Source organism: Eubalaena glacialis, chromosome 4 (assembly GCF_028564815.1).
Source record: "Eubalaena glacialis isolate mEubGla1 chromosome 4, mEubGla1.1.hap2.+ XY, whole genome shotgun sequence".
NCBI lineage: Eukaryota > Metazoa > Chordata > Mammalia > Artiodactyla > Balaenidae > Eubalaena > Eubalaena glacialis.
This window is the reverse complement of record NC_083719.1, coordinates 57,052,821-57,174,716: the sequence shown is the minus strand read 5'-3', so window position 1 is coordinate 57,174,716 and position 121,896 is coordinate 57,052,821. Positions and strand designations below refer to the sequence as shown.

The following is a 121,896-nucleotide window of genomic DNA, read 5'->3' as shown; positions in this document are numbered from 1 at the left end:
AATCTTAATTTGGTTATATATCCACAGAGGCAAAACAACAATGAAGCAATATGGGGAAAGTACAGCGGAACCCCTTTATGAGGCTGGTATTAGGAGGGAACCAACATTGCCTTATAGGCTAACCATGTTACAGTATAAGCTTTTAGGAAGATAACTGAACTTGCAAAATAACTAACTGTGAATAATACCAAGCCATAGTTAAGGGGATTCTATAGCAGATGAACAAAAATTGTAATAAACGGGAAAATCCTATTTTCCTAATTAGTGATATAATGCTTGGCAAATAGATTTGGTTTGACTTTAAAATGTACAAGAGGTGAAAAAAATAATTACCATTTTAACTTCCCTCAAAATCATGCATACATTAAAAAATAAAAACAAAAACAATACATTCTGGGATACAAATCACAATAAACAGTTGCTATAATTTAAATGTATACCTTAAAATTAATAAGCATAATAATTAGGCATAAAGATAAAGAATCCTCTACATATAATACCAATGGGGGAAGATCTATATAAGACTGAAAAAATTAGTCACAAGTCACCTGGAAAGTGTACAAGTGAATGAAACTTTCACGTTAAAACTGAATTTTTAAGAGGCATTAGAAATATCTCCATATTTAATACAGTATGACTAGGTACTAAGTAGGTATACAATGCTCTTGCATGGTATTATTACTAGATAATATTGTTACACAGCTCTTTATTGATCTGACTTTTAATCTAGATTATTTTAGGCCCTTAATCTGAAGACCACAGTTTTCATCAAAATTTCAATGCCTACATTTCAATAACAGTACTAGTAGCGACAGTTAAGTGTTTTCCCCCTTGTATTACTTGCAAAAATAATTCAATAAGCAAAGCTGTGTGTAAAGTACTACTAAAGGAAGGACTTAAATTGCAGTTATGCACGATACACTCTTCTCTTGGGAAGAATGTTTTTGCACCGTTATCTGTTAATACATTCAATATGAATAATATAGATTAACTATATGAAGCAAAAAAATCCCACTTTTTTCTTTACGGCAAAGGATTTAAGTTAAATTTAGACTAAAAGTTTTAAGACATACTTTAATTCTGGCATTTCAGCTATGCAGGGTAATTTAATATATGACGAAAAATTTTCCACTTTCCTATCTTAAGAGTTTGGAGAAAAGGAGAACCAAATTGAATTCTCGCCAGGAAGGACTTATACCACCGTAGTCTGCAAGAATTAAGGATTGGAAAATCAGACTAAATGGAAAGATTCTTCATGAAATACACTAAAAAAACAAAGACTACAAGTATGATGACTCTTTATAAGCATATGTCACCAAAGCAAGAAGGATACAAGAGTATTCACCTGAGATAAAACTTGTATCTGAATATTTTATAACTGAGTAGACAAAGCATTTCAATAGAGGAAAGTCAGTTGAAATTATTTTAAAATATACATCTGATCCTATTTTACAATATATGCAATTTAAGCAATTCAGGTCAATGAAAAAGTCTTAACAAAAAAAATCACAGTGTTTATCAATATGTTAATTACAAAATGTATGCTACTTATTTTGTTTTTAAGATGTAATGGCTTGGTTAAGTGTTTTAAAATCTATTCTTCTGAAATCCAACCTGCATCACAAAATCAAGTAGCAGTATAATGTAAAGCATCAGAACTGGCTCCTAAAGATTATTTACATGTTGATTATTTGGAAAATAACCAACCAAAACATATAAAAAAGTGATTTCTTTTTTACACAGTATGAAGTTATTAAAGAGATTAGACAATACAAAAAGCAAAATTCTTTCCTGAATAAATGAATGTCTGTGGCACTAAGTTCACTTACTAATGGACTGTAACATGGAACTGCCAAACATGCATTTAAATTATATTAAATACACTTTCTGTTTCCAACTTAGGTTGATCAGCAGCTTTTGTTCTGTTAGAATCCTTCAAAGAGAGAAGCTCAAACAGGAAAAAGAAGGCATATATAAAACAGTAAACACTGAACTCCTGAGGTTCCTACAACATAAAAATATTCAAGTAGAAAATCTACATCACTTAGCAGCGGCTATTTCTGTAGTTGAGCACACTAACAGCACTTTAGTGTGTAAGGAGCAGATGAAGTAAGCCGTGCTTTTAAGCATGCCAAGAGGCAGAAACACTGGAATGTAACAAAGACAAACTCACAATTTCAGAGACATTCAGTCAACATTCAAAACTATTAAGACTACACCACAAGAATTAAGTTGCTTTATATACATATCCCATGATGTATTAAGTTTTATCAGAATAAACGCTAAATCAGAGCTTACCTCAAAAGATAACTTAAATGGCTTCTGCAAATTCCTATGTTACACTATGTATCTGAAATATAATTAGGAAGAAACTATAACCTCAAGGGGGAAAAAAACCCAAAAAACCCAACCCCGTCTCAGGTTGTCAGTCATATTTTATTTATATTTTGTATTTTTAAATTATATTTCCTTTTAATTTAAAAACACGTTAAGTGACAACAAAAAAGGGCACATTCTTATGTTACATATCTGCTTAATTAGAAATTAATTTTTCAATCCAATAGGTAACAACGCTTTTCAGTCAATAGAGAATTGTCAATCACAGGTCCAGATAACTTTATTGAAGGTTGTTTTTGTATGTTCATTTTAAAGTGTTCAGGAGAATTCTGAATTTAAATTTCTTTCAATTTAAAATGTTTACTACTTATTCCAGAATATTAAAATATCTCCCATATTAAATTCTAAAAAGTTTTGGAAAACTACAGTATATCACTAGAATTTAAGGATAAAATAGCTACCCTAATCAGGTTTTAAAGACTAGCTAGGAAGCAAATTTTGAGCTCCCAGTGAGGCAATGGTACTAGAAAGCAAAATGCTACATACCCTTTGGATCCAACTTACAATTAAAAAAAAAAACTGTACATTAAAAATATGATTTAATTTCAGGCTCTACAGACTGAAATTTGCAAAGCCAAAGTAGAGGAAAGAAGGTGAAAGAACATGTTAAAAAAAAAAATACACACACACACACAACAACAAAAACCTTTCTGCATGCTACCATGCATCTGAAATTTTTTGAAACGGTATTTATAAATTCACACACATACAGCTCAAACTTCAGTGCAATGGCTGTATCATTCAACACCTTTAGAGGAAGAGAACCATGCAAAGAGGAGCAACTGCTTACAAAAATGGTTATTCAGTATTTATTCTGCAATGCGAAGGTGACAAACTAAAATATAAAAAGGTTGTTATGGCTTAACATTTCTGTTGCAGATTAAATATGCAGCATTGAAAAATGGAAAGGTGTGGCTTCATCTCTGACCAGCAGAGTTAAAAAGAAAAATCTCTCCATTTTCCTTCATCATCATGGGATACACTGTTCAGGCAATCCAAATTAATAAAGACTTGCACTTTCATATGGACACAAGATCAAGTGTACCAGTTAGGTTTTCACATTCACAGTATATAAGAAAATACACATGGAAGGAAAAGTAAAGGGTTAACTTAACAAGGATTTATTCACAGGAATACATGTAAGTAGAGAAAAATAACAGAAAAGCTAAACAAATGAAATGAAGAGGATCCAAACCAACTTTCACTCTGTAGCTTTTTACTTGCACCCTGTGTGCATATATCTAGGGCACAGAGGGCCACCAACATGCGCCAATACAGTGTAGGAACCCTGCATTACATCCATTAACTTAAACATATCTTTAAGATCATGCTTTGAACAAAAAAAGAAAGCTTAGAAGGCAATATGTTGAGTGGGAATAAACATTGAAATATAGCAATCATGTCTTCAACTTCTACAATTGTCTTTATGTGCCAACTAACATTTATGCAGCCTCTTACAGATCTTTTACCATGTAATTTAAGTTTCAGAAGTTTTGATAAAATCACTAGTAGTATATAACCATGCAGAAAGCACATCACACTGACAGCACAGAGGCAAAGATTTTGCACAGGTATATCAGCTTTCCACATTGTGCAGGTTACACACAATACAATATCAATCTTATTCCTAACAGATCCTAAAAAGATATTTCAAGGCCTAGCTGTAAACTACAGTACTTTATATCTATATTCTTAATAAAAATAAAATCCACAAATCTTAAAAAGGAATTTTAAATGCAGGGCTATATTGAACTGGTAAACTGCAACACAAACTGGCGCAACAGAGGTAACTGAATACCAATCTCACTCTACGTGATGCAAGCATGCTACTCTCCCACTAATTTAAAGTACTTTCAATCACTATGAGCCAGAATGCATGCCTGAACCTTAAACTGCACTTTAAAAATAACATCTTGGCCTAGAAATTAAATCTAATGAAGTACAACCATCAAATTATATCCACTACATTAATGTCTTAATGCAAAATCAAGATGTCAATCTTTAGTTTGATATGTCCAACCCCATTTATTCCTCCCTCCCTGCCCACCCCACAAAGGTAAAAGGAGTGACTCATTTGGCATTTCACAGGGTGCTTCATTGTTTATATTTGTTTTGTTTTATTTCCAACTTTTTGGGGTACCTTAAATTGTAACTTCCAAGAACCTGCTTCTACTATTATGGGTAGGCAAGCTGATTTTAACTCTTATTAGCTTTCATTTGTGTAGTTCTTCATCAGCATGCAAAAACAAGTCCCCATCAATGTGGGAAATTTTATAAAAACCTTTAAATAAAAAAAACTAAAAAAACAAAAAAAACCCAAAAACTTTACTGTCTTCTAATCCCCATTCTTAGGTTTCCTTTATTGTGCGCTATAGAATTTTTCCTCTTTCTCATCCCTATGCATCATTTATATGGTTCTTGTTTTGGTACAATTCCCCATAATATTCCAGAATGTACTGTTTTGTGAGTAGATTGAATAGCTTTTTCTTTTTTTTTTTTTTTGCTTCTTCACATCCAGTGCAGAGTTGTAATTGGAGACAGATTTCCACCCACAAAGGCTCCAGATGTTAAAACGTTTCCCAACAGCGACTTAATACAGTGACGGCAACACCTCCCTCCCGCCCCTCCCAGTAGGGTTGGGATTGTACTGTATTCCCTACTGGTTTACCCTTCCCCCCTGTAAAGGGTAACATTTTCCCTGGGTGCAGAGGCTCCCTCATAGTCTCCAAGACTGAAGGACCTGTAAGAAAACAGAAACAATTTTATACGTAAAATTGTTTTTCTTTTAAAGCCAGTGGAACACAAAATTAATCAGGTAGCAACGCTATCTCTACCTAAAGAAAATGAGAAACTGTACAAATTGCCTAAGATCACGCTCGTCAATGAGAACCACGTTGCTCCCTTCTCCTACAGCTCTCAGCTGTCACCTGCATCAGATACGAAAAGTGACGCCAAGCTGGGGACATGCAGAGAGGTGTGCAGCGCTTTATACAGATGAAATATAGATGAAATATGCCTTGTAGATTGCCATCAGTCTAATTATCTATCCTCGTTCGCACAATGGGTCCCAATGGGAGCCGATTATTTCTTATATAACAAGTTGCCTTGTTTTCTTCAAAATTAAGTTAGCACTTTCTTTAGGACAATCACTTTCCTTAGTGAGAATTAAAACATTATCATTTTTGCCAGTATTCCCAATGTTAAGCAAAAAAAAAGAGCGTGACTTATTTTACTCAGTCATGTCCTATACTCTCAGGCCTCTTCATTTTCCTGATAGACTTTTTCAATGCTAGCACAGTTTTAATTATGAGAAAATTAAGAAATAAAGGTAGATTACTGGGAGACTGTAACTAGTACCTGACAGTTGTCCTTTCACAACAAAACTTTAACTACTCCTGCGAAACTCTGGACATTTATGAAGATCACCACAGTTAATTCATAACTGGTGAAATGACAGAGACCACATAGGGTTTATTAATCAGGGTTATTAACCCGAAAGTGCTCAAGACTTAGCTCACTGTTGAATAATTTAGCCCTTGATGCTAAAAGTTATTTCTCATCTATTGCATTCTCATGATTTAACGTAAAGTGAATCAAGCACTTCTCTAAAATGCTAAAGCCACAAGACAGCCGTGAGGACTCAAGACCACTGTGGGACAACGCACACAAAGGGCTCTGAGACATTCCAGAGGCTGCAAGTCCATTTCTACTGCCCTTTTAGGCTAGTCAACTTAGATGTTCAAATCTTTCCAGGTTTAAAATCTAGCTCAGAGTAAACAAGCAAGCATGCAAACAGAAACTCCAACATACAAGGTAATTCAAGTAAGTGTATGCCTTCTCAACACACACTGAGTACACTCTCTGACCCTCCAGTTGAACAGGTCTCAGTTCATGTTCAAAAACTAATGAAGTGTGTCCTGGCTCACTGTACTAACCCATATTACTGATATTTATTGAGCCAACTTAGTGTGTTAGGCAATATACGAAGTCCTGGCACCACATATAGAATAGTATTTAATCCTCAAAATAACCTAACGAGGGAACTAAGGCTAAAAGACCAGAATTGTTAGTTTGACTTAAGTCAGAAAAACTCAAAGAACAAGGGTGCAGGTGGACTTACCCCTCTACCACCCCAAATCAAAAAAGAATCTTCCACTGATCTTTTAAAAACACAGTGCTGGGAACAAGGAAGGTGTTCAATAAAATATGAAGAATAAATATTAAATATTCCTATTTACTGAGACCAAATCCAGTTCCAATTCTACTTGGGTTTTCCCTAAAGCTCACAACACAGGAAGTCCTTGATATATAAGAGACTATAAATTCATGCTTTAAAAATGAATCATCTCTACCCTGCCACAGTGAATGTCAGTGACCTCTTAAAGGGCAAAAATTAAAAAAAGGATTGGTTGAAGAAATGGTGAGTAATCCAACTAGTACACCAACTTGGATTTCCTTCTACCTAGGATTCAAAGTGGAACCATGCATTTTATCTTGCTTGCTGGCTCATCAATCAATCAATCAATCAATCAATCAATCAATCAATCTCCAGCCTTCATGTAAGTAATTTTAAGTCAAATATAACATGAGACTATTTTACTCAACCTCTGTGGAAAACAAATAGCTTTTATTCTATTCAGTAGTTTTAGACTGAAGTCCTAACTTAAGTTCCTTCATCCTGGAAAATTCCAAATTTCTTACAACTTACCCCTAATTATGGGACTGCAGCTTAAGTGCATGAGATTAAACACCATAAAAAGCTGCAAGACGCTCTTTTAAGGGAAGCGGAAACTGGTCAGAGAAACGCCTCCAATTTTCATCCCCAACTTGATTTTTAAATCCATGAAGGATCTGCAAAAAAGTAAAAAATCATTAATTTATCAATAACAAAAGAGAAACTCTCATATCTGCATAGCTTCTGAAATCAAACACTACTGATTTTATTATTCTAAAATTTTACCCCTATTAAAGTAGTTATTCTCAAAACTTTGTTGAATTCTACACCATTCCATGTCTTGCCTAAAAGCACCTCATAGAATATGCTGCACTTTGCTTTGAGAAGGTTAGAATTCAGCAAGTGTCCTAGTAACAGTACTCTAAGCAATCTGACATAGTAGTAATGAAAAGCAAGCAAAAAGGTATAGAATTCACCCAAGGGATTACAATTTTTATGCCTTATTAAGTTTATTCAAATTGAAAATATACAAAGCTTTGGGGGTTCATAGTTGCAACTATATAGTTCACTAATTTTTTTTTTTAAATTAATTAATTTATTTATTTTTGGCTGTGTTGGGTCTTCGTTTCTGTGCGAGGGCTTTCTCTAGTTGCGGCAAGCAGGTGCCACTCTTCATCGCGGTGCGCGGGCCTCTCACTATCGCGGCCTCTCTTGTTGAGGAGCACAGGCTCCAGACGCGCAGGCTCAGTAATTGTGGCTCACGGGCCTAGTTGCTCCGCAGCATGTGGGATCTTCCCAGACCAGGGCTCGAACCCGTGTCCCCTGCATTGGCAGGCAGATTCTCAACCACTGCGCCACCAGGGAAGCCCTAGTTCGCTAATTTTAATATTAGGTAATTCAAATGTGTAGCAGCATTTTATTTCTTATTTTGTTATGGCTGAGGGCTGACTGGAGTTAACCACAAGGGGCATTACTAAAACACACAGGTTTAATCCTTGCTGCAACCAGTTAGATTTACTTTGTTCAATAGATTATATTATACTCCAATCTTAGTCAGCCATCTTTGAAAATACATGCTATTTTGCATAGGTGGGATAACGGGACTTCATGAATCAGTGGTACTGCTTGAGAAAATATTTTTAAAATACATGCTCTATTGATACAAAGTCACTACTGTATATTAAGAAAAGATCAAGTCAACTTCTTTATTACCAAGAACAAAGGTTATATAGTCTACCAGTACTGATTTGAAGAGTCTAAGTTTCATATGAAATAAAAACATAATTTAAATTTCCCAACTAAGACCGTAAGAGTCACATGATGTGCATCATAAAGACTTTTTAGTTACCTTACAGAACATGTCTCGCAGATCATCTTTTGGATTAATCCATGATGCAACAGCATCACAAAAAAATATAAAATCCTATAACAAGCAAGAAATACATGTTCAATTGATACTGTATTTGTCAAACACAACAAAAGATACATGTAAACTTCAGAATATATATCAACAGAATCCTAGGTTAAAAAAACCAACTTTTTTAAACAGCTATAATAAGGAATTAAAGTAATTTCTTAATGGTTGTCCCTGTTACTCCACCATCAAGGAACATCTAACTCATTCAGTTTATACTGGAATTTAGTGCTACAGGAAAACCCAAATGAACTTTTTGGCCAACCCAATATTTCATTTTACATTACAAAACCCCAGTCTAGTAAATGTGTAGCATCAGCAAGGACTGAAAGCATCAAATGAGCACCAGTTTAAAAAATCTCCATTTATGGAATTAATTATATAAATTCAATAATTTTACAGTTCTGATTGGCCTAGAAATAATTCAAAGCTAGTTAAGTATACACCAAACAAGTTTGACTTAAAGCATAGGAATTTATAGATCTAAATTTCAAGATCCACCTCCAGATAGAAATGTAAATGAAATGATAAGTTAGAAGAAAAATTATGTAGTTACAAACAGCACCCAGCCCAACCCAACTCAAACAAACAAAAAAACCCCCAATGCTCAGACTATTATTTATAAGATAATCAGGTTATTCTGACTAAAAGAACAAGGTGATGACAGGTATATGCTTGAAATACTTCATTTAAGTATTTTTCAAATTCGACTATCTTACTGAAACAACAGTTCAACATACAACATACAAGATACTGCTGATGTACAACTACTTTAAATTTTACTATTAAATTCAGAAAACCCCATTAATTTCAAATAAAATCACTAATACTAAAATATGTGCATAAAACACATATTTAAGCAAATAAAATGCCACGTGCCCAAAGTTTATGGTTTATTCAAATTATGATTCCTGTGTCTTCTGAATATCAAAGTCTGATGTTAAAAATTTAAATTATATATACATGTAGAATTTGTGATTAAAAATTTAAACATAAAGAATAAAACTTAAGACATTTTCTTTTAACCATACCCAAATAAAGTATGTAAAAAGTAGAAATTTATACCAACTTTTAAGTTGGTAGTGATTTCATGACCACACGTGTTACTGTCACTGTCTTAAATGTTAATGCAAAAGGAAAAACAACAATAACAACAAAAAAAACCCTGTATGAAAATGCTCCTTCTTAATATGGTATATACCACATCAGATACCTCTAAAATGTATTAAAGGTGACACAAAGTTCTTAAGTATTGGAAAAAACCCAGAAACTCAATGCCAGGAGGTTATTTTGCAACTAGGGACCATCTTTTAAGACAGTACTGGCTTGTTTTAATAGTAAGTTATTAATGTTATACAAATGTAAAATTAGCCAAAAGACGTTTTTCCCAGTTCTACTTCATAGGTTTTCAATGCCTATCACCTACATCAATTTTGAATTTTATAAGCTGCTATTTCACAATGTTTCTAAACCTGAATTAACAAACAACACAGTAATCCATGTAAGATAGGAAGTATCAAAAGGTCTCAGTTAAAAAATGTTCAAAGCACCTATCCCTTGAAAGTGAAAGGTTATTTTCTGGAAAACCCTTCCCATACTTTCTTTTCCTTACAATTCATCTGTTGAGGAACCTGGGGCATTTAACCTATAGCCCCACAGCCTGTATTTTGTTGATTTCATACGTATGGTGTAAATCAACACGTTCCTTTATGTTTTGTGTGTCAGCTGGATCCAGAGGTTTGATCAGATTCACGTTTAGTACTGCCGCCAAATAATTTTTTAAAGGCTAAAGACGTCTAAATATAGTATGAAATAGCATAAGAAATGAAATTAAGGATGAATAAATCACTAAATCATAAACTCTCAAAGTTAAAGCAGTTTCAATGGTTGATTCAGTGTTCTATTTTATTCACTACTGAGTTTCTGATCTAAGTAGCAGAAAGAGTATCCTACTCTTTGATCACCCTCTGAAGTGTAGACAGCCTCAAACTCAGCAAATTGATATTCATGGTTTTAGGAAGCATTTACAAAGTAAATAAATGACGTTTGAATGTGAATGAAAGAAGCTTTGGCTTAATTCAAGTCAAGAATATAACTTTTATTCTCCCAATCTGCTGTTATTATATGTCAGGACCAAAAAAACATTTAGGAAATAAAAATAGGCATCATCATTTCAAGATATTAGGAAATACACATTTAAAACATAATTTGTTTCAGTTATCTTCAGTAAAAATAGGTAATATTTTTAATAATTATAGTTTAAACTTTAGAGTTTCATAATTCAGAACACTAAAAGTTAAATCCTTTTGAACATCTTACTTGGATTACTCCACTGGGATTCACACTGATCATGGTACAAATCCCACGAAATGCTGAATCCTTTTCCTCATTGTCCCTTATGTTTCTCAGAGAGGTGCACCTATTAAATTATAGAATTGAGTTTAGCATTTAAGTAAAAAGCAGGTTCAACTACAATACTAATGGACAGTATTTAATGGAATAAGCACCAGAGTAGAGATAATGTTTATATTCAAAGAATTTTCATAAAGCTTAAGTTTCTCACACTTACTATATTATGTTGGGCCCATCTAATCTCAATATAGTGAAAACCTTGAAATTCACAATTCTTACTAATAAATTGCATCTAAGTAATAACAACTGATTTTAATTTCCCATTTAAACTATTAATGATCTTGAGCCAAGAGTAAATTACCCATTTTTAAAACTGTATTATGACTTGTATTCCATTAAACACTACTAAAAATGTCTTGAATTGAAAGACTGTCAATCGAAAGAAGCAGAACATAGGATATACTGCCACAGTAGAAACTATTATTACACAACTTATGATGTAGATGTTTAATTTTTACATTAACAAGCAAATAAGATTTTTATACATAACAAATTTAAACATGTATTTCTTAATGCAATCCAAGTTTTCAAATTAATTCTAAAAAAGAAACAATGCAAAAACCTAAATTTATAGAATTTGCATGCATCTTTATTTTACTGGTGGATATTTAAATGCTTTTTATGTATAATCAAGCTTTTTAACACAGCAAGCATGTGACAATCTTATCCCATGCATCAATTAGTCGTTAGCCACAACATAAAATAAATATACATGACGATGCTACTGAAAAACCTCACAAACCTGATAGGACAAGATTAGTCACATGGTTGGCAATGATTAAGGATTGTGATTTTTGTAACCAACTGAAAATATATCTAAAAGTGAGATAGAAAGAGAAAGAAAGAGTGAAGAAAAATGAATTAAAAAAAAAGATTGAATAATACACACCAGGGTCTTATAAACTGCTGTAGCATGGGGGCCACCTCTTGAGGACAAACGTAACCAAGACGACCAATTGTTATTGCTAAGGTAACGCAATCACGGTTATACACCACCAAACGCCAACCAAGACATGAGCAAATGAGGGGGAAGGAGAAAAAATAAAGAAAAAACAACAAATAACTCAGAAACAGAAACCAACAGAATTTGTGTATGATAATAAACATAAGATTTCACCAGTGCTGTTTATTACCACCCCCTATAATAAGGGGCAGCAACATATATGGCATACTCTTGGAAAAAGAAAAACAAAAGGAATTAAAAAAACTTTAAAGATTGAGAGAACACCAAAAACCGTGATGAATTGCTTTTCTCGCTCAATCAAGTGTCAAGATATTCTGTTAATAAAAATGATGAGCGATTAAACAGATGGATTTAGATTCTTCCTTCAAAGCCAGTTGAAATTTCAGTTTAACAATGAAATCTAGGTTTTCTCCCCCAAGAAATACTAGTAAATGTAAATGATTACATTTCTGAATTGTCTATTCAAACACACTTCTCAGAAGTTAACAGTTAAAAGCTTTCTCACTTCTTTACGTAGCTTTCTATGTGATTTCCATTCTTTGAAAATTATCTAGCAATCTGATCAAAATTTTGGTATATTTTTGGTTTGTTTGCCAGCATTTCCAAAACAAGCCAGTGGACCATTTGTTGCCTGATATCAAAATCAACTACTAAATTTTAGGTGTTATGGTACATACTGAATAAATGGATTGGAAAATTGCTGTGCTATGTCAAAGCCCGTTCCAAAACAAAAGCTCTGATGATGATGATGATAACAACTCAAATAGTCCACTAATTTCAAACCCTGTTTGACAAAAAGGAAATTTAGACAGTCCACTGTAATGACATGTGATATGTGGACCAAAGGAACAAATATTCTGTCCTTGCTATAAAATGCACAGCACACGATAATAGATAATGAAACACACTGATTACATGCTAATATTTTATTTTTAAAAATTTGAAGTGGGAATTAATCAAACATATATTCACCATAAAATTCAGTTAAGTCCTTAAATTTACAAAGAGTTAAAACAAGTGCAACTCAGAACTGCATTCTGCAATTCAAAGGTACATTACATATAAATACATTTATACACAACGGGAAAAAAAAAAAAAACAAACAGAAAACAAACCATGAGGTGCTTTAATGGTGTTCTCTCAAAAACTTACAGGTTAACCTTTCATAAAAAAAGGGTGGGGGGGTAAAGAAAAATGTTTAAGGATTACTTGAAGCAAACTACACAGATAATACTAAAATCCAGCAGATTCATATGAAGCAAGAGAAAGAAAACCTATGTTCAAAAGACACAAACTATGCAACATTCTCATTAAACAGGCAAGTATGAACAACCCAATGAAACATGCGATAAAGCAGATGATGGTCCATTGAAAAAGTTCAGTGTAGGATATACTAATTAGAAAAAAAGCAAGTAACTGCATATACTAAGGAATTGGCTTTATGAAATATTAAGATAATGGTAATTAAGTTGCTAAATATACAGATATTACCCACTGACAATGATTTTACTCCTTTGGGGATGGAATAAGAGAAACATTTCCTGCAGTCACTTGTGATAAGAATAATACAGTGAATCCCAAGTGTGTTTCTTAATCATATCAATTCAATCCATCAACTTGAAGGGCATTATCAACTACCTTTTGATTTACTTAGGGTAGATTCACACTTAGAATATAATCTTATATATAAAGCCAATTTGTTCAAGGAACTATAACAAATTCACCACCTGATATCCCACAAGAAACTTTAATATACATTACACTCAACATTTATTTGCAGTTATGCATTCACATCTAAAAATAAATAGGAAGTTTCTTAAGGTTCAACAGTAATTCGATAATGGCCAAGTGTTCCAAATCTGAATGTCATGTATAGGTACTGCATACTAAAGAGATAAAAACCTGACAAGATTTCATAACCATCCTATACATAGCTTTTTATACTTTTCAGCAAGAAAATCTAATTCACTTTATGATATAAACAGTACCCATACAGCCAAACAGCCATATTAACTGTTTTATAATTAAAAGATTTCCTTCCATACCAATAATCACATTAATTAATCACATTAGGATATAATAATCTTTCTATAATTAAAAAATGTAAAATTAAAATAACTTTGAAGATAAATTTTTATTTAGAAAAACTTATTTGATTCCTTGTCCAGTATATTGGTAAGGCATTCACTGACTATGAATATACTACTGGAATTGTCTTAGTATATAAACAAAAAAATGTGCCTGATTGAAAACAAAATTTACATTTTAAAAAATCAGGGAGGGTGGAAAGAAATCACCCTGAAATGTGTTTTATAGTATGGAAGGTACTCTTTAATATAAACATGCTCTCTATAAATGCAAAAGAGAAACAAGCCTCCTGAATAAAAATCCCACAAGATACTGCTTTAAGTTCCCAATCTGAAGAAGAGTATACAACAAAATACAAAATACATATGCCATTATTAATGAACTAGCCACTACAATGCAATCTATTTTTGGCTACATTTTTACAGATTTAAAAAAAAAAAAAAGAAAAAAAAATTACTCCCCAGCTGCCAAGTACTCTCTGAATTAATGTAAAAGTAAAATTCGGATCATTCAATAGTTATTTTAGTTGGGGCCCATTTTAGGGAGTATTAAAACACTATAACAGGGGAGAAAGTGTTTTTTTGAAAGTTTCTGAAAACTGGCTATGGAATGAAGCTAAAACAGTACATTTCATTACTGAGAATACAAATTAGCTGTTAATTAATAAGCTGGGTTTCTAAAGCTAGCTTTGCTTTAGTTTCTCTACACATCTTAACGTAAAATTAAAAGGCAAATAATTTTCTCTTCACCGTAACAGTTCAGTCATATGGTACCTGTATTCTCTAACAACGTCTTTGGTGTGTTGGGTCTGTTAATGATTTCTACAAGCTGGTGCAACACCATAGGAATATAAGGCTGCATCTCTATACCTAGATCATTCCCAAAAGAGAAAACAAAAAAGAAAAATTTCATTGTTAAAATATCAATGTAAAATATTTTTGCCCCCTTTACTGTGATATGTTATAATATTCATATATATAAAGCTCATTATAAAATATTAAATTATCTAAAAATGTATATTTTTAAAGGGGAAAAAAATCTTACCCATTTGAATGGAGATTTCTCCAATTGCCCATGTAGCATTATTGCAGACTGAAATGAACTCTGGATTTAGGTTGGTTCCCAATATTGGCATGAAATCAGCTAGAAAAAAAAAGTTTTTAAAAACTATGTAGTAAACTTCTCAATAGCAGTGTTTTGTGCTTTAAAGGAAATCTACCAGATGGAAACTGAAATCTAGGCAAGAAACAGCCTTAAAAAAAAAAAAAGCTGTTGGTAATAATTATCTTAAGAAACAGAAGGAGGCAGTATCTGGCCACTGAACGTTCATGTGAAATGTATCAGGAAGCCCAAGTTTTGGTTTTATTTTAAGTATCATTAAAAAGAACTGGTCAGAGTAATCTCTCTTGTCATCAGACTGAGAAAATTTAAAATAAAGTGAGGAAAACATGATACAATAGAACTTTCTTCAAAGCTGGTTTTTCACCCTCAGAAAATTTTAAATCAATGATTTTGGCTTTTACATTAACTTTTACCCTAGTGCTCAGATTGTGGTCTCTAAATATCACTTTCCATTTAAAAGGAAAAAGGGCTATCAGAGAAATGTCCCATCGCAGGCTAAGGGCAGGAAATGTACAAAACAAGCCTGGACTATCTTTTCATACCAGAAAAGACTCCGGACCCAAGTTGGTAAAGCTCCTGTTGCCAGCGGTAGGACAATTTGAGCATCATGAGTTCATACTGACACTCTAACAAACACAAACTAAACTCTGAAACATAATATAGATACCCGTGGAAGATGCTGGAAATCAATTATTATTTTGAAAACTGGTAAATAAAGAGAAAGAATCAAGTAATTATCCTGCCTCTTCTCCTATATGATTTGTACCTCAGGGCAATAATTTATTGATATGGGAAATGTCTCTATATATGCATTCTCACTGCAAAATGAAGAATCAGAATATCATTTTTTAACCCCTAATAAACCAGTCGATCTCACAGTTTCTCAATCTCAGCAATACTGATAATCTGGGTCAGATTATTCTATTGTGGCGGGGGGCTGTCTCATGTGTTGTAGGATGTTTTGCAACATCCTTCGCCTCTACCCACTAGACACCAGTAACACACCCCCAGTGTTAAAATGTCTCCAGACATTGCCAAATTGCTCCAGTTGAGAAACACTAACCTGGAAAATAATCATCATGGTTGGTAACATTAAAAACAGGGAGACAACTAGACACACTGTACCTCCTGAAGAAGGTACATGATCTATAAAGTCGTAAAATAAAAAAAGAAATGTAATCTTTCATACAAGTTTAAACTCATAAAAACTAAATCAGGTGGAAAATATTTGTAGAACAAGCTTTCCATAAAACAAGTATTTATTACACTTTCATTTAGAGTGGTTAGGCTTAAACTTGATGGTTTACTTTAATACGTCATAAATAATGTTATTATACAAAGTTCAGAAAGACAGTTATTATTGAAAAGTATAACTGGGAATTGGCTGAAGGTTAAAAGGTACAATCTTCCAGTTCTAAAATAAGTTAGGTTCTGGGGGATGTAGTATATCACATTATAACTATAGTTAACAATACTGTATTGTATATTTGAAAGTTGCTAAGAGAGCAGATCTTAAAAGTTCTCACCCCACACACACACACACAAAATATTTGTAACTATGTGAGGTGATAGATGTTATAATTAAACACTGTGGTAATCGTTTCCCAATATATACATATATCAAATCATTACGTTGCACACCTTAAACTTATACAATGATATGCCAATTACATCTTAATAAAAACTGGAGGGGGGCCCCCAAAGCACACTGTATCAAATGAAAAAAAAAAACAACAGAAAAAACCATTTCAGATCAATGCTTTAAACCAAGATTAAATGATGGGATATAGAAATGAAGGAAAAATAACCAAAACCCCATTTAATCCATGGGTCTGACAGCAATTCAGGTTACATTATTCAAGGAATCCCTTCTTATCTTCACAAAAGGCTAAGACAAATGCTATGCCATTTCAACAGAAACAAATCATTATTTACGTTTCAGAAAATTGTTTGAAGTTTCCTATAGTACCTGAAAAATTATGCTGGTTTATCATGAGAAAACCTGATTATTATTACTACTGGGTACCTCTACCAAAAAAGAGAGGCTATTCAAGAAGTATCCATGAACTAGCATATAGGACCAAGGATTCACAGGTGGGCATGTCCCTTACTCTAAAGTAATACTTTTCCAACTTCTCTCCAGTCACATGAACGCCTAACGAGCTGCTGAAGTGATGGTGAATTCAAAGAAACAAGGAACAGGGAGGGGTTCCCATCCTGCCTGCTTGAATCAGAGCAGCTCTAACCAGTAAAATGTACACTTATAAATGTTGGGATTTCATGGAATTTCAGTTTAATAATGAAAACCATAGCTGATGAAAAATAATGTTAAAAATCACATCACAGCAATAGAAAATATTCATTACCTATACAAGGCTTAACATGCTGAAAGCAAGCTTTTGTCAGATCACCTAACAGGGCGAAGGAACTCTGTCGAACCTCTGGCATTTTATCCTGCAAGAAAGAAGAAGAAATTAACCCCAATGTGACACAGAGAACCAGGTTTCAATTCATTTCAATTTAATAAGTCTCACCTGCATGCACTGATACATTAGTGTTAGAATGTTACTTCGGGCTACTAGCTGTTCAATGTTGCCTCCAAGTCCTTCAGCCAGGCCACTGAGTAAATCAAGAGCCACTATCATAAAATCTTTATCTGGAGCCTCATACTGATCTGGTTGAGCATTGTTCAGCTGAAATTAAGACACAATTTTTTGAAAACTTACTTTGAATCAATTATTGAAAAAGTTTGTATACATTATGCCTATCCTTAGAAAAATGTTTATGATATGGCAAGAAGGGAGAGATATAAAAATTTTTAAAAATACCATTGCTTGTGCAAGAGTCTTCTGTACTAGGTTTACACAACGCTGATACACAGGTTCACAGTATGGAAGGAAGCCAGACTGCAGGGCTGTGGCAACTGAAGATAGGCACTAGAAAGGATAACGCAGATGTGTAAAACTTCTAGGTATAATTGAGATTATGATAAATGCTTCAAAGTGTACTCAATAAGATCCCGGTCACTTATGAGCCTGTTCTACTAGTCTATAGCATAGCAGGTTTACCTTTTCAAACCTCTCCTTTGGATGCCATTCATTGCTGTTAAGTTTACTAGCTGGTCAGGGGAGGTTTCCTCAAAAAAAGGTAAAGGTTTCTATAATGAACATTATCTTTCAGAAACAGATTTAAGTATTATGTATTCCTATTTTTTCCTCAAATGTAAGAGAGACATTTATTTATCCTCCCATCCTGGTCAATACTGTGGGTGGACTTTACTGGGCACATTCTGAGCCCCTGCCTGGAAGTAAATATATCTAGTCATAATAATTCTTCTTGTTTTGTTGGGCCCAGGATTAGCCATTGCTCTGTCACAGAAGTTTTTACTTTGCTGGTTAGGGACAATCCATGGCAGAAGTGGTGACCCCTGAAATGATAGGGGGAACAAGAATGACTGAACTGGCTCTACCAATATCAATTCGTCTAGGTTTAAGTTACCACATTTGAGAATGTATTCAGTTATTTAAAGAGCATATAAATTTTTTTTTGGTTAAAAAAAGCATTTAAATACACAAGAAAACAAAACTTCAAACTAGACAGAAAAGGTATAAAGTGAAGTCCCTCCCATCAGAGTCCCAATGCTACTTCACATATATATGAGTATATGTATGTATAAACAACAAATAATATATAAAAGAATTTATGTCAATTATGACATGGCTATATATCCATATAAAGAAATAGTTAAATAGAGATGGACATATATATGCTGATATGGAAAGATCTCCAAGATAATTCACTATCAATTCAGTAGGGCAGGCTAGAAAACATACAATTCAATCCATTGTCTACTTAAAAAAAAAAAAAAAGCATAACACATCCATTACACTTTTTCTGTTTCACAGTATTTCTGTGAAAACAGAAAATTTTAGATGTACCATAATTAAAGTTACGGGAAGTTACATATTTATTCAGCATTTTAACAGAAATGGTTCAGAATGTAAATTAACACTTACCACATATACCCATTTTAGATTTGAACACGTGTTTTTTGATGAAACACAGATTAACTAAACGTTACCAGCTTAGCATACCTCAAGTAAAGGGAAGAGATCTTTATCTTCATCCTTTAACATGTTCCATTTCTGGATCAGTGGAGGCATTAGCATCTGAATATATTCCTAATTACAACGATGAAAAACACATAAAGCTCCACTACCATATGTAAACTAGTCCATTTTGAGTCTATGAAAATTAAAATCCATTTACAGTAATTGTGTAAAATTATTACTGAAAGAATTTTAAGACTCATTCTTTGACTGAATTTTTTTTTAGTCCTGGGGCCTGTGACATGTAATGACTCCTGCTGTGCAGTAGGTTATAAATGACAGGTAAACTTATTAAAGACATTTGCAGAAAAAAATTCATAATCATTTAAATGTTCTTACTAAAACGGAAGAATTCACGCAACCAAGTCAATAAACATAGTAATCATGTAAACAGGAGCACAGATTCTAAATGGTCTAATCTAAGATATTAGGAATCCCCCCACCAAACAAAACCAAAACAACCAACATCAAAGCAAACCCACAAACAAGTGCACTGCACCAAGTTTTAAGTATAACTTATAAACACAGACAATTTCTTATGATGTTTCAGAGAGTAATCATAAACATGAAATCTATTCTTCAGCAGGGAATTTCGAGCTATATTAAAATTCTAATATTACTTAAATCCTATTTAAACAAATCAAATTCCACCCATCTTTTCTATTCTTAATACTACTAGAGACAGAGTCTGGCCTCCTAGCCACACTTCTGTACCACTATTTAGCATTTTAATCTATTACCCTAATTTTTAACTATTTTACCTTAGTGTATTCCTCATACTTGTAAGTTCCAGTGAGAAAACACAGATGTTTAGATGTGGTACTCTAAAGCTAGTGTTTATTAAGTGAGACACAAAACTACTTGGAATTAAGTAAAAGCTGAAATCCAGAGTATAAAACCTTCATCCTCTTTCCTTTAGTCATTCTAAAAAGTGTTGGTGCATTCATGTGATATGCTCCTGTAATCTTCACACCCTGCACATATTTTTTTCAAATACTACTTAAAAGGTGAATACACTTGTTGTCTTTTTCAGCTCTACATTCTTAAAGCAGCAAACACTAAGTGTTCACATCTCCCCAAACATGTTAATTTTCAAATATGTTAACCTATTGATTGTAACTATGCTTTATATTTAATTTTTTCCGTAACAGTTCATCATAGGTACTTACGGGTTTGTTTAAGTGATGTCCTACTGAATCTGCTAATGTTCCTATGGCATCATAAAGAATGAGCAGGTTTTTATGCTGGTATTTACTAAATGCAAAGACCAAGGTATCAAGTATATAAGCAAGGTAAGGAACAAGTTCTGTACAAGCCTCCTCTTCCAGGGTAGCAAAGGCACTATAATTTAAAAAAAGAGAGAGATCACTGTTGTAGAAAAGAAACAGTTTACAATAGAGACAGGAATCTAAGTCTACAGTTTATAGAATACCTATTACACTTTACATGCATTATCTCCTTACCGTACCACACCAGATGCTTATTTTTAACCATTTCTTTCCCATTCCTTATGCTGTCACTTACGGGCATGTGCTTAACTACAATACTAAAATCTAAAACTATTGTTGGTTCATTCAACAATTCATTTGGTGTTTACTATTTATTTAGTGACTGAGTGCTGGGAACATAGCAATGAACAAAACAATGTCCCCATTCTCGGGGGGGTTTACATTCTAGTGATGTTCCAGATTAATGAAATCAGAATTGAAACTGTTAAATGATAGAAACATTTTTTAACACTCAGGGTGTTTGAGATGTATGAGAACATAGCAGTATGACGATCTCTCAAATGTTTCTCTTAGTGGGAGGGGGAAATGGGGTGCTGGAGGTCAAAGGGCACAAATTTTCAGTTATAAGAATAAATTCTTAGTGGCGGGGTTGGTGGGGGTAGTGGGATGAATTGGGAGATTGGGATTGACATATACACACTAATATGTATAAAATAGATAACTAATAAGAACCTGCTGTGTAAAAAAAAAATTCAAAAAAAAAAGAAAAAAAGGAATAAATTCTAAGGATCTAATGTACAGTATGGTGACTATAGTTAACATAGCACTGTATACCTGAAAGTTGCTGAGCAGATCTTAAGCATTCTCACAGAAAAAAGAGTTACCCATGTTAACTATAGGATCTTGATCTTGGTAACTGTTCTACCATGCTTATGTATATCAAAATCAACATGTGGTACACATTAAGTATATGCAATTATTTTTGTCAATTATTCCTCAGTAAAGTTTAAAAAATTTTCTCTAGGCACCACACTATACATTAGAATGCACAGTGCATTTGTTATTATAAATTTGTTTATTTGCAGCTTATTTTTTAGGACAAATATACAAGAAACGAACAAACTCTAGGGCCTCAGGGCAATTACTTCAATTTATACCTAAATGTGTCTTGACTTTAAGGTGTATCTGGCTCTTCGTTTGTAAAATTAAGGTTATTTTCTTCTATTCTAGCCAGGTAGGAATTTCCTAAAATGATAGGCTTAAGCCATTTGTTAATTGAAGTCTTATTCATTAACATTGAGCTATATCTATTTCCTTCATGGCACTTTCCACAAATTATAATTATATAGTTGTTCAGTACGCCCTACTAGCCTGTAAATTTTAAGACGCAGAGACTGTAAGCTCGGCATTTAATATATGCCTAACAATTAGTAGAGAACTAAAAAAAACCTTGCTGAATGAATAATCTACAGGAAACCAAGCATAATCGGTATCCTCCCCCCGCTTGAAAAAAAATTGAGTGCTATTGATCACCAAAGCTCCCTTGTTTAACTTTCTTTCACATCATTATGAATTAGGACTCTTCCAGACATTTTTGCTTCAGATCTGGTAAAGTCCAGCTACACTGAAATTTACTTTCCTCTCTTTCAACAGCTATTTCTTCTTATTAACAAAGTCAACAGTAAAAGCAATTCTATTTGAAAAATTAAGAACTATAAACATTAAGTGGCAAGCCTTTTTAGAACATGAAGGTTTGCTCCAGAAAACGGAAATGCTGGTAGTAATGAAACTAACTGCTGATCTGATGTAAAAACAGAGGCAGCCCCAAATGCAACTGACAGAGTTGCTACTGGAGTTGAATCACTATGTGGCAACTTAGTTATCGTAGTTGACCTGTCGACTAATAATGTCACTCTGCTCAAACTTTTTTATTCCTTCAAGAGTAGGACCCTTGCCACTTCCACTCCAGATATCTGTGTGGGAATTAGGGTGAAAGATAATGCTACTGTTAAAGCCACTAAGGAAAAAAAAAATGTGAAGAAACAGCAAATATGGATGTCTAGGTAGAGTCTCATTTGGATTTATAAAACCATCAGGTGAAAGATACAGATAACAAAAACCCCATTAGTGGTTTAATATCAACATCCCAACACAAGTTTGAAAATTCAATTTCTCCCTGAAATACCCACACTCCCTTCTCCCACAATGAACATTTTGTTATGAATGTCTCACCTGCAGGCAGCTTCTTGTACTCTCTTGTTGCTATCCAGGATACGCTTTAGCAGTTCTGTCATTAATGGCTTCAGGTACGTGTCTGGGGGCTGGCTGACTACCCAGTGTGCATAGCGGCTAAGAGTCCAGCACGTTATGGAACGCACAAGAGCCTTTTTATCAGAGAGGCACTGAATAAGGTGAGGAATGAGCTCAGGTAGGTATGGAATCATGCCCTGCATGCAACCTAGGAAAAAAACCCACAGAACTATTTCAGGAAGTGCTGAAATTTGGTTAAAACAAAATTATTTCAGTTGAATACTAAACTGATATGTGCATCCATGAAACATATTCAGATCATCTCCATTCCAATAAATATATTGCACTAATCTGTTCCAAAATTATTTTAAAGAAATAACTGAAATGAGCGCTAACTGCTTTTTAAGTATCTTTCAGTAGGGTTAGGAAAGCGCATTTTACTTCTGCTACAGAAATTATGGCTTTCAAAAATGCCTGTAAAATGCTTCAATTTCTTGTAGATAGATGTTTACAGCTAGGACAGAATAATAATCCTTTATAGAGGATGATGACACTTGACTTATGTTTCTTACACTTACCTACGGAAATTATTTTTCTAGCAACAGGGATGCTTCTGACATCAGAATCCTCTCATTCTGTTCTCTTTATTATAACAAAAGCATTTGCAAAATATCTGGCTGGGGTTATAAGTAAGTCTATGGTTGTTTAATAATAATTAACTAGCTCAAAGTAAAAACTTATCCTAAGATGGCTTTTAGATTCAAATATCGTTTTTAAGGTTAATGTGGATCATAGTCTTATCTACCTCAATAGTTTTATTACCAACACAAGACAACAAAGTACGTGAACAGTTTCTGCTTAAAGAGTAACAAGTCCTTAAAGTAGCCTAGTCACATTAGCACCTATTGAGGACTTTACAGTTCAAGTTTGATTTAGACTTACCTTCAGCAATTGCTCCTAAAACCAAGATGCCTGATTCTTTAACAACCCATTCATGATGAAAAAGTAATTCTTTCAAAAGGGGCAAAATATGTGGCAAAAGCTCATCACGATACACATTTGCAAGAACATCTAGGGCAGCCGCAGAACATTTTCCTATGGAAATATTTAATTCAAAGACATTACATTAACTTCCATTATCATTTAGTTATATATCTATAAATCTATCTGTATCTATATACAGATAAAATTTGTTGTATGTACAACACTTTATTTTTACCTCTACAAAGTTTTAAAGAATTCAATTAAATAGGAGGTAGTCTGTCACAGGAAAAAAAATTCTATTGACAAGAATACTTTATGACCAAGAATTAGCAAACTAATTATGAAGATACTTTATCCTGTATACGACTGCCTTTTTTTTTTATTTTTTAAATAAAGCTGTTACGTTGGCCAGAAATAACACCTCACTCATCAAAAGGGTCTTAGTTATACTGTATGTAGATCCATTCATATGAATATTATACTGCCAGGAAACAGAATGAAATATTTAGGTACTGACACAGGATGAGTTGCATGATATATGGAAAAGAATCAGCAGAGTACATATGATCTGATTTCACTTCTGGAAAATCAGCCTCCCCTGCTAAAAAGAAGACATAGGCATACCGCAGATATTGCAGGTTCAGTTCTAGACCACCACAACAAAGTGAGTCAATTGAACTTTTTGGTTTCCTAGTGCATGTAAAAGTTATGTTCGCACTATGCTGTAGTCTACTGAAGTGTGTAATAGCTTTATGTCTATAAACCACGTACATACCTTAACTAAAATATACTTTATAGCTAAAAAATGCTAAGCATTATCTGAGCCTTCGAAAAGCTGTAATCTTTCTGTGGAGGGTCTGGCCTTGATGGTGGTGGTTGCTGAAGGCTGGGGTGGCTATAAGCAATTTCCTAAATAAGATGACAGTGAAGTTCGCTGCATCGACTGACTCTTCCTCTCATGAACGATTTCTCTGTAGCACGCAGTGCTGTTTGATAGCATTTTACGCGGTAGAACTTCTTTCAAAATTGGAATCAATCCTCTCAAACACTCCTGCTGCTTCATCAACCAACACTGTCATATTCTAAATCCTCAGCTGTCATTTCAACAATCTTCACAGCATCTTCACCAGGAGTAGATTCCATCTCAAGAAAAAGCAGTTTCTTTGCTCACCCATAAGAAGCAATTCCTCATCCATTAAAGTTTTCTCATGAGATGCAGCAATGCAGTCACATCTTCAGGCTCCACTTCTAGTTCTTTTGCTATTTCCACAACATCTGCAGTTACCTTCTCCACTGAAGTCTTGAATCCCCAAAGAAGAATCAACTTCTTCCAAACTCCTGTTAATGTAATGCTGATATTTTGATCTCTTTCCGTGAATCACAAATTTTTTTTTTTTAATTTTTATTTATTTTATTTATGGTTGTGTTGGGTCTTCGTTTCTGTGCGAGGGCTTTCTCTAGTTGCGGCAAGTGGGGGCCACTCTTCATCGCGGTGCACGGGCCTCTCACTATCGCGGCCTCTCTTGTTGAGGAGCATAGGCTCCAGACGCGCAGGCTCAGTAATTGTGGCTCACGGGCCCAGTTGCTCCGCGGCATGTGGGATCTTCCCAAAGCAGGGCTCGAACCCGTGTCCCCCGCGTTGGCAGGCAGATTCTCAACCACTGCGCCACCAGGGAAGCCCCCACAAATGTTTTTAATGGCATCTAGAATGGTGACTCCTTTCCAGAAGGTTTTCAATTTACTCTGCCCAGATCCTTCAGAGGAATCACCACCTATGGCAACTATAGCCTTACAAAGTGTGTTTCTTAAATAATAAGACTTGAAAATTGAAATTACTCCTTGTTCCATGGACTGCAGAATCGATGCTGTGTTAGCAGATGTGAAAAAAACATGAACCTCATTGTACATCTCCACCTGAGCTCTTGGGTGGCCAGGTACTTTGTCGATGAGCAGTAATATTTTTAAAGAAATCATTTTTTCTGAGCAGTAGGTGTCAAGAGTAGGCTTAAAATATGCAGCAAACCTTGTCATAAACAAATGTGCTATCATCTAGGCTTGCTTGTTCCATTTATAGAGCACAGAGTAGATTTAGTGTAATTCTCAAGGACTCTAGGATTTTCAGGATGGTAGATGAGCACTGGCTTCAACTTAAAAGTCACCAGCTGCATCAGCCCCTAACAAGAATCAGCCTGCCCTTTGAAGCCAGGCACTGACTTCTACTCTCTAGCTATGAAAGTCTTAGACGGCATCTTCTTCCAACAGAAGGCTCTTTTGTCTACATTGAAAATCTGTTGTTTTGTGCAGCCACCTTCATTAATTATCTTAGTCAGATCTTCTAGATGTAGAAGCTGCAGCTTCTACATCAGCATTTGCTGTTTCAGCCTGCATTTTTATGTTATGGAGATATAAAGACGTTTTTCCTTAAACCTCAAGAACCAACCTCTTCTTCTGCAGCTTCCTAGCCTCTCTCAGCTTTCACAGAATTGAAGAGAGTTAGGGCTTTGCTCTGGACTAGGTTTGGCTTAAGGGAATGTTGTGGCTGGTTAACCACAAAAACTTTCTCCTTTTCAGCATTCAAGCTGTTTTGCTTTCTTATCATTTGTGTGTTCACTGGAGTAGCACTTTTAATTTCCTTCAAGAACTTTTCTTTTGCTCACAACTTGGCTAACTGGCACAAGAGGCCTGGCTTCCGGCCTACTGCAGTTTCTACATGCCTTCCTCACTAAGCTTAATCATTTCTTTTAATTAATTCGTTGATTATTTTTTTGGCTGCGTTGGGTCTTTGTTGCTGCGCACAGGCTTTCTCTAGTTGCGGCGAGCAGGGGCTACACTTCATTGTGGTGTGCAGGCTTCTCATCGTGGTGGCTTCTGTTGTTGCGGAGCATGGGCTCTAGGTGCACGGGCTTCAGGAGCCGCAGTTCGCGGGCTCTAGAGCGCAGGCTCTGTAGTTGTGGCGCACGGGCTTAGCTGCTCCGCGGCATGTGGGATCTTCCCGGACCAGGGCTCGAACCCGTGTCCCCTGCATTGGCAGGCAGATTCTTAACCACTGCGCCACCAGGGAAGTCCCAGCTTAATCATTTCTAACTCTTGATTTAAGTGAGAGACATGGGGCATCCCTGATGGCGCAATGGTTAAGAATCCGCCTGCCAATGCAGGGGACACGGGCTCGAGCCCTGGTCCGGGAAGATCCCACATGCCGCGGAGCAACTAAGCCCATGCGCCACAACTACAGAGCCCGCAAGCCACAACTACTGAGCCCATGTGCCACAACTACTGAAGCCGCATGCCTAGAGCCCGTGCTCCGCAACAAGAGAAGCCACCGCAGTGAGAAGCCCACGCACCGCAACGAAGAGTAGCCCCAGCTCACCGCCACCACAGAAAAGCCTGCGCGCAACAACAAAGACCCAACGCAGCCAAAAAAAAAAAAAAGTGAGAGACATGCAACTCTTCCTTTCACTTGAACACTTAGAGGCCATTGAAGGGTTATTAATTGGTCTAAACAGGGACACTCAAGGAGAGGGAGAGAGATGGGGAATGGCTTGTGGGTGGACCAGTCAGAACACACACAACATTTACTAATTAGTAAGTTTGCCATCTTATATGAGCATGGTTCACGCAGCCCCAAAACAATTACAACAGTAACATCAAAGATCACTCATCACAGATTGCCCTAACAAATATAATAACAAAAAAGCTTGCAATATTCCAAGAATTACCAAAATGTGACAGCGTCACAAAGTGAGTAAATGCTGTTGGAAAAATGGCGCCAACAGACTTGATCAGTGCAGGGTTGCTACGAACCTTCACTTTATAAAAATGCAGTTATCTATGAAGTGCAAGAAAGCAAAGCAAAACAAAAGGAGGTAAGCCCGTACACCCGTTTTTCTGTATCTGCACAGAAAAATTTCTGGAAGAACATAAAGATGGGTGGGATGTGAAAAGGAAGTATTTCCCCCCCCAGTTCAACACACATTATTACTTTTGCAGTTATCTACATTAAATCTTAATGCATGCTCCCCACCAACCTTAAAGTAGGGATACACTGGGAGGTAATTCTGTGGTAGTAATGAAGACCTTGGGTTCTCTTGTTGTGTGAGATTTGGGTTCCAAAACTACATGTGCCACCAGTACTAGCTAAGCTAACCTTGGGAAGTTTCTCTTTTTGCAGTATCTTTACCTACCCAAGGCTGTTGGAAAGATTAAATGTGACAGGCATACAAAGTCCTTGGCCTAGGGCTGGGCACGTTAGTCACTCTAAGGAACCGTTAGTTATAGGAAACTAAATGGGCAGTAATCAGCATTATTCCAAATAATTTACACAGTTCAGGCTGATGATTCATGTCCTTAATTGCTCTATCAGTTAGTTACTAGAAATCTCAACCCTCTGAATCACAGCGTGGTTCTTAACTGGGGGTGATTTTGTGTCCCAAGGAACATTTGGCAATGTCTCGAGACACTGCTGGTTGTCACAATTTTGTGTGTGTTCTCCCCCCACCTCCTGCGCTACTGCCATTTACTGGGCAGAGATCAGGGCTGCTGCTCAAAATCCTATAGTGGACAGGATGACCCCACAACAAAGAATTACATGGCCCAAAACGTGAAATGTGCTGTGAACTAGAGCAGCAAGATTTAAAAACCAGCATGCAAGCAAAAGCAAAACATAGGTGTCTAGATTCTCCCCAGAGTTATCTAATTAGTACGTGGCCCAGAATGCAGGCTTAACATATGATGTGGATTTGCAGGTAAGGTTGAAAACCAAGATTTTAAACAGCGTATTTGTAAGTCTGAATATGACAAAAGCAATTTATATCATTTTGGAAAACTGCACGATAATCAACCAATTTTCATGCAAATTATCACACAAAAAAATAAGTTTATGTTAGGAAAACAGGAAAAGCTGTGGTCAATGTTTCTATTTCACACTATCAAACAAAATATATACCCCTTTGAGAAATGACAGTGTGAGATAGTCTTTTTAAGGAATAAAATGACAAGTAAATGAAGAGCAGACCCGTCAGGAAAATACAAAAACAAACCCACAATGAAATTATCACTTCACATCCAGAATGGCTGTAACAGAAAAAGACACCCAAAAAGTATTGTTAGGCATGTGGAGAACCTGGAGCCCTAAGACACTGCTGGGGGGAATGTAAATGGTGGAGCCACTTTGAAAAACAGCCTGGTAGTACCTCAAAAGGTTAAACATAAAGTTACCATATGACCCAGTAATCCTACTCCTGGGTATATACCCAAGAGAACTGAAAACTTACGTTTACACATCAAACTTTACACAGCTGTTCACAGCATCGTTACTCACAATAGCCAAAGGGGGGAAACAGAATGTCCATCAAATGATGAACAGATAAGTCAGTCACAAAGGACCACTTTTTGTATAATTCCATTTGTAGGAAATGTCCAGAACAGTTCCTAGAGACAGAATATAGACTGATCGTTGCTTAAGGCTGGGGAACTGGAAGAAAATGGGAGTGACTACTAATGGGTATGGGGTTTCTTTTTGGGGTGATAAAAATGTTCCAAAATTTACTGTGGTGATGGTTGCACAACTCTGTGAATACACTAAAAGCCACTCAACTGTATCCTTTTGTATGGTATGTGAATGGTATGGTATGAGGGCACTGTATGATATGTGAATTATTTCTCAACAAAACTGTTATCAAAGCTGGCGACTGTGCTTCTCCCTCTCTGACTTACTTAGATTCCAGTCAGAAATTGTATCATCATCATCAATTTCATCGTCATCATCATCTTCCTCTTCAATTCCATCTTCATCATGCTGCTGAGCCACTGTCCTTGATCGATGAAAACGTGGCCTTATGTCCTGTTCACTATCAGGAATTGTTTCATCTTCTTCAACATCACCCTGTGTATTTTTTTTAAAGGAAAATTTTGGTTATATTCATTATAAGCTAATATGTATATCAGTAAAAGAATGAGAATATTCAGAGATGGGATTATGCATATTATTCTGAAATACAGTAGACTCTTGAATGATATGGGTTGGAACTGTGCGGGTCCACTAACATGCAGATTTTTTTTCCAATAAATGAAGTCTTAACACTACTACATAATGCATGGTTGGCTGAATCTGCAGATATGGAACCATGGACATGGAGGGCCAAATGTAAAGTTATACAGGGATTTTTGACTGTGCTGAAGGACAGTGCTGCTAACATCCCATTTTCAAGGGTCAACTGTATACCTCTTCATTAAGAACCACTCCCCTGGGCAGAAAATAGTTCTTTGTGAAGGGGAGAATAGGCTATCACATAACCCATGTTAGATATCAGGCACTTTCAACCACATTATATGGTTTCCCACCAGCTGGTATAATCTAGAGTATCTGAATCAAGATCAGAACATATTTAACATATTTTAAAATAAACTCCAAACAATTTGTATTAACAGGAAATGGATGCGAACTCTATTAGTGTCACCGTCTAGTTAGTTCCAATTAAGCTAGAATCTATTACCACCCAAATTCATTATCTTTGAACTCCGTAGCATATTATATAACAGAAAGCCTATTTACATAGGGCCTACTCTAAATAAATGTTCTATTAGTCAAATTTAAAGATCTACTAAGTCAATAAAAATAATCTTCCCTATTCATCAGGAAATAGTTTCCTTACCTTAAGTAGGATGATATCTATATCTGAGTACTTCATGCCATTCACTAACACAGGAATCAACCTATAAAGAAATGAATTCATGAAACAAAGATCTAAAGATCTCGAAGTCTTAACAACCTCATGAATACTAATAATACCAATAAAACAATATTGCCTTATAGCTAATATTGCTAATATTGGCCACTGCTAATATTGCCTTATAGCATGTTCTTTGTCTGCCCTTCTCAAATGATGAGTACTTCCAATATGTATCTCAGGCCTTTTAAATACTCACGCATGGGATCTACTGGATGGAATCTTAGTGGGGATAAGATAGCTTATCAAGAGTGCTTAGAAATAAAAACAGTAATTTTTTTTTCAATTTCTTCCCTAAGAATTTATCCCAAATATATGAACGAATATTCCCAATTTTTAAAGACCGATGTTCCCTGATGCAAGAACAAGAACAATGGAAACAATCTAAATGTCCATCATTAAGGGCTTGGTTAAAAATAAATTACAGTTGGGAATTCCCTGGCAGTCCAGCAGTTACAACTCTGCGCTTTCACTGCTAGGGCCCAGTGTTCAATCCTTGGTCTGGGAACTAAGACCCTGCAAGGATCTTATTTTTGGATGCAGCACAGCCAAAAACAAACAAACAAACAAATTAAGTAAAGTTGAAAAAACAAAAACCCCTCTAGGTGTAAAACACATAAAGCACATTTCCATTTAAGATAAAAATAATGAGATTCCTAGCCACAGCAATCATAGAAGAAAAAGAAATAAAGGAATCCAAAATGGAAAAGAAGTAAAGCTGTCACTGCAGATGACATGACACTCTACACAGAAAATCCTAAAGATGCTACTAGAAAACTACTAGAGCTCAACAATGAATCTGGGTAAAAAGTTGCAGGATACAAAATTAATACACAAAAATCTCTTGAATTCCTATACACTAACAATGAAAGATCAGAAAGAGAAATTAAGGAAACAATCCCATTTACCATCGCATCAAAAAGAATAAAATACCTAGCAATAAACCTACCTAAGGAGGCAAAAGACCTGCACTCAGAAAACTATAAGATACGGATGAAAGAAATCAAAGATGACACAAACAGATGGAGATATATACCGTGTTCTTGGATTGGAAGAATCACTAGTGTCAAAATGACTATACTACCCAAAGCAATCTACAGATTCAATGCAATCCCTATCAAATTACCGATAACATTTTTCACAGAACTAGAACAAACACTTTTACAGTTTGTATGGAAACACAAAAGACCCTAAACAGCCAAAGCAATCTTGAGAAAGAAAAATGGAGCTGGAGGAATCACGCTCTCTGACTTCAGACTATACTACAATGCTACAGTAATAAAAACAGTATGGGGCTTCCCTGGTCGCACAGTGGTTGAGAATCTGCCTGCCAATGCAGGGGATATGGGTTCGAGCCCTGGTCTGGGAAGATCCCACATGCCATGGAGCAACTGGGCCCATGAGCCACAATTACTGAGCCTGCGCGTCTGGAGCCTGTGCTCCGCAACGAGAGGCCACGATAGTGAGAGGCCCGCGCACCGCAATGAAGAGTGGCCCCCGCTTGCCACAACTAGAGAAAGCCCTCGCACAGAAACGAAGACCCAACACAGCCATAAATAAATAAATAAATAAATAAATTTAAAAATGGTCCACATCAAAAAATAAAAAACCAAAACAAACCAAAACAAACAAACAAACAAAAAACAGTATGGTACTGGCACAAATACAGAAAAATAGATCAACGGAACAGGATAGAAAGTCCAGAGATAAAACCACGCACCTATGGTCACCTAATTCATAACAAAGGAGGTAAGAATATACAATGGAGAAAAGATACTCTCTTCAATAAGTGGTGCTGGGAAAACTGGACAGCTACATGTAAAAGACTGAAATTAGAACACTCCCTAACACCATACACAAAAGTAAACTCAAAATGGATTAAAGACCTAAATGTAAAGCCAGACACTATAAAACTCTTAAGAGGAAAACACAGGCAGAACACTCTATGACGTAAATTGCAGCAAGACTTTTTTGATCCACCTCCTAGAGTAATGAAAATAAAAACAAAAACAAAAGGGATCTAATTAAGCTTAAAAAAGCCTTTATACAGCAAAGGAAAGCATAAACAAAACAAAAAGACAACCCCCAGAATGGGAGAAAGTATTTGCAAACGAAGCAACCAACACGGGATTAATCTCCAAAATTTACAAACAGCTCATGCAGCTCAATATCAAAAAAACAAACAACCCAATCCAAAAATGGGCAGAAGATCTAAACAGACATTTCTCCAAAGAAGACATACAGCTGGCCAAAAAGCACATAAAAAGATACTCAACGTCACTAATTATTAGAGAAATGCAAATCAGAACTACAATGAGGTATCACCTCACACCAGTCAGAAATGGCCATCATCAAAAAATCTACAAACAAATGCTGGAGAGAGTGTGGAGAAAAGGGAACCCTCCTACACTGTTGGTGGGAATGTAAACTGGTACAACCACTATGGAGAAGAGTATGGAGGGTCCTTAAAAAACAAAAATAGAGCTACCATATGATCCAGCAATTCCACTCCTAGGCATATTATCTGGAGAAAACCATAATTTGAAAAGATACACGCACCCCAGTGTTCACTGCACTATTTACAATAGCCAGGATGTGGAAGGAGCCTAAATGTCCATCAACAGAGGAATGGATAAGGAAGATGTGGTATTTATATACAATGGAATATTACTCAGCCATAAAAAAGAATGAAATAATGCCATTTGCAGCAACATGGATGGACCTACAGACTGTTATACTGAGTGAAGTCAGTCAAAGACAAATATCATATGATATCACTTATATATGGAGACTAAAAATATGGTACATATGAACTTATTTACAAAACAGAAAGAGGGATGTAGAAAACAAACTTATGGTTCCCAGGGAGGAAGGGGGACAGGGATAAATTGGGAGATTGGGATTGACATATACATACCATTATATATAAAATAGATAACTAATAAGGACCTACTGTATAGCACAGGGAACTCTACTTAGTAAATACTCTGTAATGGCCTACATTGGAAAAGAACCTAAAAAAGAGCGGATATGTGTGTGTGTGTGTGTGTATATCTATGTATATATGTATGTGTATATATATATATATAAACTGATTCACTTGCTGTACATCTGATACTTAACACAACATTGTACATCAACTATACTCCAATAAAAACTATTAAAAAATTAGATTACCTATACAATAACTTATATACACAGACTATCTAGGAAGGCTATACAATAAACTGCTGTCTTCAGAGAGGTGAGTGAGTAGGCTAAAAAGGGACGGTATCCATCTTCTACTTTATTTCTAAATGGTGTGACATTTTCCAATAAGCCTACATTCAGTATTTGTATTCCTTTTAATAAAAGAGATGACAGTGTTTAAAATATAAAAACAGTAAACTTAAAGGAATTAATCCAAAAGAAATAAATCAAAAAGGAAAAAAAGAGCTCTACCGACAAGGTTATCATAGTCTGATAAAAAGTTTGGAAGTTTAAATTCTAACTTCTTAAGACATTAAGAACTTAAACTTCCAATAAGAAAATAAATAAATCAGAATATTATATCTAATCTGAAGTATTATGTTGTCACCAGAAGGGAACCATGTCTGTAAACACGGAATTACAGGTATACTGAAATATTTATGATGACTAGTTAAAAAAAAAAAAATCAAAACATGTTAAGTAAAGGTCAAAATACTAATTTCAGTTCCTCTTGTAGCTATGATGGTTTTATCTTGGACAGCTTTCTTAAACTTTGATTTGTTTCCTCACTGTCCAATCATACACACTGAAATGAGTCTACTGAGGACAAAAGGTATGAGAATACTTTGGAAACACATAACAATGTCCACAGTCCACTGCTTCAAAATTCTACCTTTCATCGTTCTGGGGGGCGTGGAAAAAGTGTGAATAGGCAAAAGAAACTCATACTCGTGAGTACCAGCTGTGGGGTTATTAATAAAGCACCTTCTTAATAACCTAGTGAGAAAAGTATTATGATCCCTATTTTACAGATGAGTAAACTAAAGCTCAGAGAGTTTATATTATTTCCACAAGACCATAAATGTTAAGTAAATTTCCTTTCTTTACCCCAGATGTAAAAATCTCTGTCCACGTTAATGTCCTCAGTGTTTGTTGTGGCCTTACTTCAAATAGTTACATGCTTTAACACACACTAAATAAATATGTATGAAACCAATTTTAAGCACACCTCTACTTTCAATGAGGTAATTTTGCAAGCCCTCATTAACCAAAGGAATACTAATAGTAAAAAGGAAGCAGTGGGATTTCAAATTTGTAAAAAGGAAAATATGAGCCACCCAAACTTTCATGTTCAAAGTCCTTCTAAATTCTAAAATAGATTAACGGTAGTAATTCAACATTATAGCTAGTACACCATAACTAGATAAAATTATAACACACAGAACCATACTGTGTAAGTTACAGGAATCTTGCAAGACAACCAAGTCCATTTGGATCACCAACAGTTAAATCATTTATGATCTTTGTCAATAATTTCACGAAAATGATGAGGATGGATGGCAGACCATAAAATATTGAAGAGTTCACCTGAGGTGAGGTAAAGAAGTAAAGACAGTGAGCCCCATCTATTCTTTCAATCTTTTTAAGATGAAAGAAACTGCAGCAAGTTAAAAAGTTAAGGCAGCAGAGAGGGAAAAGTTTAAAGAGAGAATTTATCTATCTGATAGAGTGAGGTCCCTAAGGGTAAGAAAAAAATTATGCTATCCAAGACCATAAATAGAAAGCCTGGTTAGGAAGAAGACAATTCACACGAAAATGTATCTGTAAGTTTTGGGCAAAATGTGAAGGGTCACCTGTTTTCCCTACAAAGCAGAAGTGCTCAAAATGAACTTCAGAAGAGTGATAAAGGTATCAAATAGTTGCTCTGGTGAATGGAAGATAAAAGCTGATCTGGAACAGGAAAAATTGGCAGATTGTATGAAAGGTCCACTTGATGTTGAAGACCATGGATTTCTACAGCCACCAATCCTCCTGGCAGTGTAACTTTTCCCAACAGTATTTAAGAAGTAGCAAAGACAGTTCGATTAATCCAGAGCAGGGGGCAGCTGGAGGTTTATGGTCAGTACTGTTGATTTGTGGATGATATCTGTGCCAGATAGAGAAAGAGTATGAAGATGTACAGGAAATAAGGGACTGATAAGGCGGGGCAAGTCAAAAAGTGAGGTAGGAAAGAGATATTGGAGTTAACTGTGACCACGTGGAGATATGGCATGTGTCTGACAAATTCCAATCATACAAAGCAGACCATTATTTTTGAACAAATCTAATCGTTAAGAAACTTTCTCCTGAAGCTTCATGTAGAAAACAAGAAGAGAATTTTAATGCAACATCATGGAAAGGCAATGATGTTAATACCAACAATGAATGTTTACTGAGTACTTAAGTATATGCCAAGCACTGGGTTAGTTGTTTTACATGGATTAATTCATAAATAAGCCCCAGGAGATATTAATGTACAAGAATAAAGGTGGGAAAAAACCAAAATAATTCAGGGGAAAAAAAGAAGACCCGTTCTACCAGATAACAAAATATATTAGCAAATGTTCAATAATCAATAGAGCATAGTACTGGCTAAAAAAAAAAAAAAAACAGAAAAAGGAAAAGGAAAAAAAAAGAATACACGACACAGCCCAGAAAGATAAAAGAATTTAACCTTACTCTTTACTACATTAATGCTTTCTATGTGAATTCATTTTAATAAGAAAGATCTCATCACATTAACAATTTTGATTCCTCAGCAAACATTTTTTGCTCATACTAAACAAGAATCTGGTTAACAGATCTAGGAAAAACAAGTTCTTTTACTGTGTTTTTAATCTCAGGATCAGACTGATGTTGATATTTTCCCATCCTCACAATACATTATTTGAACCAAAAATAAAAGCAGTCTTGTTTAATCTAAAAATGGTTCCCAAACCAGTGGTTTGGAAGACATATAAATCAAATCCATTTATCACTGGAATGGGTTGTTTAATGTTTGCACACAGCACAACTAAATGGGAACTGCTGATCTTTTAGCCTGCTACCAAGTTCTTGGTTGCTTACCAATGTTTAGATTTTATTAGGGTAATGAAAGAGACCACCAACCTATAACTGTTCTTATCATCTCCCAGTGTTAAAGCTTAGGTTTTCATTAATAAAATCTCTTCAGTTTTATAAGAATTAATGTCTGTTTATATGACTTTTAGAATTATATGATCCTATGGTAAGAAACAAGCATATTATAAAAATGGAATCACAAATCAGGGAGAAGAGAATAATTAATATATGTATTTCCTAAGGGAGGAAAAAATCCATGTAGCACATCACCTTGCACTTTCCTCCCAAATAAATTCTAGATTGACTGGAATAAAACATAGGTGGCATTGTTTTCTCAGTAGGGAAAGAATTTTATTGGAAAAGAAAAACAACTTAACTGACTACATGAAAATGAGAATATCCAAGTATCCTAACTTCTGAAAAAAATGTGACTCCACTAATACTACAACATATTAAAACAAATGGTTTTGTTTTTTGCTCATCCAGAGGGCTAAGATTGGAAAAATTATGATTAATGGATTGCAAAAGTTGTGACAAGATGGGACCCTGCTGGTGGGGTGTAAACTGGTATAACTTCCCTAGAGAACAATGTGGAATATTTATGAAGATGCTTTAAAATGCTCAGGCCCTTTGTCCTTGGCAAAAATCACTTCTAAGAATTCTACTTGAAAGAAATCACTACTTATGGACAAAGAAAGATGCTCAGTCCAGGATTACTTGTGAGTTAAAAAAAAAAGGGCACACAACTAAACATTAAACAATAGAAGAAGAGTCGATTATATATATATGGTACACAAACCATGATGGAACAGTACTCAAAGTTTAAAGACCAATGACATGGAGGAAAGTGCACAACCTATAATAACTGAAAAGAGCCAACCACAAAATAGTAAAATCAAAAATGTAAGCATTAACTATAGCCAGATGCCATGTACATACGACCAAATTTATTTCTTCCCCAAACACTCTGAATATATCACATTTGGTATATGGTACTATCACAGAAAAAAACATTAAAAGACAACACACCAAAAATACTAACAGTGATGACTCAAGGGAGTGGAAATACAAGACATTTTAAGTTTTCTACATTTTAATTTTCTTTTATGAGCCTGTATTTTCTTTATTTTCAAAAGAACATGAGCATTACTTTTAAAAGTAACTGACTTTAATATATGAAATCATTATGTTGTACACCTAAAACTAATACGCTGTTTTATATCAAATTCAACTTATCTCAATAAAACTGGAAAAAATATATTAAAAAAATAACTGATTTAACAGCATTCACTGGGTTAAAAACAGGCTTAACAATAGATTAACCAAAAATTGCATAGCATCACAACTAGTAGGAAATCCATGAGACCCCATAGTCAAATTATAAGATTATAAAAAATTGTGCCATGGATTATCCAAAATTAGTTATAATTCAGCACAAACCACCCTCATGTAATTTAGAAAACAAAAGTAACTGCTTCTTCAAAAATGTCTTTACTTATAGCATCGGTAAAATTAAGTCTTACTTCTTTAGAACTTCATTACCTGATGGCATAAGAATGTAACCTAAAAATATGAAAATGAGGAATCACTGCTAAATTTAACAACAAGGGAGTATTTGTAAGAAGGTACACTTACTTGGGAAGATGCCTTATGAGTACATCTTTGCATATTGGTTGCTCAGCCAAAGTGAGCCAAAATTCACAGGCTTCTAAAGCCACATTTTCATCTTGATCTTGGGTTCTCTGCAGCATGTACTGTAAACAAAGGAGGCTTAGTATTAATCAGTTTAAATCATACAATTAAAATAAACCTAATTTAATTTCAGCAAGTTAACGGTCCTTTGCTATGGGCCTTGCACTTTTACAGTGGTTCTCGACTTAGGCTTTGTATTTTTTAAAAAAAGCTTCCTAATCAATTCTAAAAAGCAGCCAAACTTAAGAACTACTGTTTTAGAATGTTGCCTAATGTAAAGTGTCCAATTCATGTTTATCTGCTTCTATATAGGTGTATACTGTTTCATGAAACCACTGAGATTTTTAAAAAGTATTAATATTCAAATTGTCTTCATAGATGCATCAAAATAAAAAACACCATTAAACCATTCATAAAATGGACAATCTTTTTTATAACATAACTACCCAAACTGTCTCTTATAATTACAATTACCCCTTGAACAGTGAGGAGGTTGGCATGCCAACCCTCCAAGCAGTCAAAAATCCACCTATAACTTATAGCCAACCTTCTATATATACGGTTCCTCTGTAACCAGTTCCTCATCTGCAGATTCAACCAATCTTGCGTTGTGTAGTACTGTAGTACATATTTAGTAAAAAGAAATCTGGGTATGAGTAGACCCATGAAGTTCAAACCTGTGTTGTTCAAGGGTCAACTGTATATACTTCCACATATTTAAAAAGATATATACATATTATACAATTACAAAAATTAATTTTTTTTAACTTGGAAAAAAGTGGTGACATTTCTTTGTCAACTCTAATTTCTAGTTGCCAACAAAATAGGTTTATCATGTCCTTCATGTCCTTTGAACATACCAAGCCAAATCCACTCTTAAGTTGGAGGAACAATCTGATCTCCAAATCTATCCAAATCTACCCCTCTTTTAAAAACCTAACATACCAGGAATTCCCTGCAGCCCAGTGGTTAGAACTTGGCGCTCTCACTGCCAGGGCCCTGGCTTCAATCCCTGGTCAGGGAACTAAGATTCCGCAAGGTGCACAGCACGGCCAAACCCCCCCCCAAAAAAAACCTTACATGCAAAAACAAAATAAACATAATCAAAGGCATGAATTCCCAATGTACCTGGGACTGAATCTGGGGTCAAGTGATGAATTCTTGAATGAAACATCTCACACGACAAAATACAGCAACACAACTGTTGTGACAGGCTAGCCCCTACCATGTCCTACTACTATGCTGGGTATTGCTGAAGAAAGAATTGTAGCCTTGTAAATTAGGTTCCCCAGCTGTGACATGGCAAATGATTAAATGTCTTTCTTAACTTTCTGGTTAACCCCAGACTCTCACTAAACTCTCAACCAACCCCACCTGATTCTTCTAAACACTTTACAGAGAGAATATCTTTATCAGAGAGAATGTCATTTATCCCCATCTTTTGCTGCTACATATCTTTATCACTACAACTATCTTTCCTTATGTTTTAGAAAAGGAGTTGCTGAACATCATGAACGCTAGCCTTCTTCTAACTGGTCTTAGATGCCATCCTTTAAGTACAACTATATTCAGCAATATGAAAATTAGGTATGACTGTAGCAATAATGAGTATTGCCCAACAAATTACTTTGTCCTAATAATAATTATATGTTACTATGTATTCCTTCCTTTAATTACAGCTATCTGTGCTCAACATACTTACAATATCCTAGTAAAATTATTTTAATCACATAAGGACTGAAAGAGAGCCTTTTAAAATCTAAATGGTCTGCTAGAACTCACTATAATGGTTATGTATTTTCTATTCAGAAATTGTTATCACTGTTACCATGAATCAAAAGTTGATCAGATCAATTTACCAGTTAACGGGTCGAAAACAAACTTGGCCTAACCCATATCTAATAAATACAAATAATCTAAATATTTCCTAGTTACACTGGTTAAAAGCTATCTACTCCTTTAAACAACTTTCCCCTCCATAACATCTTATATCTCATGAAAGAAAAATCGCCATAAAGATAATTTTTAACTTCAAGATGATCATAACTAATTTTTATAGTCCCCCCCAACAAATGTGACAAATAAATTGGAAGACAGTGGTTTCACACTATACGTTTTGTGCTCAAGATTTTTCTTGAGGGGAAGATGAGGAGAAAGCCTTTAAATTGCTTGTATTACCTCAACTATATTATGCATGTGAGGAAGCAGGCGATCCATTCGAACTTCAAGCAACATCACAAGTGCCCGGCACACATTTTTCCGTACCTCTGGTTCTTCATCACCAGCCAATGCAAAGAGATTCTATTGCACAAGAAGTATTTTCTTCTAGTTAAGTATTCCAACATACTAGAAAGGTTTATACATAATAAGCAATAATCTGCAAGGTGGCAACATTTAAAGAAACCCTAAGAAGATATTGTACAAATAAAGGCTTATGAATTAACTGGCCCTACTAATACTTTATAGCGTTAGATTATAAAATAAGACAGACGCAGGATGATAACTGCCAAAAATTATGATTTTGGTAAATGATCTAAAGCCATTTTTCAGAGTATGAGTGGTTGCATCTTGAAGTAATCTTTAGTTTATGAGAATAAAACCATGTCATTAGGACATAGGAGCATTCACCCAGATCACCCAGAATTAGAGATAATCATTAAAATACAGTTTGATTTACTCTTCAAAATTACTGTCTGTTAAGAGATTATTCCTACCAACACTGATTCTTAACAGGCATACATTCTATAAAAGCACCAACAATTGGGAAATACATACTGAGCTTCCAACAACGTGACCCTAGACTGCTTTCGTTCAGAGTCAACTATTGAAAAAATAGTAATAGTAGCAATCGATCTTATGCTGTTAAATTTCTCAACAAGGTTTAAAAAAAAAGTCGGAATGAACAATACTGTTTCAATTAACCTTCTCAACTCCAAGATGCTGCTACTCAATTTTACAAGTTTGGACATTATATAACTTGCTAGCAAGTGGGGGAATCTGAATTTGGTTTTCACGAAATCATGGGTGAGTCCACACTCATTTCATTATACCAACAAGCCTCCACTAGAAAAAGCTGTCTCTTGCAGAGGTTCAAGTGGAGATGTCAGAAGTAAAAACAATTAAGCCTTCCCTATCTCACTCCTGAGGTTTTACTTTATTTACACACAACATACACACACATACTGAAAGCAGTAAAAAGATGATTAAAATAATTAAGTAAAATCCAATGTGTTCCATTGTCTCTTCCCAGGACCACAGAAACATCTCCAAAGAGATGAACCTGAAATCATATTACAAGAAATGGGTAAGACGATGGAAAAATTTAAATATCAAATGCGACAATATGTGAAGTATTGTTGTAGCATTTTTAAAACTTTCATTTCTCCAAGTCCTGCCTCTACTTCTGAGGCTTTCAAAACTCTGTAGTTGCTCTTTTAATTTTACACAGTAAGAATACGGTTTTTCCAGCAGGTGCTGCTTACATAAATCCTTTGTGAAATTTGACATTGTCTTAAGTATGAATACCCAGCTTTGCCAAGGTATGTTATAGCCAAGTATTAGTAACCAATACACTTTTCATCAGTACCGTCACACGTAGCAGGCATGATTTCAGCCCCTGATAAAAACACTGGTGACTGAAGAAAACTAACCAGTTACTGATTTAGCAAATAGTTACTGAGAGCCTACCATGTGTCAGGCGCCTCCTCTGGAGGTTTACTACTCTTACAGGATGAAGAACTGGGTGAATCTTATTGGATTACCAAGTAGCAGAGAAGTGTTAATATGGTATTTAACACTAATGGAAAATATTATTAAATGTCAGGAAACGTTCTTGTTCCACTTGCTGAGTATGGCCCTGTGGAATTTTTATTTTCAGAAAGAATTTATTTTATTCTAAATTATATTTCTGTGTAAGATGCTGGTATGTCTATTACTGTTCTCTTTAATAAGCCATGAGAGAAGAACACTAAGAGGGAATACTATTATAATTACAATAAAAACTACTACTGCTTCTAAAAATAATAGCAGTAGCTAGCATGTGGAGTGCTTACTTTGTAGCAGGCACTGTTCCAATTTATTTTTAGCCAATACCTTTTAAACAATCCAACAAGGTAAGTCTATTATTAGCTTTATTTTACAAAAACTGAAAATACCAGTTAAATAAGGTGTCCAAGGTTAACAAGCTACTAAGCTGTGGAGCTGGGATTTGAACACAGGCAGTCTTACTCCAGACTTCTAATACTGTCCACTACCCTCTATACCAAACTAGACTGAAAACACCTTGAAGCATAAAATTTCTTTATGTATCCTTAGCACCAAGCACAGTGCCTGAGTCACAGTAAGTATTCAGTAAAATGTATTTAAGATGCATGTTTTCATTTCAATTTTCAAATGGTTTGAGGATTCTAATGGCTACTACTTGTAGTCTATTGGTAAAAGATGTTTAGAAAGAAGCTTGTCAATTTAAGTGATGAGAAAAAAAAGACATAATTTCCCCCCCTTCTTTCTTGTAATTTCCCAACAGGAATACCAGCAATATGGTCTCTGAAGGACTTTTTTTTTTTTCAAAGAAGAGCTGAAAAGGAATAGACTATTTAAATTTCATTTGATGAAAATAAAAGCGAAGTGCTTAAGGAACTTTAATAATCCTTTCACAATCGCTGTTATCAAGCAGAAGTTCTGAAAAGAAATTCTACTGCTTAGGGTTCAATGGCCAAAAAACTATGCTCCTGTTGTCTTTCTGCTTTTATCAAAAAGTTAAAAAGTACCATTAGAAATGCACGCTGAGCTTTAACAGCCAATTTTCCCCCCTGAAACTTCTCATTTTACACTGAAAACCAATGGAAAAATAGAAGTACTATCCTTTTCATTTACACCTTCAGATTCTTTATCATATTAAGTTTATTCAACCTCTTCATGTTTCTAACATCACAGACAAGCTGGGAGATTTAATTTCCATATGCAATTTGAACAGTATATTGAGGTAGAAATTTTTATAATCAAGATATTAAACACACACATACCATAATCAATGTTTGCACAAGTAGAAAACTCAGTGAGAGGAAAAGCAGTTTTATTTTCAGTTAACGAGAATCACAAAGTTTATACTGTACCCAATATTAATACTATCAGAAATAATTTAAATATTGACAGCTCATAATTATAAATTATCGTATTTATAAAATAAAACTACATGCAATGAACAGTTTCTAACCTCCTCAAAAATAAGGTGGGGTTGGGGGAGGACAAATCTTACCTCAATAAAGGAATCAATGTGCAACATCAGAGCTTGCGTTCTACTGATGATAAACTGATTGACACAGGCAACAGCATGAGACCTAGAAACAAAATTCAAAATACACTCATTGAAGCTCTGTTCCATTTACAGAAGACTGGCAAGAATTTAAACGTTCCTCCATAAAAATATTACAGTGTATGTACAGCCATACGTGCACACGCGCACCCTAAAAAGAATGAGTCAAAACTCTATGTATTAAACATATTCTTCACATTCTTTCCGTGTTAAGTGAAAAATGCAGGTTGTGGAGCAATATGTTAATGCTACTAAGAAAGTGGAAAAGCATCTGGAAGGACATGTTCGCTCTCAAGAGTGGGAGGTTGGATGGGGACATAACGGGAATTTATTATTTTAGATTTAAAAATAATGGGTATGCATTCCTTCTGAAACTGAAAATGGGGACTGTTCTACAGCCTATGTGTTCTGACATACCTAATCTAATCCCATAGCAATTCTTAATGGCACTACTGTTAAAAATATACCCATAATCTAATCACTTACTACCTCCACTTCTCCTCTAGTCCAAACCATAATCTCCCAACGGGATTATGCCAACAGGCTCTAACTGGTTTCCCAATTTCCATTATGCAAAACCCCACTACCTGTTTGACACACATAAGATCACATAATATCCTTGTTCAGATTGCTCCAGTAGGAATCTACTTTTCCTGCCAAAAGTCAAAAGGTAAATATTTTAAGCTTTGTGGGCCACATAAGACCTCTGTGGCAGCTTTATTACCCACCCGCCCACTTCAACCTTTTAAAATATGAAATCATTTGTAGCTCGTAAGTCACGCCTGAATTTGGCCACACGGGTCACAGCGTGCCGATTACTGGCGTAAACACGCCCCTGTAATGTGCTACTCCCTACCCCTCTAGCTTCATTTCCTACCGTGCTACAAAATCGTTTTCTTCTGTCACTCTAAAAGGTTTCTTCCTAACTCCAGGGACTTTGTACTATTGTTCCCTCTTAAGTGATCTTGGCTTTGATCGTTCAGAAAAGCCTTGCTACTTTACTTTGTTCAGGGTTTCTGCACAATTGCTGCCTGTGACAAAGAATGTGCTACGTAACACACCTGTGAATCACTACCTAACCCCTTATGCTCGCTATTTTTCCACAGTATGTGTCAACCCCGACAAGCTCCGCCCCACACTGAATTTCAGCCTCACACAAAGGACTTTAAAAGCGTGACTGTTAACCATTATAAATGTAATGAACCATGTAGATGGTGGAGAAGTGTCATAGTCAATGAAAATTTCAGCAGAGTGACATTTCACAGGCTGTCATTAGAGGAGTAGATTTCAATGATCAAGTCCGCCTCTATGGAACAGCCAGTTATCTTCTGCCGATCGCAAAAATACTAGGTAGTGCAAAATAAGGGAGTGGTCAGGTTCGTATCAGAGTTTATAAATTAATTTAATATTGGCTATATAGATACCTTATTTTTGGACTACTGTGCTTGAAGAACTGTAAAAATTTAGGAATCATGATGTTGAGAGGACGATCTAAAACATCACTATCTAAAATCTCAGCAGAATCTTCACAAATCTTCTGAAGGGCACCAAATGCTCCCTGTAAAAGACATTTCAATGATTAGAATTAAAAATGAAGCCATTTTAAAAGCAAATTGAGGAATATTAACTAATTTGTATGGATTAATGTTCCCAGTCCGCATAAAACCTGCATCATAAAATCCATACATTTAATCATCAGCTATAAGAGAAATTTATTATACCACTGAGTTATTTAAAACCTCAGTTTAAATATAATGGTACATTTTAATTTTAGCATTAAATGTCTTAGAATTAGAATTTTGATCGTCAGGGACTGTAAATAATATCATCTAATTAAAAAACTTAACTTCTGAAGTATTCTTGCCAATTTTACGTCAACACTAATTTTTCTCTTATTAAATAGCAGTTTGTTAAAACAATGTAAAACTCTATGTTTACGTATAAGTGCATTTAACCATTGTACCACTTCTCTTTTTGAAGCACAAAAGGAGGTCTTAAATATCATCAAAAAATTATTTATATGTAAACCATTCATTGACAAAAGTTGTTAAAAGGGCAGGCAATTCAAATTGGCAATTTCCCCTACAACCACTTTACAACCAGGTGGCTTACCTAGAGAGCTCCTGTATATAATATCTAACCTACCAGTTACCTCAACCACCTACTTTACTCTGCTTATAATTCTATCAGCAGCACCTTGGGACTTATTCTCTACACTACAGGTTAATTTAAGAATACTGTATGACTTAGTAGCTCCACAATTTCATGATTATCAGTTTAAACTTTTTATTCTTGGAAAGTGCTTGCTTAAAATTTTGGCTTCCTTTTATGTTATCATTATACCAAAGCACTATTTAAATTTTAATCAACTGTTACCTGATGGCTAAATATTACTTTTATTTTAGTTTTTCTGTAACCTTCCAAGGCATTACTAGAAAATGTATATATGAGAATGCAAGATTGTTTTCTTTTTCTTTGAGGGAGGGAGAAGAGTGACTTTTTAAGACTCCTTTTTGTTAGCTTTCCCTCTCCCTGGTCCTCTCTTCCCCAAGTCGGATCTGGCAACAAAATGTTAAGTCAAAAAGACCACCTGATTCCTTTTTATTAGGTTATTTTTGCACCTGCCCTGCCTCCAAGCCTTGCTCTTTTTTGAGAGGGAGATAAGTCACTGCCTTGAGAGGCAAAACACCTAAAATGATTTCTATTTAAAACAGATTTCTATCCAAACTGGAAGCCTGATAATGAAAGAGATGGTTAAGGTACTCATTAAGTGAGAAATTATAGGAAAACAAATCCATACAGATTCCCTTTCATCTCCCCAAATAGAAAGGTTGCTACTGATTTGATCAGTGGCAAACAAGAGATTATAATTAATATATAATTAAAACTATACTACATATACCTCAGACATACCACACAACAAGAGGCACAAAAACAACTTAGAGACACTGAAAATGTACCCACAGTCTGGGAATTTGGTAAATTTAATTAAGCCCATCTTCGAAAGATACTACTTCACCTGATTAAGCTTGACAATTGCTCTGCTGATTACATATACACACACCCAAGAATAGTTTTAAAATACAAAAACAGAAGATATTTCCTTGTAGGAAATATAGTAAAGAGGTTTCATAACTTAACGGTCTTTAGACAGTGAGATACACGATCACTAACGTAAAACAAAAAGGTAACTTTAGGCTTCTAAGTTTTGAAGTTATATGTTTCAGAGGAATTATTTTTTCTCAATATTACTAATAAACATGAAAAGAAAAATAGAAAAATTATATATGAAGCAAAAATCCTTACCTCACAAGTGTTGTAATCTTCAGAATCCAACAGGCTACAGAGTTTTGGTAAGAGGTCAGGCCAATTCTGCAATTCTCCCTTGGAGGCTATAGTTGTAATCAAAATACCTTGAAAGAAAACACACCCCTTTAGGAAATCTGACTGCATTATATTAGATACTGCCTTGTGAACCACCACAAGCCAATGTGAGTGCTCACGTTTGCACGTTGGTGTGTGTGCACACGCATGCATGTGTGAGCGCACACACACACACACACACATACAGTTTAAATGTTCCAAATCAGTGTACGACTTGCAAACCATGTCAACAGTAACATTCACCAAGGATCACTGTATCACCACAGTACATCTGTGGAAACCCCAACATAAATCAGATCCATTTCTAATCTTGTTTTCCAACACTTCACCCTCTTTGTATTTTTAACAAGTACCTGCACAAAAGACTACAACCTGCTCTTCTCCAACAATACCAAGAATAGTTCTACTAATTAAAATTACCCCTATTTTATAAAAATTATATACAAAAGAGTATAAAGAAATACACCAAAATGTTATTAGCAGCACTTATCACTGGGTGATGAGTATGAGTCTGTTAGATTCAAACAAAAACACATAAAAGGGATAAGATCAGCTCTCTGACTTAACCTAGGACCAAAGCCATGACTCAGGGCAGGGAGAGAGAAAGTACATGAGCCATTAGCCCAGAACATTCCAAGGATGAATCACTGGCAAAGTGATTTTGGATCATGGAGGCTAGCGGCATAGGCTGACTGATCATGTCACTCTGACTGGATTATTTCAACTGTGTTGTGTGGCTTAGCTGTAATAGCTCAGGATCATGCAAATACAGAAATATGTATGTAACACAAAAATTTTGTATTTTTCTCTGCCTTAGTAAATTTAATATTAGTACCATAATGTAATATGCCTGGTGATTACAGATCTTTTAGAACCTTAATAAAGAGTATAAACTAACAGTAGGCAAATTATATGTAATTCAAAATACTACTCTGTAAAAAAAATTTAAAGGAAGAGAAAAAGTTCTCTCTTCATAGTTATTTTGAGAATTCAGTGAGATAGGCACACAAAATGCCAGGCATATAGTAAATACTCAATAATTATTATTGAACAGCAAATTCTACTGTCTGTGTATATAAATTCTCTTTGAGTTTTCCATTGTTAGTTTTGAGAAGGTTGCTCCCAATGGTAAAGAGTTAAAAAATGTAAAGAGTAAAGTTGTTAGCCAAGATTTACTCTCCACAAAAAAAATTAAATTATATGGTAAGGGTCTTAAAATGACAGCATTTTTAAGATATAACCCGTACAATTAAGTGGCCTTCTGGTAAGATCAAAAAGCAGCGAGACTAATAGTAGATCTGTTCCTTCTTGCCATGTATTCTTTCCTGAAGTTAAGACATGAAAGAATTGAGGGAAAGAGAAATTTCTGGATCTGCCTAAAGGAAACCAAACATGTCTTAAAACAAGCAATAATAAAAATTAAACACAAACTAAAACTTGGTACTAAGAGTCTGCTGACATTCATGACTTCTGCTGAGAGAATATTAAAGAATGTTGACAGACTGACAAATTCAAATTAACTTGGCCCCATATAATCTCATCCACTCTCAAAAAATATTCTAATGCCAACGCAGTTGCAAAAAGTGAAAAACTGTAATTCTCAGTGGACTCAACAAAGATGGGAGTGAAAACTGATGTGCTTGGCAATACCTATTAAAATTTTAAATGTTTAAAAAACACTCTGACCCAGTAATACTACTTCTACGAATGAATTCTATAGAAACTTTCTCACCTGTGTATGAAATACATAAAAGGATGTTCACTGAAATAATAAAATTACAAACCATACATTCTTTAACAAGGAGAAACAATTTTACACCTCTCTAATGGATTACCACACAGTCACTGAAATGTGGTCCTTCCCAGTACACTTCCTTGGCAAGATTTACCATATGTACTGTTAAGATTAAAAAATTTTTAAAAAGACTGGTATACACTCACCATCCTTTTTACCACTGTCAAGAGTCTGGTAGAAAATTAGGAGTATATGAGGGTCCATCAGAATAACCTAGGGAGACCCTTTCCTCAAAGTATAAATGCCCTCTACCTATCCTATTTAAAATCAGTGTTAATAATGGCAATGTTTAATATTTGGAGGGAAGTTACAGAGCCTCTGCTTTTTGAGTAAGAGATGAACTGGGTACTTTTCAAACCTACCATGAGACAAAATACACAAAAGCAAAGAACTTTTAATGAAAATGACTGACTCATTATGGAGGTTCTTAACTGAATTCCATTTAACCAACCTGCCAGATTAACAGAAGCTTTCCAGGTCCTTGTAAAACATAGCTGCTGAAACCTCACGGCATATGGAATCTACCCATTGGTGGGCTATTCTGCAGTACATGTCTATTTCTGCTTCTACCAGATGATGTGTGTGCTTACCCACACTCAGTTGTATTGGCTCCCAAACCTACTTATTCCAGTTACTATAAACTAAGCATTTTAACACAGTCTTTCATAAAATGGTGGAAAGTTGTTCTTTCACTGAAAACAAGTTGAACACTTAAAAGACTCAAAAATTACTGTAATTAGGTACAGACAAGGCAAATATGAATTAAAAACAAGGGGGGGATACAGTGAAAATCTAAGGTCCTACACGGAAGATGTTTTACAAAGAAGTTTTTCTTTACATGCAAAAGAAAGTGAAACTGTAAATTATACCCCATGTATGACACAAGGAAGACATAATTAAGGAACCCACAGAAAAAACAGTAGTCCTAGATTAATATCACTTGTTAATGCCCCACTGTAACCAACTTTGATTAAGCAACTACTAGTGAACCTGGTCTCACTGGATTAAGAGAGCTTTTAGTAACATTATTTCAAAAGCAGCGATGAAAAATTTTCCCCATCACAATTCAACATGAAATGGATGATAAAAATTCCTATGGAAATAGTCTGTCATGTCAGAAACCAACCCAGTTACAAACAGGATAAGCAAAATTGTAACAGATTACTTACCTACAGTAGCTCTAATCAAAGGAGAGGAGTCACCAATATTGTTTAAACATTCACTCTTAATAAAGTCTGTTACACCATTTGGGAAGTTCTGAAAGTGTGCTTTCACGTTATTCTTCAAAATGAGACCACTCAATGATCTTGTGGGTTCATCTGTAACGAAACAACAGCACTGAGTTTTAAAGTAGTTTTCATTTCAAAATATACCAAGAGTAAAGCAATTATACTTCAATAAAGATGTTTAAAAAAAAAAAAAACAAACAAAAAAAAAACAAAATATACCAAGAACGGTAACTTTAAAAATGTATTCAGAAACTGATTGTAACATTTCATTAATTTGCTATAACCAGGAAAAAAAATACCATAAATGATTATCCAAGGATTAGCTCCATGATTTATAGTTCAGGGTTTCTCAACCTTGGCACTATTGACATTTTGGGCCAGGTAATTCTTTGTTGAGGAGTGCTGTCCTGTGCACTGTGAGATGTTTAGCAGTACCACTGGCCATAGGTGCCAGTATTACCTCTCCAAGTTGTGACAACCAAAAATGTTTCCAGATAATGTCAAATGTCTCATTGGGCAGCGGGAAGGGGTGGGGGGAGGGACACACAAAACTGCACCTGGTTGAGAACCACTGATTTAATTTGAGTTAATTTAGTTTATATATGGCCAATGTACTCAAGCTTTATTGGAACCTGATATGAACATCAAATTACAGATCTGAAAGTATTAGTCACTAAAGATATCCTATTAAAAAATTAAGTGGACAAAGAACATATGGGATCACCTTCACATACAAATAACTGCCGTTCATTTATATCATGTTTTTCACTTGCCTCTGAGCTAAAAAAAAAAAAAAAAAAAAAAGGGGTTGGGGGTAAAACAATATTTAAATTTCCAGAAGTTTTTAAAAATTAGAATCTACATAAAAGAAGTTTAATCCGTAGATGGTACTAACAAATTTTCCAAGAACCAATTTAATATTAGAATATAACCAATGCTTTAACAATTGGCCTCATCACCAACAATATTAGCAACAGTTAACATTTTCTGAATGTTTATTAGGTACTAAACACTGCTAAGTGCTTTCCAAGTAGTTTGCATTTAATCCTCACAACCTCATGAGACAGGAATTATTATCTCCACTGCACAAACAAGGAAACTGAGGCCTTTACCAAAGTCACACAAGGCTACGAAGTGGGGAAGCCAAAACATCAACCTTAGGAGTCCAGCTCCAGAGCCTACACTCGATGCACGGTACAGGATCACCCTCCTCAAAGGGCTGGAAGACATGAACAGCTGGTGTACCGAACACAATATGCTGTTTCAGCACTCCTGTTTTACGTACTTTATTAAAAAATAAAACCACCCAAGCTTGTTCTAGCTAGTAGTATGCTCTCAAAGTCTGATTGGCGTTGAAATCTTCAGGGGTACAGGACAGGGGGAGGCAAAAAGATAGTGTTTCTTTGCATATAAACCCCATTCAAGCCATCACAGCAATATAGCCTACGAGCTTTTTATGTCACCCTCTAAAAATTTCTTCCTGGTTTCAATTACCATCATTCAATCAGTAACCTATAATGAAACAAAAACACTTCTAAATTCTCTTGAAAGTTTAAAACTTCCATAAAATAAATGAATAGATTTATTTAACTTTATAAATTTAACTTCTTCGAGCAAGAAGCTTTTTTGTCTTAAGTCAGCCATTAATAATTCAGTCATGTAATTTTAAATGGCATGTGTATTTGTTTATAAGAAATGCACTATATCATTTTTACAATTAAGATTACAAGATGAAGTTTTAAAAAAATCACGAGGTGAAATGATTTAAAATTAAAAACATAAAATATTTTATATCAAAATACTTATTTTAATTAAAAATATCCCCAGTCCCAAATTCATTTAGAAGGGCCAAAAATTAACCACATCCTCTTTTTAAAAAGACTACTTTACTAGGTCTCAATTCTCATCTGTAAAGTGAGGGAAGGAGATGAGCTGATCTCTGAGGTCTCTCCACATCTAAAATTTTACTCCATGATTCAGTGTAAACAAATTCACATGAGGAATGGCAAAAAGGTTCCTAAATAAATAAGCATTTTCATTTCAAGAATTTACTTATGTTCCTTCTCTAATATGGATGGCATCAATGCTAATTTTTTTAAATAGAAACCTAGATATAGCAAACTTGTGTCCCAAATAAATGAATAAACACAGGAAGAAATACCAAGTATTACATAAAATCCTTTCCAACATTTTGTGGTTTTGTAATTAATAGGTCTTTTGGGAGGCAGTTACACACCCAACCTCTCTTGCTGCTATTTGAATTGTAAGTTTGTCTGCTTTTAAAAATACTTCTGATGTATCCTCATAGCCCAAAAAAGTTTTAAGAAAGAGTATAATATTATACCAATCTTAATATTTGGAATTCAGGATGAGGACATGACAGAATAGATGACTTGGTGAAAACAAACTTAAATTTTTCAAATTAAACAATATAGTTTAGAAAAATTCATTTACTAAATCTTTAAGTCCTTCTAGAATTATCTGATTACAACTACGATGTGGGAAAAATAAAATTTCTATATTAAGAAATAACACATCACATTAATGTATATTTATCAAACTAGGAATATTAATTGCTGAATGTAAAGATATGTTGAAGGACTTTCTAGTTTCTTAAAATTTAAATTTAGAAATTTAAGAAGTTTCTCTTACATGCCTCAATCACAAATTAAAATCCCTAAAATTAACTAGAAAATTTGAAAATAATTCAAAATAAATCATTATACTGTGCATGAATTATTAAAATCTGAATAAATACAAGATTAGTGAGATTTTAAGGCCATTAACCCACTCGCTAGTGCTTGGAGTTGAAACCTTATGGACGGTCTGGTAGGCTAACACAGGCATTTTGTAGCTGAAAAAACCAAGAGAGGTGAAATGAGTGTCAGAGTCTAAGACTTATTTCTCAACTCCAAGTGTAGTAGTTTTTACTAATTGCACTATGGCTTCTGAAAGGGTATGGTGCTTTCATTTAGAGGCCAGCCAGTTGCTCAAAAAATACTTGAGTGCGTTCTGGGTGTCTGACAATGTTCCAGGAAGGGAATACTCAAATAACTCTACGAAGAACACCTCTCACTACAATGTAAGTGCCACGAGGGCAGATTCTCATTTATTTTGTTCACTTTTATTTTCCCTGAGCGAGCAAACTGCCTGGCAAAGAAGAGGTGTTCAATAAATACTTGTGAAATGAATAAAGTTGAGATGGACAAATTACTTGTATTAGAAACAATCAAATGACCGTGTCATTTAAAAATCAGATGATCGGGGCTTCCCTGGTGGCGCAATGGTTGAGAGTCTGCCTGCCAAAGCAGGGAACACGGGTTCGAGCCCTGGTCTGGGAAGATCCCACATGCCGCGGAGCAACTAGGCCCATGAGCCACAACTAACTGAGCCTGCGCGTCTGGAGCCTGTGCTCCGCAACAAGAGAGGTCGCGATAGTGAGAGGCCCGCGCACCGCGATGAAGAGTGGCCCCCACTTGCCGCAACTAGAGAAAGCCCTCGCACAGAAGCGTAGACCCAACACAGCCATAAATAAATAAATAAATAAAAATAAATAATTAAAAAAAGAAAGAAAGAATCAGGTCATTACATATCTACATCTTTAAAAAAAAAAATCAGATGATCATGTCATTTAAAAAATCAGGCTGTTATATAGAGGTAATTTAAAACTGTTGTAGAATAGTTAATGAAAAAGTTTCATGTATACTGTTAGAAGGTTTAAAAAAGTTACAGGAGTCTATAAATCGAATGATCCTTTTTCTGGTTAAAATTTAAAACAGTACATAGCCATATAAAGGAGTACAGAATTAAGAGATTAACAATTGTCTCTGAGTGATGGAATTATACATGACTTTTCATTTTGGTTATGTGAACTTTTAATCATACAAATATGATCACACATATAGTCAGTTATTTAGCAAATCCTGCATTCAATCTGTGTATTAAAAGAAATCAATCTCTATGACAGTCATGTAAAAGGACTGAAGCAAAGCACCAAAGTAGACTTTGCAACATTCTTTTCATTTGCAAAGAATGAGTGAATTTATTACAAAAACACCCAATTAACAACTGAATGCTCATTAAGCATCCAAATGCTTAGTGATAGTAACTCTTTCATTCCACATCTTTAAAGCAAGTGGTTACTACAAAATGAAATCCTTTGAAATAAGTCACTCTTCGTATATTTTAACACATCTCAAAGACAAAATTTGAAGTGTAAGAAACTTTTAAGTAGTTACCAACACAAACCCTACTTACCTTCAGATTTTAGTTTTGTAAGAACAAAAATCAGGTAGTTGTTAAAGTCTGGATATTGATTGAGTTGTTCCAGTTTCTAGAACAAACAGTAGTTAAGGAAACTTCTCAGTGTAATCTAAGGAAGGAATTAGGCAGTTTTAACCTAAAATCAAGAATCTCTTTTGTGATTTTTAACCTTGCATTTTTTCCAGTAAGAATAAAGTTATCTTATTAAAACCATCAATATGCTATTCCAAGAACACACCAATGGTTGTGTTAAACCTCTTGTGTGCTTTATGGCTGAAATATTAATATTTTACATCAATTATATTCAAGACAACATGAGCCAAGCTCCACCTTCAGCACAGGCGCATATCATATGAAAACATTTTTCAAAACAATTTCTTTGATTTATTTGAACTTAAAATAAACCCCCTAATCAGAAAGGTATTTAAGTATAAAATAATGACAAAAATGAAAAGCACCCCAAAGAAACAAAAACAAGTCTCTTAAAGATCACTTAGGGAAATTAACTTTATAAAATCGCCTTTTAACTTAAAGTGCTTTTATTAGACTCATTTGTTCTTTAGAATTCAAAAAGTTAAGATAAAATGCTATTTATGTGCAAGTCTACATATCAAACCTTATTATATAACAGTCAGTATTATGAAATTACTACACTGCAACAGTTCTACAGTTCTGCCCCCCACCCCCCAACAAGACCTAACGTTTCCAGTGACACCAACGTGCAGGTATTTCATTCTGTTGGCAGGCAACAATGACATAATGGTCTACTATGTCTTTCTTCATGCCCTCTAATCCCTAACATGCTTTTTAATAACACCTCTAATTGTGTTTTATTAGACAGAATTTTCTCAATAGACTTAAATCTTTAAATTAAATCCACGATACACACTCTAGGCACACCATATTAGCTACTTATTATACACTAGAATACTCTCAGTGTTCAGTGCTCGGAACATAATTAACTATCAAAATACATTTCTCTAGAAAAATTCCAAGGTGTACTTTCTTTGACCAAAAAAACCCTAGTGATTTCTTTCTTTAGTGAACAGCCAAGATTAACAGCATGCTGATATGCTAATAATTTTTTATAAATATTTCCTGATAAGGTTCACTTTCTTAGAACTTGAGCTATCTATCCATAATAGTATAACGGTCTTTCTGAAAGTGCTCAAGCCTATACAAAAACAATAATTACATTCCTTCCAAAGGAGACACAAAAGAACAAGGTCATTATTAGGCACTCTGAAAATATAAAGCAGTGCGTATTTTTAAAATACTATTAACCTTTATCTACTGAAATTTAATTTGTTCCTTACGCAGAGGGCATACTATGCTCCAGGCACACAGAATAAACCGTAAATTTGATTCCTAGCACACGCATAGCACTGAGCATATAAAAGGTACTTAATAAATATGTACTAAAACAAAAAATTATGATACACAGTGCTGTACAAGAAATTACAATGCAGTTTTGGGATTGGCTAACTTAAGAAATTAACTGTCACATAACACCTACAATTCATCAAATATCAACTTTTATCATTTCTACAGCTATGACAACACAAATTAAGACTGAGCCACAACAATGCTTCAAATACAAGCTCCAATACACCCCAAAACGACTATTCTTCCCTCAGTACTAGCAGTATACAAGCGAAATGGCTTAAAAAAAAAAAAACCAAACCAAGTAGACCTAAATCATTAACACCTCCATTTTAAAATAAGCAGTATTAATTAACCAAAAGGCTAGATACTTACCTACTGAAAAGTTTTAAGTTACAGCAATGCAGTACTTCTTTGAGAAACTTATTTACCAGAACTTCTCAAGTAACTGTATTTAACTTAACGTTTATAGTGTTTTAAATTTAAATACGTCCAAACTACGCCAAAAGAGCTTACTTACCAAATTCCATACTAAGCAATTTTCCCTGTTTATTAACAATAAAAATTAAGAGTTTTTTTTTTTTTTTGCAAACAGCAGATTTAAGTTTCCTAGACAATTAACTTCGTCTTAAAATAAGAGATAAAACGGTTATTTCTGATCGAGTGAATTTGTTTCCCTTATTGGATGCAGCAAGAGCTCTCCATTTGACCACAGTTTAGGGCACTACAGAAAGTACACACAGTAGAGGTTTTGCTTCTTCTCTTAAGTCTTTCTGCCTCTAAATCCGTAGTAATAGGACCAGCAAACTCGGTAAAGACTTGGTAACTGAGCAGACCGTCTTGAGCCAAAGATTTAAAAAGAAAATCTCACTTGGGAGGCAGGGAGCTCGCAACAGGTGTTGGCACGAACAGCCCCGGGGTGAGAGGCCTGAGACCCCTCACTTCTTGGTTTCCAGCCCTTCCGGGCAAGGGCCTGGCAGAAACCCCAGGCCCAACACCCAGGCGGTTCAAACCCCGCGCCAGCTCCACCCCACTCAGGCCGCCGATCTCCGCCGCGCATACAGCGCTCTGCCCGCCGCCCCCTCCGCGCATTGTGTGGGCCGGGACGTCGGTCGGGGGTCCGCGCCGGTACCCGGCTGCTCCGCTCTCCACCCCCTCGGCCGGTCAGCGGCGGGCGGGGACGTGACGAGCGTCCGGCTCACATGTCGCGATCGCGGGCGGCGGCCAGGAGCCCCCAGCCTCCCGCGGGCCGGAAGCCGGCGGGCGCTGCGGCGCTCCGAAACGGAGGCACGAGGGCCGCGTGCGCGAGGCGGCGGGCAGGGGCGGCGGCGGGCGGGCCTCTCCTCCCGGGCGGGCGGACGAAGGGCGGAGGGATCCGGGGAGCGGGAGGAGGGGGAGGGGTGGCGGGAGCCATCCGGCCGCCGAGAGCGGGCCCCGCACAGGGCAAGCTGCGCGGGCGGCGGCGAGGCCTCGGAAAGGATACTTGTTGCACGGTTCTCTGGATGGTGGTGTCGGGGGACTGGGACTCCTTCAGCAGCTGCAGGATTTGCTGAAGCCCTTGCTCGTCAGGTTTCCACTCATACTCCATCTTGGTTTGCTGCAAATAAAGCCAGACACAGGAAGAGACGGAGCGAATGTTACTCCCCGTGCACAGGCCCGAGGGCTTCCCGCGCCAAGCACCCCCCTCCTCCCCGCCAGAACGACCCCTGCGCTCCCCGGACGCCTCGGACCTGCCTGGGGCGCCCCGAAAGAAGTCTCGGACGGTGAAACCCGGGGAAACTGATCCTAGCAGCTCGGCCGCCAATGTCTGCTGCTGCTACCGCCGCGGCCGCCGAGCGCAAGGAGCCGACCAGACTGAGTCACCGCGAATTTGCAATCTGGCCCCTAGATCCGCTCACGGGAGCCCCCTGGGTCCTAGTGCCACGCAGTTTTCTCCAACCCAACTCTAGTTCCATCCAGATTATTACTGATTTAAGGGCTAATCAAAAATCAAGTCCTTATCAAAATCCCTGCGAAACACCTGAAGAGATCTGATTTTGGGTTTCAGTCATTTTAAGTTAACATGGTTAGTAATTAAGAATGACTGTAATAAGGACGAAAGCCTTTTAATTCCCGACAGCTCAACAATACTTAAGGAGAAGAAATAAAAATGTTTACATTTCAGTTTGATATATAAAGCACTAAATACTAATATTTAGCCTAAAATATTAAAGATGCATTGCAATCACAACCCACACTTCGATAAACACTACATGCTGCATTTACATTTGCATAATTTGACCGAAAAAATGCATCCTTTCATAAACTTCAACTTTTGAACTCTTTTCGTGAAATAAACTCCACCTGAAATAACCGCATTTCACAACTAATGACTTTGGGCTGAAGAAAAACAAGAAATATAACGCAATTTTACAACTGGATAGTGTTTAATTCTATTAACGTGTTTTCACATACATTTTCTCATTTTATTATCACTCCGACCGGAGGAAGTATTATTTGCCCCCATGTGGCAACTATGGAGCAAAAAGATCAGAGGAAATTACAACAGTTAATTAGTTAAGATTGGGAGGAGAATATAGGTTTCTTAAACTACCATGAGTTGCATCTGCTACAATCAATGGAAACTACCGTATCGATGACAGTTCCTTTAAAACTAAATGCTTAAACAAAAACAAAACTTAAGTATCAGGCATGAATTATTGTAAAAATCAAACTGAATTTGCTGAAGGAGAGGATTTTTTCATATGGATCTACTACTACTTGATGGTTTGACAGCTGAATTTAGTCCCTTCCTAGCAGGGGTTAAAAAAAATTACCTGACCTTACAGTACCTCTCTAGTTAGCAGTGTTTTTCTATTTTTAAAAAACCTTTTCCTCTCTCCTTCTTCACCTTTATTTTCCGCTTAATATCCTGTAGTCTGGCTTTGCTCACCAAATTCTACCAACTTCCTAAATGACCCAACCCCCAAACAAAACCCCCCAAAACAAAAATGATATCTGGACATAATATCTATTAATAATACTGTAGTGTTTTTATTCCAGTCTTCATTCTGTGTGTTTATATATTTTATAATAATGGGATTGTCTTGTTTCTTGGCCAATTCCATATATCATTAAATATTAAAAGTATTTTTAAAAAAAGTATTCCATTGTATTGACGTGCCATAATTTTAATAAACTTTTAATTGATATAATATATACAATAACCTGTACAAATCATAAGCATACAACTAGATGGATTTTTATAAAGTGAATACCTGTGAATACCTGTGTGACCAACATCCACATCAAGATAAAGATCATTACCAGTACCAAGGTTTCTCTTGTACCCATTCTCAGTCATCAACCCACGCCATAATCCCTATTATAATTTCTATCACTATAGACCTCTCCCCTTTCCCTCTTGACTTTTTTACTTCAGAAACTTCAAAAAAACTTTACAAAAACAATATTACAACAAATCAAACAACATGGTTGTACAAAATAGTTAATTCAATTCCATCACTAAGCTTACCTCCCTGACAGAATCAGTTTTAACAGTTTGATATGAATCCTTCTACACCTTTCTCTATTCTCAAACATACACATAGTTCTGGTTTGTTTTTTAGGATCATGCCACATACTACACTCTATTAACTAAAAACTTTAAAACACATAATATTGCATGGCCATCATTCCAGGCCACTACATATAGATTTAACTGTTCACTTTTTAATAGATGCACATTGGTCTTTAGAATGGATAGAACATAACTTGTTCAACTATTTCCTGATTGGCTTCCAGGTTGCTTCTACTTTTTTGTGACTACAAACAACACGGCAAAAAACATTCTTGTACTAATGTCCCCCTAGCCAGTAATCGCAACCCAGTGTGATTATTAGGCCAAAAGTATGTGTATTTAAAAATTTCTAATAGTTATTACCAGGTTACTTTCCAAAAACAGCTGCAATCCACACTCACCAATAATATGTTTCCCATATATCCACCAACACGTTCTTTTAATTTTGGTTAATCTAATGGGTGAACATTTAAAATTTCTCCTGTTCCTGGACGGGGGAGGGAGTGGGTGAAGAGGGGGTAAGGAACCTTAAAGTCTGAGCCTTAGTTATGAGTTGAGCTGCTACCATGCATATCCCACCTGTTGAGGTGACAACTGGATACCTACTTAACTCCTTAGCTGCCTTTCTGAAAAAGAAACTAATGCCAGGGGCCAACAGCAGCCAAGTCCAAAAGATACCTTCATCATACCTATCCTGAGGATGGCTGCCCCATATCATTACCATGCTTCCTTCTTTACCCCTGCATCAAATCAACAGAATTCTTTTTCTTTTTGAATAGCTTAGTATTAAGAACATTTAATGTGATCAGCCTATGATGATGAGATAGGAAAAACTGAGATAAACTGTTCCCTCACACCTTACTCAAGTTATCTGGAACAAAAGGCTCTCAAAAATATTTGATTGTTAATTGCTTGATAAGAGATCTCAGGCCACTCTGAACTTCTATACCACATTTTTTAATTGTGGTAAAATATACATAATATAAAATTTAGCATTTTAACCATTTAAAGTGTACAGTTCAGTGGCATTAAGTACATTTTCATTGTTGTACAACCATTGCCACCTCTATCTCCAGAACTTACCACATTTTAAAAGCCATTAAAATTAGGAAGAATCTTATCCTAGGGTAGCCAGAGATATCGCAGGGTTATTTAGATAATGTCTGAAGTACTTCAAGCTAACCAAGCACACCAGAATTATGAGGTAGAAATCGTTTATTTAAACAGTAAACTACATCTATATTAATTAAATAGAATATCAAGATTAATATTAAATTTTCTTAAAATAGTTACTATTCTTCTTGCACATTGAAGACTCAGAAATGTTTCAGAAAAGGGAAATAGTACTTCAAATTTTTCTCTTTTAGAGTACACAAATCACGCTGATTGGCCCATGACATTCAATGGTAAATCCCCGCTCCCCCACAAAAGGCATTTCAATAAGCTAAGACAGTTATTTGAACTATCTATACAGAATCTGGCACCAGAATAAAAAGCTTGCAAGAGGTAAGTTACTGTAAGATAACATCTTGGCCTTCAGAAGACTAAAACTTACTCTAGTCCTAAACTGTTAAGAACTTGAATTTACATTAAAAATTTGAATTTACTAGAGTTTATGAGAGGTAAAGAAGCCAGACTGGTTGAAAAAGTAAAAATAAGGCAGACAGAAGGGCTGGACTCAACCAACCTAAATTTAAATCCTAGTTCTTTCACTTAGTAGCAGTGAAAACCTGCGCAAGTTAATTAATCTCTCTGAGCCTCAGTTTCCCAACTATAAAATGAGAACATACTGACTCTGTAATAGGATTATAGATACTTGCCTGGCATACAGTATGGTTTGAAATTTAGTGGCTTTGTTTGTTACATCAATCAATGATTTTCTGCTGCCTGCAAGATGAAATCTAACTTCTTTTTCATGGAAGAGGCTCTTCATGATCTGGTCCATCACCTCCAGGGACAGCTTTATCTCCTACAACTCAACCTCCAACTTTTATGCTCCAGCAATACCAGCTGCGCCTCTCATACCTCTGAGCCTTTGAATAGGGACTTCCTGTCTGGAGTGAACTCTTTAAATTTGACCATTTGGCAAACTCCATCTCACTCTTCAGAGATATGCTCCTCTACTCAGTTTCCCAGTATTTACTGAGAGTCTTCCTTGGCACTATGATTGGTACTGGATACTATTTCTCTTCTGTAACATTATTGTAGGACCTTCCCACAAGACTTAAGTATTTTTTTCATTACAAATCTATAGTTTATGGCTATTTCCTTTTCACAAACTGTCATATTATAATTATTTCCAGGTCTGTCTTAGCAACACATCATGTGTTGAGAGCAGTGACAGTATCTTTTTGCCCCTTTGAATCACTCTAGCAGAGTGCTTCAGTAAGTATTTGCTGAATAAATACTATTGTTGTTCATTACTCAAATACTATTATTGTCCATTAATTCAACTGAATAAATATTAAGCTGAGCAACTACCATGTACTCAGTGAGCATTAGAGATTCAAAGGTAGGTAAAATACTGTTCTTGCCCTAAGTTCTCATGTAGTGACAGAGACACATGCACTACCTATGAATGAAGTATGCGATTGAAGTGCAATAGGAAAAAAAAGAAAATATTCTGCCAGGAAGAAAGATGTGCTTTTCTCCCATATGCTTCAGAGTCTTTCTTCTCTCCTAATTTCAATTAAATTCAAACAAATATTTACTGAGCAGTCAAATGTTTTCCACCTATATGGTGAATCACCATGAATGTGATAAATGTTGCCATCAGTGACATGATTTCCCAAAATGGTGAACAATTCTTGGCAGAGTTCCACGCAAAACAAGGTACAATCTTCCTTCAATAATACAGTAGTTTTATTCCTGGAAAACTCAACATTTAATTAAAATTCTGCAAAAAATTCCATGTGTATATGTGAAACTAAGTTAGGCTCTAGGCTCTGACAGCTATGAACAGATTTTTTTCACCTATGTAACTCCCTAATGGAACATTCAAAAGTCATTCAGGGCTCCAGACAGTTCTTAATGATGAACATCTAGGACCCCTCAGCTCCACCTACTAAGTGGCAAGAGCACCTCCCAATTACTAGGACATTCCCCTTCCCCCTCAGAGAGTGGCACTGCCTCAGTGGAGAATGACTATGGTAGGGGATAGTACCAGGGGCTGTGGGGACATTATGCTAACCCAGTTAAGAGGTCAGGAAAGGACTTCCTTGAGGAAGTGACTTTTTTACCTGAGATCTAATAGGACTTACTAAAAAGTGAAAGTGAGAGGAAGGTAGGGCTAGGAAGACCTCACAGACTATGTTAGGAAGTTTGACTCAAACCCATGACTCAAACCCAACTAACCTGGTTCCAGGGTCCAGTCTCTAAGGCCCTGATAAACTGCCTTTTAAACAGAAACATCAATTTCTGTAAACTGGGAAACTAATCATAAAGAAAACCATTTGTATACTAAAGAAATAACATGTATTTGATACCTTTGTAGTGAGGTAGAGAAGTAAAAATCGTATTTAACTATTATAAAAATTATAATAGATCTAAAAAAGCAGTATGTATACAGTGTGAAAATATAATAAAAATGAGATATTTCAATAGCATTGAGTAAATGAGTTCAAAACATTCTAAATCTGATCTTCACAACATCCCTTTCTTGTAAGTAGGTGGCAAGTATTATCTTCATTTGACAAGCAGATAAATCAAAATACAGCTTAAGTCATCTGCTGAATCACTTGCTGAATGTGAATCAGATCTTCCAAAATAAAATGTCTCTTACACTGGTTTTTTACAAAAAGATGTTATGATGAACAAGAAAGAAAAAAAATCAGAGATGCCTAGAGGGCTAAAAAGAGCATGCTATTTTTTAAAAAGTTATTTAATAAAACTTTTATAAGAAATTGAACCAAAATTCAGGTATGAAGGGAAAGAAGGGAAAGTCTAAAGGCAAATGATTATTAGTAACTTTTTTTAAATGAGGTTTTTTTAATGTCAAAGAATGAAAATGTCGACAGGCTTGCTAAATAATAGATATCAGTAGAACTAGAAGGTTCTTCAAGAGATTCTATAAAGTAATCAGAGATTAAGGATCAAAAAAAAAAAAGAGAGGAAAAAGCAAAAGCAACCATTGAGCCCAAGCTACTTGAGGAAATGAGCTCAACTAGATTGAAGGGCAGGGACCACAGCATACGGACCCTCTGATGTTACATGGTGCTAGACACATAGCAGGTTTTAAATTGTTCTTGACTGATTAGGGTGATGGATCTCATTCACCACTTGGAAGAATTATGCTAAGAGGTTAAAATTACAATCCTCTGGCATTACAATTTGTCGTCTAAGAGCTGAAAGATTTACAGAAAAAAAAGAAAATGAAAAATAAGTACTATGGAAAATTTAAATAAATGTATTCTTAGAGTGCCCTTTCAGGAAGACCTCTGAAGACGACTAGTCATGTGACTCAAGTGCTAAAGTTTACAAACAAACATTTTTTTAAAAAGGCTAGTATCAAAATGAGCAGGTTACAAGAAGGAAAACTAGATCTCAAAACTCACTCCAATCTACAATCAGGTACTTCCTATATAATTCAGTTCATTAAATATTCACAGCAGCACTATGAGGTAGATATTAACTCTACTTTATATTAACTGAGGTTCAAAGAGGTTAAGTAGCTTGCCCAGCCAGTATGTGGCAGATTGGGCATTCAAAACCACATCTGTGTAATTCCAAAGTCTGGACTGTGTCTAGTAAAAAAAGCAACCCTGTTAGCATTTATGGAGCACTTCTATGAGCCAGTTATTATACTAAGTGATTTAAATGCATGATCTCATTTAATTCCATGAGTAGGGACTACTATTACCTCCATTTTATAGAAGAGTAACAGGCTTAAGAAAAGTTGAGTAATGTGTCCAAGGTCACAGAAATAGTAAAGAACAAAGGCAGGACTCAAGCTCAGATGCACCCAACCCCAGAGCCTGTGCACTGATTCATGCTGCCATATTATTCTCATTCTGCCACTTCCACGAACATGTGACTAATCCTTAACAGAACTCTTGGGTAGAGTTCATGGGTAGGCTTATCTTTTTCTTTCTATTCCATGCGTCACCAAGAACTCAAAAGCTCTCTTATTTAAGGGTCTCCTTTCATTAGTTCAGGTGGGATAACGGCACTTTGCTTTTCAGAATTCAAACTTCTTATTGTACATTAAAATAAAAAGCTGATAGGAGTAATACTTCCCATATATTTAACTTTTGGTCATATAATTTTCATCATCAAAACACCAATTCTCTGTTGATTTCTAAGACAGATTTAACTGTTTTAACTCTTTAATATCACAATTGGTCTCACTCTCCATGTATGTTAAGCTATGTAAACCAGTGGTTCTCAGCCCTGACTGGGCATTATACTCATTAGGGGCTTTAAAAAAATATGATGCCTGTTCCCTATGACCCCCACTGACTCAATGTAGGAGTGGAGCCTAGGCACCTGGGCATGGGTATGTTTAAACAACTCCCAGGTGGTTCTAATATACAGCCAGTTGAGACTCTTTGTATTAACTCAATAAATCTGCTCCTGGCAATTTTCATGAGTTTCTTACTCTAATGAGCAGCAGTGTCCTAGCTGTACCAGAAATGACAGAAAATAGAAGAAAGTGGAAGCGAATGCAGACTGTACTGATTAACATGGAAATATTCTAACTGCTAGAAAAATGTCTTTAATGAAAACCAAAACCGAAGAACATGTTGTTTAAAGTCACATCATAATTTGTACTACTTGGTAAGGACTGCATGTGTTGGAAGCTATTAAGTACAATGGTCATTTACTTCATTATTTATCAGTGACAGAGGCTGGGTAAGGAGTTGCACTTAGGTTCTTAGAAATGGAAACTTGGGAAAAGTCAAGATACGGGGGAACAACAAAAGTTGTTATATAAATTAAATACGTTAAGTAAATTAAAAATAAAACATACTAGACAATTATGGTCCTTGACCAGCCAAATACAATTTAAATTCATATATCAAATCAACTTATCTTGCAAGTAATAACCACATCTTTCTTCAGATGGCAATATTAAGACATTCATAAAATTGAAAGAAAACCTTTCTAAATAATAAGCCCACACATTAAATACAAATATACAAAATAAGTAAATTAGGTCCCTGATTCTTTTAGCATTGTAGCTTCATTAAAGAGCTTTACTAGAGATCTTCCCAATGCTACATTCAACTGACTATTCTCATTGAATATGTCAACCATACTCTAACACAGTTGTGATTTCCGTGACATTGATTTAAGAAAAAATCCTCTTTTATTAACATGATTGTAAATTCCATTTCAGAATGTAAATTCCATTTCAGAATGTTCACTGATCATTGCCTAGTGGTTTCAGGTAAACACAGTGCTTAATAATTTTCAAAGTACTGTCACACTTTATCTATAATTTTCAAAACTAAACTGTGAGTTGAGGAAAGAGTTTCAGTTATGTTAAGCAACTTGCCGAAAGTCAGTTGGTTAGTAAATGTTAAGACTTGGGTTAGATTGCTGAAAACTTCTCAAACTTGGGGAGAGAAATGAACATCCAGATCTCAAATAGGTTAAACCCAAAAAAGGGCTACGTCAAGAATTTATAATTGTCTTAAGTCAAAAACAGAGAATTTTGAAAGCAGCAAGAGAAAAGCAACTCTTCACATAAAAGGGAGCCCCCATAAGACTATGAGCAGATTTCTCAACGGAAACTTTGCAGGCCAGGAAAGAGTGGAATGACATATTCAAAATAGTGGGAAAAAAAAACACACCAAAACTTGTCAGCCAAGAATACTATACCCAGCAAAGCTGTCCTTCAGAAATGAAGGAGAGGGACTTCCCTGGTGGCACAGTGGTTAAGACTCCGCACTCCCAATACAGGGGGCCCGGGTTCAATCCCTGGTCTGGGAACTAGATCCCACATGCATGCCGCAACTAAGAGTTCTCATGCTGCAACTAAGAGTTCTCATGCCACAACTAAGGATCTGGTGAGCCGCAACTAAGGAGCCCATGTGCCTCAACTAAGGAACCGGCAAGCCACAACTAAGGAGCCCTTGAGCCGCAACTAAGAAGCTCGCCTGATGCAACTAAGGAGCCTGCGAGCCACAAGTAAGGAGCCTGCCTGACACAACTAAGACCCGACGCAACCAAATAAATAAATAAATATTTAAAAAAAAGAAAGAAAAAAGAAATTAAGGAGCGATAATGACATTCCCAAACAAACAAAAGCTGAGGGATTTCATCACCACTAGATCTGCCTTACAAGAAATGATAAAAGAACATTTTTCAAGTTGTAAAGTAAAAGAATGTTAATTAACATCCTAAAACCATATAAATGTATAAAACTCACTGGTAATGGTAAATATATTATGAAACACAGATTCTTTGACATTGTAATGGTTGTATTTAATTCACTTACAACTCTAGTTTAAAAGTTTAAAAAAAAAGTATTAAAAATAACCATAGCTACAATACTTTGATAATGGATAAGCAGTAAAAAAATATGGATACTGTAACATCAATAACCTAAAATGTGATAGGGAGAGAAGTAGAAGTATAAAGTTTCTGTATGTTCTTGAAGTTGTTATCAGCTTAAAATAGGATGTTATAAGATATTTTATGTAAGCCTCATAGTTACCACAAAGGAAAAATCTGTAGTAAATGCACAAAAGATTATGATAAAGGATTCAAAGTATAACACTACAAAAAGCCATCAAATCACAAAGACAGCAAGAAAGGGTCAAAGGATCTACAAAACAGAAAACAATTATCAAAATGGCAACAGTGAGTCATTACCTATCAATAATTACCTTAAATGTAAATAGATCAAATTCTCCAATCAAAAGACAAAGAATGTTGGAAGAAATTAAAAAAAAAAAAGATACAATATGCTGCCTAAAAGAGACTCACTTTATCTTTATGGACACACATAGATTGAGAGGGAAGGGATGGAAAAGATATTTCAAGCAAATGGTAACCAAAAGAAAGCAGGTGTAGCTATACTTATAGCAGACAAAATAGACTTTAAACTAAAAATGGTCTAAAGAGACAAAGAAGTTCATCATATTATGATACGGGAATCAATCCATCAAAAAGATATAACAATTGTAAATATTTATGTATCCAGCATTAGAGCACCTAAATATATAAAGCATATATATAATACCAGAAGTAAAAGGAAAAATAAACAGCAATACAATAATACCTGGGGACTTTAATACTCCACTCTTACAGAGAATCGATAAGGAGACACTGCACTTGAATAACACTAGAGAGTAAATGGACATAACAAACACATACAGAACATTCCACCCAACAGCAACAGAACACACATTCTTCTCAAGTGCACACGGAACACGTTCTAGGTTAGATCATATGTTAGGCAACTAAGTAAGTCTCAACAAATTCAAGACAGAAGTTATATCAAGTATCTTTTCTGATCACAATGGTATGAAACTAGAAATCAATAATGGGGAAAGCTGGAAAATTCACAAATACATGGAAATGAACACATTCCTGAACAACCAATGGATCAAAAAAGAAACTAAAAAAGGAATAAAAATATATCTTGAGACAAACTGAAATGGAAACACAACATACCAAAACTTATGAGATGCAGCAAAAGCAGCTCTAAGAGGAAAGTTTACAGCCATAACAACATACATCAAGAAAAATAAAGATATCAAATAAACAACTTTAGCTTATACCTCAAGGAAATAGGAAAAAGAAGAACAAACTAATCCCAAGTTTAGCAGAAGGGAGGAAATAACAAAAAATTAAAGCAGAAATAAAGGAAATAGTGAAAAAGAAAATAATAGAGAAGATCAACAAAATCAAGAGTTGGTTCTTTGAAAAGATAAACAAAATTGGCAAAAACCTTTAGCTAGCCTAACCAAGAGAGAACTCAAAATTATAAAGGAAAGAGGAGACATTACAACTGATACCACAGAAATACAAAGGATCACAAGAGATCACTATAATACACCAATAAATTGGGCAAACTAGAAGAAATAGATAAATTACTAGAAACATATGATGTACCAAACTGAATCATGAAGAAATAGAAAATCTGAACAGACCAATAATGAGAAAGAAGATTGATCAGGTTGAATCCCAACAAAGAATAGCTCAGGACCAGATGGTTTCACTGGTGAATTCTACCAAACATTTAAAGAAGAATTAATATCAATTCTATAACTCTTACAAAAAAATGAAGAGGAGGGAACACTTCCAAATGCATTTTACGAGGTAACAGCATTTCCCTGATAGCAAAGTCAAGTTAGGACACTAGAAGAAAACTACAAGCCAGTATCTCTGATGGATAAAGATGAAAAAAATCTCAACAAATTACTGGCAAACCAAATTCAGCAGCACATTCAAAAGATTATACACCATAATCAAGTGAGATTAATCCTTGGGATGAAAGGATGATTCAACACACACAAATCAATCTATGTGATACATCACATTAACAAAATGAAAGATATGAATCATATGATCATGTCAACAGAGGCAGAAAAAACATACAAAATTCAGTAACTATTCATGATAAAAACTCTCAACAAACTTGGTATAGAAGAAACATACCTCAACATAAAAAAGGCCATATATGGCAAACCCACAGGAAGCATCATACTCAATGGTAAAAGGTTGAAAACTTTTCCTATAAGACCAGGAATAAGATAAGGGTGCCCATTCTCACTACTACGATTAACCACAATACCAAGTAACAACGCAAGATAAAAGTACTAAAAGGCATCCAAATTAGAAAAGAAGTAAAATTGTCTCTGTTTGCTGATGGCATGATCTTACACATAGAAAATCCTAAAGATTCTATCAAAAAACTAAATGAATTCAGTAAAGTTACAGGATACAAAATCAACATACAAAAACCAGGTGCATTTCTATACACTAACAACAAATTATCTGGAATAAAAAACAAAACAGTTCCATTTACAATACCATCAAAGAGAATAATAAAATACTTAGGAATAAATTTAACCAAGGAGGTAAAAGGTCTGTACACTGAAAACTATAAAACTGTGATGAAAGAAACTGAAGAAGAAACAAACAAATGGAAAGATATCCCACGTTCATGAAATGGAAGAATTAATATTATTAAAATGTCCATAATACCCAAAGCCATCCAGAGATAATGCAATCTCTATCAAGATTCCAATGGCATTTTTTTTTTTTACAGAAATAGAAAAAACTATCCTAAAATTCATATGGAACCACAGAAGACCCTGAATAGCCAAAGCAATCCTGAGAAAGAAGAACAAAGCTAGAGGCACCACACTTCTTGATTTCAAACTATATTACAGAGCTAAAGCAATCAAAACAGTACTAGCATAAAAACCGACATACAGACCAATGGAATAGAACTGAGAGCCCAGAAATAAACCCATGCGTATGCAGTCAACTAATATTTGACAAGGGAGCCAAGAATACTCAGTGGGGAAAAGACAGTCTGTTCAATAAACGGTGCTGGGAAAGCTGGATATTCACATGCAAAAGAATGAAACTGGACCACTTTCTCACTCCATTTACACGAATAAACTCAAAATGGATTAAAGACTTGAATGTAAGACCTGAAAACATACTTCTGGAAAACACAGGCAGTACCCTCTTTGACATCAGTCTTAGCAATATTTTCTTGGATCAGGCAAGGAAAATAAAAGCAAAAATAAATAAATGAGATTCATCAAACTAAACTCCTTTGGCATGAAAAGGCAGCCTACTGAATGGAAAATGGTATTTGCAAATGATGTATCTGATAAAGGGTTAATATCCAAAATATATAAAGAACTCATACAGCTCAACATCAAAAAAACCCAAACAACCCAATTAAAAAGTGGGCAGAAGACTTGAACAGACATTTTTCCAAAGACATACAGATGGCCAACAACACTGAAAAGATACTCAACATCATTAATCATCAGGGAAATGCAAATCAAAACCACCATGAGATAACACCTCAAACCTGTTAGAATGGCTATTACCAAAAAGAACAGAGATAGCAAGTGCTGGTGAGGATGTGGAGAAAAGGGAACCTTTGTGCACTGTTGGTAGGAATGTAAATTGGTACAGCCACTATGGAAAATAGGATAGAGGTTCCTCAAAAAATTAAAAACAGAATTGCTATATGAGACAGCAATTCCACTTCTGGGTATATATTCAAAGGAGAGAAAAGCACTATGTCAAAGAGATATCTGTACCCGCATGTTCACTGCAGCATTATTTACAACAGCCAAGACATGGAACCAAGGTTATGTGTCCACTGACAGAAGAATGAATAAAGAAAACATGATACACACACACACACACACACAAGAATATTATTTGGCTATAAAAAAGAAGAAAATCCTGTCATTTGTGACAACATGGATGAACCTTGAGAGCACGATGCCAAGTCAGATAGAGAAAGACAAGTGCTGTATGACTTACTTATATGAGGAATCAAAAAAACCCTAAAACTCATAGAGAGCAGACGGGTAGTAGCCAGGGGCCAGGGGAGGGAGGAATGGGTGAAGGTGATCAAAGAGTACAAACTTCCAGTTATAAGATGAATAAATTCTGGGGATGTAATGTGCAGCGTGGTGACTATAGTTAACAATACTGTATTATATATTTGAAAGTTGCTAAGACAATAAATCTTAAAAGTTCTCACCCCACGCCCCCAAATTTTTTTTAACTTGTAACTACACGAGATGATGGATATGTTAACTAACCTTATTGCAGTAATCATTTCACAATATATACATATATCAAATCATTATGTTGTATATCTTAAACTTACACAATGTTATATGTCAATTATATCGCCATAAAGCTGGTAATATATAAAAAATAAATAAGACAGTTTCACTACTACTTCTACAAAAAAACAAAACACGTTAGGTTGGAATGTATGTCTTTCTGGTCCAATGTTTCTTTTACTTCAAACTGCTTCTTTAATTCATAGTTCATAAAATATGGAAGTATAATTAATTAAAAGAACAGCTTGTCTTAAAGTAACATCACTCTACACTGATTACTTACTTGATGGTTCATGTGTGGACATACATGCAAGATGGAGACAAATCTGTAGGTACCTTAGCAAGACTATAATAGCTCTTGGTAAAACGCTGGTAATGAATGATTAAAAATGTATCAGCACCAGGCAAGCTATTGATTATAGCTGCACTTACTGTATTTAAGACGATGGTAAGAAGGGCTATAATGCAAATAGCCAAATATTTTCCCATATAACACATCTGAAATTATAAGTAAAAAAAAAAAGGTATGATTCACTATTTTAGTATCTACTTTAAAGTGAGACATGCCTGTATAGTTGATAGGGAGCTAAGTTGATAGTTTTTTGAAAAATTAGGTAGCACATGGGGACAACCATTACAGATCATTTTGGTAACTACAAGTATACTGTTTCATTACAGCTAGATTCCTCCTAAAGTTCTGAAGTGAGAGGGCCCTATGAGTTTCTCATTCATGTCCAAAACTATCTTTGATTGTTAAAGTGTAATGGGCTGATTCAATATTTCACATTTTCAAGTGTAAACAGAAAAAGGAACATAGCACAATGCTCACTGGCCAGGGCTGAATTGGTAAAAAGGTCAGAGCAGTTTAGACAGTAAAACAGAAAGGTGATACATGGTAAGTAGTCAGTAGGCTGATTATCATTAGTTTTTATCTAATCTTTCCTTTGTTCACTGAAATCTCACTCACACATACAGGGGCATATATCATTCATATTTCAGCTGTGGGAAGACAGACACAGCAGAAAAAACTCATGAAAGGAAATCAATTTTTATTCAACACAATGTTAGTGCCTGAGCTGAATACTGTTCTACACTATTTTTGTTGCTAAGCAGGAAGATAGAGTAGAGGAAAAGCATGGGCTCCAGAGTCATACATACAATCTCAGTTCTGCCAATTGTCTTTTTTGGGAAAGTAGCTTAACTTTCAGAGCCATAGTTTAGTTATCTGTGAAATGGTATTGATGAGAAGATTAACTGAGAATGTAAAATGATGCAATAGTAGGTACTTAACGTTCAATCCCTTCACACTTCACCCCCCCACTAAAATTATCATTAAGACACAGCTTTACTGATGATAGTTTGTATCATCAGATAGAATTAAGATGAAGATTACTTAAATTATTTTTGTATGATCAAAGAATATGCAACAAAATGGGCTGTTTGACCTGTCATTTAAATGAGTTGATATTCTAAAGAAATAGAAAAATCAAAAGAGAAATACTGGAGGAATAGATGAACAAAGAAAAGAACCAGAAATCAAGTGGTGAATATTAAATCAGATATAAGTGTAATCAGTCTGTAAAAATTTTATAAGGGTGAAAACTAAGTAGGTGATTAAGGGCAGTCTTCATGGTATGCAAGGAGATAGGAAAGAATATCACAAAATAAATTCTACAGATAGTCCACAAATGGAAAAAAAGCAGGAAATAATGTTGTATGATAGATGGTATATACAACAAATTGTTTAGTATGAAAAACAACAGCACATACTCTGAGTGTTCAAGTCTGTTGTTTTATTACCATGACAAAGAAACAATGAGGCTCAACCAAGACTGACACATAAAAAAATTAATGAATATAAAACCTAGAAAAAAATGTGAGATGGTAAGGAAATCTGAGATTACACTAGACATAAAAGATAACACTAATCTCTTATACATACTAAGGAAGTGTTCAGTTTATAAGAATATACCCTTAAAAACTGAACCTTGGGTTGAAAAGCTTATTGTTATCTTATAAACAGAGACACTGAGTTATCTATCAGCCAATTAAATATCATGTTGTTATCACCATCCATCCCCCTCATCCCATGAATTGGAATTTATCAATTTAAACTTTAACTGTAATTAGAAAATAGCGATCCCAACATATTATCTCCAAAATGAAAACAGCATTAGACAACATCCCTATCTTGTTTTTTTAAAAATGGAGAAATCAAGACCCAGAAACCAACATTACAAATTAATTAAGAAAAATAATTTGATTTCTATTTTTAAAAACATAGTAACAACATCCAGTTCTATATTATAAGGTTCTTTTCCCTCTTTGTTTTTGCATAGTGCACTGATTTTCTGATAATTATCAGTAAAACCAAAGGCTCTTTCTAAAGGAAACTGAATAGCCTACAGCCCATGTCTAACCAATGGTTCTAATGGCAAGGTTGATACTTTGTGATTGCATTTCCTAAATGCAATTAATTAAACCAGGATTGGGCACCCAACTCTCCACATGATGAATCCCAGCACAAACAGATAAGCTAAGTCAATTGAATTTCCTTTCTCAGAAATATAAACAGGAAGTACTAGGATCATTTAAGCATTTACCAGTTCTCAAAGCAGAAGCTAAAAGGTCACAATGTGGTAGGCAAGTGGCCATCATTCGATTCCACACACATGACAAAATTATAAAGAGGCGGGAATTGTAAGCAAAAGCAGAGGAGAATGGACCAGCACAGAGAGGAAGCAAGGAAGCATTGAGCAAGATTACATGGTCCACCAGAGTGACAGTATCTGCTTCTGGGGGCTGCCTTGCTTCCAGATGGCTTTCTATTTCCACAAATGACTTTAAAAAAATAATAAATCTCTCCCTTTCTCTTAAGACAATCTGAATTAAGTTTTCTTTGTTGGAACCAGAAGCACTTAATCAGAATAGAAATAGTAAATAACTATTTAAATATATAATCACATAATTTTATATATATATATATATAAAAATAAACTATTCCCAAAATGTATTTGCTTTAAGTAGAAGGAACTGAACTTTTTAGGGGAGTTCTCTCAGAACTGTAGGGCTCGGAACTAATGAAGGCTGATGACTATCATGTAAATCAATTTCCTCAGACTGAACACCAGAGTAAATCTGAAAGCTGGCATGGAAGTCTCTGAGAGGTACTGAGTATAATGAATATACCCAGATGGGCAAAGAGCAAACTGAATAGGAAGAATAGAGAAAGCCAAGAACAAAGCCAGCTGCCAGTTCAGGTGTGCACCCTCTTTACAGACAACAGAATTCCTTACCCATCTACTTCTATTCCTCCTCTCCCTTCTCTTGCCTTTTCCAAATTATATTACTTTGGTTCTGAGCACTGGCCATCACTGCCTCTGCTGCCATCAAGGGAAAAAAAAAATGTCTCAAATTCATTTTATTAACATTTATACTAGTGGGATATGTAGGGACAGTAGTAACTTACCCTCACTGTGATGCCAGATTTCAGGTAATACTTGCTTCTCAAGACTCAGTCCACATCTCAAAGGACCTAAAACATCTCTTATCATGATTTCCAGGAGGCACCACTGTTTACAAATATGGTAGATAAACACATGCTTTATTTGAACAATTATAAAAGGGAGCTCCTAGCATATTTCAGCAATACAAACTTAGGCGATCCAACAAAACAGTAATACGGTCGGCCCTTTCTATCCACAGGTTCCACATGCCAGATGTGGAAGGCTGACTGTTCTACACCATTTTATATAAGAGATTTGAGCGTTGTGCATTTTGGTACGGGTGGGGGTCCTGGAACCAATCCCCTGCAGATACTGAGGGACAACTGTACATTAATAACTTTACTTATCTGGAACACTAATTTAGAACCAATAGATAACACATGAAAGAAAAATTCACAAGAGGAAATACAACAGTAAACAAACATGGGAAAATGCTGAACCTTACTAGTAATCAATAAATGTAATAATGAAGTAATGTTTTTAGACTAATTAGCAAAGATAATTTTATAACAATATCCTATGCTGCTGAAGACATGATGAATCAACTCTAACAAATTACTGGTGGTAGTGTAAACTAATACAACCTACTGGAAATCAACTCAGCAATCTATATCAAGAGCTATTATCCATTTTTATACCCTTTGTCCTCATGATTATATTTCTGAGACTGCATCCTAAGAATCTTAATTACAGAAAAGAAAGCATTATTCTCAAAGATTTTAACCCAGGAGTATTTCTAATACAACAATAAATATATGGGTAACTAACACAACATTCAACTGAAAAAAGATAGTTAATTTCTGTAATGACATGGAAAATGTTTATGATCAGAAAGTGAAAAAATGATAAAAAGTTGTATGTAGAGAACAATTACAGGGAATTCCTTGGCGGTCCAGTGGTTAGGATTCCATGCTTTCACTGCTGAGGGCCCAAGTGTGGCCAAAAAAAAAAAAAAAAAAGAGAACAATAACAAATATGTAAAAAACGTGTATAAAAAAAGACAATTATTAAATGAAAAAAACCGGAGGGAAACAATGAAAAGCTCGCAGTGTATTAGTATGTTAAGATTATGAGTCCTTTTTTCTTTTCTCTTTAAAAAATTTTCAATATTGTGGTTATATTACCTTCATAATGAAAATAAATAATAAAAATCTCCAACAGTATAATTGCTTTAAGTCATAAATAGGGCAGGAGAAAAGACCCCGGAGAACGTAACTATATTATGGTATGATGCTTGCTACTCATAATAATGACAGAATTGTTAAAAAGTTTAAATTATACCTTTCCTGCTTTTTAAGAAGGTGTGAAATATAGTTTAGAAAGTTTTTTTGTGAAAATGCTTAAAGGTTATGGTACTTAAAGGGTTAAGTTTTAGTTACAGAAAAGTGATGCACTTGCAGCAACTTTTTCCCAGATCATGCCATTAAAATGAGTAGACACAATGACATGAAGATAACATTGAAAATAAGAGTATCTTCGTAGTACTGGGGAAAAACACATTCAACCTTTGGAAAGCAAAAGAACTGTACCAAACCTTATACTAGAAAACAGTAAATGAAAACTGTTTATTTAAGATTAAAAAATTGTTTTATGATCCCAGAGACGTAGTCTCAGAGAAAGGCTGTCCTGAGAATTAGAGCACAGAAGTTTTACTTTTGCTTAGATAATGGGAATTATTTACAGATTCCATACTTGTGATTAGTTTTTTATTACGGTTTTAATATCTTACAAGTATGGAGATATTTTTTAACAGTGCTATAGTAACAAATTAACGTCAAGACATTTAAATGTAAAGATACACAGAAACAGTAAGCCTACTACAAAATTTACAAGAATACCAAAATTTTTTAATATAAAAAAAATTTCAAGCATCTCTCATCAACTTCCTAATTTTTCAAAACATTGATACATAATTCTGGAAATATCATTTAAGAAAAAAATCAATAAATAGCTCAATTAAACCATACACTGAACTAGAAGGAAAAAAATCCCACAAAAATGTAAAAGCCAAAAGCAAATTAAAATGAATTTTACCTTAGAAAAGAGGATCTACAATTCTTCTACAACAGTTCTTGAGACTTCTGTACTAGTAAGTTCTATTGATTTTCTCAATAATTATAACTATAAATATTTTAAGCAAAAATTACTAATGAATAAGAAAATTTTGACTACAGAAATAAATAAATGAGCATATACCACAAATAATTCAAATTTGTCATTTAGCATATACTGAACTGAAAAAGGCTGGAGTTCTAGTACTTTTCAATTTGTTAGTTATTTGTGTCATATACTATTTCACTCTTTAAGAAAATAAATCATAAATCATTTAAGTAATTTAAAATTAAGATCTTTAGAAGTCAGACAGTTTACATGTGGAATCTAAAAAAATGGTACAAATGAACATATTTACAAAACAGAAATTGAGTCACAGATGTAGAAAACAAACTTATGGTTACCAAGGGGGATAGGGAGGGGGGAGGGATAAATTGGGAGATTGAGACTGACATATATACACTACTATATATAAAGTGTATAACTAATAAGAACCTACTGAATAGCACAGGGAACTCTACTCAATACTCTGTAATGACCTGTATGGGAAAAGAATCTAAAGAAGAGGGGATATATGTATATGTATAACTGAATTACTTTGCTGTACAGCAGAAACTAACAACATTGTAAGTCAACTATACTCCAATAAAAAAAAAAAAAGAAAGAAATAAAATTAAGATCTTTAGAAAATAAATGAAAACTGTTTCATTTAAGATAAAAAAATTATCTTAGAATTGTCCACAGATTCTTCTTAATATATTTTTCTGCTTAAGGAAGCTAATGTAATAACTAAGATAGGGTGGGAAAAAAATGCTTACAAATTATAACTTGACACTAATGGTATAGCGCTGTGTGTCTATTTAGTCTATGAGATGGATACCATCCATGATCATACACTTATAACTGGTAGACATAGGAGTCTAATGAACTGCCTTAAAAGTATACACTATTTCTATTACACTAAACTGATTCTTAGAAAAATAAATTCATTTATTATAAAACAAATTTTTCCTAAATCATTTTCCTGGGGTAGGGTTGGGGACATAGAAAGCAAAATCTTTGTCTTAAGTCATACAATATTTCAATTTTAGAAAAAATGTCATAGGCCACTAATCCATATTATTTACAGTTAATAAAATATATAGTCTTCATTTAACTCTTCATTATATACTCTTACAGGAGTAATATACATATTCTAGAAGGAAGAAACTCCAGAAATTAAATCAATAAGCAAACATTTATTCAGCACTTGTAATAAGCTGGATTTTATAGCTGGAAACTACAAATACAATAAAAGCCTGGAAGGAGAGAGATGAACTAGGAAATTCCTAAGATTTTTTTATGTTATGCAATTCAACAATTCAGTATGTGGCTAGGTATTTTGATGAACTTGATTCCAAAGCATTTGAGATGTACGGGAGTTTGTATTTCCCAATAAATAATAATTCCCAAATGATAATTTTATCTGAAATCACAATTTTGTCCTGGTTGCTGACAGGACAACTCTACTAGAATCTCACTGGTGAATGTGTAGATTCTGTTTTACAAATAAAAATACCTGCTGTGCACCTTATCAGCAAATAACAACACCAACACAAAAGCCTCTAGCCCACTGGGATGTAAGGTTAAAATAAAGCTAGGCTTTTTATTAGAGCCTTTTCCTTTTTATGCTTCAACTTTTTATTTCTCTACTGGCTCTTAACCTTCCCCATCAAATTCCTACATTAAATCTTAAACTACTATACCACTCTCTTGATTCTGAGCTTACTACCCGTGCTAAAACAAGACTCCAGAAAAACCTACTACCTTTACAGTTTCTCCACCGTTTCATCCTTGACTTACGGTGGGGTGGTGTCAGACCAAGGGAAGGATGACATGTGGGGAGGCGAAACAGACACTTCAACTCCCAGCAGCAGTGTAACTTCATTGGGTTTTAAGACAAACTGCCCAGGTCTTTAAGTCTTCTGTGCCACGATGAGCCAAAATAACATCAGGAAAAAAGGCGTGTCAGAGAACTGGGGCTCTTGTCTCAGTTCTTCTCTGCACAAAGAACTGGCTGGGCAATCCTGTACAAATCATTTACACTCATTTGGTTCATTTCCTCATTTATAAAGCAACTAAAGACCATGCTCCTTTTCAGCTTCTAGATGCAAAACATTTAGTAAATAATGAGTCTGGTCATATTCTACATACAAAAGCCAGCCTTACTTCTTTTCTTTATACTTGCTACTGAAATTCTCCAAGTCTTCAGGGAAACTTGTATTCAACTCAATTGTTCAAGTGTAGTTCTGGGACTACTAAATTACCTGAGTGACAGCTTCATGTCATTTGATTCTTTCAGCAAATACTTGAGCTCCTGTGAAAGGGCATAGTACTGCACCAGGTTTAGGTCATTTCTTACCAAAGTCATTCAGTAGTAAGAACAATCTTTAGCTGAAAATGTTATGTACAAAAATTTTCATCACAACTTGGGTTTCTACCCAACAGAAGTCTTTACCCATTATCCCCTCAAAACTGTGTAACAGAAAACTGTATAAAACATTATTGAACTAAAAATCCAATGGAGCATTCTAATTCCTACTCTGCAGCATCTGTGGTTTCAATGATTCACTGTTTAATGCTCTTTTCCTAAATTAAGTCTCCTAATATTTTCTAATAAAGGTTTGACAAGCAGCATTTTATGAGCTGAAACATATATTAGGACTCTTTAGTCCATGTCCATATATACTGCCAACTAAACTTTACCGCAGAAGAATTAACCCAAGTACTTTATTTTACCTTTCTAAACAATCAGCAGCAATAACTCTGAAAACATATCATTTATACTGAAGTCTGGTAAAATTTACATATGAAGTTTAAATATCTTCACTTTCCTTGTGCTTTCCTTCTGCCCTGATGCTCATCAAGGTGACATATTACACTCTGATCCACCATTACAAAGAGTTATAATCCAGATCTAGAAGTTTAAAATCATCCTTTTAATATAAGAATCAGTGCCTCTGATCTATTTATTTGACTTATCTGCCCACTTCAAACATGGAATTTCAGATTTTTCCAAGCACTCCATGGGAGGCACTGTTATACAGAGCTTAAGAGTACAAACCCTGGAGTTCCTTGGCTTGACTTTGAGTTCTTGCTCTGCCACTTATTAGTCATGGAAAGAATAATTAACCTATGATCTATAAAATGATATAATTAATAGTACTTCTATCTCATGGGGCTGTTATGAGGAGAAAATGGCAAAGTTCCATTAAAAAAAAAAACTCTTTGTCTAAAAAGATGACAACTAAAAGCAGTATAAAACCCTAGACTGGATCCTGTACTGGAGGAAAAATGTTATAAAGGATGTTTTACTGGGACAAGTGACAAAATTGTAATACAGATTGTAAAAAACTAAATTTCCTGAATTCGATAACTGTATGTGCTTTCAGAACAGAATATCCTGGCTCTTAAGATATACAGACTCCGGTTAAGGGGCAGAGGAGCAAGATGTATGCAACCTACTCTCAGACAATCAAAAAAATAATTACGTGTGTGTGAGGTGGGTGGGAAGAATGTGGCAAAACGTTAAAAAATTGGTGGATCCAGGTAAGGGGTATATGGGAGTTCTCCCAATTATTCTCACAACTTTTCTCTAAGTTTCAAATTATTTAAAAATATCTTTAAAAACCAGCTTTGACTCCATTTACCCTCCACTACTGCTCAATTTCTCAATTTCCCTTCCATTCACAGAAACATCTTGAAAGTTATGTACAGTCACCATGTCCCCCTCTTCACTCCACTCCTCAGAGACTGAGATTTCCTTGTTGCCAAACCCAATGATTTCTTCTTGGCCTCATCTTAATTTCTCCACAGTGCTGAAAACGGGCAACAATTCCTTCACCTGTTAGCCTGTGGCATCACATCTCCCTTGGTTTTCCTTTTACTTCACTGGCTGCTCTTTGTCGGTCTCCTTTGCTGGCTCTCCCAACCCTAAATATCCCAGGCACCTTTCTCCTATCTACATAATCTCATCCAATTTGTGCCACTGAATAGCTCTCTGAATTTCAGACTCAAGTAACCAATACCTTATAAGACATATCCACTTGTTTGTTAAATGGGTATCTCAAACTTTGCTGACTAAAACAGAACTCTTTCGCATCCCAAATCTGCTCCTCCTCCAGTTGCCTATTATCACTAAATGCAGTTATTACTGTTCATCCAGTTGTTCAGGCCAAAATACCAAGGACTCATCCTTGATTTCCCTTATATTCCACATTTAAACCATCAGTCAGTACTGTCAAAATATGTCCTTAATATATACCTTCAAAATATACTCTGAATCTGACCATTTCTCACCTTCTCCACTGTCTACCCCAGTCCAGATACCATTTTCTACAAAAGCATGGTCTACTACATTTGGTTTCCCAGCCTGCTCTTTTGTTCACTTACAGCCCCATACTGAGACAAAGCAGTAAAAATGATCAAGTTAGAATTGGAATTAAATCATGTCTTCTCTCCATCAAAACCGTTCAATGGTTCCTCATCACACTTAAAAATAAAACCTCATATTCTTACCATAGCTTACAAAATTGTTCCTAATGTGGGGTCCTCCCTACTAGCAGACTCTGCCCCCCTTTTCCACTATGTTCCACACTAGTTTTCTTGCAGTTCCCTGATGTTGTTATGCTTTTTCCTACTTAAGAGTCTCACTTTTGCTTGTTCTTTCTTCAAATATTCATATTGCTCACTCCTTCTCATTCAGATTGCTGGCCAAATACGACCTTTAAGAAAGGCAATGTTCTCTTCCCTCTCTCTCCACCCCATTACTATTTCTTCTCATTGCTTTAGTCAGTACCTATTTTTTCCCCTTTCTCTTGATTAAAAGTATCTTTAAATGAAAAATTGATGTTACTGCTTCTCATCGTATAAAAAAAGTAAACAATACAGATGAAATTCAAGTTCTCTTCAAGTACCTCTCCTAATCCTGGTCTCCTCCCCAAAGGCACTCTAATATGCATTTGATGTGTATCCTTACAGAGCTGTTTTTTGCTCATTTAAATCGTATGTTTCTGTTGAAATAAAAAGAATTTTATTTCTGTTCTATAAAAACTCATCCAAAATATGCCTTAGCTTTCCTACTCATTGTATATATAGCTCTATTTCATTATAATTTTATACCATTACAAGCAATTCATTCATTCAACAAATATTTACTGAGTACCTATATTCTAGGCACTGTTCTAGTTATTGCAAATAGAGCAATAAATAAAACAAAGATTTTGCCCTCTTAGAGCTTATTCATGTGAGAGAAGAAAGACAATAAACAGAATATTTAGTGCTAACTTCCCTGCAAAGGCCCAGACGGTAAATATTCTGGACTTTGCAGACCACGTTCAGGCCAAACAGTAAGAATACGTCTGTTGTATGTTCTTTGTTTTTGTTTTACAACCCTTAAAAAAATGTAAAAACCATTCTTAGCTCACAGGCTGTACAAAAGCAGGCCACAGAGCGATGGAGCTCTAGCTTGCTGATCCCTGATATAGTGGGTTAGGAGGTGGTGTGTGCTATGCACAAAGTAAAAAAGAATCCAGGATAAGGGGGATGGGGGGTTAGGATGCAGTATTAAACAGAGTGTTTAGAGAATGTGAGATCTGAGCAAAGACCTGGAGGTAAGGCCAGTGAGCAAGGAGGGAAAGTGGTAGTAGGAAATGAGGTCAGGGAAGTAAGGAGAAAGGGGAGTGGGCTGGGTAGACTATGTAGAGCCTTGTAGTCTACTGTAAGGACTAGATTTTCTCTGAGTGAAAGGGGGAACCATTGCAGCGCTTTGAATAGAGGAGTGACAGGGACTATCTTAATTTGTGAAAGGTTTGCTCTGGCTACTATACTGAGGGAAGACTACTGGGAAGAGGGTAGGGTAGAATAGGGAGACCAGGTAGTAACCTATTTAAGTAATCCAAAGAGATACGATGGTAGTGGCTTGGACCAGGGTGGTGGCAGTGGAAAAGGTGAAGCACGGTAAGATTCTGGATATATTTTGATGATATAGAAAAAAACTGGTCGCCCTGAAAGAATGGATCTAAAGTGTCAAAGAAAAAGCAAAGTCAAGAACAACTCCTATATTTAGCCTGAGGTACTGCGAGGATGGAGTTGCCATTGACAAACCAAAATGGGGAAGTCTATGGGTAGAGTAGGTACTGGGGAGGAAGTTTAGGAGGTAAGTTTTGGACAAGCTGAGTTTGAGGCCTATTATTAGACATTTAGGTAGAGATGTTGAATAGGCAGTTGAACATGTAAGGAATTAGGGAGAGAGGCTAAAGATCTAAATTTGGGCATTGTTAGCATTTAGATGGTATTTAAAGCCATGAGACTGAATGAGATTACCAATGGACTGAGTATTTATGAAAAACAAAAAACAAGGATTGAGCTCTGGGGCTCTCCAACACTAAGAGGTCTGTGAGAAGAAAAGCAAAGGAGAATTACAAGGAGGCAGGCACTGAGGTAGGAGATAACCAAGGGTGTAAGGTATCCTGCAAAGCAAAGAAGAAAGTGTTTCAAGAATGAGAGAAATAGCTCTGTCAAATGCTGCTGATAGGTCAAGTAAGATGAACAGAATCAAGGACATATGGCATTTGGCAACATGGAAGTTACTGGAGAAACTAAGAAGCTGTTTCAGCAGGAATGGTTCACTGGCCTGATTGGAGTGGGTTTAACAGAGTATGGGAGGAGAAACCTTGGCAATAGCAAATATAGACAACTCTTTCGGGGAATAATGCTACAAAAGGAAACCAAAAATATGGGGAAACAGGTGGTGAAGAGTGGATCAATTTTTTTAAGATGGCAGAAATGATAAGTTTGCTGACAGAAATAATCCAGTAAAGAAAAAAACTGATGTGGAAGGACAGAAGCTGAAGCAATTCCTTGAGCAGATGATAGAGGAGAAATGATGGATCTAGTACAAAAGCAGACAGAAGAACATAAGACAGTTCATCTAAGATAAAAAGCAGGAAGATAGCATGTACTGACACAGATGATGGTAGTTCATGGGGTGGTGGGAGTGTGTGGAAGTTTTCTGATTGCTTCAATTTTCTTAACAAAATAGGAAGCAAGGTCATGAACTGAAAATGAAGATGGGAAAAGTTATATTGGAGGTTTGAAGAAGATATGAAACAGTTATTGAGGAAAGTAGGAAAGTGAACAGACTAGGAAAATACAGTATAATCAACAGGCAGCATTAACAAGTAATGTGAGGTATGTGGTCATGTGTGGTTGTGTGTTTTCTTCCAGCCATAATAAGTTATATAGGGGCAGGCACAAAGAAAGCAGAGTTGGTTTTAACCAGGGTATGGTTCTACTAAACAAGCAAAGAGCAAGGGAGCTATCCAAAGGAGTGATTAACCATGGAATTTAAACTGAGTAAGAAAGGAAGTAAAAACATCAAGAGGGTGAATGGCAGGGACACAGTAATAGGATCAATGGACTGGCGATTCCATTGGGGTAAAAAGAAGGTTGGGGCTGAGATACTAACTAGGAGTGAACTACTAAAAAAGGAAGTATGGTCAAAGAGTAGAAAACATGAAATGGTAACCACAGAGGGACTGTAGTTATTGACAATGCAAGAGGGTATCACTTTGGGAGTGAATGACTGAGATAAGATAGAATAGATGGGAAGAACACTGGAGGAAAGATCAGGTATACTCATTTTAATCTCAATATAAAGACTGAGATGGTATAAAGAGAGAGGCAATGAGCCTGGAGCTAAAATAATTGAGAAATGAGGAGGAATGACCTGAACAGTTAGCAGTTGATAGCAATCATGAAGGGTAGTAGTCACATAATCTGATGACATAATCCAAAACAGGATTTTTAGGGAGAACAGTAGCTAGGTTGAGACTGGATTTTGTGGATGACGGACTGTAAATTCCAGCAGGCACAGTAGAAGAATATGAAGCGTTGTTAAGGGGTTTCAAAAAAGGGAGACAAATATAGACCTTTTAATGATTTAGAATGCAGGAGATAAAGGTGACCTGGGCTTCCCTGGTGGCACAGTGGTTAAGAATCCACCTGCCAATGCAGGGGACACGGGTTCTAGCCCTGGTCCGGGAAGATGCTGCAGAGCAACTAAGCCCATGTGCCACAACTACTGAGCCTGCGCTCTAAAGCCCGCAAGCCACAACTACTGAGGCCCGTGCACCTAGAGCCCATGCTCTGCAACAAGAGAAGCCACCGCAATGAGAAGCCTGCGCACCACAACAAGAGTAGCCCCCGCTGAGAAAGCCCGCGCACAGCAACAAAGACCCAATGCAAGCAAAATTAAATAAATTAAATAAATAAATTAAAAAAAAAAAAAAGGTGACCTGGAAGTCTGGAGGTTCTGTGGCAACTGACAAAGACATCCTTGAATATACATGATTCCTGATATACCCCTATGTTTCTCTAAGAAATGGAAATTGCTTAGGTCGAAAACGTTTTTACTTTAAAATTAAAATGGCTATACTGATTTATTCATTGTTTGAGTTTCCCTACAATCTTATCGATACATACTAGTAAAACTTTATCACTTTTGCCAATATGATGGGTAAAAAAAAATTTCACTGTTTTACTTTGCATTTCCCTATTGGTGGGGTAGAGCATTATTTCATGATTATTGGCTAGCTGTACTTCCTCTTCTGCGGATTTGCCCACTTAAAAAATTGGATTCTCTTCTTAGTTTATAGCATCTAAAAATAACCTATTTTTCTATTTCTCTGCTCTTAATGAATCACACAAATCAACGCTGCAAATTTCTCATTTCAAATCTTTCAATGGCTCATGCTAGGGCAACACAAGACTCAGTAGGTACCTCTTCCTGAAATCCTTCTAGTATATACTGTAAGAGATTCTCTACTTAAAGCCCACCAATCAAACCTGGCCACACCTATTAGTTTCCATATTGTCTATGGCTGCGTTTGCACTACAATGGCTGAGTTGGTTTGGCCTACAAAGCAGAAAATATTTACTGGGTGTCTCTTCAGATTTATATCATAAGAGCTTTATCTACACTTCATTGCACTTTTTTGTTTACATATCTCTCTCTACAAGTAGTATCTAAATCTCTTGAGGACAAGGGACAATGTCAGCACTAAAAATGCTTACTGAATGAATAAAGGGCACAAGTCCTTCATAATTTGGCATGTTTCTCATCACTTTCCTATGCTCTAAAATAAACTATATTTTTACTTCGTTAAGTATTTTTCAAAAACATTATTTCTAATGGCAGCATAATGATCAATGTTTTATATTCATTTACTTACAATTTTGATGGATACCACCTATTCCTAATCATTTATTTGTATCTATTTTGTACACTCACAATCTGCTGAAGTATTTCTCTCCCCTAATTCCTTCCCTAGTAAAGACAAAAGCAATGGAATCTTGGCCTTTCTGGGATCAACCTTTTCATCTATGGTGGTTACTTTGGCACCTGAGGTTTCAGGGACTTCACCGATAGTTATTTCACTAATGGCTTCAGAGTGCTTCAAAGTCAACTACAAAACGCGACTCAAAATTTTTTTTTTTGCTTTAGTTTTCAGTATAAAATTAATCTCACACACCTTGTTGGTAGTCTTCTTCTCCTTAACTGGAACATCTCAATTATTTATTTATTTATTTTTTATTAAGATTTTAGTTTACTTTGCCAGGGGTTTCACTAAACATATTTTTCAATATAGTTATTTACTGGGCCTTTGTCACTTCTCTTATACCCCAAATTTGATGGATTTGTTTTTTTTCCTCTATTTGTGTTGAGGTCTTTACAAAGAGTGTTTCACCCACAAATGCTTGCTGCAATCATTTTAGAAACCAGCTTCACATATTCATTACATACATACATACATATTACATCTCATCCAGGTAAGGAGTTTTTTTTTCCTTTTTAAAATATACTTGGATAGTTAAGCCTCACCTGTTTTAACTTTGTAATTTATTCATTCATTACTTCCAGCTCAGTTTCACTATCTTAATAATGTGATCTACGATCTACAGTTAATAGATTCACTGTTATAGTGAATTATAAGATTCCTTTAAAGATTTTGTATTCATTCAATGTATACATATTCATTATAAGATTCTGAATATGTGTATCACATAAAACTTTACAAAGTTTTGAGTTCTGTAATGAGGCAGATCTAGATTCAGATCCAGCCTTGAACACTTTTGAGTCCTTGGGCAAAGTACTTACCTACTGATACTTCAGTTCTCCCATCCAGTAAAATGGAAGTAACTCTCATGTGTAAAGCGACATAGGGCTAGGATAATGAGCATAATGTACATAAAAGTAACAATGTATGCTAAATGCCTACAAATGATGCCTAGTATATTATACAGAAAAAAATGTTAATTCACTCTCTCTTCCCTCCCAACTCAAGCAAAAGGGCAATAAATGCTGTGCTCCTCAACTTAAGTCCATTATTAAATTCCCTTAAGTAGAAGCAGTTTGGTGATATGAACCATGAGCTCTGGATGTTCATACACTCTGACCCGACACTTCCACTTTGGGAAATCTATCTTAATGAAATAGTCTAAAACACAGAAACAGTTTTATGTATAAGAATGTTCACTGTAGTGTTTCTTACAACTGCAAAAAGAAACTTGCTAACTGTCCAACAGTAAAACGTTTACTTATGAGAAATTCACAAAAACATTATGTGGTCATTTGAAAAGATGCTGATGAAATAATTTAATAGCAAGAGAAAGCTTATGGTGCTAGGTGAAAACAGCAGAATGCAAAATTGTTAATATTAAAGTCTCAACTGTGTAAAGATCAAATAAACTGAGAAAAAATATTGGAAGGAAATGTATCAAAGGGTTTATAGTAGTTACCTCATGGTCCTGATATTAGTGATTATTATTTTATGGTGTTTTCTATATTTTCTAAAATACCAATGATCATGACAATGATGATAATAATAGCAGTTATTATGTATGAAGTGTTTACTACATGCCAGGCCAAGTTCTAAAAGCTTAGTATTAACTCATTTAATCCTCATAAGATTAATTCCTTAAAAGATGAGATAACTGAGGCATAGTGAGATGAAGTAATTTGTTCAAGGTTACACAGTTAATTATGGAAGGTGCCAAGACTTGAATCCAAGTAGTCTGGCTCCAGAGTTCCTGCTTCTGCTATACTACACTGAAAAGACTTGCTTTGTTTAAAAATTTTAACCATTAAAAAGGCACATGTCAATTCAAACCTTGTGGCCTTTCAGATATGAGATTTCTTTCAGCTTTCCTTCAGTTCTGAATTCAAATATTTGCTTTGCCATCAGGTGCCATTTTGTAATAAGATGTAGCCACCATTCCTGTATACGTTCTATCTACTCCAGAAAATTCTAAGACAAATCTCCACCCCTATTTCCTGTTCCAATATCTCATTTAACCACTGAGACTCTGGAACTCTTAACATTCTTACTTATTACACCTACTGACAGTACTTCAAAGAATTCTTCTAGTAAGGAGGTCTTAGAGCAAGCAAGCGTAGCTTCTAGAAACTCTTTCCCACACTAACACCCATCCATGTAACTACAATTACAGTTTGTAGTTGTAATTGTAGTGGTAAATCTACAGTTACCACTTTTGCAAACACCTGTCTTCCATTGTAAAGTTCTCACCCTCTGCAACCCAGGAGACCCCTCTTACCTGCCAACACTCACCAGATAGCTACCATAGCACTGGCTGAATGGAACCAACTAAGAAAGATTTTCAACACCTGGGGAATTTAACTGTCTCTCATCCTCCTTTCTGAAGGTGGTATTATTCTCCACTGTTTTTAAAAACTTCAACAGTTAATCAATCACCTTGACTTTCTCAGCTTTCTCACCCTTTTGCTGGTAAACCAAATTGTTTTTTTACAAACAAGGTCTTTTTGGCACCAATACATATTCAAATATCAATTCCAGGAAAAAATATTCATAATGTACACCCTGGGCAATAAAAATAACTTCCACTTACTGCTGTGTTCTTCTCTGCAGTTTACATTTGATAAATTTATTTCATTACGTATGTCACTTGGTTTGGCTTCCTTTATAACCAAATTCCTTTTCTTAAAAACAGTATCTGCAGAATCCAACATGGTTAACTGCAATTCTTCTAAACATAGTACATTTATATTTCAATGCAGTTCATTTACAGTATTTAGAAGAACAGAGTTCATGAGATGGCTTTTACATTATATAAAGAAGAAAAACTAGTCATAAAAACAATGAATACAATAACAAGTGTTGATAATGGAAAGATTTACAACCAGAATCATACATATTTTTACCAAAATCTTATCCTGCTCACAATATATAATGATAATAAGCTCGATTACTTTAAAATATTTTTATAGATATTTCAGTGGGAGGAATTTAGTAATTCCCTAAATATCTAGGATGAAGATGTAACTACATCAAGCCTAATCTGGTGGGGGCCCCTTTTAGGAAAAAGAAAATGGAGCACTAATAGTTCATTAGGCTCCTATTAAATTAGGTGAAGTAAAAACCGTACTGCCAAACTGTTACACATTTATGCGTTGCATATGCTGAGGAGTAAAGAAGAAATCTGCACCTTCAAGCTAATATTTCTCTTTTGCAGTTGCAAGTTTTCAACTTGGCAGAGTCATTCTCTAAGAAGAATGGGGTGCAGGAGGGAGTGAAAACAGAATCGTTTTCAAAAGACAGAATCCTCCCCTGCTTCATTAGGCATAACTTATTTACCATTCTAATATGAAAATTTAATAAAACAGAGAAACTTAAAATCCAAAAGTAATTTGTTATCCTAATAATGAGCATGTCAGGACAGCCATTTTACAACCTTACAGTTTCAAATACCTATTCCACGATACAATTTGTATTTTAAAAACATCTTTCCTTTAGATTAAAAAAAAAAGAAAAGCACCATTTATGCACTCATCATTGAAGTCGTGAGCTTCAACGCAGGATCGTTACTGAGCTTCTTAATACAACTGTCAAAATCAATTTGTGGATAGTCTCCAACTTTAAATTTCTACATTTTTATCTGCTAAGAACCGAACTGATTAGCGATTGTTAAGATAACGGACTTAAACTGTAAGCAATCCTTGCAAAATCCAGTTGATTTTTAAAATCAGGAAACAAATAACAGGCGATTGTTTTTGAAGGATGAAAGCCATGCCCAAAACAGGTTGATTGTGGCGTGGGTCCGCTTCTCAGCAGCAGTTCCCTGTGGCGCGTTCGTGAGAGAAGTACAAAAGGGCAAAAGCGCAAAAAACACAAACCCACGCAAAACCCGGACAGTTACAAACATTAAAATTATGTACACATGTCGTGAAACCATGAGTCCCCAAGTGGAAAGAACCGCCTGGAGAAAGCGATCAGCCAGCGGAGTGTGGTGGCGATGGTGTGTGTGGACCAGGGACACCCGGGCAGAGGGGGCCGGGCGGGGACAAAGACCGGGCATCCGGGGCAGCGCCCGACAGTGCCCAGAACCCTCGGGAAGCAGGTGTCCCAGGGCAGCGACTGCGGTACCCAGGGCCCTGAAACGCCGCGGTTTAATGGTCGGGGGCAAAGGCTCCCCGAGGAACACACCCTCTTCCCACCGCCCCTAACGGGCTTCAGGCCCTTACCTCGGACACCTGAAGAGCCGCCGCCAGCCCCCTGCCCGGATCCCCAGGGACGCCCGGGCGGGCAGCTGTTGGGCTTAGAACCGCGCCGCCGCCGCCGCCGCCGCCGCCGGGCTCCAAACGGCCAGGCGGGCACCGAGAAGGCGGCAGCGGGTCCGGCGCCTCTCCCCGAGGCCCGTCAGGCAGCTTCCGAACAGCTTGCCTCCGTTCCCGCCCTCCAGTCCGGGGCCGCGCACCCTCACGCCACCTACCCGGTCCCACACCATCCCAGAGGCCTCCGGCGCTCGGGCCCTCTGCCGAAGCGGCGTTGCCTCCCCTCCGGGGCCTGAAATGGCTGCGGAACAAAGAAAATCTGGGCTCCAGCGAGCGCCGGTCTGATTGGGCGTGGGCGGGGCCTGCCACGGGAACGTTCGGCGGCTGTCGCCTTGGCAACGGCGGCGGGGCTGGGAAAACCGCGGCCCGGGCCTGCGGGGCCTATGGGTCTACGCCCGGTGGCGCGTGGCAGCGGTTTCTAAGCCCGCGCTGCAGCCTCGGGCTTCGGCCCGCCGCCGGGCTCCCGCTCGCGCCCCCTGCGGCCGACGCGCGGGCCCGAGCCTCTGGCTCACTGGAGGAACCCGCACGGACGCTGCTCCGCGCTGTGAGGCCTCGACCAAAATGGCCTGTACGTGTGGCTGACTCCGAGCACGACGACCGTACCCCAGCCCAACTTCCATACCTCAGGACCACCTCCAAAGTGACAGCCCTTCCCTGGGAGCCTATTAAACACCGAACATGCCGCATATTCCACAATAATACAGTTCCGTCGCCGCTGGTAAAAAGTAGAAATGGCTTCAGTGGATAGATTCGGTGGACGGTCCTCCGCTAATATTGCAGGATAGCTTTTGAGGTATGCTGTATCTAACACATCAACTGCTTTGTAGGTGAAATTAAATGCCTTCTAAAATTAGGTTTTACGTCTCCAGGCGTGTATTCATATAAAAGTAGGTTCTTGCTCTTAGAAATAACAAGTCCTCCTCTCCGTAACCGGCCATCACGAGAAATTAAAATGTCTTCTATTTTCCGAAGAGAAAATAATTCAAAATGGGAGAGGTAGACTTTTTATATACTCAATTATAATAATGGTAGTGAATAGATAAAAAGCAGTGCCCTTACCTCACGGTATTCTTCTATATAAATTTACTATATGTGAATATTTTAAATTTGCATAGCTAGATCATTATTTCCTAAGGTGATGATGCCGCTGATGATATGCTTCCTCACATGGTCAATGTGTCAAAAGGCCAACAGTTTTGACTATCCTACTTGCAAGTGCTGTATATATTATGTTTTGAAAATGTGTAGTGATTGTTGCCTTCCAGTCATATTCTAGATAAAATTAGAGTACCAATACTAGGAAGTGTTTTTATACTGAGACATCTTACTTGTTAATAAATTTGTTAATAATTTTCGTTTGCAACAACAATCATTTTACGAAAGAACAAGTTTATTTAACTTAAATTTTGAGTATAAAAGGACCATTTCTCCAGGACATGGAAGCAACCTAGTGTCCATCGACAGATGAATGGATAAAGAAGATGTGGCACATATATACAATGGAATATTGCTCAGCCATAAAAAGAAATTAAATTGAGTTATTTGTAGTGAGGTGGATGGACCTAGAGTCTGTCATACAGAGTGAGGTAAGTCAGAAAGAGAAAAACAAATACCGTATGCTAACACATATATATGGAATCTAAAAAAAAAAAAAAAAAAACGGTTCTGAAGAACCTAGGTGCAGGACAGGAATAAAGACGCAGACATAAAGAATGGACTTGAGGACCTGGGTAGGGGGAAGGGTAAGCTGGGACGAAGTGAGAGAGTGGCATGGACATATACACACTACCAAATGCAAAATAGGTAGCTAGTGGGAAGCAGCTACATAGCACAGGGAGATCAGCTCGGTGCTTTGTGACCACCTAGAGGGGTGGGATAGGGATGGTGGGAGGGAGACGCAAGAGGGAGGAGATATGGGGATATATGTATATGTATGGCTGATTCACTTTGTTATAAAGCAGAAACCAACACACCATTGTAAAGCAGTTATACTCCAATAAACACGTTAAAAAAAAAAAAGGACCATTTCTGTCATTAGGCAATTGAACATGGCAAGAAAAAAAATTTAACTAAAATATTCGTAATTATGATTTTAACATTTTCTGATGGTAATTCGATAGCAGTTGAATACAATAGTATACAGCAAAAAGAGGCCCCCAAAATAGGAATAGATTACCAAGAAAAAAATCTTAGTGTAAACCTTCCTAAATGGTAGTTCAGTGTATCTGCAGGGATATGTGTCCAATAACAAACAGGGTTTATTTCTGCATTTGAAAATGTCCATCATGGAATAGGGAGCCTTGTTCTGTACAAATGAGCGTGTATGTGGTATCTGTATTCTACTTTGCTAAAGAAAAATAACAGGAATACTTTTTAAATGTGTAGGAATAGCAAATAATGACCGATGTAAAGAACTATTGATTAAGTAATTAGTAAGGAATTCACCTGATTAATAGTTTGGAAATAATTGAAATGGATTGGAAAGAAGTGAAGTATTATTTAGTGTATGCGAGAGGATTTATTGGCCAAAATTTTTTGAAAGAAAAGATATTGATTACCAGTATTTTGAAATTAAGACTAGGCAAATTAAATATCCATTCTTTTATAAAATTTAAATGAAAGTGGATTAAAATTTTAATATAAAATAGTTCTGCAATGAATAAAGAGATACTTAGACATGTAGCCTTTTTATCTTTATCCTTTAGGTTAAATTAAAAATACATGTTTTAAACAGTAAATCTTCTTATCATTAGCAAGAATTTATTAACACAGCTTATTTTAGTTTACATTTCCTGTTATTTGTTTTCTCCTGGCACAGTTAGTGCATGAAGTAGCAGCTACCCAGTAGTGTTTTCTCTTTATACCCAAATACAGTCCTGCAATGTTCATGTGATAAAACTTTGAAGAATTATCAGTACTTTTTAATGACATATACTGAAATTAAAAACAGTAAATAAACTTTGAGTTTAACTTCAGAACCTATTACAGATATCTTATATTTTAAATTTCTGTATTAAAATTTATTTCTTAGGTAAAAAAATTGACCAAGATAAAAATCAAAGAATGGTAGAAATTACAAAATAGCATTAAAGGAGAAAACATACCTATAAGCTTTCACCTTGGAAGGAAAAGATGCTTACTCTAGGATGTAGCACTGTCAAAACAAGCATGAAGCTGGGAGGCAGAGGGCTTGTATGTACTTGCAAACACTTTCAGTTCTGTCCTTCTAAGCTTCACTTTCCTTGCTTTAAACAGGATTAAATATGAAAGTATATTAGGAGCGCATTAGCAGAGTGCCTGGCAGATAGTTAGAGGGCAATAAAAGACAGTATTACTAGGTATTAATATGTATAAAGAGCAGATATTTGAGAAGGAGGAATGGTTATTGAAAAAATAATAGGACTGGAAATCCATAAGTTGTTAAATAAATATCTTTAATAGTAAATTATTAGTGAGTATATAGAAACTCAGTAAGAGAAGTGAAATAATCTATTAGATACAGGTAAGCTTCTAAAATGGAAAACTTCTAAGAAATGTTTCCATCTTATGCTTCTGGAAAGTTGGGAATTCTCATTCAATCCTTTAACACTACGCAGTTTAAGGAATTGCCTTCCATTGAAATATGTTCAGATTGTCAATAAGGAAAAAACATTTAAAAAGTAATTATTTAGAGGAATTTAATTCAAATATTGGAAGAGGACAGTTGTAGTCAATATTCAGAAATGTGTATATAATCTATAAGCATTTCTCATTTAAAGCAAACCCAAGATACAGTTTGAATGTACAGAAGAGATACACAAGGGAATTATTATTAATTGGGAAAGGATTAACTTCAAAGTTCCTTTAACTATTAATATCTCCTAGTGATTAAAATGTGATTCTATTTATAGAAAGGTCTACTTAGACTTCTGCTTCTGGGAAGATGGAGTAGACCTACTTTTCCCTCTTCCTCTCACTAAGTACAATGAAAAACCTTGAATATTACACATAAAACAAACATAAGACTCTGAAAGATGGAGAGAAGACAGACCAACTAGGGCCCTGGAAACCCAAGGAACATGATGGTTAGTTCCCTGAGTTTTCTTTTTGCCTCATATGTTCCAGACTTGAAACTGAAGAAGCTGGCTACCTGGAAGTGCCAATGGTACAGACAAAAAAAGGCCCAACAAAGTATTGCTCTCTTTAGCTGAAGGACCAGTAAAGGGGCAGTAAAGCAGATAGAAAACATTTAGACAATAAATGCTCTACTCCAGACAAAAACTATGAAAAAAACCCCAAATGTGACACCCCCCACCCCCCACTCATGCCAGCAAAGGTCTGGTGGAGAGCCTAGACTTCCACCCTCAGCAGGCTATAACAAGGTGCCCCAACCTCCCCTCCCCTCTTCTCATGTCAGATAAAGTTAAGTAGAGAATTAGAACTTTCATCCCACTAGCCAGTAATGAGGAGCCTCCCACCTTGGGTGTCAGTGGAGGCCAAGTAGGGAACTTGGACTTCTCCCCCAACCTGGCAGTAATAAGGTGGTGCATGCTCCCCAACCCCACTTCCACTTGCATTGCTGTGTCAGAAAAAAACAGCTAAAACAAAAGATTTAAATAAGATCTAAAATCTCATGGCACAATATCCTAAATGTCTAGATTTCAATTGAAAATCGATTGTCATGTTAAGAACTAGGAAGATTTCAAACTGTATATAAAAAAGACAATAAATGATAAAACCAAGATGATAGAGATGTTAGAATATCTGACAGATTTTAAAGCAGACAAAAATGCTTCAATGCACAACTACAAAAACACTTGAAACAGAAAAAATAGAAAATCTCAGCAAAGTAGTAGAAGATATAAAAAAGAACCAAATGGAAATTTTAGAACTAAAAAATATAATAATTGGAGTAAAAAACTAAGTGGATGGGTTTAACAACACAATGGAGGAGTACAAGGAAAGAATTAGTGAACTTGTAGATAGAAAAATAGAAATTACCCAATCTAACAATAGAGAGAAAATAGATTTTAAAAAAATGAACACAGTCTCATGGAGTTGAGTGACTATAACAAAAGATCTAACATTCATGTCATCAGAGTCCTGGAAGGAGAAAAGAAAGAAGGTGGGGCTAAAAATACTCAAAGAAATAATGGCTGAAAACTTCTGAAATTTGACAAAAGACATAAACCTACAGATTTAAGAAGTTGAGCAAATTTTCAACAAAAGTGCCCAAACAACTAAATGAGGGAAAGACAGTTTTCAACAAATAGTGCTGGGACAACTGAGTATCCACCTGCAAAAGAGTAAAATTGGACCCCTGCCTCATACCATATACAAAAATTAACTCAAAATGGATCATAGAACTAAATTTAAGAGGTAACACTGTAAAATTCTTGGAAGAAAACATGGAAGTAGATCTTTGTGACCTTGAGTTAGAAAAAGACTTCTTAGATATGACGTCAAAAACACAAGCAACAAAAGAAAGCACTAGATAAATTGGACTTCAAAAAATTTAAAACTTTTGTGCTTCAAAGGACACCATAAAGAGAGAAAGTGAAAAGACTACCCATCGAATGGGAAAAAAATATTTGCAAGTCACATATAGGAGACTTTTTCTAGAATAAAGAACTCATATCTCAATAATAAAAAGACAGATAACCTAAATAAAAATGGGCAAAGAATCTGTATAGACATCTCTCCAAATAAAATATACAAATTGCCCATAAGCATTTGAAAAGATACTCAACATCATTAGCTATTAGGGAAATGCAAATCAAGACTATGAGACACAACCTCACACCCACTAAGATAGCTATAGTAAGAAGCACAGATAATAAAAATATTGGCAAGGATGTGGGGAAGGGGGGGGGATGTAAAATGCTACACGTGCTTTGGAAAACAGTTTGGCATTTCTTCAAACAAACACAGAGTTACCATAACATCCAGCAATTCCACTCCTAATGGAAATGAAAACATATGTCTACACAAAGCTTATGCACAAATGTTCATAGCAGCATTATTTGTAATAGCCAAAAAGTGGAAACAACTCAAATGTCCATCAATTGATTAATGAATAAACAAAATATAGTATATCCATACAATGGAATATTAATTGGTATTTTAAAAATGAATAAAGTACTAATACATGCTACAATTTGAGTGAACCATGAAAACATTTTGCCAAATGAAAGAAGCCAATACAGAGGACCATGTATTGTATTATTACATTTATATGAAATATCTAGAATAGGCAAATTTACAGAGACAGAAAGTAGATTAGTAGTTTCCAAGGATTGGAGGAGGGGAAATAGAGAGTGACTACCAGTAGGTATCAGAGGTTTCTTTAGGAGAGGATGAAAGCAGTCTAAAATTAGACAGTGGAGGTTGCACAACCCCACGAATGTACTATGAAACACTTTATGGTAAACTTTAAAAGGGTGAATTTTATGGTATATAAATTATATCTCAGTAAAGCTGTTATTTAAAAAAATAAAGAAGACGAATGAAACCCAAATAGGATTAATCCAAAAAAAAAAAAAATCCATGCCAAGACACATAGTTCAACTTCTAAAAATTCAAAACAAAGGAAAAAACCCTGAAAGCTTAGGGAATAAGAAATGACGCCTTACCTATAAAAGCTTATATGAACGACAGTGAATTTCACACCAGAAACCATGGAGGCCAAAAGGAAATAATACTGTTTTTCAAGTGTTGAAAGGAAAGAGCTATCAACCCAGAATCCTATATTCAGCACCAATATCCGTTTAGGAATGAAGGGAAAATCATGACATTCTCAGATAAAGGAAAATTAAGAGATCTTGTCACTAGCAGACTTTTTCTAAAAGAATAGCTAAGAGAAGTACTCTAAGCAGGAAGGAAAGTATAAAAGAAGGAATATAGGAACCCTGGAAGAAAGAAGAACAGATTGAGCAAAAATACAGGTAAATATAATAGGTTTCCCTTCTTCTTCTTGAGTCTTCTAAATTATATTTGGTGCTTGAAGCAAAATTTATAACATTGTCTGATATGATTCTGAATGTATGTAGAAGAAATATTTAAGACAATTGTACTTTTAAATGGAGAAGGTAAAGAGACATAAAGGGAGATAAGGTTTCTGCACTTCACTTGAACTGGTAAAATGACAATACCAGTATACTCAGATAAGTTATACATACACTATATATATTATGTATCATATATAAATATGTGTAATTTAAATATATATATAATGTAATACCTAAAGCAACCAGTAAATAAGCTATATAAAATGATACGCTAAGAAACATTATAGGTAAATCTATATGGAATTCAAAAAATGTGTGAATAATCAACAGGAAAGCAGGAAAAGTAAAAAATAAAAAAAAAGGACAGAAAACAAGAAATAAAATGACAGCCCTAACATATCAATTACATTAAATATAAATGGTCTAAAAACATCATTGTATTTTGATTGGCAGGAGTGGATTAAAATCATGACCCAAGTATTAATATATGCAGTCTACAAGAAACTCACTTCAAATATGATATAAGCAGGTTGAAAGTAAAAGGAAATAATAAAGATAAGAGCAGAAATCACTGAAACTGAAAACAGAAAAACAATAAGGAAAATCAATGAAACAAAAAGCTTCTTGGGAAAAAAAAACAATATAATTGACTAACCTCTAGCAAGACTGAAAAAGAAAGAAGACACAAATTACCAAAAACTCAGGAGTGAAACAGGGGATATCACTACAGACCCTGCAGACATCAAAAGGATGATAAAGGAATATTATGAACAACTCAGCACACATACATGTGAGAACTTAGATGAAATGCCAATTCCTTGAAAAGTACTAATTACCATAACTCACCAACATGAAATATATAATTTGAAATAGTGCTATAACTATTAAGGAAGTTGAATTCATAATTTCAAAACTCCCCGCAAAAGAAATCTCCAGGCCCAGATGGTTTCACTGGAGAGTTCTACCAAACATTTAAAGAATTAATACCAGTTATACACAATATCTTCTAGAAAAAGAGAAGCAGTGAAAACACTTCCTAACTCATTTTGTGTTGCTACTGTTACCCTGATACCAAAACAGACAAATATGGTATAAAGAAGAAAACTACAAACCAGTATCTCTCATAGATTCAAACATAGACTCAACATAGACTCAAAAATTCTTAACAAAATATTAGCAAACAAAATTCAGTAATATATAAAAAGAATTATATACAATGACCAAATGGGGTTTATTCCAGGGATGCAAGGCTAAATCATTGTTCAAAAACCAGTCAACATTAGCCATCAGAGGAATGCAAATTAAACCCAGGTGATGAGATATCACTACACACCCATCTGAATGGCTGAAACTAAAAAAAAAAATAATAATAATAACAACACCAAAATCTGATGAGAATTCAAAGAAACTGAATCACTCATATGTTGCTATTGGGAATATAAAATGGTACAGCCCCTCTGGAAAACAGTTTGGCACTTTCTTAAAAAATTAAACATGCGACTACTATATGACCCAGCAATTGCACTCTTGAGCATTTATCCCAGAGAAACAAAAACTTACTTGCACACAAAACCTGTCCATGAATGTTTATAGTAGCTTTATTTGTAATAGCCCCAAATTGGAAACAACCCAGATGTTCTTCAATGGATGAATGGTTAACAAAACTGTGGTATATTCATACCATGGAATACTAATCAGCAATAAAAAGAAACAAACTATTGATACACACAACAGCTTGGATGAATCTCCAGAGAATGATGAATGAAAAAAAGCTAATCCATGATTTCTTCTAGCAAAGTTCATTCTCTCTGCTTCGTCTTCCTCTAGCCTTCTCTAACCTGTATCTTCAACCTCTCCCTCTCCACTGGATCCAAAACTTTTCCAGAATTAAACTGGATATGATTTTAATGTTTGTAAGAGTTGTGGGATTCTAAGTTAAGAAAGAATTCAAGATTCCATCAAGTTCAAAAGTCTTTTTAGGGTTAAAGGGAGAATGCATCTGCATATCTTAAGAGCCAAAGAAACACAACATCCAATCAAGTCATCAACCAGAATAAAAGATGCAGACCTCAGTGATAAACTAGCGCTCCACTAAGTGGAGTTTGGGTGCCACAATGAGCAATCTGCCAAGTTATGAAGAACCTATTATAAACTATAAATAGGGACCAGTATGTTCCATCAGTGTTTCTGAGAAGACTCGAGTCAATGTCATGGCCTGAAATTTCTAATGATTGTGCAGTCTCAAACAAGCTAAGAACGAAGTATGTTAGTTAAGATTATATTCAGCTGCAAGTGACAGAAAACTTATAACAAGATAGTAATTTATCTCTCATGTAAACAGAGGCAGTTCACATCTGGTCTGGAAGATTCATAATTATCAGGGATGTAGGCTTCTCCATCTTGCTACTTTTCCATCCTTAATATGAAACTCCTTTCTCAAGGTCTAATATGGAATACCAGATTTCAGCTTAGCCATTTACAACCACATCCCAGCCACTGGGAAGGAGAAAAAAAAGGAGAGGTATAGGACCCTCCCTTTCAGAAAGTTTCACACACCACTTTCATTTGTCATTAGCTAGAACTTTGTCACTTGTCATATGACACATACGTAGCTTAGCATCTAGGCTTAACTCCACTCCCAAAGAAAAGTCTAAGTTTTCCTCTCATTCCAGTCCAAGGCCTGATTCCCAGAAATTGGATTCTGTCATTCTGAAAACTTCCCCAATGGCTTCCAATAACTCCTAGAATTAAATCCTTATCATAGCTATAAAGCCCTACTTGATCTGACCCTCACCGACTTTCTGACCTCATCTTCTACCTGTCTACTTCTTGCTGAGTGGGCTCCAGCCACACTGGCCCTCAAACATAGTGAGCTCATCTCCACCTTAGGCTGTCTACACTTGCTGTTTCCTCTGCTAGATTGCTATCCCCCTAGGACTTAACACAATGATCTCTCTTACCTCTTCAGATCTCAAAGATCCTGCTAGATATTATTCCTTGACCACCCTATTAAACCTCTATCTTCTTACCATGCTTAATTTTATTCATAGCATGTATCAATATCTAAAATCACATTCTCTATTTGTTTGAGGTTGTCCATCTCTTTCACTAAAATGCAGACTCCATTAGAGTGGGAACTTCGTCTATCTTACTAATAATCACATTCTCAGTATTAAGAACAATGCCAGGCATAAAGTAGGTACTCAATAAATAGTTAGTGAATGGAAAAATAAATGGATGAATGGATGACTAGCTTGGTGAAACATTAAGAGAACCTAACTCCCTGGATTTGTTTCCATGCTACTAAGCAACCTTCCGATTATAACTTAACTTCCCACATAAATTTGATGATTGGAGAAACAACATTCTAATCGTATTTGGACATGGACTGGTATTCTGGTTCTTACGCATGTGTCTCCCCACATTTTGTTAACGAGAGTTTGCTCCTGAAAGGGAGATGTGCCTTTGGGTTTAGACTCTTTCCAGATGACCCCTTATCTTGCTGTGCATCTTCTTTTAGAACAGCACTAAGGACCCCCACCACTGGGCCGTGGTAACCCTATCAATACCCTATCAAGTTAAGGGCCCTGTGTGAGGCTCTGTCTAGGAGAACAGCTCTGCTCCGTTTGTAATATTTCTAGGTCTGTATTTATCTTCAACTTAAAAAACTTTTGAGGAACACATCCATCAAGAGACACATATTACCAATTTACCATTTACTCCCTCTCCTGTACCCTCACAATACAACTTTGATTTTCTTTTAAAATTTTTTTAAGAAGTAGTGACCAGGGAGGTTAAAGGCAAACCTTTAGTTCCAGGCATATCTAGATTCAAATCCTGGCTTTGTCATCTTGGAGATGTCAGTTGACCTTTGGAATCCTTGGTTTCCTCATCTGTGTGATGAAAATATTAGTTGTACCCACCGACTAGGGTTGTTGAGAGGATTAAAAGAGACTATGCTTGTAAAGGTTTTGTCACAGCACCTAGCACAAAGTAAGCACTCAATAAATGCCAGCTATTTGGAAAGAGTAATAATTTTTCCAGGTGAATTGAAAATAATGCTAATTATACTAACATTATTAACAGTATGATAGAGGAATGTGAACTTTTTTCTTTAAAAATGTTTATTTTTTGATAAATGTTTTGAGTGTTTGTGTTATACTCTATTAAAGAGGAATTGGGCAGATTGTCTAAACCCAGCAAGGCAGAAATAATGGCAAATAGTGGCAAAACTTAGTGAGAATGCTACCTAAAGTTATCTCAGATCCAGCTCTTTTATGGATGGAAAAGACTGGGTTAGTCCTCTCACCTCTTGGAGGATATTAATCAGAGTTACAAAACAAAGTTTTCTTCTACTGCCTGCATTCCGCCCCTTCCTACCTCCCAAGTTCTTTTTCTTCTTTTTATTTTGTCTCTGCCTTTCATTTCGGAGCTTTCCTTAAATGTCTGGTGAGACTTGGCTCTCCATCCAAACATATTTAAGAGTAAGGCACTGAAAAGCAGATTGTAGGCTCTGCTGTGATGGAGGAATTTGTGGACAGGTGGGCATCTCCATAGTGCGATGGGGCACTGAGACAACTTTTGTGTCAACAACTTTTCTGATGTCTTGATTGGGAGAAATAAGCCTGGCTCCTGGTGTTCTGTGACCAGGAACAGGTTATAAGGATGGAAGTGGGAGGTCTCATTGTTCATTATGCCTAACTCTGATTAGTCCTTTATTTTCATTTTGGTGCCATCCTTGTGCTCTACTGTGCCTGGAGTCCTCAAGTCTGGGGCCTCTCTGGTTCACTTATTACCATTTTCTTAAGGTGAGACAAGAAAGAGTAGTCATCTGGCTTCATTGGGGAGGATAGGGTTCCAGTGTTCTCTTCAACCAGTTCTCCTGTTGTCAGTGCCACTCTGCATCTCTGCCTTTTTTAGTACCTCCGATTCCTGAGCCCTTCCTGGGCTCTATGGAGAGACTCAGCTTGCTTCAGTTTGGCATTAGGCACTTCGATTTCAGATTTCTCTTCTCTTTTAAGCCAGTTTCCACTTCTTCATCTGCTTTCCATCTCCACAAATTTGTTAACATTTCTTGTCTGCTATAGTGTCTTTCCAGCTGTCTTTGTGCTTGTGAATTTATACCTTAAAAAAAAATTTCCTTTACTGTCATTTTCAGGGGATTTCAGAAAAGAGAAAAATATGTCTAACAAGTTAAACTAGAATTTTTGATTCTACTTTTAAAGAGTAGCTGTTAGATGTTATACTGGACATGGTTTCATTTTTAATTTTGAGTAAGAAAGAGAGTATTTCAATGTATGTAATTTTGAGTCAGTAGGTTAGCAACTGGGAATTAAATATTTTAAAAATTAAATTTAGGTGTAATTCCAGTGATATCTTAGGAGTCAGTGTTATGATTTTGTTATAGCCCATAGGGAATTACATGAAATTGATCCAAATAAACTGCCATGTAATTTTTAATGTTTTGTATGTCATGAAAATTCTTCACAAAATTAATTTACAAATTGATTAGCAGCTTTCATAGAATAAAGACATTCTGTCCAGAAAGATTTATATTTTTAAACACAGATTATTATAGTAAAATTTATAGATAAATATGTATTCATAACTTTGAAAATAAATCATCCCTTGAGACAGAAAACGGGAAAGTCCTTTTCTAACTTTTAATTTCTGCACCAGAAATTTTAGGGTCATAATATCCAAGCATCCAAAGAATTTCACCAAACCATGAGGGCTTTCTGCTACAAAGATATTTATTCATAAATTTTAAAGCAATAAAAGGTATCCTTATGAAGTTTTCTCTTGGGGCTCTGAAGTTACATGCATGCTGGACTGGCTCCTTTTCCCCCCGCTTCCACTGCATTTTTAGTTCAGTTTTCAACTGCATCTCTCAGCTATTACTTTTGTTTTGTCCTTAGTGTTCACTGTTGTTCTCGCAAGAGTCACTAGATTGGCAGTTTGTCAAAAGACCAATTTGTGATTCTGTATGCTATGCTTTTTCTAGCCCTCCTGGTGGGGAAGATTTAAAGAATTCTAAAATGAGGGCTGTCTCTTCTCTAGTTGGCCTGAAGTGGAAGTGGTAATTTGGATTTGCTTTGCTTATACTGGTAATGATTGTACAGTCAGAGAAATGAATTTTAAGGCATGAAAGCTCTGCCTGCATTTCACAGGACTTGTGTTGCCTATGGGGGTAAACATATTTCATGGTCCCTAAGGACTGAACAGAAGATTTCTCATCTTGGAATTGGATTTTTCTGAGGGGATACACATTCACATAAATTAGAAAGAAAAACCATTAGGGAATTTTGTTATGAAGAACATATAAGCCAGTAAGACATCTAAAAAAATCAAAACAAAGGACTATTTCAGTAATAGTTGTGGATAAGCTATTAATTCATATCCCTTAATACCTTTCTGATTTTCTCATTAACTCTTTTTTTTCTATGCTGGTTAGTAACATTTTTGCTCAAATAATTTGTGTATTTGTGTTCCTTCCTCAGAAGGATTTTCCAATACTATGTGGAGTGCATATTTACATTGTTACAAATGGATGTAATACTGGAATTTGGATTGCTGAGGAGACAGGATGCCATCACACTGCTATTTTGATGATTTACCATGATTCTAGTATATCTTAAGTTGTTTGGTTCAAAGGATTATTTCTTGTAAAGTATCACACATCATTTTTTTCCTCTCACTTCAAGATCTGAGTAGATGAAATTAAGATCCATCTTACAGGTGCAACAGAATATATATATATATATACACATATATATATATATATATGTGTATATATATATATATTTACTTGTTTTTACTGAACTGTGTCTATAGAATTTTCTTTTACAGGAAACTATAGTACTCCTGTGCAACAGAATCTGAAGGAGAAAGACTCAGAAGTGAAAGAAACAAGCTAAAAATATCTCTAAGTCATACAGGTCAATTTTAGCTGGAGAAAGTACATCTTTTAGTAGTTAAGCTAATGGAAATCTTTCAATTTAAAAGAATGGAGGAATGTGAGCAGATGACTCGAGGCAGTATTATAGAAGTCATAGAGATGGACAGGGCTATGAAGGAAGCAATCATCCCTGGCAGGGAGATTATCTGAAGATGAGAGAGTTCAATTTATTTGGATAGAAGTTGTGTTACTTTAGATTTGGGGCTTGGGGAGGAAGGCAAGCAAACCAGATTTTGATCACCTAAGGCAAAAAGAACTTATTGAAAGTATACTGGATTATTTCTCAAAAAAGAGTTGAACAACCTATTCTAGTGATAGGAATACAGCTTGTCTATGGACCAGCAATGTCAGACTCTCTGTTTGCCTCTTGTTTATATAGACATCTTTCCCATGGGGAACATGGCTGCCCGGTATACCCAAGGTTTACATTTTATGGCTTCAAGCATTAGGGACCAACTCTCCATCTTTCTCCTATCTAAGACCTAAATTCCTGGGGATGGGACTTACTGGCCTTGACTGAGTGAGAAGCCCAACTTGGACCACAAGTAATTAACTGTGGCTAGAAGGAAGGGTCATGTTGCAGTAGGGCTGTCCTGCTGTGGCTTCATTGTAGTGGGAGGGGATAAGAGAGAAGGAAGAGCAGTTTCTAGAATAAGCAGAGGGGCTAGGGAGACTACCTTAGAGTTCTCCACTGGAGAAGTACGTCTCCAAATCATTTGATTCATGGGATTTAACTGGAAAAGATGATCTGATGCTCGGGCACAAAAATCCCACCAAGCTACCAACATATTCTGGTAAAATAGCAGTGCCTGGAGGTTTACCAAGGTTTATTTTAACTACTTAGATATAAAAAGAATAGTTTATTGATATTGATTTTATGCATTTTCTCTAATAAATTGTTCATTTGGAATTGCAGCTAGAAGGCATTGATAAATCTAATGCAGTTCTCTCATTTTATAAAGATGAATCTAAAAGGATAGATAACTTGACCAAGGTCAATGGTACATTAAGTGAAAACATCTAGGCTGAAATCCAAGTGTTACTTCTTATCTAGTGCTGATATTTTGATCTTATTTGCTTAGAAATAGTTTATATTTTGCTAAAAAATTTAAGGATGATGGGTTCATTTTTGCACAATCTCTGAATAAAAGTATATATAAATCCCTGGTCTCACTATGTCCAGTGGCAGCAAAACTTAACAGCAGGTCAGAACTTTAGCTCAGAAATTGAGGAATATAAATTCCACGCAGTGCTCTCGCCTGAGTGAAAGACCACTTCTGCCCAGAGATGACTTGCAAATAGATCTGCAGGGAAAGCCAGGATTTAGGGAGCAGCTTTGGATTCCATCAGCTCTAAGATAGTTCTATAATGTTAGATCAGGGTATATCACAATTTAATATGGCAGTGATGATCTGATCAGTAAGGGTTTCAAAGCAGAAATACCAGTAAGGGCCCCATACATAAGAACAGACATAAACATGTAAACAAATAAACAAGATAATTCCTGACAGGGATAACTGCCATGAAGAGAATAGAATAGGGGATGTGATAAAGACTGATGGGAGGCTACTCAAGATTAGGGCATCAGGGAAATTCTCTGAATTAATGAGTGATTTAATGAAGGGAAAACTATCAAAATTAAAACCACATATCAATAACTTCAATAATAAAATCATACAGTCATATCAATAAAAGCCCCAAGTGATATTTGATAAAATTCAATATCCAGTCTTAAACACCTTGAAAGTGAGATATAGGGTTGCTCTTTCTTGATATAAAAAAAGGAAAACCCAAGAATTTGAAAATAAAAGTTGATTTTGTAAATGGTAGAGCAAATCTAGCAACATTTCCCTTTTAAAAAATGAACAAAACAAAGGTGCTGTTTTTCACTATTATTTTCCATTATAATGCTAGAAAAATTTTTTTATCCCAGTACAATCTCCAGAAGAAATGAAAACTAAATATTGGAGTGGGGGGGAGGAAACAAAAATGTGATTTCAAGAGACAGAAGACCTAAATTAAGCCATTCCCACCCTCCACAAAACTATTTAAGATGTTAAAAGCATTCAGTGAAATGGGAAAATGAAAGATAAATCTGTAAACATGTATATCTTTCCTAAATATCAGTAAAAACCAACTAGGAAAGGTAACTAAAAAGAGATCTTATTCACAAAGTCACTGAATTATAAAATATGCAGAAGTTAATATAAAATGTTCAAGGCACATAAAATAAACTATAAAAAAACTTTAATGAAAGAATTCAGAAAAGCAAATGAATGCAGAGACATAGCATGACTGTGGATAGCAGAAAAATGATATTTCCTGAATTAATGTATAGATTTAGCATAAGCCCATTAAAAACCAAAGAATACTTCATAGAGCTAATAAAATGATTCCAAAACTGTTTTGGAAAAACAAATTGGCAGAATTATCAAATATTACACTATGCGGAAAAAAAGAACAATGAGGAGGAACTATCTTTGCTAGGTACTAGAATTTTAGAGGAAACGAACGGAAATGACATGGCATTAGTTCAAAGATGGAGTAAAGGGTAATGGAAAGGAATAGAAAACCTAGTCTGCATATAATGTAAGTTTAATATATTAACTCAGTCTACCCAAATGATGGAGAAAGTAGTCATATTTAAGAACTGGCAAGGAAACCACATATTAATGTGAAGAGAAATAAACTTAGACCTCATACTACATTTTTATCCCTTCTGCAAGAAGCTGCCCATCAGGACTTTACTGTTTTTTGAAAGCTGGCATTAAATCATTTACAAGTTGCCATCTATTTTCTTCTTCTAGGGGTGGAGTCATCAATTCATCTTTGGAAAAGACTTTCTTTGTTTTGGGAAAATCACCAGAATGGATCTTTTTACTTACACAAATGTAGAACAAACACTCACTTGTTGCTTGTGGAGGAAATTGAAGTCTCCCGTAAGCTGACAACTTTGGGTTTATTGGCTGGAGTATGTCCTTTCGGAATCAGAGGGGAAAAATATATCTCTGTGTCTTAGTCTGTTTGGGCTGCTATAACAAAGTATCAGACTGAGTAGCTTATAAACAATAGAAACTTATTTCTCACAGTTCTGGAGGCTGGAAGTCTGAGATCATGGTGCCAGCATGGTCTGGTGAGGACCTTCTTCTGGCATGGCAGACTTTTCATTGTGTCTTCATACGGTGGAAAGGGCTAAGGATATCGCTAGAGCTTCTTCTATAAGGCACTAATTCCATTCATGAGGGCTCCTCCTTCGTAATTTAAGCACCTTCCCGTAGGTCCCACCTCCTCATACCATCACATTGAGTATTAGGATTTCAACACATGAATTTTGGGGGGATTCGAACATTCAAACTATAGCACCCTGGAATATGGATTTAGGCTGAACTGTCCTTGCAAAATAGTGTTTATTTTGGAAAAGATAGAATAGAATAGAATAGAATAGAAAAAGAAAGAAAGAAAGAAAGAAAGAAAGAAAAGAAAGGAAGAAAGGAAGAAAAGAAAAAAAGAAAGAAAGAAAAAGAAAGAAAGAAAGAAAGAAAGAGTTTTGTCCATCTAATTGTTTACAGGAGATTGTCATACTGGACTATGCCAAGAGGGTTGTGTAGACCTGATCTCTTTATGCTGGAGATTAAAAGTGTGAAAGAGAATCAGTAGGACTGGACTTGGTACACTAATATTTGGATTGGACCATTACTGCCTTTCACATAGTGTTATTTAAGACAAAATAACTCAGACCTGGGACATGCACTGCTGACCTTTATCATAGCCTTGTTTGAGACATGGGAGCCAGATTATACTCTCTGGGTGGGTGTTCCCACTGTCAGTTATTTAATTTGTTTAACTCACTTAATCTTCATAACAGCCATATGAGACAGGACATGGGTTTGAAGAGGAAAGATCTCTCTCTCTCTGACTGTCTCTCTCTCCATCTCTCTTTCTTCTATGTGTGCATGTACGCACACACACACATGCGTGCCTATGCACACAGACACAAGCACATACACATTCACACTCCCACTCATACTTCCACCACAGGGATTCTTAGGGCCAGTATTCCAGAGTGTAGAGATGCCTGGAGATTTTCTCTTGGTGGGGGTGAGCTGGCCATTGCCACATTGGGTGTTCTAACAGGAATTCCTTCTAGCAGTAGTACACTGTATTGTTATTTCATTCCTGAATCTGCAGTATATTTTGTTAATTGTTTTATTATTATCTTAGCTGTGCCTTGGAGAAAGAAAGGCGATATCCGTGTCCATGCTAGGAGAGAAACTGGCTGGGCAGAGTGGTGCTCTGGAGAAGCTGGTTATCAGGTGGCAGGAGTGACCTGCTAGACTCCAACAGTGGTGCTAAATGATCAGGAGGACTGATTTAGGGAGACGTGTAATAGTTCTGCGGGAAGGAAATTCCAAGGAAGAATGGGTTTCTTAAAGCTTATGGAATGTAGCTTCATGGTTTTTGTCATTTGGCTGTTAAAGAAAATGTGACCTTATTATGTTATCCCAGATTTGTGTGGTCTGTGGACTACTGAGGCCAATTCAGTTGTTCCTTTACTTATTCATACATTCCACAAATATTTATTGGTTGCCTACTACGTTCTGGGACTGGGTTAGGCATGTAGATACAATGATGACTAACAGTCTCTGCCCTTTAGGAGAATACTCCTTGAAGTAAATATTAACAAATCAAATTGTAAGAAAATAACAAGGAAAATAAGAGCGGAAACAGAGAAATGAAAAAAAAGATGGATATATATTACTGTATAAACATTTTACGTGTCTATAAAATGAAAATCAATGAAGGAAGCTGAAAAAGAAAACAGACTTAGGGAATTACTTGTACTAAATATGACAAGTGAGCTAATGGAATTTTAAATACATCAGTCTTTAGTCAAAGGTAAAGCCTAACACCAAATCCCTAAAGAACAAAAGGACACTAACAGCATTCAAATAAGAGGAAACTTTAAAAAATACCTTCAATAGCAATTAAATACATTTGCATTAAAACAACAATAAGCTAATATCTCACACTTAATAAATTTAGAAGTGTGTGTAAGAGAAGTATAAGAAGAAGCAGAAAACTTTGAAAGAGGCTATGGAAAAATAAGCACCCAGACATTGCTGTTGTTGGTATAAATTAATTCTTAAATCTTAAATTCTCAATTTAATTCTTAAAAAGTGACTTAGCATTAAACATTGAGAGCATAAAAATATAAATGCCCTTTTACAACTGAAGATTCATCCTAAGACAAGATTTCACTTTTAATAGTAATCGCCACCTAGAATGCTTACTCCATGCCAGGCACTTTTCTAAGTGCTTGATGCATTTAATCTTCATTGCAGTCATATGAAGTAGGTACTTTTATTATCCCCATTTTACAGATGAGGAAACTGAGGGACACCAAGATTAAATAAACTGCTTAAGATCACATGGCAGAGCTGAGATTTGAAGCTCCTGGGACTGGACTCATAATCACTGCATCAAGATGTTTCGATGAAAGAAAAAAGTTCTGTATACAAAGATGCTTGTAGCATTATCATTTATAATGTAAAAAAAATGGAGAGAAAACGACATGTTCCACAAGGGGAATGGTTAAATATATTATAGTACATTCATTCAATAGATAATTATTCAACCAGAGTTGTTCAGAACTTTTCTTGGTATAGGACACCAACTTCACAAAAGTATTACTTGTCCTTTTGCAAGACTTCTCTGTGTCTCTATATCTTTGAGCCATTCATAAAGATCAGGAGGTTCTATCCCAATTGGGCACTCTATTATTTTCTGCTGCAGCAGCCCATGGCTCCATATATTATGTCACTAGATGGACGGAGTGTGGCTGGAGTGAAAGTTCTTTAGGAGTATAAATTACCATCTTCCCTGGATACTTTAGCCACATTTAATGAACTCATACATTTCTTTGACCTCATATTCTCACCCTTGTTACCTCACCCAAGTAAAGCTGTTTTTTACCGTAAATATATATATTAACGTAGTTATCAACACATTTCTTACATTAACAGGCTGTGAAGATCTAAGTAGGGTTTTGTGTTGGAAATGTTAGTAAAAGAGTTTCAAAATATTTAAAATAATTTCATTCACAGTAGCAAAAGAAAAAATGAGAAAGAAAAGAGAAAAAAAAGTATGTATTTTAGCATGTCTCTTCATATTTTTTCCTATTAATTACAAAAATAATACATCTCGTTTATTAGAAATCTACAATGTGCCAGGAACTATGCTAATCTTGCTACATAATTAATTGCTTTTAATCTTCGAATAGCCATAAAAGTAGGTATTATTCATTATTACCATATCACAGATGAGAACACAGAAGCTGGAGAAGTTGAGTAACTTGCCCCACGTCACACAGTTTATAAGTGGAAGAGCCAGGACTTAAACCCAGATCTGTCTGAGTCCAGAAATCAAGCTGTGATTCATACCAGCTTGAATCATACCGATACTATCTTTTCTTCCTCTTCTTTTCCAAAAATAAATTTAGATTTACTTTCTCTAATGTTTAGTTCCATGATAAAGTTCTAATTTTGTGGTTACAAATAACATTATAACCAGTTGCCTTGGAAATGAAGAGGGTATCATAAATTAAAACTAGATGTGACTTACAATATTGAATATGAAAAAAAGGCGAAATTATGAAGTTCTTTGAAGAGAACCTTGCTGTATAATGAAATAAAGAAGAAAAATCAAGTAAAGGAATGTACAAGTGGAATATGGAACACTCTCTTGACAAATTTACATATATGTTTTACAAATATGTTTACTAAAAAGGAATATTGTGTACAATAAATGTTAATGCCAGTAGGGAATGAAAATTTGAAATTATCTAAATATGTACTGATTTCAACTTCAACCCTTCTTCCAGAAGTATCCTTTTTTTCCTTCCTCTGCTGGCTCAACCATATAAAGTACAACTGTACACACAGAAATCTCACTCATACCAAAGACTTTGTCATCTAACTCAAAGGCTGGCACCTGTTTCAGAGTGGTCAGTTTTACCATTTTTGACACCATGAGTAGCTTCCAATAGTTCTCTTACTTTTTCCTTCTTTATCTTATTTTTGAACTTGAGGGAAAAAAAAAAAACTTACAAATGTAGGAAAAGACTGATTATTCTGAAGCTGTAACAGGGGTGGAGCCTGCGCACAGCCTGACCCTTAGCACGGCGGTTAGAGGTCCCACTCTGCCAACAGGCAGCTCCGCCAACCTCCAAGGGCAGTGCTCCGAGGGGCAGAGAGTGCGGTGAGAGGCGGAGCGCGGCCTCCTCCCCGGGCCCTGCAGGCCCTCGGGCCTCGGGACTGGCGAGTGTGCTGGGGGGCCCGGGGACAGGCTGAAGGCTGTGTCCCATAGAGCTCCAGAGCCCTCGCCACGGCGGCCCACTGACCGGGCCCAGGCCTTGAAGCAGCAGCAAACCTCTGCCCCATCCCTATCTCTGTGACCGAATGGCAGTGGTGGTCTCCATGGGTCGCAGTCTGTGGGACCTGGCCCCCTTTGGGCGGCCTTAGGAGCCTGAGGGCAGCTGGGTCCTGGGCGCCTTGCTCCCTCAGTGATGACAGCAGGGCAGGGTCTGGGGACATGGCCCTGAGGGTGCCTCCAGCTGAGATCTGCCTCTTCCGCCAGGCCTGGGCACTGGTGGGAGGGCCCAGACTAGGTGCTGGACGAACGCTCCCGGTCAGGGTAACTGGCTGGCACAAGGACCCCCTCCTTAGTCAGGGGTTAGACCTTGGGGGGTGAAAGAGGAGCCTTGGGACCTTGCCCCTTCTTGTCAGAACAGAGAATAACATTTGTTTTGGTGGAGGTTTATAGGAACATCATGACCTGACCGTGACCTGACCTCAAGAACAAGGATCTGACACCAAGAAGTTTGCGACCTTTAACCACGCACCTCCCTTACCTTTCCTATAAAAGGGCTTTGCTGAAAGCTTTAGGGGAGTTCAGGGTTTTTAAGGCATGAGCCACCCGTCTCCTTGCATGGCCCTGCAATAAACCTTTCTGTGCTCCAAACTCCAACGTTTTGGTATTGTTTGGCTTCACTGTGTGTCGGGCACGTGGACTTGCGTTTGATAACAAAGCCATGAAACAAGCAGCCACCGTAATTAATTTAAAGCCTGTTCTGTCATATGACTCACCTTGGTAAACACACTTTTACAAGCCAACCACTCTTGTCAGTCTCTCACTTCTGAAAGTCAGCCTATCAAGGACAGACCCACTCCAGTAGCATGCCTCTGAGTGGTACCCAACCAACAATAGTCTCACCTGAGTAACCACGCTTCTACAGATGATGTCAACCCAATTACACCTCTGAGAGTTCACCAGTTCCTGAACTTCATGTTTCCCTAAATCCCTATATAATAAGATCGACGATGTATTCTGCTTGAAAAGATTGTCTGACTAGCATCTCTTACTATAACAAGCAGTAAGTTAGCTTTGTCTTTTTATTTCAGATGTTGAGTGATGGTCTCATTGGACAGTTTTGGAGGTTCCACCGAGATTGTTTTGAAGACCCTCATTTGGCAGCATTCCAGGGAAGCCTGAGGCCAACAGGTACACTCGCTGGGCACATTGTGCCAAAATTCTATTTACTCTTCAGATATGCTGAGTCAGTTTCAACAATAATCTGATCTCTGACTAGTTTCACTGAGTTCATGTTGCTGATTTTATTTTGTTATTCTAAGATTTGTAACCAAATATGTCTTTGTTTAGGCCTAGATTTTTGTGTAGAGCAATTAGATCTTTTGATTTAGAGATGCACCATTTACTAAAATAATTAAACCTAGGTCTTTGTATAAGATCATTATACCTTTTATTTTGGAGGCATGCCATTTGAGAAATGTTTTTTTGCCATTAACCTACTTATTCTCCTGCTGCTTGCCTTGCTTTTGCTGCTGTTTGTTTATATGTACAAAGTCTTGTTTCCTGTGTTTTTGCTTTGCCCTAGGTTGTTTTGTTTCTTTTTTCTTTTCCTTTTTTTCTTAATTTTTTATTGGAGTGTAGTTGATTTACAATGTTGTGTTAGTTTCAGGTGTACAGCAAAGTGAGTCAGTTATATATATACATATATCCACTCTTTTTTAGATCCTCTTCCCATGTAGGTCATTACAGAGTATTGAATAGAGTTCCCTGTACTATACAGTAGGTTCTTATTAGTTATCTATTTTATATATAGTAGTGTGTCTATGTCAATCCCAATCTCCCAATTTACCCCTCCCCCACTTTCCCCCTTGGTAACCATAAGTTTGTTTTCTACAGCTGTGACTCAATTTCTGTTTTGTGTTTTGTTGCTTTTGAAGGTATAAGGGAGTGTTCCATAGGGAACAGCTGGGAGCATAAGCCTGATAAGTTTTCAATTCAATGCAAGCCAGACTTGAGGGCTAATTGGAGATCTGTTGGACCAGCAATCAATTTGTGAAAAAAAAGGTTTGTCAAACTTTATCTAGGGTCCCCTATAAAACCTTCATGAAGGTACCCTCTTTCTTGTTAATCTGTTCACTTTGTTTTGACCATACTCAAGTGTCAAGGATTGTCAGGTTAATGGCCCTTTCCTAGTCTCTGCTTGGTTGGGCAACCCAAATACCCTTCAAAAACCCACACTATAACTGACTGTAGTGGCCTGTCTTTCTTGTGTGTTATGGGTTTGTCTATGCCAAAATCTCATCCGTCCCCTTGGAAGAGCTTCTGTTTCCTTTAAGAAGCACTGTAATCTAACTTTCACACTTTTCTTGGTAAACAGCAAAAAATTTTTTTGACTTAAAATAATGTCATGTTTGACATGTCCAAATCATTAAATTAATATCATTAAGAAGAACTTTAAAAATATTAGAGACAAAATACCAAATAATCTAGTCAACTTGTTTAATTATCATGCTAATGCAGAAAACTATAAGACACTGATGAAAGAAATTAAAGATGATACAAACAGATGGAGAGATATACCATGTTCTTGCATTGGAAGAATCAACATTGTGAAAATGACTATACTACCCAAAGCAATCTACAGATTCAGTGCAATCCCTATCAAACTACCAATGGCATTTTTCACAGAACTAGAACAAAAAAATTCACAATTTGTATGGAAACACAAAAGACCCCAAATAGCCAAAGCAATCTTGAGAAAGAAAAATGGACCTGGAGGAATCAGGCTCCTGGACTTCAGATTATATTACAAAGCTACAGTAATCAAGACAGTTTGGTACTGGCACAAAAACAGAAATATAGATCAATGGAACAGGATAAAAAGCCCAGAGATAAACCCACACACATATGGTCACCTTATTTTTTTTTTTAATTTTATTTATTTATTTATTTATTTATTTATGGCTGTGTTGGGTCTTCGTTTCTGTGCAAGGGCTTTCTCTAGTCGCGGCAAGTGGGGGCCACTCTTCATCGCGGTGCGTGGGCCTCTCACCGTCGCGGCCTCTCTTGTTGCGGAGCACAGGCTCCAGATGCGCAGGCTCAGTAATTGTGGCTCACGGGCCTAGTTGCTCCGCGGCATGTGGGATCCTGCCAGACCAGGGCTCGAACCCGTGGTCACCTTATTTTTGATAAAAGAGGCAAGAATATACAATGGAGAAAAGACAGCCTCTTCAATAAGTGGTGCTGGGAAAACTGGACAGCTACATGTAAAAGAATGAAATCAGAACAGTCCCTAACACCATACACAAAAATAAACTCAGGTTCCTTAAAAAACTAAAAATAGAACCACCATACGACCCAGCAATCCCACTACTGGGCATATACCCTGAGGAAACCATAATTCAAAAAGAGTCATGTACCACAATGTTCATTACAGCTCTGTTTACAATAGCCAGGACATGGAAGCAACCTAAGTGTCCATCGACAGATGAATGGATAAAAAAGATGTGGCACATATATACAATGGAATATTACTCAGCCATAAAAGGAAACAAAATTGAGTTATTTTTGGTGAGGTGGATGGACCTAGAGTCTGTCATACAGAGTGAAGTAAGTCAGAAAGAGGAAAACAAATACCGTATGGTAACACATATATATGGAATCTAAAAAAAAAAAGGTTCTGAAGAACCTAGGGGCAGGACAGGAATAAAGACACAGACGTAGGAAATGGACTTGAGGACACAGGGAGGGGGAAGGGTAAGCTGGGATGAAGTGAGAGTGTGGCATGGACTTATATATACTACCAAATGTAAAATAGATAGCTACTAGGAAGCAGGCGCATAGCACAGGGAGATCAGCTCGGTGCTTTGTGACCACCTAGAGGGGTGGGATAGGGAGGGTGGGAGGGAGATGCAAGAGGGAGGAGATATGGGGATATATGTATATGTATAACTGATTCACTTTGTTATAAAGCAGAAACTAACACACCATTGTAAAGCAATTATACTCCAATAAAGATGTTAAAAAAAATTATCATGCTAAGACCTCAAAAAATTTCTAACTCAAGACAGTCTCTCAAAAACTTTGTAACCTTTTGAAACCTATTCACTTTGCATTTCTCTCTTGTTTTCTACTCAGTTTTACTTGACTTTCTAAATGAGCTATTCTTTTTTCAGGGTTTCCTCAGGGAAAGGACAATTATATTGTAAAATTTCTAGACCATAAGGTTGAGTTAAAATTCTTATCTAGAGCCAAGTTAAGGGACATAATTAAGGATTTTCCTAAACTTTGGAATACAGGCAGAAATTTGTTACAGAGTTTAATATTTTGTTATGCAGATATGTAAGGAATATTTGATTCCTTGCATATCTGTACCAAGGAAAATGCTTAATAAGCTGAAAGATAGAAAAGAAAAAATTTAAATCACCCAGTTATATAAACTTAAAAAAATTGTCTTAAGAGAGCAATGCAAATTTTAAAATTGACTGCAATAAAACAATTTCAGAAACAATTATTTTAAGGGAAAAATTGTAAAAAAGGCAGAGGGCAGACAGCAGAAGCAAGAAGAACTACAATCCTGCAGCCTGTGGAACAAAAACCACATTCACAGAAAGATACACAAGATGAAAAGGCAGAAGGCTATGTACCAGATGAAGGAACAAGATAAAACCCCAGAAAAGCAATTAAATGAAGTGGAGATAGGCAACCTTCCAGAAAAAGAATTCAGAATAATGATAGTGAAGATGATCCAGGACCTCGGAAAAAGAATGGAGGCAAAGATTGAGAAGATGCAAGAAATGTTCAACAAAGATCTAGAAGAATTAAAGAACAAACAAACAGAGATGAACAATACAATAGCTGAAATGAAAAATATACTAGAAGGAATCAATAGCAGAGTAACTGAGGCAGAAGAACGGATAAGTGACCTGGAAGACAGGATGGTGGAATTCACTGCTGTGGAACAGAATAAAGAAAAAAGAATGAAAAGAAATGAAGACATCTTAAGAGACCTCTGGGACAACATTAAACGCAACAACGTTCACATTATAGGGGTCCCAGAAGGAGAAGAGAGACAGAAAGGACCCGAGAAGGAGGGAGGGGCAAGATGGCGGAAGAGTAAGACGCGGAGATCACCTTCCTCCCCACAGATACATGAGAAATACATCTACACGTGGAACTGCTCCTACAGAACACCCACTGAACGCTGGCAGAAGACGTCAGACCTCCCAAAAGGCAAGAAAATCCCCACGTACTTGGGTAGGGCAAAAGAAAAAAGAAATAACAGAGACAAAAGAATAGGGACGGGACCTGCACCAGTGGGAGGGAGCTGTGAAGGAGGAAAGGTTTCCACACACTAGGAAGCCCCTTCGTGGGCAGAGACTGCGGGTAGCAGAGGGGGGAAGCTTCAGAGCCACGGAGGAGAGCGCACCCACATTGGTGCGGAGGGCAAAGCGGAGATTCCCGCACAGAGGAGCGGTGCCGACCAGCACTCAGCAGCCCGAGAGGCTTGTCTGCTCAGCCGCCGGGGCGGGCGGGGGCTGGGAGCTGGGGCTCGGGCTTCGGTGCTAGCCGGGAGGGAGTCAGGGAAAAAGACTGCAGCTGCCGAAGAGGCAAGAGACTTTTTCTTGCCTCTTTGTTTCGCGGCGCGCAAGGAGAGGGGATTCAGAGCGCCGCCTAAACGAGCTCCAGAGACGGGCGCGAGCTGCGGCTATCAGCGCGGATCCCACAGCAATAGGGACGCAGAGGGAAAAACGGAGAGATTCCCGCACAGAGGCTCGGCGCCGAGCAGCACTCACCAGCCCGAGAGGCTTGTCTGCTCAGCCGCCGGGGCGGGCGGGGGCTGGGAGCTGAGGCGCGGGCTTCGGTCGGATCCCAGGGAGAGGACTGGGGTTGGCTGCGTGAACACAGCCTGAAGGGGCTAGCGCACCACAACTAGCCGGGAGGGTGCCCGAGAAAAAGTCTGCAGCTACCGAAGAGGCAAGAGACTTTTTCTTGCCTCTTTGTTTCGCGGCGTGCAAGGAGAGGGGATTCAGAGCGCCACTTAAACGAACTCCAGAGACAGGCGCGAGCCGCGGCTATCAGTGCGGACCCCAGAGACGGGCATGAGACGCTAAGGCTGCTGCTGCCGCCACCAAAAAGCCTGTGGGCGAGCACAGGTCATTCTCCACACCGCCCCTCCCGGGAGCCTGTGCAGCCCGCCACGGCCAGGCTCCCGTAATCTGGGGACAACTTCCCCGGGAGAGCGCACGGCGCGCCTCAGGCTGCTGCAACGTCACGCCGGCTTCTGCCGTCGCAGGCTCGCCCCGCCTCCTCCGTACCGCTCCCTCCCCCCGGCCTGACTGAGCCAGAGCCCCCGAATCAGCTGCTCCTTTAACCCCGTTCTGTCTGGGCGGGGAACAGACGCCCTCAGGCGACCTACATGCAGAGGCGGGTCCAAATCCAAAGCTGAACCCCGGGAGCTGTACGAACAAAGAAGAGAAAGGGAAATCTCTCCCAGCAGCCTCAGAAGCAGCGGATTAAAGCTCCACAAACAACTTGATGTGCCTGCATCTGTTGAATACCTGAATAGACAACGAATCATCCCAAATTTAGGAGGTGGACTTTGGGAGCAGGATATATTAACTTTTCCCCTTTGCCTTTTTTTCCGTGTGGATGAAAGGCTCTTGGTGCTCCAGCCAGGCATCAGGGCTGTGCCTCTGAGGTGGGAGAGCCAACTTCAGGACACTGGTCCACAAGAGACCTCCCAGCTCCACGTAATACCAAACGGCGAAAATTTCTCAGAGATCTCCATCTCAACATCAAGACCCAGCTTCAATCAACGACCAGCAAGCTACAGTGCTGGACACCCTATGCCAAACAACTAGCAAGACAGGAACACAGCCCCATCCATTAACAGAGAGGCTGCCTAAAATCATAATAAGGCCACAGACACCCCAAAACACACCACCAGACGTGGACGAACCCACCAGAAAGACAACATCCAGCCTCATCCACCAGAACACAGGCACTAGTTCCCTCCACCAGGAAACCTACACAACCCACTGAACCAACCTTAGCCACTGGGGACAGATACCAAAAACAACGGGAACTACGAACCTGCAGCCTGTGAAAAGGAGACCCCAAACACAGTAAGATAAGCAAAATGAGATGACAGAAAAACACACAGCAGATGAAGGAGCAGGGTCAAAACACACCAGACCTAACAAATGAAGAGGAAATAGGTAGTCTACCTGAAAAAGAATTCAGAATAATGATAGTAAGGATGATCCAAAATCTTGGAAATAGAATAGACAAAATGCAAGAAACATTTAACAGGACCTAGAAGAACTAAAGAGCAAACAAGCAATGATGAACAACACAGTAAATGAAATTAAAAATTCTCTTGAAGGAATCAATAGCAGAATAACTGAGGCAGAAGAACGGATGAGTGACCTGGAAGATAAAATGGTGGAAATAACTACTGCAGAGCAGAGTAAAGAAAAAAGAATGAAAAGAACTGAGGACAGTCTCAGAGACCTCTGGGACAACATTAAACGCACCAACATTCGAATTATAGGGGTCCCAGAAGAAGAAGAGAAAAAGAAAGGGACTGAGAAAATATTTGAAGAGATTATAGTTGAAAACTTCCCTAATATGGGAAAGGAAATAGTTAATCAAGTCCTGGAAGCACAGAGAGTCCCATACAGGATAAATCCAAGGAGAAACACACCAAGACACATATTAATCAAACTATCAAAAATTAAATATAAAGAAAACATATTAAAAGCAGCAAGGGAAAAACAACAAATAACACACAAGGGCATCCCCATAAGGTTAACAGCTGATCTTTCAGCAGAAACTCTGCAAGCCAGAAGGGAGTGGCAGGATATACTTAAAGTGATGAAGGAGAAAAACCTACAACCAAGATTACTCTACCCAGCAAGGATCTCATTCAGATTTGATGGAGAAATTAAAACCTTTACAGACAAGCAAAAGCTGAGAGAGTTCAGCACCACCAAACCAGCTTTACAACAAATGCTAAAGGAACTTCTCTAGGCAAGAAACACAAGAGAAGGAAAACACCTACAATAACAAACCCAAAACATTTAAGAAAATGGGAATAGGAACATACATATCGATAATTACCTTAAATGTAAATGGATTAAATGCTCCCACCAAAAGACACAGACTGGCTGAATGGATACAAAAACAAGACCCATATATATGCTGTCTACAAGAGACCCACTTCAGACCTAGAGACACATACAGACTGAAAGTGAGGAGATGGAAAAAGATATTCCATGCAAATGGAAATCAAAAGAAAGCTGGAGTAGCAATTCTCATATCAGACAAAATAGACTTTAAAATAAAGACTATTACAAGAGACAAAGAAGAACACTATATAATGATCAAGGGATCGATCCAAGAGGAAGGTATAACAATTGTAAATATTTATGCACCCAACATAGGAGCACCTCAATACATAAGGCAAATACTAACAGCCATAAAAGGGGAAATCGACAGTAACACAATCATAGTAGGGGACTTTAACACCCCACTTTCACCAATGGACAGATCATCCAAAATGAAAATAAATAAGGAAACACAAGCTTTAAATGATACATTAAACAAGATGGACTTAATTGATATTTATAGGACATTCCACCCAAAAACAACAGAATACACATTTTCCTCAAGTGCTCATGGAACATTCTCCAGGATAGATCATATCTTGGGTCACAAATCAAGCCTTGGTAAATTTAAAAAAATTGAAATCGTATCAAGTATCTTTTCCGACCACAACGCTATGAGACTAGATATCAATTACAGGAAAAGATCTGTAAAAAATACAAACACATGGAGGCTACACAATACACTACTTAATAACGAAGTGATCACTGAAGAAATCAAAGGGGAAATCAAAAAATACCTAGAAACAAATGACAATGGAGACACGACGATCCAAAACCTATGGGATGCAGCAAAAGCAGTTCTAAGAGGGAAGTTTATAGCAATACAAGCCTACATCAAGAAACAGGAAACATCTCGAATAAACAACCTAACCTTGCACCTAAAGCAATTAGAGAAAGAAGAACAAAAAAACCCCAAAGCTAGCAGAAGGAAAGAAATCATAAAGATCAGATCAGAAATAAATGAAAAAGAAATGAAGGAAACAATAGCAAAAATCAATGAAACTAAAAGCTGGTTCTTTGGGAAGATAAACAAAATTGATAAACCATTAGCCAGACTCATCAAGAGAAAAAGGGAGAAGACTCAAATTAATAGAATTAGAAATGAAAAAGGAGAAGTAACCACTGATACTGCAGAAATACAAACGATCATGAGAGATTACTACAAGCAACTCTATGCCAATAAAATGGACAACCTGGAAGAAATGGACAGATTCTTAGAAATGCACAACCTGCCAAGACTGAACCAGGAAGAAATAGAAAATATGAACAGACCAATCACAAGCACTGAAATTGAAACTGTGATTAAAAATCTTCCAACACACAAAAGCCCAGGACCAGATGGCTTCACAGGCGAATTCTATCAAACATTTAGAGAAGAGCTAACACCTATCCTTCTCAAACTCTTCCAGAATATTGCAGAGGGAGGAACACTCCCCAACTCATTCTATGAGGCCACCATCACCCTGATACCAAAACCAGACAAAGATGTCACAAAGAAAGAAAACTACAGGCCAATATCACTGATGAACATAGATGCAAAAATCCTCAACAAAATACTAGCAAACAGAATCCAACAGCACATTAAAAGGATTATACACCATGATCAGGTGGGGTTTATTCCAGGAATGCAAGGATTCTTCAATATACGCAAATCAATCAACGTGATACATCATATTAACAAACTGAAGGAGAAAAACCATATGATCATCTCAATAGATGCAGAGAAAGCTTTCGACAAAATTCAACACCCATTTATGATAAAAGTCCTGCAGAAAGTAGGCATAGAGGGAACTTTCCTCAACATAATAAAGGCCGTATATGACAAACCCACAGCCAACATTGTCCTCAATGGTGAAAAACTGAAACCATTTCCACTAAGATCAGGAACAAGACAAGGTTGCCCACTCTCACCACTATTATTCAACATAGTTTTGGAAGTGTTAGCCACAGCAATCAGAGAAGAAAAAGAAATAAAAGGAATCCAAATCGGAAAAGAAGAAGTAAAGCTGTCACTGTTTGCAGATGACACGATACTATACATAGAGAATCCAAAAGATGCTACCAGAAAACTACTAGAGCTAATCAATGCATTTGGTAAAGTAGCAGGATACAAAATTAATGCACAGAAATCTCTTGCATTCCTGTATACTAATGATGAAAAATCTGAAAGTGAAATTAAGAAAACACTCACGTTTACCATTGCAACAAAAAGAATAAAATATCTAGGAATAAACCTACCTAAGGAGACAAAAGACCTGTATGCAGAAAATTATAGGACACTGATGAAAGATATTAAAGATGATACAAATAGATGGAGAGATATACCAT

The 121,896-nt window shown here is 36.3% G+C and overlaps 1 protein-coding gene across 5 annotated transcripts; it reads right to left on the bottom strand.

Annotated features, from left to right (window-relative positions):
• Window positions 1–3,192: 3,192 nt before the first annotated feature.
• On the bottom strand, window positions 3,193–90,341 carry TNPO1 (transportin 1). Of its 5 annotated transcripts, XM_061189344.1 has the most exons (26): window positions 90,244–90,329; window positions 74,307–74,409; window positions 56,982–57,095; window positions 54,110–54,185; window positions 49,793–49,942; window positions 46,751–46,857; window positions 44,869–45,002; window positions 43,388–43,469; window positions 40,309–40,431; window positions 38,074–38,192; window positions 30,295–30,355; window positions 29,357–29,525; window positions 23,603–23,755; window positions 22,643–22,868; window positions 20,351–20,522; window positions 19,167–19,253; window positions 17,901–18,008; window positions 17,607–17,765; window positions 17,439–17,526; window positions 14,995–15,093; window positions 14,724–14,819; window positions 11,788–11,863; window positions 10,806–10,905; window positions 8,421–8,495; window positions 7,106–7,248; window positions 3,193–5,137 (listed from the first exon to the last, which is right to left on the bottom strand). In XM_061189344.1, exons 3-25 carry the CDS (start codon window positions 57,084–57,086, stop codon window positions 7,141–7,143), a joined length of 2,673 nt encoding a protein of 890 aa, XP_061045327.1. In that variant the 5' UTR covers window positions 57,087–57,095; window positions 74,307–74,409; window positions 90,244–90,329; the 3' UTR covers window positions 3,193–5,137; window positions 7,106–7,140. The 5 variants fall into 5 exon arrangements, with proteins under 5 accessions (XP_061045327.1, XP_061045326.1, XP_061045328.1 ...); XM_061189343.1 differs by lacking the exon at window positions 74,307–74,409 and having other exon boundaries at window positions 90,244–90,341; XM_061189345.1 differs by lacking the exons at window positions 74,307–74,409; window positions 90,244–90,329 and adding an exon at window positions 74,134–74,208.
• Between the last annotated feature and the right edge of the window lie 31,555 nt (window positions 90,342–121,896).

What these genes read in the sequence shown, in the direction of transcription:
- TNPO1 (XM_061189343.1), bottom strand. An exon ending in AAGATTACAACACTTGTGAG is followed by an intron (nt 45,003 to 46,750) that starts GTAAGGATTTTT and finishes TGTCTTTTACAG; the next exon opens with GGAGCATTTGGTGCCCTTCA. An exon ending in GTACAAGAAGCTGCCTGCAG is followed by an intron (nt 20,523 to 22,642) that starts GTGAGACATTCA and finishes TTTAAATTATAG; the next exon opens with TGCCTTTGCTACCCTGGAAG.